This window comes from Ranitomeya variabilis, chromosome 8, assembly GCF_051348905.1.
Source record: "Ranitomeya variabilis isolate aRanVar5 chromosome 8, aRanVar5.hap1, whole genome shotgun sequence".
NCBI lineage: Eukaryota > Metazoa > Chordata > Amphibia > Anura > Dendrobatidae > Ranitomeya > Ranitomeya variabilis.
The window spans coordinates 140,902,122-141,046,300 of NC_135239.1; the positions used below are offsets into that span (position 1 = coordinate 140,902,122).

Consider the following 144,179-nt stretch of genomic DNA (forward strand, 5'->3'; position numbering starts at 1 on the left):
TGGATATATCTATATGCAATAAGTGTCTGTCTACTGGGATTTAGCATTCTTATATAGAGCAGGCTAAAAGTCAGCTACAGGACCTGGTCCCTCTGCCAACTAGGAAATAGCCGGCTCTGTGTGAGAAAGCGAAATCCCAGTGCACAGAAAGACCAGGGCCTTTAGCCTTGTTGGATTTATTTAGCCACAACCCCAGACAGAGAGACTCCTATACTGTCACGTGAGCTGTGACGCTACGTGCCCATGACGTCACTCCGTCTTACACCTCCATTCTATCACCTTACAGTCTGTATCTTAGCAACAGCGCGTGCCCGAGAAACGAGCAGCAACATCCGGTCACGTGATGTGTGCCGGCGCGTGCTGAGAGGAAACTGAAGGAACATGGCGGCGCACGTGGAGGACACAGCAGCCGAGGAAGAAGAGAAAACGTTTGGAGACCTGGTGAGCCCCTGAAGGAGGAGCGTGTGTGGTGCGCGTTCGCTTTACTGTATCTCTGCTTACTGCTATCTGTGCGCGACATGTCGCTGGAATGGTGTGTCGGCTGCGGAGTTGATGTTCTTACTGTGTAACCCGTATTTTCTCTGCTAAACTACAACTCCCAGCATGCATCAACCTAATGCGGGTGATATTGTTTTTCGGCGTTGTGTGTTTGGTGCCATAGAGCCCCTCCGCAGAGTCAGTATTGCCTCCGGGGGTCTCGGCTTTGGCACATAGGTTAGTTATAGCAATCGCTGTGTGCGCCTCCATCTTCCTTCCTTAGGGTAGGTGCAGACGATCAGTAATCGCTGTGTGCGCCTCCATCTTCCTTCCTTAGGGTAGGTGCAGACGATCAGTAATCGCTGTGTGCGCCTCCGCATCTTCCTTCCTTAGGTTAGGTGCAGAAGATCAGTAATCGCTGTGTGCGCCTCCATCTTCCTTCCTTAGGGTAGGTGCAGACGATCAGTAATCGCTGTGTGCGCCTCCGTCTTCCTTCCTTAGGGTAGGTGCAGACGATCAGTAATCGCTGTGTGCGCCTCCATCTTCCTTCCTTAGGGTAGGTGCAGACGATCAGTAATCGCTGTGTGCGCCTCCATCTTCCTTCCTTAGGGTAGGTGCAGACGATCAGTAATCGCTGTGTGCACCTCCATCTTCCTTCCTTAGGGTAGGTGCAGACGATCAGTAATCGCTGTGTGCGCCTCCATCTTCCTTCCTTAGGGTAGGTGCAGACGATCAGTAATCGCTGTGTGCGCCTCCATCTTCCTTCCTTAGGGTAGGTGCAGACGATCAGTAATCGCTGTGTGCGCCTCCATCTTCCTTCCTTAGGGTAGGTGCAGACGATCAGTAATCGCTGTGTGCGCCTCCATCTTCCTTCCTTAGGGTAGGTGCAGACGATCAGTAATCGCTGTGTGCGCCTCCATCTTCCTTCCTTGGGGTAGGTGCAGACGATAAGTAAACGCTGCAGGTTAGATACTTGGTACTTGCGCAGCGTTCAGATGTTACACCATAGTGGGGAATTTCCCTGCCCACTATACGTCCAGAGACGCCTGCGGCACACCCATGGAGACGGACATGTGGTGTACATTAGGGTTGAGCGACCTTTAGTTTTTTAGGGTCGAGTCGGGTTTTGTGAAACCCGACTGTCTTAAAAGTCGAGTCGAGTGAAATCGGCCGACCACCGTGAAAAGTCAGGTTTCGGCCGAAACACGAAACCCAATGAAGGAATTTATTTATTCTCCCTCTCTCCCTCCTCCGTCTCTCTCTCTCTCCCTCTCTCCCCTCCGTCCCAGCACAGAAAATTTCGTATTGCACATTCCAAATCCCTACTGCGCACAAGCGATAGCATGACGATAGGCGTTCACTCCCCTAAGACCTATGTCATCACTCTGCCCACGCTCATTCATTGGCTGAAAAAATGGCGCTAAACGCGTCATACGAAACGCGACTTTAGCGCCAAGATCGCGTACCGCATGGCCGACCACGCACAGGGATCGGGTCGGGTTTCATGAGACGCCGACTTTGCCAAAAGTCGGCGACTTATGAAAATGCACGACCCGTTTCGCTCAACCCTAGTGTACATCTCTCCAGACCGCAGCATGTCTATCTTGCGGAGATGCAAATCTCTGCAAGAGAAATTTCCCCATACAGTGTATTGGACGCGGTGACTCCGAACGGCTCAGTGATCATATGCAGATTCACCTGCGTTCAATCGACGGCAGCGCTTTGGGTGCTGCGAACGTGCGCTGAATTCAAAGTACTGTGACTCCAGATCGTGGGCACCCAGCCTTAGTTATTTGGCTCCTGATACATTATAAAAGTTTTTTTTTTTCCCCGCTATCTACACTGTTTGAGTGTGGTTAAAAGATCAAAAGGCCCAATAATGACCTGGTAATCGTCAGCCATGATGTGCGTGGAGCCTTTATGGTCGCTGTGGGGCACGTCTGCTGGGGGCTACATACCTCTTATTTTCTACCATTTCCTCTTTACAAAGTTGCTGAGGATTTTGGAAAGCCTTTTGGGGGACCTTGGGCCGGGATACAGCTGTTACCAGCATGGTATGCACTGACCATGGTCACTCATAGGTGACCTGTTGCCTCAGTATTCATTGACAGTGGGGCGCTGTGAGGTTGTCGTCTGAGTGACGCTGCCTTGTGAAGTCACGGCCAATACACTGACTGTAGTGCCTTCTTCACACGGCCATATTTTCGGTCATTAGTTGTCTGTGTGATCAGTACACTGATCCAACAATAACCAAGTCTGCCTCTGTACACACCATTCTTCCAATGGATCTGTGGTTCTTTTGGAAAACCCCAGCATGCAGTATTTTGGTCTCATTTATGAACCAGACTAGTGGATGTCATTAACAGTCAGCTCCTGTATGTGTCTGCTAGGTGACAGGACTGTACACTCAACCAGGCTGCTGATGTGCCTGGTCTAAAGCATACACTTTCCCTTTTGTGTTTTTACTCTTTGGTCCATATACCATATTTTTCAGATTATAAGACGCACTTTTATGATCCCCAAAATTAGGAGGAAAATGGGGGAGTGTCTTATAAACGATGGTGGTACGGTGGCGAGCGGTAGCCCTGCGGCGGCATATGGCGGCTGCCATTCTTCTTTTAACTTCTAACTCGGCGCAGATGGAGGAAAGCCGAGATCTCCATCCGGTCCTGCATCTACGTGATGTCTCCAGGAAAATGGCTGGGGATGTAGCGCTGGCGCAGATGGAAATTTCGGCACCAAAATGTCCATCTGCACATGCGCCGCCCGGCAGCGATTTTCCCGGAGTCCACGCATAGTGCCGGGACTCCGGGCTTTCACAAAATGTCGGTGGAGCCCCCGCACCGCCGGACACCCACAGCGCCACTCTTACCTCCTCCAGCAGCAACCCTGGGACCCTGCTCCACTGCAGCCTGCACTACTGAACACCTGCAGCAACCCTGGGATCCCGCTTCGCCGCAGCCACCACCCCTGTAAGCAATACGGCTAAGTTCACACGTGCGTTTGGTTGGTCTGCGTATGGCTGTGTACCTCCTCCCTTATGCTTCGCCTACTTCCGCATTCGTCCTGCGTACCTATCTTTAACATTGGGTAAACAGGGACATGCGTTGTATGTGGATGCGTCCGCATGCAGCATTTTGATGCGTTCCCGTGCCGTCGGTGGGCACAACTTTTTGCATTCCCGTGCGGTCAGCGGGCATGTCAAAACGCCGCATCCGCATACAACGGTTATCCCTGCGTACCCAATGTTAAAGATAGGTACGCAGGATGCATGTGGAAGTAGGCGGAGCTTAAGGGATGAGGTACACAGCCATACACAGACAAGCCAAATGCAAGTGTGAACCCAGCCTAAGACACCTGGATTGTAAGAAGCGCTACCATTTTATTTAACCCCTTCATGACCCAGCCTATTTTGACCTTAAAGGGAACCTGTCACCCCGTTTTTTCGGTATGAGATAAAAATACTGTTAAATAGGGCCTGAGCTGAGCATTACAATAGTGTGGTTTGTGGACCCCGATTCCCCACCTATGCTGCCGAAATACGTTACCAAAGTAGTCGTTTTCGCCTGTCAATCAGGCTGGTCTGGTCAAAAGGGCGTGTTGTCTTCCCCCAGATTTTGCGTAGTTTTCCGTTGGTGGCGTAGTGGTGTGCGCATGTCCAAGGTCCAGAATCCTCTGCCAGGGGATTTAAAAGAGCGCGCTGTTCGTTATTCATTGGTGATCGGTGGGCGCGGCCATCTTCCTTTGGCCGCGCGTGCGCAGAAGCGGCGCTCTGCTGGCCGCGGCTTCAGGAAAATGGCCGCCGCGATATCCATCTGCGCACGCGCGGCATCCCGCGGCCATTTTCCCGAAGCCGCGGCCAGCAGAGCGCCGCTTCTGCGCACGCGCGGCCAAAGGAAGATGGCCGCGCCCACCGATCACCAATGAAATAAGGAACAGCGCGCTCTTTTAAATCCCCTGGCAGAGGATTCTGGACCTTGGGCATGCGCACACCACTACGCCACCAACGGAAAACTACGCAAAATCTGGGGGAAGACAACACGCCCTTTTGACCAGACCAGCCTGATTGACAGGCGAAAACGACTACTTTGGTAACGTATTTCGGCAGCATAGGTGGGGAATCGGGGTCCACAAACTACACTATTGTAATGCACAGCTCAGGCCCTATTTAACAGTATTTTTATCTCATACCGAAAAAACGGGGTGACAGGTTCCCTTTAATGACCTGGCCGTTTTTTGCAATTCTGACCAGTGTCCCTTTATGAGGTAATAACTCAGGAACGCTTCCAACGGATCCTAGCGGTTCTGAGATTGTTTTTTCGTGACATATTGGGCTTCATGTTAGTGGTATATTTAGGTCGATAATTTTTGCGTTTATTTGTGAAAAAAATGCAAATTTGGCTAAAATTTTTAAAATTTTGAATTTTTATTCTGTTAAAGGGAGGGTGCCGTGATTTTAATTTTTGTATTAATAATTATTGATTATATAATCAATTATTTTTAATACAAAACTAAATGTACTACTTTCATACTTTTTTATTTATTCCCTTTTACTTTGGCCACTGGAGGCCGCCATTTTTATTAGTGTGGGTGTAAGTGTCTGGGCACGACACTTGCACTCCTCACTTACGGCAGCCATGTACATAGGAGCCTGCAGTCGGACTCCGACCCCATCTCCTGCTTCACAGCTGTGACTTGGGCACGCTCACTGAGCTGCTACGTCACAGCTGTGAGAGGAGATCGCGGCCATTTTGTTTGCTGTGGGCTGCGATGACCGAAGATGTTGGGGAGAAGCTGCTGGGAGCGAGGGTCCAGGGTAAGTATCTGCAGTGCTAGCAGTGATCGCAGCCTGTAATTAGTATTACAGTACAGGCTGCCATCACTGCCGACCTGCACTGTCTTGCTGAAAGCTTCCTCCCTCAGTCCAGGGGCCAGAAATCCCCCAGCAGCAGCGTGTCTCCCTGTATATGGAGCGTTATGTCTGCTGCTTCTCTGTGCAGCACTGATTTGCGGCTGGAGCCTGGATGTGTTGCACCTCATCACACTCACACAGTGACTGTAGGTGCAGCCTGGAGTCCGTGTTTCTAAAAATAGAGCAACTCTCTGCAGCCGGGGATCCCTGGGTGGTTACAAGGGGCGGCACCCAGGCTGGCCAGTAATGGTTAACCCTTCGCTGCCTGCTGTGCATGGTGCAGGAAGATCAGTGTGCAGGCAGGCAGCAGTCTGGGGGCTTCACCTATGGATCAGGTGAAAGGTCTGCACAGTGTAAAGAGGTGGGCTATGGTTGGCACAATAATATTGTTCTAACACTTGGGCTATGGTTGGCACAAGGAAGCAGACCCTAGGGGGTGATGACACTCAGCAAGCTCTAGCTGCTGTGTCACTACAAGTCCCAGTATGCCAGGACTGAGCTCCTAAGTGTCGTAGTCCTGCAGCTCCTCAGGTCTCCTGCCTGATCTTCCTACTATACATTCCAGAGCAGAGGGCAGGTGGCAGCAGTCTGAGACTAGTGATCCAGGGAGCAGAAGAGGAAAGACTGTGGCTGGGCCCTGACACCCACACTAAGCTCCCTGACACTCACCCCATGCCCCCTGACACCCACCCCATACTCCCTGACACTCACCCCATGCCCCCTGATACCCACCCCATACTCACTGACACTCACCCCATGCCCCCTGATACCCACCCCATACTCCCCGACACCCATCTCGTGCTCCCTGAAACCCACCTCAATCTCACTGACACCGCAAGCCTCGTGTCTTTCAGGACAAGCTGTGAGGATCGTCACCAAGGGCGTACATACAAATCATAGGGCGACAAAGCATATAGTCTAGTTGCCCCCCCCAAAAAATAAATAAAAATAAAATAAATATAATAATTGTGGGGGTCACAGAAGGGCATAGCTCACAACTTTCCTGCCTTTGCATAATAAATATACCACCATATATATTTATTACATAATACTGCCATATAGGTCATACATAATGCCGCCATATATATTTTATAACATAATACTCATAAAGACCACACATTATACCTCCACATATATTTATTACATAGTACTGCCATATAGGTCATACATAGTGCCGCCAGATATATCTATTACATAATACTGTAATATGGACCGTACGTAATGTTGCCATATATATTTTTTACATAATGCTGCCATATAGATCAAACATAATATTGCTGGATATATTTATTACATAAAACTGCCATATAGATCACACATGATGCCACCATATAATGTATATTTTTAACATAGCACTGCCATATAGACCACACTTGATGCCGCTAATTATTATGTGTGACCTGTATGATGGCATTATGTGTGATCTATATGACAGTATTATATGTGATATGTATGGTTGTATTATGTTTGATCAGTATGGTGCAATAATATGAGAACTATATTGTGGGATTATGTGTGATCTATCTATGTGGCAGTATTATGTGAGAATTATATGGTGGTTTTATATGTGATCTATATGGCGGTATTATGTGTTATCTGTATGGCAGTATTCTATTCAGAAAGGGGACCCATTCTATGGTGGTTCTGGTTGAGCACCTGCACGCGGGTCTGGGGTAATTGAGGGGGCAGCATGACCTCCAGTTAGGTGCAGTCAGGGCTGGTGAGGCAGCTGAAGAGAGGGGTCTCATTTTTATCGTTACTATATGGCTACATTTCCTTCCCAGCATCACCCCGGACTGCGCCTGTCGTCTCACTTTCACACATCACCAGGACAGGATGGAGAAGACAGGATCTGAGGAGGGGAATGGGGTCTGCATGCAAAGTCTGGATCAGAACAGGTCATCAATCCGCAGAAATGTTTCCTGGATTTCTGTGGAGCAGACGGTCCATCCATGTGTATAAAAGACAGCGCTCTATGTACAATCCCTGGCTGCTCCGCGCACTGAACAGGGTGCCCCCCATAGACCAGCACACTGCTCTCCTGAAATACTTTGTGCTGCTGTCACCCTGCTCCCTCCACCACATATCTCCCCAGAATCCTTTCTGCCTGCCATCCTCGGTGACTGTCTACTTGTCAGTATAAGGCTGCCATCACACGTTCATTATTTGGTCAGTATTTTACATCAGTATTTGTAAGCCAAAACCAGGAGTGGGTGATAAATACAGAAGTGGTGCATATGTTTCTATTATACTTTTCCTCTTATTTTTCCACTCCTGGTTTTGGCTTACAAATACTGAGGTAAAATACTGACCAAATACTGCTAGTGTGACGGCAGCCTTACTCTGTAGTCACCAACAAAATGGCTGCTCACTGGGTTCCTGAATCTCATCCTCTTATCCCTTAGCAAACACCCAGAAGGGGAGGAGAGGAGACATCACACACGTCAGCAGACTCCGCCCATAATTACTGCAGTGCAGTAATGTGAGCTAGTTGTACACTAGGTTTTTGTCAAATTTCAGTAGCTGCTCCCCCTAGTGTTTAAAAGTGGAAATGCCAAACCTTTTAAAATTATTTTTCATATTTTACTAAATTATAAACAAATGAAAATATTTTTTAAGAAAATGTAAACATTAATTCTTTACAATTTTTCAATTGCTGGAAAAAAAAATTTTTTGATGGCACCTTCCCTTTAAACAAGAGAGTTATGTGACACAAAATAGTTAATAAATAACATTACCCACATGTCTACTTTACATCAGCACAATTTTGGAAACAAAATTTTTTTTTTTTGCTAGGAAGTTATAAGGGTTAAAATTTGACCAGCAATTTCTCATTTTTACAACGAAATTTACAAAACCATTTTTTTTAGGGACCACCTCACATTTGAAGTCCGTTTGAGGGGTCTATATGGCTGAAAATACCCAAAAGTGACACCATTCTAAAAACTGCACCACTCAAGGTGCTCAAAACCACATTCAAGAAGTTTATTAACCCTTCAGGTGTTTCACAGCAGCAGAAGCAACATGGAAGTAAAAAATGAACATTTAACTTTTTAGTCACAAAAATGATCTTTTAGCAACAATTTTTTTATTTTCCCAAGGGTAAAAAGAGAAACTGGACCCCAAAAGTTATTGTACAATTTGTCCTGAGTACGCCTATACCCCATATGGGAGGGGAACCACAGGGCTCGGAAGGGAAGGAGCGCCATTTGACTTTTTGAATGAAAAATTGGCTCCAATCTTTAGCGGACACCATGTCGCGTTTGGAGAGCCCCTGTGTGCCTAAACATTGGAGCTCCCCCACAACTGACCCCATTTTGGAAACTAGACCCCCCATGGAGCTTATGTAGATGCATAGTGAGCACTTTGAACCCCCAGGTGCTTCACAAATTGATCCGTAAAAATGAAAAAGTACTTTTTTTTCACAAAAAAATTTTTATCCTCAATTTTTTCATTTTCACATGGGCAACAGGATAAAATGGATCCTAAAATGTGTTGGGCAATTGCTCCTGAGTACACTGATACCTCATATGTGGTAACAAACCACTGTTTGTGCACACGGCAAAGCTCGGAAGGGAAGGAGCGCCATTTTACTTTTGAATGAAAAATTAGCTCCAATCGCTAGCGGACACCATGTCGCATTTGGAGAGCCCCTGTGTGCCTAAACATTGGAGCTCCTCCACATGTGACCCCATTTTGGAAACTAGACCCACCAAGGAACTTATCGAGATGCATAGGGGTAAACCACTGCTTGGGCACACGTCGGGGCTCAGAAGGGAAGTAGTGACTTTTGAAATGCAGACTTTGATGGAATGGTCTGCGGGCGTCACTTTGCATTTGCAGAGCCCCTGATGTGCCTAAACAGTAGAAACACCCCACAAGTGACCCCATTTTGGAAACTAGACCCCCCAAGGAACTTATCTAGATGTGTGGTGAGCACTTTGAACCCCCAAGTGCTTCACAGAAGTTTGACGCAGAGCCGTGAAAATAAAAAATAAATTTTCATTCCTCTAAAATTGTTTTAGCAAGCAATTTTTTATTTTTGCAAGAGTAACAGGAGAAATTGGACCCCAATAATTGTTGCCCAGTTTGTCCTGAGTATGCTGTTACCCCATATGTGGGGGTAAACCACTGATTGGGTGCACGTCGGGGCTCGGGAGGGAGCACCATTTGACTTTTTGAACGCAAGATTGGCTGGAATCAATGGTGGCGCCATGTTGCGTTTGGAGACCCCTGATGTGCCTGAAAAGTGGAAGCCCCTCAATTCTAACTCCAACACTCACCCCAACACACCCCTAACCCTAATCCCAACTCTAGCCATGACCCTAATCACAGCCCTAACCCCAACACACCCCTAACCACAACCCTAACCCCTACACACCCATAACCCTAATCCCAACCCTAACCCCAACACACCCCTAACCCCAGGCCTAATCTTAACCCTATTTTCAATCCTAGCCCTAATTCCAACCCTAACTCTAATTCTAACCCTAACCCTAAGTCTATGTGCCAGGGTGGATTTGATTTAAATCTAACTGATTTAAATCACTAGTCAGTAAGGCTTGATTTAAATCAGTGATTTAAATCAAAGTTTCTACCTAAACTAGTTCTTGCTACTTTAACATGCAAGTAGATGAAGATTTTTAGAATCACTTTTTATATTACGTTTTTCTCCCCAGTTTAATGGGTTAATCATTCATATTTGGACACCACTGTTCTGTTGTACTTAGGAAGGAGAAAAATAATCCTGACCTTAATAACAATTTAAATAGATTTATTAAACTGAAACAATAACAACATTACAGCATAAGTTATTTGCTTAAACATCCATGTTTGTTAACTAATTTGGCTAAACAAAATATATATATATATATATATATATATATATATATATATATATATATATATATATATATATATATATATTTTAAGAAACTTAGACTGTCAGCCCAGCCGACACATGAAAAACTTAAATACTACTGTCCCTGCTGTCCTCTGTAGCTCACTTGTCGTCATCTTCATTATCATCTTCTTCTTTGTTCCTATTCATAATCTGGAAAAGAAAAACAAGCTTTCCTGCTTTATTGGGTCCCAACCGATTTCTCAATTTAGAATGAATGAGTCCAAAGGAAGAGAATATTCTTTCAACGCCTGCAGAAGAAGCTACTGCTGTTAAAAGTGAAATCATTACTTGAACAGTCTCTAAATCCAAGCGCTTAAGTGACTTCCACCAGTTTACTGGTGTGACCTTCCTTAAAATATCTTCAGCAAACATATATTTCTTGAATGGTTCCCCCTTAGCTCTGAAGTTTATTATAGTTGGCATTAAAGATGGATGATTGCTGGATACCCATGTCATAGCTAACTCCTCTTCCTCAGCACTTAGGTTTTGACCCTGATATTGGACATTGACAATATTTGCCAAAAAAATGAGCTGGAGTCAGTGCTTGTCCCATTCGTTTGTTTACTGCTTGTAATTTAATTCTGTCCATGTGTAGTTCTGTTTTTAAGTGTTCACTCAGTTCCTTCCAAATTTCAACAGCATCCGCAATAAAACAGCTATTTTTCTGTATTTTGTTTAAAGCTTGAGAGATGGGTTTCAGGAAGCTCAGCATATGTTCAACATTTCTCTTAAGCCCAATGTTGAGGATTTTGGCCGTGACAGTGCCATCTATTTTATCTCGATTTTCTTCACAAAGTGTCATCAGAATAGGCCAGTTTTTGATATACTGCTCAAAACAGTCCACCACAGAGTTCCATCTAACATCTTGTGGGAGCGTTAGCTTGGTTCCACCCATCCTTTTCAGAGCTGCTGCAGCAAAATGATTATTACGGAAGTATTTAGCAATTTCAACAACATTAGCCTTTATTTCTGGAACACTTAAGTCTTTGGCTAAGAGGTGCAGCAAATGAGCACTGCAACCATATGTTATTAGCAGCTTTGCATTCCCTCCCTGCTCTTCTAAATCTCTTCTCATCTTGGATACGTTTGCAGCATTGTCAGTGACCAAACTGCGTACTAGACATTTGAATTTTTGTTCACATGTCGTTATAGCTTTTACTGCCACTTCTTGTAAGTATTCTGCTGTGTGTGCATTTCCTGACGTATCAGTTGTTTGTGCAAGGGAGACTTTACCTTCTTCTGTTGTTATACAAGCACATACAATAGGATCATTGTGGACATTACTCCACCCATCAATACTTAGGTTAACAATTTTACCCTACAGAGCTGTTGCACATTGCTCCATTTCTCTGTCATACACTTGATCCAGCAGTTTCCCTGCAACATCAGCTCTGCTGGGTGGACTGTATCCTGGTCTCAGTGACTGAACCATATTAATGAAATGTGGGTTCTCAGTCAGCCGGAAAGAAGAGTTCGTTGCATAAATAAACTGGGCAATTTTTTCATCAATCTACTCTTTTTCTAATCTAGTTCTTATCACAAACCTATCTATGGTGGTTCCAGGAGGTAAAGGTTTTTTCTTCCTTTTGGGTGATGGTGATATGTGGCTGTGGGTGTCTGATGATGATGATGCTGCTGCTAATGAAGCACTATCCTGGATGGATAACTCTGAAACTGTAGAACAGGATGATGGTGATCTTGGAGGTGGATAGTTTCCAGAATCCATGAATTCTCCTAAACAAAAAAAATCAATGCTGTTATTTTATTGTTTATACAATTTCTGCTTATTGTACACAACACATCACTGCCCCATGCCCCAAAAGGAATATTTGTTTTTCTTCATAACTGTACCAAATGACAGTAACATGCAGTAATAATAAGAAATATAATTTTTCTCACACATGACAGTTCAGTCTTTAGAAATAGGATTCAATAAAAATGTTTACCAACCTGAAGATCCTGCCTGTTCAGAAGTGTTTCTTCGGTCATCTTCATCACCGCACTTCTCATGATGTTGCCTCATTCGCGCCACCAGGCCTTGCATCTCTTTGTTGCATCGTTTGCATTTTGCACGCATGCCTGCCTTACCGATAGGCGAAGGAGCTTCATTAAAATATTCCCAAACTGGGTCTCTTTTACGGCCTGCTGCCATTATAAGGAAAGAATGTAATAAACCTCAGATCGTATTGTACACACAAACAGATCCAGACTTGTCTGTCTGTGGCTATGGTTCAGTATTGTGCTCAAAGTTTCACTTTCATTTTCTTGTCTGCTTGCCCTTCCTCCTCCTCACACTTAGATTCACATTCTTCTTGTGTTGTGCAGATCTATTCCACTCCAAATAATCAGAAACATATTGTCTAACTTCTTGGACTGAAGGGGTTGATTCTGTATTCATAGGTTTGTAGAACAATAGGATTAAGGTCTTTTTCTTAACTCTGTTCATGTTGTAACATTTTTGCCGTGAAGAAGAGGCTGGGACCTCTGCGGAGTCAAATTCAGTTTTGAGAACTTCGTAAGTAAAGCGAGCGTCTGTGATAATATAGGAGAGAAACTGCCCACTAATCCTACAGAAACCTCTGGAAGAGCATGGCATTGTGAATGTTACACATATACAGCCTTTATTCTACTGAGTTAAACAACTCAGCTTTATCTCATGATGGAAGAACCTTTGGATGGTAAAATATTTTCCTCAAAAAGCAGTTTATTGAAAAAAATCTGATTTAAATAAAAAAATCAGATTTTTTATTTTTTATTTTTTTTTTAAAAAAACATTGATTTTTATCCACCCTGCTATGTGCCCACGTTGCGGATTGATGTGAGATTTTTCTGCACCATTTTTGAAAAATCCGCAGGTAAAAGGCACTGCGTTTTACCTGCGGATTTACCGCGGATTTCCAGTGTTTTTTGTGCGGATTTCAGCTGCGGATTCCTATTGAAGAACAGGTGTAAAACGCTGTGGAATCCGCACAAAGAATTGACATGCTGCCGAAAATACAACACAGCGTTTCCGCGCGGTATTTTCCGCACCATGGCCACTGCGGATCCGCAGCCAAATCCGCACCGTGTGCACATAGCCTAATTCTAGCCCTAACCCTAGTGCAGAAAAAAAAAAAATGTATTATTGTCCCTACCTATGGGGGTGATAAAGGGGGGGGGGGTGGTTCATTTACTATTTTTTTTATATTGATCACTGTGATAAGTTTTATCACAGTGATCAAAATGTACCTGGAACGAATTTGGCGGGCGCACTGCGCATGCGCCCGCCATTTTGGAAGATGGCGGCGCCCATGGAGAAGACGGACGGACTCCTGGAGGCTCGGTAAGTATGAGGGGGGGGGTGGATCGGAGCACGGGGGAGCGGGCAGGAGGACGGGGGGGGCGGACGCAGGGGACTACGGGACAGAACGGAGGACTGGGGAGGCGATCGGTGGGGGGGGGGGGGGTGCGGCACATCAGGGTTTCCAGCCATGGCCGATATTGCAGCATCGGCCATGGCTGGATTGTAATATTTCACCACTTTTTATAGGTGAAATATTACGAATTGCTCTGATTGGCTGTTGAAAGTGCGATCGTAGCCACCAGGGGGTGAAGCCACCCCCCCTGGGCTGGAGTACCACTCCCCCTGTCCCTGCAGAACGGGTGAAATTGGAGTTAACCCTTTCACCCGATCTGCATGGACGCGATCCCTCCATGACGCCACATAGGCGTCACAGGCCGGATTGGCACCGACTTTCATGACGCCTACGTGGCGTCACAGGTCGGGAAGGGGTTAAAAAAAAAAAGTTGTTTATTTTTCTCCTCAAAATTTTGAGTGTATATTTAGTATCGCCGCTTTCAGAATCGCCCGATCTATCAATAAAAAAAAAAATTAACCTGATTGCTAAACAGCGTAATGAGAAAAAAATTCAAAACGCCAGAATTAAGTTTTTTTTGGTCGCTGCGACATTGCATTAAAATGCAATAACGGGCGATCAAAAGAACATATCTGAACCAAAATGGTATCATTAAAAACGTCAGCTCGGCACACAAAAAATAAGCCCTCACCCAACCCCAGATCACGAAAACTGGAGACGCTACGGGTATCGGAAAATTGCGCTTTTTTTTTTTTTTTTTTTTTTTTAAGCAAAGTTTGGAATTTTGTTTCCCCACTTAGATAAAAAAAAGATCCTAGACATGTTTGGTGTTTATGAACTTGTAATGACCTGGAGAATCACAATGGCAGGTCAGTTTTATCATTTACTAAACCTAGCAAAAAAGCCAAACAAAAAACAAGTGTGGGATTGCACTTTTTTGCAACTTCACCGCACTTGGAATTTTTTTCCCATTTTCTAGTACAATAAACAAGAGGATGAATGACCTCGGGGAGATCAAAACATCCAACACCGCGGAGATACCATCACGTGTTTCTCAACGCAGTGATCCAGAACACTGCCCCCATCCCTTAAAGGGCCACTGTCACCCCCCTCCAGCCGTTATAAACTAAAAGAGCCACCTTGTGCAGCAGTAATGCTGCATTCTAACAAGGTGGCTCTTTTAGTTTTAGGTTCAAGTATACCCCAAAAAAAGCGATTTGATACTTAGCCATAATTGGTGTCTCTAGCCACGTAGGCTGGTCCTCCCTCCCCAGCTTGGCCAGATCCTCTGCCGTCACTCACATCTTCTTGGTCTTTCTGCGCCGCCCCCTCAGCGCTGTTTAAGCTCTGGCCATCTGCCGTCCCAGCCTCGCACTGTGTTATGCATTATGCACAGTGCGGGGCTGGGATTCCAAAGGTGGGGGCCGCACTGCCCACGCAGGCGCAGTGTGAAAGCCTGGCTTGGACGACAGACGGCCAGAGCTGCCTGCGCAGAACAGTACTACACAGCGCAGGCGCTGGTTTGAAAACGTAAACAGCGCTGAGGGGGCGGCGCAGAAAGACCAAGAAGTGACGGCAGAGGAGCGTTTCGAGCTGGGGAGGGAGGACCAGCCTACGTGGCTAGAGACACCAATTATGGCTAAGTATCAAATCGCTTTTTTTGGGGTATACTTGAACCTAAAACTAAAAGAGCCACCTTGTTAGAATGCAGCATTACTGCTGCACAAGGTGGCTCTTTTAGTTTATAACGGCTGGAGGGGGTGACAGTGGCCCTTTAAGGGAAATAAGCAAATGCATGTAGAAAAGCCGCAGAGACACCATCACGTGTTTCTCAACGCAAGCAATGAATAGCCAGGTCTTTCACCGGGAAGGAAATACCTTTGCTTGCGTTGAGAAACACGTGATGGTGTCTCCGCAGCTTTTCTACATGCATTTTCTAGTGCAAGGCATGGTAAAACCAATGGTGGTTTTCAAAAGTACAACTCGTCCTGCAAAAAAAAAGCCCTCGCATGGCCATTTTGATGGAAAAATAAAAAAGTTATGGCTCTGGGAAGGAAGGGAGCGAAAAACGAATAAGGGCTGCGTCTTGAAGGGGTTAATGAACATTTTTAGGTGCTTCATAATAAATAAAGCCATGTGGAAGGAAAAATTAACATTTACATTTTTTCTCCCAAAAATGTTAATTTAACCCCTAATTCTGCATTTTCACAAGGTTAACAAGAAATAATGGACCTTACAATTTGTTGTGTAGCTTCTACTGAGTACACCAATACCCCATATGTGGTGGAAAACTACTGTTAAAGCACACGGCAGAGCTCGAAAGTGTAGGAGCGCCCTTTGAGTTTGGGAATGCAAAATTTGCTGGGATATATAAAGGATGCTATATTGCATTTGTAGAGCCCCCTGATGTGCCTAAACAGTGGAAATCCCCCCCCAACCCCAACAAGTGACCCTATTTTTGTAAACTAGACCCCTGAAGGAACTTATTTATATGTGTGCTGAGCATCTTGAACTTCCAGATGCTTCACAGAATTTTATAACATTGAGTCGCAAAAATGAAAAAATAAGTTTTTTTTCCTCAAACATGTTGCTCCAGACCCAAATTTAAATTTTCACAAGGGTTTTAGGAGTAGATGTACCTTGCAATTTCTCCTGAGTACACTGATACCCCATATGTGGGGAAAAAATGACTGTTTGGGCGCATGGTAAGGCTCAGAAGGGAAGGAGCACCAATTGAATTCTGGAGAGCAGTTTTGGCTGGAATAGATAGCAGACACCATGTTGCATTTGAAGAGCCCCTGACATGCCAAAACAGCAGAAACCCCCACAAGTGACACCATTTTGGAAACTACACCTCTTAAGGAATTCAACTAGCTGTGTAGAATGCATTTTAACATTCAGGCATTTCATAGAATTACTTTGATCTTACTTTGGCACCAAGTTTTCAATTTTCAAAAAGGATAATAGAAGAAAATGGACCACAAAAAATGTTACAGAATTTTGCCTGAGTATACCAATACCTCGTGTGTCAGGGGTGCACAACTCCAGTCTTCAAGGACCACCAACAGTGGAACATTCTTATAGTTCGGGTCTCGGCGATACTAAATAGATGTACCTTATATACTCGAGTATAAGCTGAGAATTTCAGCCCATTTTTTTAGGCTGAAATTGCCCCTCTGCTTATACTCGAGTCATACCCAGGGGTCGGCAGGGGAGGGGGAGCAGCAGCTGTGTAATAATACTCACCTGCTCCTGGTGGTGCAGTCCCTGGTTCTCTGGCGCCGGCAGCTTCTTCCTGTAGTGAGCGGTTACATGGTACCGCTCATTACAGTAATGAATATGGATCCGACTCCACTCCCATGGGGGTGGAGCCGCATATTACTGTAATGAGCGGTACCATGTGACCGCTCACTACAGGAAGAAGCTGCCGGCGCCGGAGAACCAGGGACTGCACCGCGCCAGGAACAGCTGAGTTTAACGCAGTGCGCGATATTCACCTGTTCCCCGTTCCACCGACGACCGCCGCTGCGTCTTCCCCGTCCTCTGCAGTGACGCTCAGGTCAGAGGGTGTGGTGACGCGATTAGTGTGCGCTCCGCCCTCTGCCTGAACGTCAGTGCAGAGGACGTGGAAGACAGCGGCACCGGAACGAGGACCAGTGAGTATTGCAAGTACCGGGGGCCTGATAAGTGAGTATGTCATTTTATTTATTTTTTTTAATCGCAGCAACATCATATGGGGCAATTGTCTGTATGGAGCATCTTATGGGGCCATGTGCAGCGTTATATGGGGCAAATATCTGTATGGGGCCATGTACAGCATTATATGGGGCAAATATCTGTATGGGGCCATGTACAGCATTATATGGGGCAAATATCTGTATGGAGCATCTTATTGGGCCATGTGCACTATTATATGGGGCAAATAGCTCTATGGAGCATCTTATGGGGCCATGTACAGCGTTATATTGGGGAAATATCTGTATGGGGCCATGTTCAGCATTATATGGGGCAAATATCTGTATGGAGCATCTTATTGGGCCATGTGCACCATTATATGGGGCAAATAGCTCTATGGAGCATCTTATGGGGCCATGTACAGCGTTATATTAGGGAAATATCTGTATGGGGCCATGTTCAGCATTATATGGGGCAAATATCTGTATGGAGCATCTTATTGGGCCATGTGCACCATTATATGGGACAAATAGCTCTATGGAGCATCTTCTGGGGCCATAATCAGCATTTGTGGAGCATTATATGGGGCAAATGTCTGTATAGAGCATCTTATGGGGCCATAATCAACATTTGTGCAGCATTATATGGGGCTCCTGATTCAGTATGGCTATTCCAAAACACTTAAACTACTGATGTCTCAATTAATTTTACTTTTATTGGTATCTATTTTTACTTTTAAAATTTACCAGTAGCTTCTGCATTTTCCACCCTAGGCTTATACTCGAGTCATTAAGTTTTCCCAGGTTTTTTGTGGCAAAATTAGGGGGGGTCGGCTTATACTCGAGTATATATCATGAACTTTTCCTGCCCCAATTAGTGATCAAACACTCTGCAATGCCTTTTCATTGCAGGGCGTTAGATCAATGCGTTGCAGACAGAAAGGGGACTTGTTAGCTCCTACTCTGAGCAGAAACTTACGGGCTACCATTCCTGGTTGACCCCACTGCCAGCTTTTGGCCTGGGGTCACCATAGAGATCACTGGCACTACGCGATTGCAATCCTGTTATGCCCATCGGAGCAGAGCGAGCTCCCTCTGCTATGTCGATCAATGTCGCTGTCACCATTGACAGCTGCATTAGTGGTTAAATGCCCCTTGTTGTGCTAGCACTGATCCTGGGCGTTGTCCCTGGGTGTCGGCTCTCCTATAGCACTGATTCTCGCTTTTGATGGCGCTCGGAGTGAACCTATGCAATCGTCACTCCGAACATGTACGTTGGTTTGTGGGAACACACTTCCCACAGCATTTTTCATTTAGGCTATGTGCACACGTCAGGATTTCTTGCAGAAATTTCCTGAACAAAACTGGACATTTTCTGCAAGAAATCCGCATGTGGATTTTTTGCGGATTTTTTTGCGGATTTTTTGCTTTTTTTTTCCGGAGGTTCTGGGATGCAATAATATAGTGGGAAATTCGCAAAAAATTCCTCAAAATTAATGAACATGCTGTGTTTTTTTCCGCGATGCGTTTTTTTCACGGAAAAAAACACAACATATGCACAAAAATTGCAGAATGCATTATAAATGATGGGATGCATATGTATACTTATTTTAAGCATTTGTATCGTGTTTTTATAGCAAAAAAACGTGAAAAATCCGGAACGTGTGCACACAGCCTTACAGTGGATGTTGCTAAGGGAATACATCTTTTATTTAACATTTTGTGGATTATCAGTAAATAATTAAATATATGGCTATAATGATGTTTTGTAATGGTATTTCTATGGCAGGGAGTAACAGATGTTTTATGTGAAACGTGTGAACAACTCGGATGGAAACAACCAACCAAGATTCAGATAGAAGCAATTCCTGTGGCCCTTCAAGGTGAGCTGTAGAGAAATGAAGAACCTGTACTGTGCTCATTGGGACAGTGTGTGATAATGTGTCTGCTGTGCGGTCAGCTGCAGATGAGGAGTCTGCTACTAGGCAGCCTGTCACCAGAAAAACGCTATTAACCTGCAGATATGGGTTTAATCCTGCATCAGCCGAACGCTGCAAGGAGGAAGTGATCTTTATTATCCCCACCTGCATTCCTGGTCCAATCACTGCTCTTGAGTATACAAAGCTCTGGCTGTAACCGCGCCCATGGCCCTGACTGACAGCCGGCCGCAATGTAGAGTCAGAGCCACCCCGTGACTGAACCGGTGAGAATAAAGTTAATTTTCTCCCTCAGCTTTCAGCTAAGTGCAGGCAACGGGCAGCATAACACACTATTAGGCCGGTTTCACACGTCAGTGCCTCTGGTATGTGTATTGACAGTTTTCTCACGTACCATAGACACACATGTAGACCCATTCAAATGAATAAGTCTATGCCGATGTCAGCGTGTTTTGACAGTCCGTGTGCAAAACACGCAGACATGTCCATTTGTACCTGGACACACGGCCCTCCAAACGTCCCACACATATGTACACGGAGAACAGTGTACACTGTCCTCCGTGCGCACCGACGGCCGCGGGGGGAAGCAGCACTACTGTAAGCCGCTGTTCCCCTGCTTGTGGTGCTGAACCTGGCTTTCATCCATTGTCCCCTGCTCTGCCAGCAGCATTGTGATCAGGGGACAATGAATGAAAGAAAAACCCTACGTGGGGTCCCACCTATATTTTACAACCAACCCAACAAAACTCACAGTTGCGGGCTGCTATTCTCGGGCTGGTGAGGGGCCATGGATATGGTCCCCCCAGCCTTAGAAAAGCATCCCGCAGCTGCCCAGAAAAGGCGCATCTGTTAGATGTGCCAATTCTGGAGCTTTGCCCGCTTCTTCCCACTTGCCCTGTAGCTTTGGCAAGTGGGGTAATGAGGGGTTAATGTCACCTTCCTATTGTAAGGTGACATTAAGCCGGCTTAGTAATGGAGAGGTGTCAATAAGGCACTGATCCATTATCAATCCTAGAGTAGTTAAAGGGTTAATCAAACACACCACAGTTAGAAAAAAGTCTTTTAATGAAATAAAATAATACACACATTTTTTTTCATCTTTATTACTCTGCCATTCCAAGTGAAGCCCTCGATCTCCTGGAAAAAATGTAAAAAAATAAAATAAACCAACAATATACCATACCTGTCCGGCGTACAGTCAGTCCCACAGACATGTCTTTGTGTGTTTTGCACTGACACACAAGCCGTGATAAACGTGGACATGTGATCAGCAGTATAATAATAATGGGCATTTGTTGTATCTTTGAAAAAAAAAATGGATACAACATGTACATGAAACACGGACATCTGAATGAGGCCTAAGGAACCGTAAAAGTGATGGGGCACTGTGAGAGGGGCGGTTCTACCACAGGCACAGAGGTTTAACATTATTTATACTAGGCTTCATGTTGCTCGTGCTACTGTGTGGCCTATATGTGCTCCCTGGCCTGCAGAATCTTCGAACTTGTCTCCCATCGAGCACATCTGGAACATCATTGGTCAGCAATTGCAAAAGGAGCTGTCAGCAGTGGATCTTGATGATTTGCTCAAGTGCATTCAGTGCAGCAGAATGTTTCTCACACAACCATTAAAGGGAACCTGTCACCCCCAAAATCAAAGGTGAACTAAGCTCACTGGCATCAGGGGCTTATCTACAGCATTCCAGAGATAAGCCCCCGATGTATCCTAACAGATGAGAAAAAGAGTTTAGATTATACTCACCCAGGGGTGGTACCGGTTCTGTTCTTGTCCGATGGGGGGTGCGGTCCGGTCCGGGGCCTCCCATCTTCTTACGATGACGTCCTCTTCTTGTCTTCAGGCTCCGGCGCAGGCATACTTTGTCTGCCCTGTTGAGGGCAGAGCAAAGTACAGCAGTGCGCAGGCGCCGGGCCTCTCTGACCTTTCCCGGCACCTGGGTGAGTATAATCTAACCTCTTTTTCTCATCTTTCAGGATACATTGGGGGCTTATCTACCGGCATAGCTCACCTTCGATTTTGGGGGTGACAGGTTCCCTTTAATAACCTCATTAATAGTGTGCATTTCTGAACGTGGCGCTCATAATCATCACTGAAAATATCAAAATGTTCTGAAAATTTAGTTACCATTTTTCTGATTTGCATATTCACATGTCTGTCCATACTGTAATTTCCATAATTCCACAACTTTTCCTTGTTATTGCAATCTCAATGTTGAGAAGTGCGTGCATACTGTATGTATGTAAATATCTAATTATTTTTCTTAAAATTAAATGGGAGTAATTATACTCATTGCTCATCACAAGATTTTTTTCTTTTTCTCATTTATTCTTTTAACACTTCAGGTCGAGACATCATTGGTCTGGCAGAGACTGGATCGGGAAAGACTGGAGCCTTTGCATTACCTATCCTTCAGACATTGCTGGAGAATCCACAGAGACTTTATGCATTGGTTCTCACACCAACAAGAGAATTAGCATTTCAGATTTCAGAACAATTTGAGGCGCTTGGTTCCTCCATTGGTGTTAAGAGTGGTATGTTGGATCTTATTCTGTTTGACGTAAAGTTAGCATAGTATGAGACCATGCTACTAAATGGCAGAAAATAATGTAGCCCTACTTTAATGTTTGAATATGTCAGAAAATATACCGGGTACATAGTTGGAGTCTTGTGTATTCATACAATCTATAATATAACACTGGATGTGTCCTTCTGTCCGAAGCCTCTATAGACGGCGCCTGTGCAGTGTGGACGGACTCAGCAGGACACATCCAGGGGTGACCGAGAGGAGGACGATGATGGAGGAGTGTTGTACCAGAGATCGCGGTATGCATAGGCTCTGACCGCGTATCGCGATCTCCAGTGATTCTGGAGGAGTGTGGCACCGGAGTCAGGATCTGCGCATAGTGCGATCTACGGCGCCATTTTGTTAACGTATTTGGAAACCGTGTCTTCAACAAAATGGCGCCGGATAGCACAGTATGCTCACTCGCTGACTCCAGCGCCTTTGTATTTAAATGGTGCTGATGACGCGCTGCAGGATAGCGAGAGAAAGGTGAGTGTTTGTGTGTATGGATAGATCAACCACAGCGCAGGCAGGATGGGGGAGCATATACCTGGATGGGGTACTAGGATGGGGTGCATATACCAGGTTGGGGGACCAGGATGGTGGAGTATATACCAGGTTGGGGGACCAGGATGTGGGAGTATATACCAGGTTGGGGGACCAGGATGGGGGAGTATATACCAGGTTGGGAGACCAGGATGAGGGAGCGCATATACCAGGTTGGGGGACCAGGATGAGGGAGCGCATATACCAGGTTGGGGGACCGGGAATGAGGGAGCGCATATGCCAGGTTGGGGGACCAGATTGAGGGAGCGCATATACCAGGTTGGGGGACCAGGATGAGAGAGCCATATATCAGGCTGGGGGACCAGGATGAAGGAGCGCATATACCAGGATGAGGGAGCGCATATACCAGGTTGGGGGACCAGGATGAGGGAGCGCATATACCAGGTTGGGGGACCAGGATGAGGGAGTGCATATACCAGGTTGGCGGACCAGGATGAGGGAGCGCATTTACCAGGTTGGGGACCAGGATGAGGGAGCTCATATACCAGGTTGGGGGGACCAGGGTGAGGGAGCGCATATGCCAGGTTGGGGGACCAGGGTGAGGGAGCGCATATGCCAGGTTGGGGGACCAGGGTGAGAGAGCGCATATACCAGGTTGGGGGACCAGGATGAGGGAGCGCATATACCAGGTTGGGGGACCAGGATGAGGGAGCGCATATATCAGGTTGGGGGACCAGGATGAGGGAGCGCATATACCAGGTTGGGGGACCAGGATGAGGGAGCGCATATATCAGGTTGGGGGACCAGGGTGAGGGAGCGCGTTTACTAGGTTGGTACCTGATCATTAATCGCTCTGAAAATACAGAGCTGCTGTAACTGCCCTAACTGGCAGCTGGCTTCAATATATAGCCAGTGTCGGTCATGGCCGGGGGCACGGTTACAGTGGACACTGTGTATGCTTATGGCACCACCCCGCCTCCATGGCTGAATACCGAATGCTATTGGAGAGAATAGTTAATCTTTCCCTAGGTTTCCATTATCACAGAAGCTGCCTTTTTTTGTTTTTTCTTTAAAGGGAACCTGTCACCCCGTTTTTTCCGTATGAAATAAAAATACTGTTAAATAGGGCCTGAGCTGTGCATTACAATAGTGTATTTTGTGGTCCCCGATTCCCCACCTATGCTGCCGAAATACGTTACCAAAGTCGCCGTTTTCGCCTGTCAATCAGGCTGGTCTGGTCAGATGGGCGTGGTGACATCGCTGTTTCTTCCCCCAGATCTTGCTTAGTTTTCCGTTGGTGGCGTAGTGGTTTGCGCATGCCCAAGTCCCGAATCCACTGCACAGGGGAGGGAAAAGAGCGCGATCTGCGCTATTTCCCTGGTGATCGGTGGGGGCGGCCATCTTCCTGTGGCCGCTTGTGCACAGATGGAGCACTCTGCTGCCCGGGGCTTCAGGAAAATGGCCGCGGGATGCCGCGCGTGCGCAGATGGAGATCGCGGCGGCCATTTTCCTGAAGCAGAGTTCGCATCTCGGCTTCAGGAAAATGGCCACCGCGATCTCCATCTGCGCACGCGCGGCATCCCGTGGCCATTTTCCTGAAGCCGCGGGCAGCAGAGTGCTCCATCTGCGCACGCGCGGCCACAGGAAGATGGCCGCCCCCACCGATCACCAGGGAAATAGCGCAGATCGCGCTCTTTTCCCTCCCCTGTGCAGTGGATTCGGGACTTGGGCATGCGCAAACCACTACGCCACCAACGGAAAACTAAGCAAGATCTGGGGGAAGAAACAGCGATGTCACCACGCCCATCTGACCAGACCAGCCTGATTGACAGGCGAAAACGGCTACTTTGGTAACGTATTTCGGCAGCATAGGTGGGGAATCGGGGTCCACAAAATACACTATTGTAATGCACAGCTCAGGCCCTATTTAACGGTATTTTTATCTCATACGGAAAAAACGGGGTGACAGGTTCCCTTTAAATCGTCAGGAAATATAGCATAGTACATCTTAACATTTTTACCACTCCCTATGTATATGCTGAACGTAGCTGTAGACCCACATTCACCTATCAAGAGCCTCAGTAAGGCCTCCATTTGTGTCCTCCATTGGGGAAATTTGGTGTAAGAGGATAACGAAGACCTGATATTTACTAGTGATTTGTTTTCATGTAATCATCATGTAACCCTGTAGTGATCTGGATTCAGCCATGGGTAGTTTTTGGTAATCAGTCTGTATTATAGTCATGTAAAGCAGTCCTAAATCATGCTTCCATTTGTTTAAAAGAAAACAACATATCTAATATGTTTATTTTTTTTTGTATTTAGCTGTTATTGTTGGTGGAATTGATATGATGTCCCAAGCCCTGGCACTGGCAAAGAAGCCTCATGTTGTCATTGGTATGAATACATTTTATTTATCAGATTTGCTATCCATTGTTTGTAATAGAATTCTGATATCAGTACCTAGCATTTGTGTCTAACAGATGTAAAGGATTGACACACTTAGCTGCTTCTTCAGGTATATACAGGAACCACCGTTCTGGTAAAAGATCATCTGCTGGTTTAATTGTGGATGGCTTAAACCTTGGCAGGGTTCAGTAAAATAAACAGCCTTGCTGGCATAACGGTAAAACAAACAAAACCAAAGTCCTGCAGTTATTCCGCACAGTCCTCAGCTCCTCCGGGATCTATGTGGGAGTTTCGTGCTCTCCCAAGACACAACAAACACTGACTCTCATGTTCATGTTTATAGTCACATGACCTTGACCTCACACAGGTCCTGTCAGGACTCTGCATGTGGAGATATGGTGGACTTCCGCCCACCCGCTTTATGGAGGTCCACTAAAATCAGCCCATAACATACATAGGTTATTAACCCTCTCAGCACTTAGCGTACTGGAGGCAAAAACACTCTGGTTTGACATTACTGGCCACAGTATGCGCAGTGACACTTATCTCCCTTCACATACTGTGCCAGTGACTGTCACACAGAGATGAAAAGTAATTTTAATTTTTTTCTTAATGTTGACTATTCTGTACAGCTCCAAAATATACACATTACTGTGCAAAGGTTTGACAGGTTTGGAAAAAATAATGCAAATTGCGAATGCTTTAAAAACAGAAGAATGGTTTTATTCTTTTTCAACAACAAAAAGCAAAATTAATGAATAAAAGAGAAATCTAAAATCAAATCAGTATTTGGTGTGACCGATCACCCATTGCCTTCAAAACAGCATCAACGCATCCATTCTTCTAGGTACACTTGCACAAAGTGAATGAAGAACCTTTGCCAGGAGGTTGTCCCAAAAATATTGGAAAACCACAGATCTTCTGTCGATGTAGGCTTGTGTACCTCCTGCTGTCACTGCATGTAGTCAGATGTTGAGATTTGGTCTTTGTGGGGGCTATATAATCACTTCCAGGACTCTTATTTCTTCTTTACTTAACCATCGCAAGGAAGCATTCGATTGGCTCCAAATTAATTCTGCAGCACAAATATGACCCCAATCATACAGGCATAATACATAAAATCTATCTTCAAAGTAAATTACGTGAAGGAGCCCTAAAAGTGATGATATGGCCCCTACAGATCCCTGATCTAAACATCGAGTTTGTCTGAGATTACATGAAGAGATGGAAGGATTTGCACAAGTTTACATCCACAGATCTGTGGTTAGTTCCCCAAGACTATTGGATCAGTCTCCCTGCCAAGTTCCTTCAGAAACTGTGTACGAGTACCTATAGAATTGATTTCAGTGGGCATACCTGAAGAAAAGATGTACGTCAGTATTCCAAGGCTGGCAAAGTCGACTTGGGCAGCCAGGTTGCCCCTGCCATGGCTGGTGTCCTGAAGAGCTACCACTGGTTCCAGGGGGCCTTAATGGTTGAACGTACGAGCGCAGTTGTGGCGCCATGTTTGGGGGCTTTCCGGAGACGTTCCCAGAGGCGCTCCCTTATGACGTGTGCACCAGGGTCAGGTGACCGGACGTAATTTCTGGGGATGAAGCCAGGAGAGGCGCATGCTGTTGGCTGGTCCCGCTTTAAAAGTGGTTAGACCAGCAAGAGCAGTATAACTTATAGCTCCGTCGGTCGCTCCAGCTAGAATGGAGGGCCAAGAGTCACAGGAACCAGAGCAGCAGCAATAACGAAAGTTGTGGCAGCATAAAAGTCCCCACACAACTTCACGGCATCGTGGACATGGCAGTGGTGGCAGTGGATGCTTGGACCGAAGAAGCAGCAGGTCCACTCAGCAGAGCAGAGGCTCCAGCAAGGTGAACAAATCTCTGCCCTCCAGAGGAGATCTATCGGGTTCCCTTGGTTCCTTCTGAGTGGCAAGTGGTCTTTGTGAAAGTTTACTTTGTAATGGGGGTCCCCTTTCTTTTTTTTTTTTTTTTTTTTTTATTGGAGAAGAAAGTGTGTAGCAAATCCTACAGGGATTGTGTGCTCTGTGGGGAGGAGTTTCCTGTTACCTGGGAGAAAAGGCTCTTATCAGTTGTGTACTGAACAGATGTTATGTGAAGAAACTCCTGTCTTTGCCTCCGAATTAAGATCTATTATTGAAATGAAGGTTAAGAATTTCATTAAACTCCTGACCCGGGGGGAAGGAAGTAAGGATAAAAAGAGAACTAGGGAGTGGTGCTCAGAGTCTGATGTTTCTGACGGTGTGGACGAAGAGTGTGAAGATTAGAGGCATAGATTCATCCACTTCATCATCAGATGAGGACATGGTAGGGAGTCAATGCATTCCTGTAGAGAAGACAGATAATCTTGTTAAGGCTATCAGATCCACAATGGGAATAGTAGATCTAAAACCGGAAAAATCTGTCCAGGATATAATGTTAGGCAGTTTAGAGTAAATAATGCGTCTGTTCTTTCCCCTAAATGAGAAGCTTGTAACTGATGTAAAGAGGAAGTGGGAAAAAGAAAAAACAGAAAAAAGTCTCTCTCTCTCCCATCTTTTAAAAGGAACTATCCTTTTGATGAATGAAGAGGAGAGGCGGGAGCCTCGGCGCAGGAGTCCGGATTTGAAGAGGTGGCTGGAGGGTGCCAATCTTGCTGGTGAAAACAGTACTGAGTAACAGGAAGGGGAAGATTTGATTTCAGCACTCCATCCAAATGGGTGGCATTCCTCTCGGATTCATTGGCTTACTCGTTTTCTTATGCAACTTGTAGCGCCTTCTGGTTCAAATGTTGGTCAGGGGACCTTCAAATGAAATCTAAACTCTGATCGAATCCCTGTGAAGGTGAATTTTTATTTGGGTCTGCCTTGGATGATATTAGGCAGGCGATCGTAAGAAAGGATTCCCCAACCTCTCCATCCCAACTTATAAGTAATCCTTTCAGTGCACAAGTTTTAATCGGAGGAGACCCCATAGAGATTGGGACAAGATCGACGGCTCTACAATTCTTCCTTTCTGTTTGGAGCCCCTCTCTCCCTCCTTTCATGGCAGTAAAAAAAAAAAACAGTGATGCGTTTCCCCTCTTCCTTCCTGTTTGAGAGAAGATTTCCAGAAGCAACTGGATCCTCAGCCTAATAAAGACAGGCTGTTTTATTGAGCTGATTAAATCAGCTGACATGTGCCAGAAAAGTTGCAAGCTCCTTGCCTGCAGGCTCCTCGCCTGTACCTATACGTCATAGGCCGTAAAGAGGTTAATATTCTTAAAGAAATGTGCAGATCAGCTGCTTGAGTACTTAGTATTAAAATGTCTTTTTTTTTTCATACAATACTGTGCCTGGACTGGTTTTTCATTTAGTAGACATGGAGTACAAATCCTTCTTAGAATATGTGCACACGTTAAGTATTTGCCTTTTTATCCTCTCCCCCCACCTGCGTAGTTGTGATTTTTACTATTTACAGCAAAGTTGTGGCATTGCGGTATATAGTGCAAGTGATTGGATGAATCCAGATTTAAGTCCCCTAAAGGAAATAACAAATACAGTGCAAAGTGAAAAAAAAAACATGAAAAGGAAAATAAAAGTTCAAATCACCCCCTTTTATCACATTAAAAATTAAGAACTAAAAAATACACATTTGGTATCGCTGCATTCGTAAAAGTCTGCTCTGTCAAAATATAAAATAAATTAATCCAATCTGTGAAAGGTGTAACAAGAAAAAGAATCAAAATGCCAGAATTACGTTTACTCTGTCGCCTCATTGGGGGACACAGGACCATGGGTGTTATGCTGCTGTCCACTAGGAGGCAACACTATGCATAAGCTGAAAAAGATTAACCGTGACGGCTCCTCGTCTGCAGTATACACCCCTGGACGGCGTCAGCCTTCTGCAGTTTTTGCTTAGTGTCGCATAGGAGGCACACCTAAAAAAATTTTTTTACTCTGTTTTTTCCAACGGGATTACAGATAAAGAAAAGAGGGTCTCCTGTGAGACTCCTGGCATGGCTCCTTCCTCGACCCCTATTATGGGGTGCCCGGTTGAAGTCGAGATGGCTATACCCCATGTCGCTCCTTCCCCAGTCCCTCGGGTGTTGGTTCGAAGTCGAGACCCCCCTCCTTCCCCAATTCCTTTTGGTTTCTGGGTTGAGGTCGAGGTGAGGATAAAGCCCCCTGATGGTGACAGCAGCACCCTCCCTAATCCCCCTTTGGGGGCATTAGGTTGAGACGCCTCAGGTGGGGCCTGTACAGGTAGCACTCTGCAGCTCCCAGCAGACATGGGCCAGCACACACTGCGCCTGCATCCAGGGACCCCAGCCCAGCTGCGGGCTCCTGTCTGGGCCGGGGGAAGTGCAGGCAGGCATGGCACAATTGAGACACAGGGCTCCCTGCACCCCTGTCTCTTCGGCAGCACCAGCTCTATACACTGTGTTCCAAATTATTATGCAAATTGGATTTAAGTGTCATAAAGATTTAATTGATTTGTTTTTCAAATAAACTCGTGGATGGTATTGTGTCTCAGTGCTCAATGAATCACTGAAATCAATCTTAAACGCATGTGATAATTAGTTTTCCAGGTGATTCTAATTGAAGGAAAACTACTCAAAAATGATGTTCCACATTATTATGCAGGTCACAGGTTTCAAGCAATATGGGAAATAAAAGGATCTCTCTGCTGCTGAAAAGCATTAAATAGTGCAATGCCTTGGACAAGGTATGAAAAAATTAGATATTTCACGAAAACTTAAGAGTGATCATTATACTCTGATGAGATTTGTGACTGAAACAGAGCACATACAGAGTTCATGCAAATAAAGGCATAATGAGGAAGTTTTCTGCCAGACAAATTCATTGGATTAAGAGGGCAGCTGCCAAAATACCATTACAAAGCAGCAAACAGTTATTTGAAGCTGCTGGTGCATCTCGAGTCCCTCGAACCTCAAGGTGTAGGATCCTTCAAAGGCTTGCTGTGGTGCATAAACCTACTATTCGGCCACTCCTAAACAGTGTTCACAAGCAGAAACAGTTGCAGTGGGCCCAGACATACATGAAGACTAATTTTCAAACAGTCTTGTTTACTGATGAGTGTTGAGCAACCCTGGACGGTCCAGATGGATAGAGTAGTGGATGGTTGGTGGATGGCCACCATGTCCCAACAAGGCTGTGACGTCAGCAAGGAGGTGGAGGAGTCATGTTTTTGGCTGGAATCATGGAGAAACAGCTGGTAGGGCCCTTTAAGGTTCCTGAAGGTGTGAAATTGACCTCAGCAAAGTAAATAGAGTTTCTGACTGAGAACTTTCTTCCATGGTCTAAAAAGCAGAAACGTGCCTTCAGGAGCAAAATCATCTTCATGCATGACAATGCACCATCTCATGCTGCAAAGAATACCTCTGAGTCATTGGCTGCTATGGGCATATAAGGAGATAAACTCATGGTGTGGCCACCATCTTCCACTGACCTCAACCCTATAGAGAACCTTTGGAGTATCATCAAACAAAAGATCTATGAGGGTGGGAGGCAGTTCACATCAAAACAGCAGCTCTGGGAGGCTTTTCTAACTTCATGCAAAGAAATACAAGCAGAAACTATCCAAAAACTCACAAGTTTAATGGATGCAAGAATTGTGAAGGTGATATCAATGAAGGGCTCCTATGTTAACATGTAACTTGGCCTGTTAGGATGTTTTGGGAGTTAAATAGATTTTGTTCAGTGAATGTGACCTCCTAATGCTGCAAATTCCACAAATGAGCATTTTCAGTTCTTTAAAACATATCAAATGTTTAGAAGTAGGGTTGAGCGACCTTTAGTTTTTTAGGGTCGAGTCGGGTTTTGTGAAACCCGACTGTCTTAAAAGTCGAGTCGAGTGAAATCGGCTGACCACCGTGAAAAGTTGGGTTTCGCCCGAAACACGAAACCCAATGAAGGAATTTATTTATTTATTTTTTTTTATTTATTTTTTTTTTTTCTCTCTCTCTCTCTCCCTCTCTCCCTCTCTCCCCTCCGTGCCAGCACAGAAAATTTCGTATTGCACATTCCAAATCCCTACTGCGCACAAGCGATAACATGACGATAGGCGTTCACTCCCCTAAGACCTATGTCATCACTCTGCCCACGCTCATTCATTGGCTGAAAAAATGGCGCTAAACGCGTCATATGAAACGCGACTTTAGCGCCAAGATTGCGTACCGCATGGCCGACCACGCACAGGGATCGGGTCGGGTTTCATGAGACGCCGACTTTGCCAAAAGTCGGCGACTTATGAAAATGCACGACCCATTTCGCTCAACCCTATTTAGAAGTACTACTGTGCCTAATAATTTGGAACAGTGCATTTTGAGTTTTTATTCATTTTGGAGATTATACTGTTATCATTGGGAGGTTTCTTCAATAAAATTTGATGTATACTCTAACGGGTGATAACTTTTATTAGACTGACTGTCATTTGCACTGACCATTTAGGAAAATCCAAGAAAAATGTCATTTGCATAATAATTTGGAACATCGTGTAGTGCCTCAGGGGGACCCTCCACCAGGCCCCCCTTCCGCTTATAGCCCCACCGCTATCCTGCCTTTAAATCCAGGGGGGTCCGGTTCAGACCCGACCCCCTCCTGGACTTTTGCGCCGGCCTGGAGCCTTTCTGGGCATCAGGCAGCTAATTTAGGCCGCGGCTTTGGCCTAGCTGAAGCCGCCGCCTCCTCTCTGCCCCCGGCCCGCCCCCCGGATGACAAATATGACACTCTACTGTGTCATAGAGGGGGTGGTTGGAGACAGAAAGGGCGTGTTTTTTTACAAAGCTCTGCCTCCCTTTTTTTCAGCTCTCCGCCCCCTTCTCCCCCTTCCTCTTCTTCAGGGCGGCCATTTCTGCTGCAGGACAAGGATTAACCCTGCATCTCCCGGTCAGCAGGACCAGGCCAGCCAGTTTCCGGGGATCACATGACTGTGGATCTTCGGCGCTGGACCTAGGGGCAAACTGGTGGGGTAAGATCACAGCTGGGTTTTTTACTCGGCTGTGAATCTATATTCCCTATAAGGCTCCCCTATAGGTTCCTCTGCATAGCCAGCCCTGCTGCACTCTGCGCACTATGCCGGGCTCAAGGTCCAAGAGAACCTGGCAGGACTGCTATTATGCATTCTGCACAGCCTGCAGGACCGCACTCCCCAGTGGCAGCACGTACCCGCACTGCCAGGACTGTATCCAGACTACTGTGTCGAAGCCCCTGCCAATGTTTCGATGTCTGCCACGCCGTTATGGGCTACTCAGATGTCGCAATCTATGACGCAGTCTATAGATAACCTAACCTCCACATTGCTTCAGGCTCTGCAGGGTCTTGCCTCAGCTATGACCGTTACCCAGCAAAGGGAGAGCTTGACTCAGGAACAGGACGAACCTGGCACATCCATATCTACAGTCATGGACAAAAATTTTGAGAATGAGACAAATATTAATTTTTCCAAAGTCTACTGCTTCATTTTTTCTAATGGCAATTTGCATATACTCCTGAATGTCAGAGTGATCAGCTTAACAGCAATTACTAAACTTGCAAAGTCAATATTTGCCCAGAAAATGAACTTTAACCCCCAAAACACATTTCAACATCATTGCAGTCCTGCCTTAAAAGGAGCAGCTAACATCGTTTTAGTGATTGATCGCCAGCCCTGTCCTCATCAACACCCACACCTGTGTTAATGGATCAATCAGTCATGATTAGGTAAGAATGACATCACTGGACACTTTAAAAGGAGGCTGGTGCTTGGTATCATTGTTTCTCTTCAGTTAACCATGGTTATCTCTAAAGAAACACGTGCAGCCATCATTGCACTGCACAAAAATGGCCTAACAGGGAAGAGTATCGCAGCTACAAAGATTGCACCTCAGTCAACAATCTATCGCATCATCAAGAACTTCAAGGAGAGAGCTTCCATTGTTGTCAAAAAGGCTCCAGGGCGCCCAAGAAACACCAGCAAGCGCCAGGACCGTATCTTAAAACTGTTTCAGCTGCGGGATCGGACTACCAGCAGTGCCGAGCTTGCTCAGGAATGGCAGCAGGCTGGTGTGAGTGCTTCTGCACGCACTGTGAGGCGGAGACTCTTTGAGCAAGGCCTGGTTTCAAGGAAGGCAGCAAAGAAGCCACTTCTCTCCAGAAAAAACATCAGGGACAGACTGATATTCTGCAAAAGGTACAGGGAGTGGACTGCTGAGGACTGGGGCAAAGTCATTTTCTCTGATGAATCCCCTTTTCGATTGTTTGGGACATCTGGAAAACAGCTTATTCGGAGAAGAAGAGGTGAGCGCTACCACCAGTCTTGTCTCATGCCAACTGTAAAGCATCCTGAAACCATTCATGTGTGGGGTTACTTCTCAGCCAAGGGAATCGGCTCACTCACAGTCTTGCCTAAAAACACAGCCATGAATAAAGAATGTTACCAGAATGTCCTCCAAGAGCAACTTCTCCCAACCGTCCAAGAGCAGTTTGGCGCCCAACAATGCCTTTTCCAGCATGATGGAGCACCTTGCCATAAAGCAAAGGTGATAACTAAATGGCTCATGGAACAAAACATAGAGATTTTGGGTCCATGGCCTGGAAACTCCCCAGATCTTAATCCCATTGAGAACTTGTGGTCAATCATCAAGAGACGGGTGGACAAACAAAAACCAACAAATTCAGGCAAAATGCAAGCATTGATTATGCAAGAATGGACTGCTATCAGTCAGGATTTGGTCCAGAAGTTGATTGAGAGCATGCCAGGGAGAATTGCAGAGGTCTTAAAGAAGAAGGGTCACCACTGCAAATATTGACTTGCTGCATTAACTCATTCTAACTGTCAATATAACCTATTGGTACTCATAATATGATTGCAATTATATTTCTGTATGTGATATAAACATCAGACAAACACTAATAAAAACCAGAGGGCAGCAGATGATGTGAAAATATAATTTTGGTGTCATTCTCAAAAATTTTGGCCATGACTGTAGGTCAGGACGCAAGCGGACCCATAGGTCAAGTCCATCTGCGTCATCCCATAGCACACTGTCATTCCCCTCTAGGGAGAGACACCGTAGTTCCAGGTCATCTAGACCGTCCCCTGCCGGCGGCAGACAATGCAGATCTCCGCAATCCCCGACCAGAGAAGTCCTCCGCCCCAGCTCACCCAGCAGGGGACGCCTCAGTGATGCACAGGATTAGGAAGGTATCTGTGACTCCGACTCAGACAAGGAAACGGAGGGGTCCCTGATCCCAATCCCCCCTAGCAATACAGCGCTAGTTGAGGACATAATCTCTTCCATCCATCGGGTGCTGGACATTTCTGATCTGCTACCAGAGGCCCCAGAACACCAGAGGCCGCCTAAGGTTTTCTCTAAGCACCCAGAGTTTAAGGCGATCCTTTAAAAAGCAGCTCTCACAGCCTGAGAAAAAATTCGCTAATCGCAAATATCTGGAGGCGAGGTACACCTTTCCACAGAAGGACACCAAGGAATGGACAGATCCACCTGAAGTGGACCCCACAGTCTCTAGGCTAGCAGCACAGACCCTCCTTTCACTGCCAGATAGCTCAACCCTCAGGGACGCAGCAGACGTCAGGTAGAACGCATGGCTCGTTCAATTTTCGAGGCTGCAGGGGCATCCCTGGCTCCCGCGTTCGCCTCAGTTTGGGCTGCCAAGGCCATTCTGACCTGGGCAAAAAATTTACAAGCTGGCCTCCTAGCATCCGCTCCTGAGCTGTCGGACCAAGCGGTTCAAGTAGCAGTTGTAGCAGATTACATGCCTCATGCAGCTCTGGATTCAGTAAGGGGTGTAGCGGGGATAGCATCAAACGCCATCACAATTCTGCGTATCCTCTGGCTGCGGGAATGGAAAGGGGACGCAGCCTCAGTCGTCCTTCACGCACCTCCCTTACCTCAGTGGGCGACTTTTCGGTGAACAGTTGGACACGATGATATCCAACGCCACCGGGGGTAAGAGTACCTCTCTTCCCCAACTGAAACCTAAACGCACTTACGAGAAGCGTAACCAAACTCGATTCCGATCCTTTCGGAACTCCTCGGGCTGGTCCATCTCGCGTCCAGCACAAAATCGTAACTGTTCCCCACGCAAGGACAACTCACGATTGACGCAAAGGTCGGACAAGACCTGGCAGTCAAAGGCAGGCCAGTCTAAGCCCAGAGGAGGAAAATCTCAGACTTTCTCCTCATCCTGACTCACGGACTTCGGAAGACACCACACCAGTAGGCGGCCGACTTTTGCTCTTTCATAAAGTCTGGCTGCCTATTACAGAAGACAGGTGGGTCAGGGAACTAGTGTCTTCCGGATGCAAGATAGAGTTCACCTCCAACCCACCGGACCGATTCTTCCTCTCTGTCCCCCCAAAACCACCAGCCAAGGCTCGTGCCTTCCACCAAGCGGTCTCCTCGCTTTTTCAAGCAGGAGTCATAGTACCGGTCTCCACGGCCGAGCGCTTCCGAGGGTTCACTCCAATCTGTTCGTAGTTCCCAAGAAAGGAGGCAGCGTACGGCCCATACTGGACCTAAAACGGCTCAACAAATATGTACGGGTCCGTCACTTCTGCATGGAGTCCCTTCGGTCCATCATTGCGTCCATTGAGAAGGGAGAATATCTCGCCTCCATAGACATACAAGACGCATATCTGCATATACCTATTGCACCCGCCCATCAGAGGTTTCTCAGGTTCGCAATAGGCCAGGACCACTACCAGTTCGTGGCTCTCCCGTTTGGACTCGCCACGGCTCCCAGAGTGTTCACCAAAGTCATGGCAGCCACCAAGGACGTCCTGCACTCCAGAGGCATAGTAGTCGTTCCATACCTGGACGATCTACTCATCAAGGCTCCCACCTTCAAGGACTGCGAGCTTGGCGTCTCAATCACAACCGACACTCTGAGTCGCATGGGCTGGTTAGTCAACCTACAAAAGTCATCACCAACCCCGAGTCAGTCTCTGACCTTCCTGGGAATGCTATTCAACACCTCCAGGGGTCTAGTGCTCCTTCCCAAGGTCAAGGCACTGGCTCTCCAGGTAGGAGTTCGCACCCTCCTCCGCAAACTTCCTCGATCTCCGGTTTGCCATGAGTCCTCGGCAAGATGGGGCCAGCAATAGACGCGGTTCCATTTGCCCAGTTTCACCTCAGGCCTCTCCAACTAGCCATTCTCAAGTCCTGGGACAGGAATCCCTTTTCTTTCGACAGGAAGTTCCAGCTAACCTCGTCAACCAGGAGGTCCCTGCACTGGTGGCTCAAGCCAACCTCGCTGGCAAAGGGGAAATCCTTTCTCACAGGTCAATGGAATGTTCTGACCACCGATGCGAGCCTGTCGGGTTGGGGTGCGGTGCACCTATACCACAGGGCAAGTGGTCCCCAGTGGAAGCAACCATGCCCATCAACATCCTGGAAATTCGTGCCATCCTCCTGGCATTGAGGGCCTTCCATCACTTACTGGCAGCCTCTCACATCAGAATACAGTCGGACAATGCCACGGCCGTAGCATATGTGAATCACCAAGGGGGGACCTGTAGTACCCAGGCGATGCGAGAAGTGTCACACATCCTCCACTGGGCGGAGGATACAGGGTCGGTACTCTCGGCGGTCCATATTCTGGGTGTGGACAACTGGGAAGCAGACTTCCTCACCCGACAAGGAATAGACTCGGGAGAGTAGTCTCTCCATCCCGAAATTTTTCCCCAGATCTGCCATCGCTGGTGGGCCCCGGATGTGGACCTAATGGCATCCCACTTCAATACCAAGGTCTCCAACTTCATGGCCAGTACACACGATCCGCGGTCGCTCGGAGCAGACCCTCTGGTCCAGGACTGGACCCAGTTCCAGCTTCTGTACATTTTTCCACCTCTCCCCCTAATACTCAGAGTGGTGAGGAAGATCAAGCAAGAGGGAGTTCCAACCATCCTAATCGCACCGGACTGGCCCAGATGTACATGGTACGCTGACATCGTACAACTTACAGCAGACGCCCCCTGGCGCCTCCCCGACCGCCCGGATCTTTTATCACAAGGTCCGTTCTACCACCAGAACTCGGGGGCCCTCAATTTGACGGCGTGGCCCTTGAAACCTGGGTTCTAACCCAAGCAGGGCTCTTGCCGGACGTCATTAAGACCATGATCAGGGCACGGAAGCCAGCCTCTGCCAAGATCTATTACCGTACCTAGAAAGCTTTCTTTACCTGGGGTGAATCTCGTAGCCAGACCCCATTCCCTTATTCCCTCCCCAAACTACTTGGTTTTCTCCAATCGGGTCTGGAGGCCAGGCTGTCCCTGGGCTCGCTTAAGAGCCAGGTGTCAGCCCTCTCAGTGCTTTTTCAAAGGCGCATTGCTACCAAGCCGCAAGTAAGGATATTCCTTCAGAGGGTTTTCCGATTGGTTCCCCCTACAGATGACCACTAGAAACGTGGGACCTCAACCTGGTCCTGACAGCATTGCAGGAACCACCCTTCGAACCCCTTAAAGAGGTCCCGCTCCGCCTTCTATCCCAGAAGGTGGTTTTCCTGGTGGCAATCACCTCGCTACGCAGGGTGTCTGAACTGACAGCACTCTCCTGCAGATGGCCCTTTCTGGCTATTCACCAGGTAGTCCTCCGTACGGTCCCATCCTTCCTTCCGAAGGTTGTGTCCAACTTCCACCTCAACGAGGAAATTTCTCTGTCTTCCCTTTGTCCGGTCCCGGTTCATAGAGTGGAGAAGGCTCTGCATACACTTGACCTTGTCAGGGCATTGCGTATATATGTGTCTAGGACTGCGTCCTTCCGGAGGTCTGATTCTCTTTTCCTTCCAGAAGGTGGCCGTAAGAGTCTGCCGTCTTCCAAAGCTACCCTTGCCAGCTGGATCAAATCCACCATACAAGAGGCCTACTGCCTTAAGAATTCTCCTCTTCCAGCCGGTATTACGGCACACTACACGGATGGTGGGGGCCTCCTGGGCCATTCGGCACCAGGCTTCGGCACAACAAGTGTGTAAGGCGGCCACTTGGACTACCCTACACATGTTTACTAAACACTACAGAGTTCATACCCAGTCCACAGTGGACGCGAGCCTGGGTAGACTGGTTCTGCAGGCTGCGGTGCCCAAAGTTTAGGGGCCTGTCTGCACAATATTCGTCCATTGCTTCCCACCCAGGGACTGCTTTGGGACGTCCCATGGTCCCGTGTCCCCCAATGAGGCGACAGAGTAAAGGAGATTTTTGTGTACTCACCGTAAAATCTTTCTCTTAGCCTCTAATTGGGGGACCCAGCTCCCACCCTGTTGCCCTTTACGGGCCAGTGTTACTGTTGAGTTCTCATATTGTTCTATGAGCTCGTACATAGTGGCCTTCTTATAGGCATGTCTATGTTATTCATGTTACGTTCCTCCTAATGCTTTTGCACAAAACTGGAGAAGGCTGACGCCGTCCAGGGGTGTATACTGCAGAGGAGGAGCCACGGTTAATCTTTTTCAGATTATGCATAGTGTCGCCTCCTAGTGGACAGCAGCATAACACCCATGGTCCTGTGTCCCCCAATTAGAGGCTAAGAGGAAGAGATTTTACGGTGAGTACACAAAAATCTCTTTTTTTTGGCTACCACAACGGCAGAAAAAAATGCAATAACAGGCGATTGAAACGTCGTATATACACCAAAGTGATTTCAATAAAAACATCGACTTGGAGCTCAAAAAACAAGCCCTCTCACAGCTCCATATACTGAAAATTGAAAATGATACTACTCTGGGAATGTGGCAACAGAAGCAAATTTGTATATTTATATATTTTATTATTATTTTTTTTTTTTTACTAATGTCTGAATTTTTTTTCACCACTTAAAGGGAACCTGTCACCCCGTTTTTTCCGTATGAGATAAAAATACTGTTAAAGGGAACCTGTCACCCCGTTTTTTCCGTATGAGATAAAAATACTGTTAAATAGGGCCTGAGCTGTGCATTACAATAGTGTATTTTGTGGACCCCGATTCCCCACCTATGCTGCCGAAATACGTTACTAAAGTAGCCGGTTTCGCCTGTCAATCAGGCTGGTCTTGTCAGATGGGCGTGGTGTCTTCCCCCAGATCTTGCTTATTTTTCCGTAGGTGGCGTAGTGGTTTGCGCATGCCCAAGTCCAGAATCCACTGCACAGGGGAGGGAAAAGAGTTCGCATCTCTGCTTCAGGAAAATGGCCGCCACGATCTCCATCTGCGCACGCGCGGCATCCCGCGGCCATTTTCCTGAAGCCCCGGGCAGCAGAGCGCTCCATCTGCGCACGCGCGGCCACAGGAAGATGGCCGCCCCCACCGATCACCAGGGGAATAGCGCAGATCGCGCTCTTTTCCCTCCCCTGTGCAGTGGATTCTGGACTTGGGAATGCGCAAACCACTACACCACCAACGGAAAAATAAGCAAGATCTGGGGGAAGACACCACGCCCATCTGACCAGACCAGCCTGATTGACAGGCGAAAACGGCTACTTTGGTAACGTATTTCGGCAGCATAGGTGGGGAATCGGGGTCCACAAAATACACTATTGTAATGCACAGCTCAGGCCCAGGTGACAGGTTCCCTTTAAATAAAACAAAACGTATGTTTGTTTGGTATTGCCATAATCGACTTGGAGAATCATATTGCCAGGTCAGTTTTATGGTAAAAGAAAAGCTATAAATAAAATACCCCAAAAAACAATTGCATAATTGCCCTTTTTTGCCACAGTTGTTTTTTTTTTCTGCTTTCCAGTACATCAGATGAAAAATTAGTTTATGTTAATCAGAAGTACAACTCGTCCTGCAAGAAACGAGACCTCACGCGGCTATGTCAATGGAAAAATAGAAAAGTTATGGCTCTTGGAAAAAGGAGAGGAAAAATGGAAAGGACAAAATAGAAAAATCACCCCGTCTTTAAGGGGTTGCAGCTTCAAATCTGCTACATGTCCATTCTTTCAGCAATTTTACAATGCTTTTCACCTATGCTTATGAATAGGGAGAAACACATAAAAAAGTGCATATTTTATGCTGCATTTTTCCTGGAAACACTTTAGTATTTGCAGCAGAAATGTTTGCATCAAATACTTAACGTGTATTAATACCTTGTTTGAAATTTTGGAAATTCTTTTACAAAACTTGTAAAAAGATGTGTGGAATTTGGTGTTTTATGCTAGTTTCATCAACTTTTTTTTTTTTTTTTTTTTTTGTGAAAGATGGAGCTTAGTGAGAGAGGTACAAAATGCCAATCTTACTGAATTTGTGCCTGTGAATGTTGGTGACTCTCAAACTATTCTAACGGCTGAATATACAAACAGAAGCATACAGCAATAACTGTAGAAAGAGCATGGTCCGCACAGCCCAATATTCATACTTTGATCTAATGCCACTAAGCAAAAATGTACAAACTGAACCTGAGGTTCTTAGTGTGACATTCTGATCAGACTGTATGAAGCCCACTGCCATGTCACCGTGAACCTCAGTGGGTCCCTAGACTGAATGATGTGGCGCCATGCACATACCACCATCACAGCGACATTGCACCAGCAGGGCCGGCGACCTGGGGCCCCACCGCACCCATGCTGCGAAGCAGAGTCCCCATGACTCCAGGCCGTGCCGCCCCACAGGCACAAAATGCCAGCCAGGTGAAAGCTCACCTTCCACAAGGCCTCATGAATTAGCTAATTTATGCCCTAAGTATCTCCATTTCTATAAGCCTTTATCGCAGTAATGCAGTTGAAGGTTCCTATATTCATTGTTAGGCGCTTAGAGTGCTGCTGTATATTCTTCTGTTTGTATTTTATGCAGTCATGGCAGCTTGCACCGTTTCGCACTTGGCTTGTTCTGTTCGGAGTTGCGGGTCAGTGTTTTTTTTAGTAGTATTCGAACAGCTGTCCCTGCCCGACTGAAGAGGACAGTTGCTTGCTCGCTAGTTCTCAATCACTTGGACACACTTATTCTGGAGTGAGAAGCTGCACACAGTGCCAGATGTGCTCCTCTGTAACCGCTCCCTCCCTGAAGCTGTATAGTGATGGAGATGGTTCCCAGCTGCTCGGGGAGGTGGGAGGGAATCGTGCTGTATGGACCATGCTGGGAACACACTTGCACATTGCTAAGAACGTCTTGTTTGCGCTTTCTTTACATGACACTGATTATTTTATTTCTTTCCACAGCGACTCCTGGACGCCTTATTGACCACCTTGAAAACACAAAGGGATTTAATTTACGAGCCATTAAGTACTTGGTGATGGATGAGGCTGACCGTATACTCAACATGGATTTTGAGACAGAGGTGAGAGATTCTTTAGTACTGGTGGATGAAATGAAAGGAAATTCATTACATTCTCCCAACTTAAACCCTTCATGACTTGGCGAATTTTCTATTTTCATTTTTTCTTTCCCCTTCTTGCAAGAGTCATGACTCTTTTTTATTTTTCTGTCCACATGCCAAGTTATGAGAGCTCGTTTTTTGCAAGACAAGTTGTACTTTTGACTGACACCATTCATTTTACCATACAGTGTACTGGAAAACAGAGGGAAAAATTCCAAGTGAGTTGAAATTGCGAAAAAAGTGCAATTCCACAAAAAATGTTTTTGTTTTATTTACCATGTTCACCATGTGGTAAAACTGACCTGGCAATATGATTCCCCAGGTCATTACAAATACGCAGATACCAAACATGTACAGTGGCATGTAAAAGTTTGGGCACCCCTGATCAGAATTACTGTTATTGTGAGCAGTTAACCCCTTCCCGACCTTTGACGCATACGCTGCGTCATGAAAGTCTGTGCCTTCCCGACCTATGACGCAGCGTATACGTCATGGAGGGATCGCGTCCCTGCAGATCGGGTGAAGGGGTTAACTCCCATTTTACCCGATCTGCAGAGACAGGGGGAGTGGTGCTTCAGCCCAGGGGGGGTGGCTTCACCCCCCCGTGGCTACGATCGCTCTGATTGGCTGTTGAAAGTGAAACTGCCAATCAGAGCGATTTGTAATATTTCACCTAAAAAACTGGTGAAATATTACAATCCAGCCATGGCCGATGCTGCAATATCATCGGCCATGGCTGGAAAACCTGAAGTGACCACCCCCCACCCCACCGATCGCCCCCCCAGTGCTCCGGTGCGTGGTCCGGTCCCCTCCGTCCTGTGCTCCGCTGCCCCGTGCTCCTGCCCGCTCCCCCGTCCTGCTGTCCGCTCCCCCCGTCCTCCGATCACCCCCCCTGTGCTCAGATCCACCCCCCCATCACCCCTTCATACTTAGCGATCCTCCCGGTGTCCGGCCGTCTCCTCGCTGGGCGCCGCCATCATGGAAAATGGCGGGCGCATGCTCAGTGCGCCCGCCGAATCTGCCAGTCGGCAGATTCCTTACAAGTACATTTTGATCGCTGTGGTAGGTTCTATCACAGCGATCAAAATAAAAAAAATAATAAATAACACCCCCCCCCCCCCCTTTATCACCCCCATAGGGACAATAATAAAATAAAGAATTTTTTTTTTTTTTTTTTTCCACTAGGGTTAGGGTTAGAACTAGGGGTAGGGTTAGGGGTAGGGTTAGGGTTACGGGTAGGGTTAGGGGTAGGGTTATGGCATGTGCACACAGAGCGGATCGGCCGCGGATCCGCAGCGGATCAGCCGCGGATCCGCAGCGGATCGGCCGCGGATCCGCAGCGGATCCGCAGCGGATCGGCCGCGGATCCGCAGCGGATCGGCAGCGGATCCGCAGCGGATCGGCAGCGGATCGGCAGCGGATCCGCAGCGGATTGGCAGCGGATTGGCTGCGGATCCGCAGCGGATTGGCAGCGTATCCGCAGCGGATTGGCCGCGGATCGGTAGCGGATCGGCAGCGGATCCGCAGCGGATTGGCAGCAGGTTGGCCGCGGATCCGCAGCAGATTGGCAGCGTATCCGCAGCGGATTGGCCGCGGATCGGTAGCGGATTGGCGCGGATCCGCAGCGGATTGGCCGCGGATCCGCAGCAGATTGGCCGCGGATCCGCAGCGGATCGGTAGCGGATTGGCCGCGGAACCGCAGCGGATTGGCCGCTGCGAATTCGAAGCAGTTTTCCATCAGGTTTACAGTACCATGTACACCTAAGGAAAACCAAATCCGCTGTGCCCATGGTGCGGAAAATTCCGTGCAGAAACGCTGCGTTGTATTTTCCGCAGCATGTCAATTCTTTGTGCGGATTCCGCAGCGTTTTACACCTGTTCCTCAATAGGAATCCGCAGGTGAAATCCGCACAAAAAAACACTGGAAATCTGCTGTAAATCCGCAGGTAAAACGCAGTGCCTTTTACCTGCAGATTTTTCAAAAATCGTGCGGAAAAATCTCACACGAATCCGCAACGTGGGCACATAGCCTTAGGGTTAGGGTTGGAATTAGAGTTAGGGTTGGAATTAGGGCTAGGATTGGAAATAGGGTTAAGATTAGGCTTGTGGTTAGGGTTACGGATAGGGTTAGGAGTGTGTTGGGGTTACAGTTGTGGTTAGGGTTGGGATTAGGGTTACGGTTGGGATTAGGGTTAGGATTAGGGTTGGAATTAGGGTTACGGGTGTGTTGCGGTTAGGGTTGTGGTTAGGGGTGTGTTGGGGTTAGGGTTGTGATTAGGGTTATGGCTACAGTTGGGATTAGGATTAGGGGTGTGTTGGGGTTAGTGTTGAAGTTAGAATTGAGGGGTTTCCACTGTTTAGGCACATCAGGGGTCTCCAAACGCAACATGGCGCCACCATTGATTCCAGCCAATCTTGCGTTCAAAAAGTCAAATGGTGCTCCCGCCCTTCCAAGCCCCGACGTGCGCCCAAACAGTGGTTTACCCCCACATTTGGGGTACCAGCGTACTCAGGACAAACTGGGCAACAACTGTTGGGGTCCAATTTCTCCTGTTACCCTTGCAAAAATAAAAAATTACTTGCTAAAACATAATTTTTGAGGAAAGAACAATTATTTTTTATTTTCACGGCTCTGCGTTATAAACTTCTGTGAAGCACTTGGGGGTTGAAAGTGCTCACCACACATCTAGATAAGTTCCCTCGGGGGTCTAGTTTCCAAAATGGGGTCACTTGTGGGGTGTTTCTACTGTTTAGGCACATCAGGGGCTCTGCAAATGCAATGTGACGCCCGCAGACCATTCCATCAAAGTCTGCATTTCAAATGTCACTACTTCCCTTCCGAGCCCTGACGTGCGCCCAAACAGTGGTTTACCCCCACATGTGGGGTATCAGCGTACTCACAACAAACTGGGCAACAAATATTGGGGTCCAAATTCTCCTGTTACCCTTGTGAAAATAAAAAATTGCTTGCTAAAACATCTTTTTTGAGGAAAGAAAAATGATTTTTTATTTTCACGGCTCTGCGTTGTAAACTTCTGTGAAGCACTTGGGGGTTGAACGTGCTCACCACACATCTAGATAAGTTCCTTGGGGGGTCTAGTTTCCAAAATGGGGTCACTTGTGGGGGGTTTCTACTGTTTAGGCACATCAGGGGCTCTGCAAATGCAATGTGACGCCCGCAGACCATTCCATCAAAGTCTGCATTTCAAATGTCACTACTTCCCTTCCGAGCCCTGACGTGCGCCCAAACAGTGGTTTACCCCCACATATGGGGTATCGGCGTACTCACAACAAACTGGGCAACAAATATTGGGGTCCAAATTCTCCTGTTACCCTTGTGAAAATAAAAAATTGCTTGCTAAAACATCTTTTTTGAGGAAAGAAAAATGATTTTTTATTTTCACGGCTCTGCGTTGTAAACTTCTGTGAAGCACTTGGGGGTTGAACGTGCTCACCACACATCTAGATAAGTTCCTTGGGGGGTCTAGTTTCCAAAATGGGGTCACTTGTGGGGGGTTTCTACTGTTTAGGCACATCAGGGGCTCTGCAAATGCAATGTGACGCCCGCAGACCATTCCATCAAAGTCTGCATTTCAAATGTCACTACTTCCCTTCCGAGCCCTGACGTGCGCCCAAACAGTGGTTTACCCCCACATATGGGGTATCAGCGTACTCACAACAAACTGGGCAACAAATATTGGGGTCCAAATTCTCCTGTTACCCTTGTGAAAATAAAAAATTGCTTGCTAAAACATCTTTTTTGAGGAAAGAAAAATGATTTTTTATTTTCACGGCTCTGCGTTGTAAACTTCTGTGAAGCACTTGGGGGTTGAACGTGCTCACCACACATCTAGATAAGTTCCTTGGGGGGTCTAGTTTCCAAAATGGGGTCACTTGTGGGGGGTTTCTACTGTTTAGGCATATCAGTGGCTCTGCAAACGTAACATGATGCCCGCAGACCATTCCATCAAAGTCTGCATTCCAAAACGTCACTACTTCCCTTCCGAGCCCCGGCATGTGCCCAAACAGTGGTTTACCCCCACATATGGGGTATCAGCGTACTCAGGAGAAACTGGACAACAACTTTTGGGGTCCAATTTCTCCTGTTACTCTTGCAAAAAATAAAAAATTCTGGGCTAAAAAAATATTTTTGAGGAAAGGAAACACATTTATTATTTTCACGGCTCTGCGTTATAAACTTCTGTGAAGCACTTGGGGGTTCAAAGTGCTCACCACACATCTAGATAAGTTCCCTTGGGGGTCTAGTTTCCAAAATGGAGTCACTTGTGGGGAGTTCCTACTGTTTAGGCACATCAGGGGCTCTGCAAACGCAACCTGATGCCCGCAGAGCATTCCATCAAAGTCTGCATTTCAAAACGTCACTACTTCCCTTCCGAACCCCGACGTGTGCCAAAACAGTGGTTTACCCCCACATATGGGGTATCAGCGTACTCAGGAGAAACTGGACAACAACTTTTGGGGTCCAATTTCTCCTGTTACTCTTGCAAAAATAAAAAAATTCTGGGCTAAAAAAATATTTTTGAGGAAAGGAAACACATTTTTTATTTTCACGGCTCTGCGTTATAAACTTCTGTGAAGCACTTGGGGGTTCAAAGTGCTCACCACACATCTAGATTAGTTCCTTGGGAGGTCTAGTTTCCAAAATGGGGTCACTTGTGCGGGAGCTCCAATGTTTAGGCACACAGGGGCTCTCCAAACGCGACATGGTGTCCGCTAATGATTGGAGCTAATTTTCCATTCAAAAAGCCAAATGGCGTGCCTTCCCTTCCGAGCCCTGCCGTGCGCCCAAACAGTGGTTTACCCCCACATATGGGGTATCATCGTACTCAGGACAAACTGGACAACAACATTTGGGATCCAATTTCTCCTATTACCCTTGGGAAAATAAAAAATTCTGGGCTAAAAATCATTTTTGAGGAAAGAAAAATTATTTTTTTATTTTCACGGCTCTGCGTTATAAACTTCTGTGAAGCACCTGGGGGTTATAAGTGCTCACTATGCATCTAGATAAGTTCCTTGGGGGGTCTAGTTTCCAAAATGTGGTCACTTGTAGGGGAGCTCCAATGTTTAGGCACACAGGGGCTCTCCAAACGCGACATGGTGTCCGCTAACGATTGGAGCTAATTTTCCATTCAAAAAGTCAAATGGCACGCCTCCCCTTCCGAGCCTTGCCGTGCACCCAAACAGTGGTTTACCCCCACATATGAGGTATCGGCATACTCAGGAGAAATTGCCCAACAAATTTTAGGATCCATTTTATCCTGTTGCCCATGTGAAAATGAAAGAATTGAGGCTAAAAGAAATTTTGTGTGAAAAAAAAGTACTTTTTCATATTTGCGGATCAATTTGTGAAGCACCTGGGGGTTTAAAGTGCTCACTATGCCTCTAGATGAGTTCCTTGGGGGGTCTAGTTTCCAAAATGGGGTCACTTGTGGAGGAGCTCCAATGTTTAGGCACACAGGGGCTTTCCAAACGCGACATGGTGTCCGCTAACGATGGAGATAATTTTTCATTCAAAAAGTCAAATGGCGCTCCTTCCCTTCCGAGCCTTACCATGTGCCCAAACAGTGGTTTACCCCCACATGTGAGGTATTGGTGTACTCAGGAGAAATTGCCCAACAAAATTTAGGATCCATTTTATCCTGTTGCCCATGTGAAAATGAAAAAATTGAGGCTAAAATTTTTTGTGAAAAAAAAGTACTTTTTCATTTTTACGGATCAATTTGTGAAGCACCTGGGGGTTTAAAGTGCTCACTATGCTTCTAGATAAGTTCCTTGGGGGGTCTAGTTTCCAAAATGGGGTCACTTGTGGGGGAGCTCCAATGTTTAGGCACACGGGGGCTCTCCAAACGTGACATGGTGTCCGCTAAAAATTGGAGCCAATTTTTCATTCAAAAAGTCAAATGGCGCTCCTTCCCTTCCGAGCCCTGCCGTTCTCCCAAACAGTGGTTTACCCCCACATATGAGGTATCAGCATACTCAGGACAAATTGGACAACAACGTCCGTGGTCCAGTTTCTCCTTTTACCGCTGGGAAAATAAAAAAATTGTTGCTAAAAGATCATTTTTGTGACTAAAAAGTTAAATGTTCATTTTTTACTTCCATGTTGCTTCTGCTGCTGTGAAACACCTGAAGGGTTAATAAACTTCTTGAATGTGGTTTTGAGCACCTTGAGGGGTGCAGTTTTTAGAATGGTGTCACTTTTGGGTATTTTCAGCCATATAGAACCCTCAAACTGACTTCAAATGTGAGGTGGTCCCTAAAAAAAATGGTTTTGTAAATTTTGTTGTAAAAATGAGAAATCACTGGTCAAATTTTAACCCTTATAACTTCCTAGCAAAAAAAAAATTTCTTTCCAAAATTGTGGTGATGTAAAGTAGACATGTGGGAAATGTTATTTATTAACTATTTTGTGTCACATAACTCTCTGGTTTAACAGAATAAAAATTAAAAATGTGAAAATTGAAAAATTTTCAAAATTTTCGCCAAATTTCCGTTTTTTTCACAAATAAACTCAGAAATTATCGACCTAAATTTACCACTAACATGAAGCCCAATATGTCACGAAAAAACAATCTCAGAACCGCAAGGATCCGTTGAAGCATTCCTGAGTTATTACCTCATAAAGGGACACTGGTCAGAATTGCAATAAACGGCAAGGTCATTAAGGCCAAAATAGGCTGGGTCATGAAGGGGTTAAGCAAGTTGAAGATGAAATTATCTCTAAGAGGGCTAAAGTTAAAGATGACACATTTCAGTTGTATTTTAAGTGGGAAAAAATAAAAATGTATATCATTTATATTTTCATCTTTTACAGTTTATAAATTCCGAAATGAAAAACGGGCATAGTTAGTACCTACTAGCACCCCCCCCCCCCTTTTGCAAGTATTACAGCTTGTAAATGCTTTTTGTAGCCAGACAAGTCTTTCAATTCTTGTCTGAGAGATTATCATCCATTCTTCCATGGAAAATTCTTCCAAGTCTGTGAGATTCTTGGGTCGTCTTGCATGCACTGCTATATTGAAGTCTATCCATAGACTTTCAATGATGTTCTGATCATGGGCCTTTTAGGGCCATTGATTGTAAAACCTTCAGCTTGTGCCTGTCGCTATTCTGTTGTCTGATAACCCGGGGCTCCTATCCTGTTTCTAATGCTAGGGGCACCATAGCTATCCCTGCTCGCCAAGCTACTTCTGATTGTGAAGATGCTGGGGCCATGTACCTTGCTGTCCATCCCATCCTAGGGAAGTGTGGAGCAACAGTGTATATACACAAACACGTAAGGATATACAGGGATAAATTAATGTTTATTGGACATAATCAAGTACAAGGAGAGAGGAGAGAAGATAAAATATTCACATATAGAAAATAGGGCACACTGGCAGAAGGTAATATTTGTGTATATCTGATCTCCGTCATATACAGTATAGTATGAATACTATCTAGTTATATAGACATTGCACTATCCCATGTGGCCTAATGAGGTCTTTATAATGCATTTACACAGAACTACCCAGCTAAGGGTAATCTGATGTAGGAAATGTGTCATCTTTAACTTTAGACCTTTTACAGATCATTTCATCTTCAACTTGCCTAACTGCTCACAATAGCAGTAATTTTCACCAGGGGTGCCCAAACTTGTATGTGCCACTGTATAGTTTTTGGGGTTTTTTTTAGTTTAATTAGTGGAAAAGAATTCCTAAATTTGTATGAAAAAAGTTTTTGCATTTGTCACCATTTTCCGAGACTTGTAGCATTTCCATTTTTCAGGATCTGGTGCTGTGTGATGGCTTATTTTTGTGCCCTGAGCTGATGGTTTTTATTGATACCATTTTGGGGTAGATACAATGTTTTGATCGCCTCTTATTGTATTTTATTGCTATGTTTTGGTGGCCAAAAAAAGGTAATTCTGGCATTTTTATGTTTTTGTTTTTTTTTCTTTTACACTGTTTAAATCGAATTACATTTATTTTATATTGTGATTACTGAATGCAGCAATATTAAATGTGTATTTTTTTTATTGTTTTGTTTTTCATGGGGCAAAAGGGGTGTGTGTGAGCTCCTATCAAAGGCAAATACACTCCATATAAAGAAAGTATGTCATATGTCGAGAAGGGGTTAAAAGGGTTTTACGGTTTATAGGGAACCTGTCACACCCCCCCAACCCCCAGGCGTTTGTAACTAAAAGAGCCACCGTGTGCAGCACTAATGCTGCATTCTGACAAGGTGGCTCTTTTAGTTCGGGTCCCTGGCACTGCTGCAATAATGGCTTTTGAAATTTGTTCCTCATACCGTGTCCAGACGCCTCACAGCTGTCAATCATGGGCTCTGCGTGCCGGGCACCGCCTCCTCTTCCTTCATTAGCGTCCCCGGCGCCTGCGCTGTAAGTTCAAAGGGCAGCGCAACTGCGCATGCCCCAAAAAAAGATAACTGCGCAGGCACTAAGTGCCTTGGGGTGAAGGTGCTGCGGCAAGCGCTATGTGCTAGCCTGTCAAACAGTAATCACTACCACACTACTAAAAAACAGGAACCTACAAGGTGACTAGACAATGTTTAGAGGTCCTGAGAAATAAATACAATTAGACACAAATATATAAATATTTGTCTATTGTTTTAGTACCTACTAATATTTCTACCAACATTGTCTAGCCACCATGGGGATTTATAAGCTGTAGGTTCCTGCTTTTAGTAATGTGGTAGAAATTACTATCATGTAACGTTAACCAGATAATTGTCAGAGATAAAGGGACTCTGTCGGCACAGAAATTTACTAACATTTTAATGTAAGGCTTTACATAAAGAATATTAGAAACTATAATGTATAATTCATTGCTTTGTATGGCTTAAATCAGAGCTGAACTTCATTGTATTTTATCTGCTATAGGTTGACAAAATTCTCAAAGTAATTCCCCGCGATCGTAAAACCTTTCTTTTTTCTGCCACAATGACAAAAAAGGTGAGTCATTTTTCTTAATATTCTCTGTTCACAATGGACTTGTAACATCCATTTGCCATGTAGGTTTGTAAAACCAGAGCAAACGCTCGAATAGTGTAGCTTAGCCATTTGGTCTGTGGGCAAAATAAGCACCCCCAGTCTTGATACTTTTTTTAATTTTTTTATTTTACTTTTGAGAGTATATGAAAGTGAATGATGCATTGTGCATGGAACAGCACGCTGAGAAAGCAGCTGGGATCAGAGCTTGGCTTCCTGGCTATTTAAACCCTTCGATGGTGGGATCAAAAGTATCAGTGGCATCTAAGTGGTTTTATGACCATGCGGGCTTCCATGGTGCCATAACGTTACAAGGTTCCGGGTTTATGATACACAGAGGTTGCTGCCTTTTTCGTACCCAATATGTGGCAGAACAGAGGAAAAAATGTAGCTGAAATGTTTACAAATGTTTTTAAATTTTTTTTTATGGCAAAATATATTGTGTACTCAACATATAAGTATTTTTAGAAGACTTTACCAAGACTAAGACACAATCTATGGTGCAGCAGAATATCTTTCTAAACTCCTTTCAAGACTGAAGGTAAGGAAAGCTTTGTGGATTTCTCCCGCACTGCTGTGTATAGGAAACGTGAAAGGATAATTGACGTCTTCCATACACAGCAGTGCGGGCGGTATCCACAAATTTTCCCTTACCTTCATTCTTATCAGTTTGACAACCCGTGGATCCGCAGCAGCTTTAGGCCATGTTCACACAGTGCGTTTTTTACCGCGGAACCGCGGCGGTTTTGCCGCTGCGGTTCCGTAGCTGTTTTCCATGCAGGGTACAGTACACTGTACCCTATGGAAAACAGGACACACTGTGCACATGGTCCGGAAATTTTAAAAAAAAGCCGTGCTGAATAGCTCCCGGAAAAAAGGAGCATGTCAATTCTTCTTCCTGAACCGCAGCGGTTCTGCACCCATAGACCTCCATTGTGAGGTCAAAATCGCAGTAAAACACGCAGATCAAAAATATATCTGCGTGTTTTACTGCGGTTTGATGTGCAGAACCGCTGCAGCAGGAAGTGCGGGGAAGCCGGCGGAAGTGCGGGGCCGGAAGTGCGTGGGCGGAGAGACATGGAGGCATAGCGTCGCATGGGGATCGTGTCGGCCGTTTGATTGATTTGGTATGTGTGTGTGTGTGTGTGTGTGTGTGTGTGTGCGCGTGTGTGTGTGTCCCCATGCGACGCTAGTGCCACCATTGTGCTAAGTCGCCGTATGGGACTACTACTCCCATCCGGTATTAGGATGGGAGAGTTGTCCCTGTGTCCGGCGACTTAGCACAATAGTAAAGTTTACACCAAACACCTACACACAATACACATACATGACACACAGTACAGTACATACAACACATAACATAGAGTATATACTCACCAACAGCACACTTGTAGGCGAAGCCCTCGATCCTCCAGGAAAAAATCCAAAAATAATAAACCAAATTCATACTCCCTGTCCGCAGAATCCATAAAACGAGTGTCCCACGCCGATCGGCTGCTCTCCGGCGATACACTGCCAGGAGCGAAGCTCCTAGCAGTGTATCGCGTACTGTTCCGGAGTTCAATGGCTCCGGCGTCTCGGTTAACAGCAGTACAGCTGCGTTGAACTTTCCCACGCAGTACTGCCGTTAAGCGAGAGTGCCGGGGTCAATGACCGCCGGTAAACTCGCTCGCGCATGCGCAGTGACACACCGACAGGAACTATGGCTCCTGTCAGTGTGTTGCTGCATCCGTGGAGAGCAGACATATCTCTGGATGTGTCTGTTCTCCATGGAAAATCTTCGTGGGATACGTGGATACTTAAATACGTGACACGTGTCACTTAAATACGTGATACGTGGCACTTAAATACGTGGCACGTGGCACTTAAATACGTGGCACTTAAATACGTGATACGTGGCACTGAAATACGTGGCACTTAAATACGTGGCACTTAAATACGTGGCACTGAAATACGTGGCACTTAAATACGTGGCACGTGGCACTGAAATACGTGGCACTTAAATACGTGGCACGTGGCACTTAAATACGTGGCACTTAAATACGTGGCACGTGGCACTTAAATACGTGGCACGTGGCACTTAAATACGTGATACGTGGCACTGAAATACGTGGCACGTGGCACTTAAATACGTGGCACGTGGCACTTAAATACGTGGCACTTAAATACGTGGCACTTAAATACGTGGCACGTGGCACTTAAATACGTGATACGTGGCACTGAAATACGTGGCACGTGGCACTTAAATACGTGGCACGTGGCACTGAAATACGTGGCACTTAGGCTATGTTCACATTTGCGTTGTGCGCCGCAGCGTCGGCGCCGCAACACACAACGCAAAGTAAAACGCAGCAAAACGCATGCACAACGCTGCGTTTTGCGCCGCATGCGTCCTTTTTTTGATTGATTTTGGACGCAGCAAAAATGCAACTTGCTGCGTCCTCTGCGCCCGGATGCGTGCGCTGCAGTGACGCATGCGGCGCAAAACGCGGAGCGCTGTCATTCAAAACACGTCCACTCATTTTGGTGTTTAGTCCCAAAATGGAGGATGGAAGAAGAAAAGGGTTGGACAAGGAAATGACATCATTTTTTTTTTTTTTTCCCCCCACTGCAGTAAACTTTATTTCTGTCAAACACAGACAATCTGCAGACAAAACTGCATCAAAAAACGCACTAAAAAACGCACCAAAAAACGCACCTGCGTTTTCTGCAGAGACCTGCAGTTTCAGTCAGGAAAAAAAAAGGATGGAAATCCTGAACGTGTGAACATAGCCTTACATTGTTTTAAAACCTCTTGAATCCTTGATCAGGTTAGTACAATGTGCTTAATCGCTCTGTCAGATAAGACCCTATTTGCGCTACTTTCTCCCTAATGTCTCATCTTAAATTAATTTTAGTAATAGTTTTCTGCTTCTGTCACTTTATTCTATCAGTCTTGTAAGGTTTTTAATTTCTAGTCCTTCAAGGAAATTGTGTATTGCTATTTAATAAAAAAAAAAAAAAGTGAGCTAGGAAACATGGTAAGATTAACTCCTTCCCGCAGATGGGTATCGCTGTGTTTCCAAATTGCAAGTGATTTCCTACAATTGTTCGTACAGTCCATATCCAATGGAGTTGTGCCCGTGTCATTTGCTGAAGGAGGGTGTTATGCAGCAGAAGTTTGGCTGTGTAAGTGCCACGACTCCACACAGCGCTGATCTCAGCACTTTGACCCCTCATATGCCACTGTCGGTAGTGACAGCACCATGTGAGGAATTAGACAAAAGATGGTTGCTCCGTTTGTCATCCCATTTTCATTGTGCGATTCTGGGACGCTGATAGCTGCTATGGCAACAGGAAGGCCTGACAATGGCTTCCCTGTCTACCATATGCCACTTGGTTTTTATCCCTTGAGGAAGGCACTGGTCCGGCACAAACGCCTTTCAATTAATAAAAAAAATTATTTGGGAATCTCGAGGCTTTTCATTCCTGCAGCACAGCCCACCTAAACGTGCCAGTTTGTATTTGACATATTCCTCAGCCAATCCGGTATTACCAGCGGAGGGAGGCGTATTCGGCTAACTGTCAGACTGACCACAGAGATAATACTGTAGTGCATAAGTACTAGAGCGTATTAGCAATGCAAACAAAGGATCCCTTATCAAAGTCTCCTTGCAGGATCATATTGAAAAATATAATAAAAATGTTTCTTAAAGGGAACTTGTCAGCATGATTATGCACAGTATCCTAAAGACGATGTCAGGTCAGCGCCATCATACTGATTAAAATGATACCTGGGTATTGAAATCCATCTTGCGGTTGTTTAATCTTTATTTTAGTTTTGAGTTAATGATATGCTCGTGCCCTAGGACGGGCCTGGAGGTGGGGGCTTAATGTGGTGCTCTGATTACGTATTCGTAATGCAGACTGCTGACAGGTCACTGATCCCTCAGTGACCTGCCCCCTAGTTTGCATAATGAATATCTGTACATACTTAAAAAAGAAAACCAAAAAAAAAAACCCTTCTGTATCATAAACCCCAAAATTGTAACAGAAAAACAGCCTTTCTGTCTCAAAAGGAAATAAAAAGTTTATAAACAGTCCTGCCCAGAACTTCTGGGCGAATACATATGGCAGCTCCCACAGGAGCGTCAGCCTAGGGCTTGCTTGTCTCTGCACAACACAGACCAAATTTCCCCAGCCACACCCTTGAGGTGGAGATATGGTGAGTTTACAGGTGTCCCGCCCATCTCTTAACTACTCACCTAAAAAACCACCCATAACATGGCCGCTTAACTCCTTCAGCACATATCATGCTGAAAAGACACTTAGGAATTTCTAGATCACGGAGGAAAGCAGTCTCCGTGACGCATATCTCCCCTCACATATCGTGTTCGTGACCCAGTCACAGTATATAATCTCTAATATGTCACCAAAACATAAGTAATGGAAAACTGAAAAGAAAAATGGTGTGGTATAAAGGTCAAGATTGGCTGTGAAGCCATGGGGTTAGTATAAAGGGGATATGATTATATTACATACACTACCGTTCAAAAGTTTAGGGTCACCCAGACAATTTTGTGTTTTCCATGAAAACTCAGACTTTTATTAATCAAATGAGTTGCCAAATTTAATTGAAAATCTAGCCAGACATTGACAAGGTTCGAAAAAAAAAGATTTTTATTTGAAATAATAATTTTCTCCTTCAAACTTTGCTTTCGTCAAAGAATGCTCCCTTTGAATCAATTACGGCATTGCAGACCTTTGGCATTCTAGCAGTTAATTTTCTGAGGTAATCTGGAGAAATTTCACCCCATGCTTCCAGAAGCCCCTCCCACAAGTTGGTTTGGCTTGATGGGAACTTTTTTGCGTACCATATGGTCAAGCTGCTCCCACAACTGCTCAATGGGGTTGAGATCTGGTGACTGCGCTGGCCACTCCATTACAGATAGAATACCAGCTGCCTGCTTCTTCCCTAAATAGTTCTTGCATAATTTGGAGGTGTGCTTTGGGGCATTGTCCTGTTGTAGGATGAAATTGGCTCCAATCAAGCGCTGTCCACAGGGTATGGCATGGTGTTGCTAAATGGAGTGATAGCCTTCCTTATTCAAAATTCATTTTTCCTTGTACTAATCTCCCACTTTACCAGCACCAAAGCAACCCCAGACCATCACATTACCTCCACCATGCTTTACAGATGGCGTCAGGCACTCTTCCAGCATCTTTTCAATTGTTCTGCGTCTCACAAATGTTCTTCTGTGTGATCCAAATACCTCAAAGTTGGATTCGTCCAAAACACTTTTTTCCAATTTTCCTGTGTCCAATGTCTGTTCTTTTGCCCTTATGAATCTTTTCCTTTTGTTAGCTAGTCTGATTATCGCTTTTTCTTTACCCCTCTACCCTGAAGGCCAGCATCCCGTAGTCGCCTCTTCACTGTAGATGTTGACACTGGCGTTTTGCGTGTACTATTTAATGAAGCTGCCAGTTGAGGACCTGCGAGGCGTTGATTTCTCAAACTACAGACTGTAATGTACTTGTCTTGTTGCTCAGTTGTGCAGCGGGGCCTCCCACTTTTTTTTTTCTACTCTGGTTAGAGCCTGTTTGTGCTCTTCTCTGAAGGGAGTAGTGCACACCGTTGTAGGAAATCTTCAGTTTCTTAGCAATTTGTCGCATGGAATAGCCTTCATTTCTAAGAACAAGAATAGACTGTCGAGTTTCACATGAAAGTTCTTTTTTTCTGGCCATTTTGAGACTTTAATGGAACCAACAAATGTAATGCTCCAGATTCTCAACTATCTCAAAGGAAGATCAGGTTTATAGGTTCTCTAATCAGCCAAATTAGTTTTCAGCTGTGCTAACATACTTGCACAAGTGTTTTCAAGGGTATTCTAACCATCCATTAGCCTTCTAACACAGTTAGCGAACACAAAGTACCATAAGAAGACTGGAGTGATGGTTGTTGGAAATGGACCTCTATACACCTATGAAGATATTACATTACAAACCAGACGTTTGCAGCTAGAATAGTCATTTACCACATTAACAATGTATAGAGTGTATTGCTGAATCATTTAATGCTAGCTTCATTTGAAAAAAAAACTGCTTTTCTTTAAAAAATAAGGAATTTTCTAAGTGACCCTAAACTTTTGAACGGTAGAATGCATACATTATAATAGCTAAGCGCCATGAAGAAGTATTCATACCCCGTTAGCTTGCTTTTCCACCGTACACCCACAAGCATAAATGTTTTTATTGGAACTTTATTGGATATGCTAACAAAAAGTAGCACGTGTTTGTGAACTGGAAAGGATACATGGTTTTCTTTTTATTTAAACCCCTTCTGCCTCCAATCCTGGTTTCACATTCATGACCAGGCCAAATTTTACAATTCTGACCACTATCACTTTATGAGGTAATAACTTTGGAACATTTAAACGGATCCCACTGATTTTGAGATTGTTTTTTCGAGACATATTGTACTTCACGATAGTGGTAAAATTCTTCTATTTGATTTGCGTTTATTTGTGGAAAAAGAAAAATTGCCAACATTTTGAAAATTTAGCAATTTTCAAACCATTATACTTTATGCCCTTAAATCAGTTATGTCACACAAAACAGTTACTAAATAACATTTCTTACATGTCTGCTTAACATCAGCACAATTTTTGAAACTTAATTTTTTTAAGTCAGAAAGTTATATGGGTTACAATTTAACCAGTGACGGACATTACACATTACATTTTAAGTGACTTTGAGGGGTCTTTATGATGTAAAATACCTAAAGTGACACCATTCTAAAAGCTGCACCCCTTTAGATGCTCAAAGCCATATTCAAGAAGTTTATTAACCCTTCATGTGCTTCACAGGAATTTTTAGGATGCAGAAGGATCCATTCATTATGATGAGACAGCGGAGTTACTCTGTACTTCGGCCTCTGTTCAGCAATGTCCTTTTTTCATAAGTGCACAAAACTGGCGGACCGCTTTTTTATGCATGTTGGTCTTTTGATTACAGGGTTTAGTAATGGAGATGTCTTATAGACGCCTTTCCATTACTAACTCCTGGGCTAGATGTCAGCTGACATTAAAAAAACTGACATCAACCCCAAGACCATTATCCTGCTTGGCAACGCACCAGGGCAAGCGGAAAAATCTGAGTCTTAAGTGCCAGAATTGACGCATCTAATGGATGCGCCTGTTCTGGGGCAGCTGAGGGCTGTTGGTGTTAATCTGGGAGGGGGCCAATATCCATGGCCCCTTCTCAGTTTATTACTTTCAGCTCGCAGCTTTCTGTTTAGCCTTTGTTGGTTATTAAAAAAATAGGGATTCACACGTAATTTTTTGAGGGTTCCCCCTTTAAAAAAAAAAAAAAAAAACATTTAAGACTGTGCAGACAGCTGTGATCTGATATTAATAGGCTGGGAACCTTTATGGATATTGGCCCCTTCCCAAAATAATAACACGAGCCCCCAGCTTCCTGCTTTCCCTCAGCTGAATAATAAAAATGCTGGGGACCCCAGGCCATTTTTTTCCATTTAATTTTATTAGCAATACATACACACTGCACTAACTATGTATCTCACTGACTTTTTTCTATCTATGTATCTACTCTATTCCATTCTAAGAGTTCGCGCTATGAATTTACTGTACTTGGCTGATGAAATGTCGGGTTTCCTATTAGGCCCCGACTAGCGGATCTGGCTAATTGGGTCGGAGCATGCTCAGTTTTAAAAGACGCAATCCGTCGCCGGATTCCGTCATTTGATGGAACCGGCGTCATAGGCTTCCATTCTATCAAACAATGGACGGCGCCGTCACTGTCCGCTTTTTCGACAGACACAAAAACGTTGTTTGTCCGTTGTCTCTGGCCGCCGGACAAACAATTTTCTATGGATCTGAGCGTCTAAACAGCGCAGTGCGCATGCCCAGGAACCCCAGCCCCGCACTGTGCATAATGAATAACAGTGCGGGGCGGGGGCTTCAGCAACAGTGTGGCCGCACTGACAATGAACACTGCGCAGGCCCCAGGCAGGCACGCACAGCGCAGGCGCCGGATTTCAGACGATAACAGCGCTCAGGGGGCGGGGACCATCGGTCCTGAAGAGATGAGTGACGGCAGTTGGGGGATTCATACAGGACGCTTCGGACCGCCTCCAGGTATAATATCTGGTATGTGTGGCCGATTTTTAAAACGCTTTTTTTTAGGTAATAAATGAATCAAAAACTAAAAGAGCCACCTTGTTAGACTGCAGCATTACTGCTGCACAAGGTGGCTCTTTTAGTTTATAACGGCTGGGGGGGGGTGACAGTGGCCCTTTAAATATCGCAACAGACACGTATTGTCTGTTTTTTTTTTTCCACATCCATCGACTTGCATTGGTGAGTCTCGGACGTTTTATGTAGCTATGCCCAGCATGCTGCGTTTTCTTTTTCCTCACCATAATTCCATGTGAGGAAAAACTTCAGGATGAACTTGGCCTAAGTGAATAACATTGTTGCGAGTGCAATGCAAATTTTTTCACGTTGCATTTGCCAATTTCTATGCGCAGATGTGAGCGAACCCTTATAGTTGTTCTGTACACAGATTCTCTCATCTGAGTTGTGGATCTCTGCAGCTCCTCCAGAGTCACTGGATTCCATGGCTGCTTCTCTAATTAGTGCTCTTCTGGCTTGGGATGTCGGTTTATGTGGAAGGCCATGTCTTGGTAGGTTTCTAGTTGTCCCATTCTTCCATTTTTGCATGAACCGTACTCTGCGTGATGTTCAGAGTTTGGGCTATTTTTTTGTTATAACCTTGCCCTGCTTTATTCTTCCCCACAACTTTGTCCCTCACCTGCCTAATGTGTTACTTGGTTTTCATGATGCTGTTTTATCCCTAATATTGTCAAACAAACCTCCTGAGGCCTTCACAAAACAGCTGTAGTTATCCTGACCATAAATTACGCACATATGGACTCAGTTTTCTAATTGTGACTTCTGTAGCCAATTGGACACAAGATTTTATCTAGGGGTTTCAGACTACAAAAAAAAAGTCTGCTATTTCAAAATATAAAATGATGTTTTATCACGTTAAATGCTGAAAAGCATTTTGGGTGAAGGTGCTTAACTTGATCCAGGAGGTGACAGGAGTAGATGTGGTGCGTAACCCGCTGACTTGCCTTTTGGGCTGTATGGATGATATTGCTACGGATGAATGTGGAAGGCTGACTATCGCAAGATTTTTGTATGCTGCGAGAAAGCTTATCGCAATGCACTGGATGGATGAAAAACCGCCAGGGAAAAAGGAATTTATCAACAAGATAAATTTTATTGTCCTTATGGAAAGAAATATATACAGTAAGGCCATGTGCACACGTTCAGGATTTTTCGCGGTTTTTTCGCTATAAAAACGTGATAAAAACGTGAAAAAAACGCTAACCTATGCCTCCTATTATTTACAGTGTATTCCACATTTTTTGTGCAAATGTTGCGATTTTTTTCCGCGAAAAAATCGCATCGCGGAAAAAAAAGCAACATGTTCATTAAAAATGCGGAATTGCGGGGATTCCGCACACCTAGGAGTCCATTGATCTGCTTACTTCCCGCACGGGGCTGTGCACACTATGCGGGAAGTAAGCAGATTATGTGCGGTTGGTACCCAGGGTGGAGGAGAGTAGACTCTCCTCCACGCACTGGGCACCATATAATTGGTCGAAAAAAAAGAATTAAAATAAAAAATAGTCCTATACTCACCTTCGATGTCCCCCGGAGTGTTCCCGCCTCTCACCGCTGCATGCTGCCGCTTCGGTTCCTATAGATGGTGTGGTTCAGGACCTGAGGTGACGTCACTGTCTTGTGATTGGTCGCGTGACCGCTCATGTGACCGCTCGCGACCAATCACAAGCCGTGACGTCACCGAAGGCCCTGAACCACACCGGCATCTATAGGAACGGAGGCTGCAGAGGGTGAGTATAACCATTTTTTTATTTTTTTTATTATTTTTACACATTCTATCTTTTACTATAGATGCTGCATAAGCTGCATCTATAGTAAAAAGTTGGTCACACTTGTCAGACAGTATGTTAAGTGTGACTGACCTGTCAGTCAGTTTTCCAAGCGATGCTACAGATCGCTTGGAAAACTTTAGCATTCTGCAAGCTAATTACGCTTGCAGAATGCTAAAAAAAACCGCGAAAAAAACAAAAAAAAAAACGCAAAAAAAAAAAAAAATGCGGATTTCTTGCAGAAAATTTCCGGTTTTCTTCAGGAAATTTCTGCAAGAAATCCGGACGTGTGCACATACCCTAAGAGAGGTCAGAATACAAAATTTGAAAATGTGTGGGGTGGATGGATGGATTACCCAGGTGTGGCGTCTGCTGAGTTAGGGTACCGTCACACATTAAAATTTTCATCGCTGCGACGGCACGATTTGTGACGTCGCAGCGTCGTATAATCATCGCTCCAGCGTCGTAGACTGCGGTCACACGTTGCAATCACGGCGCTGGAGCGATGCCGAAGTCCCCGGGTAACCAGGGTAAACATCGGGTAACTAAGCGCAGGGCCGCGCTTAGTAATCCGATGTTTACCCTGGTTACAAGCGTAAACGTAAAAAAACAAACAGTACATACTCATCCGTCGGTGTCCTTCAGGTTCCCTTGCTGTCTGCTTCCTGCTCTGAGTGCAGCCGTACAGTGAGAGCAGAGCGCAGCACCGCTCTCACTTTCCGGCCGGCACTCAGAGCAGGAAGCAGACGGCAAGGGACCTGAAGGACACCGACGGGTGAGTATGTACGGTTTGTTTTTTTACGTTTACGCTTGTAACCAGGGTAAACATCGGGTTACTAAGCGCGGCCCTGCGCTTAGTTACCCGATGTTTACCCTGGTTACAAGCGAAGACATCGCTGGATCGCTGTCACACACAACGATCCAGCGATGTCAGCGGGTGATCAAGCGACGAAAGAAAGTTCCAAACGATCTGCTACGACGTACGATTCTCAGCAGGGTGTCTGATCGCCGTAGCGTGTCAGACACAGCGATATCGTAACGATATCGCTAGAACGTCACGAATCGTAACGTCGTAGCGATGGAAATTTCAATGTGTGACGGTACCCTTACTGCAAAGTAGAATGGGTGTCGGGTAGTTGATTCTGGGGGGACTCCTACATGTACAGGCGTGTTTTTGTAAAGCTTGTTATCTTTTCTCAAGAGGTGATGCTGTCAGATGGTTGTATTGGATAATGGGCAAGAGATTGGGGGGAGGGAAAGGGGGGTTGGTTAGGTGGTAAGGGTGTTGTTTAGTAAAATGAAAATAGATTATCAGGTCATGTATCTAATGTACGGTATTTGTCTGGAAATTGTGTCGGACTGTGTTAATGGCGTGTCATATGCTTTAATAACAAAATACATGATTTTAAAAAAAAAAAAAAATGCTGAAAAGCAAAGAAAACATCGGAATGACAGAATTGCCATTTTTCGGTCGTCACACTTCTCCCACAAAATGCATTAAAAAGAGTTTGAAATGTCCTGTGAATGCAATAAAGCAGCAATCCTACCACAAATTTAAAAAATAATTTCACCTGAAATAATTTAAAAAAAAAAAAAAAAAAACTGTACAGGTTTAAGCAAGCTTAAAAATATTCACCCAAAGTACAAGTGTTTTCCTTATTTTTCGGGTGATTTACACTGGCAAATTATCGGGAAATGAGGTCTAAAGTAAGCTCATTCATGATGACCCTTAAGGTGCATTTACACTGACAGATTATCGTGAATGAGCAGCCTTAAGAGCTTTAATTTCTTTGTAATCCTGCCATGAAAACAGGCATCTGATTGCTCGATGAACAACAAACCATCCATTCCTTAGGTGAAAGGATCGTTTGTGCTGCCCCAAGGTCATTGCAGTGCAGGCCATTCATTACACACTTTTCACCACGATCTGCCTGTATAAGCAGGCTATTAAACAACCGCCGATCAGTAGGTAGTTACCAAACGGCAGTCACTCATTGCCACCGGTAGGTCTGTGTAGTCTGACTTTTACAGTGGTAGCATGACAACCCAAATGATTTACTAACCATGCAATTGAGGAGACAGATATATTCATATAAAATCTTGTACATGTAGGACCCAGGTCAGCAACGAAAACCAACTCTTTTAGCTGTGTCATGATAAAATCCCTTAAAGGGAACTTGTCACCTCCCCCCCAGGCGTTTGTAACTAAAAGAGCCATCTTGTGCAGCACAAATGCTGCATTCGAACAAGGTGGCTCTTTTAGTTATGCTCCCTGCACACGCTGAAATAAACACTTATAAAATGTGCCCCCTCATACCGTGAAATCGCCAGGGAGGCAGGCCTTTCCCCTCTAATTAGACGCAGCACAGTCGTCATTCATGTCCTCTTGGCGCCGCCGCCTCAGAGTTGTTTGAATCTGTCCCAGAGCCTGCGCTGTTATGTTATCCCTTGGGCATGCGTAGTTAGCGCTGCCAGTCTTCTGACATCATTTGATATCAGGCTTACTGCGCCTGTGCGGCCGCGCTGCCCGAGATCCCGCCCCGCAGTGTCTTCTGATTTATTCACACTGCGGGGCTGGGATTCATGGGCATGCGCAGTGCATATCCTCGCCTCTCACTCCCCTCCCTCCGGCTTCTTCAGACTGTGCGGCTTCAGCTGATCCCTAAGCGCATGCCACGGCGATTAGGGATCAGCTGACGCCGCATAGTCTAAAGAAGGCGGAGGGAGATGAGTGAGAGGCGAAGATATGCACTGCGCATGCCCATGAATCCCAGTGTGTACAGAAAAAAGTACAAATTACACAAAAACCGCAAGGTAAATCTCATTCCAAAAAGGTGCATGGTGGTGGAAGTGAGGGTAGGAAAAATAAGGAAGGGAGAGAGGAAATAAACTACATACCCGACTGCTCTTGTAGTATACCTAATGGGTATCACTGTACATCAGTGTAGGCCAATGTGTATGTAGGGGCTCACTCAGAAAAAAACCCTTAACCCCTTAACGACCGCCGATACGCCTTTTAACGGCGGCCGCTAAGGGTACTTAAACCACAGCGCCGTTAATTAACGGCGCTGTGGAAAAAGTGAATAGCGCCCCCCAGAGTCGGATTTTCTCTGGGGTCTCGGTTGCCGGGGGTAGCCGAGACCCCAGAGAACATGATTCGGGGTTTTTTTACCGACCGCCGAGTTGCGATCGCCAGTAATTAACCGTTTACCGGCGGTCGCAACAAAAAAAAACAAAACGCGATTTGCCATTTAATTTCTCTGTCCTCCGATGTGATCGCACATCGGAGAACAGAGAAATGGGGTCCCCGATAGCCCCCCAATACTCACCTACCTCCCCCGGTGCTCCTCGTGGCTCCCGATGGGCGCCGCCATCTTTTTCCGGGGAAATAATGGCGGGCGCAGTGCGCCCGCCGCCCGGCACCCGGATGTTCTTTGGGGTCTCGGCTGCCGGGGGTAGCCGAGACCCCAAAGAACATGATCGGGGTCGGTTTTTACCGACCCCTGTTTTGCGAACGCCGGTAATTAACTGTTTACCGGCGACCGCAAAAAAAAAAAAAAAAAAAAGCGATGTCATTCTCTGTCCTCTGATGTGATCGCACATCAGAGGACAGAGAAATAGGGGGATTCGGGGACCCTGTTATACTTACCGGTGTCCCTGGGTCCTCCTGCTTCTTCTGCTGGCCGCCGGCTTCTTGCTCCGGTAAGAAAATGGCGGGCGCATGCGCAGTGCGCCCGCCATGATCTGCTGGCCGGCAGAAGAAAATTCTTCCTCTTTTTTTATTTTGGTCACTGTGAGATCCTATCACAGTGATCAAAATAAAAAAAATAGTAAATAAACCCCCCCCTTTATCACCCCCTTAGTAAGAAAAAAAATAATAAAATAAAAAAAATGTATGAATTTCTATTTTCCAAATAGGGTTAGGGGTAGGGTTAGGGTTAGGGGTAGGGTTAGGATATGTGCACACATAGAATGGTTCTCTGCGGATTTTTCCGCAGCGGATTTGATAAATCCGCAGGACCAAAACGCTGCGTTTTTCCTGCGGATTTATCGCGGATGTACCGCGTTTTTTGTGCGGATTCCACTGCGGTTTTACACCTGTGGTTTTCTATTATGGAGCAGGTGTAAAACCGCTGCTGAATCAGCAGAAAGAATTGACATGCTGCGGAATGTAAACCGCTGCGTTTCCGTGTGTTTTTTTCCGCAGCATGGGCACAGCGTTTTATGTTTCCCATAGGTTTACATTGTACTGTAAACTCATGGGAAACTGCTGCGGACCCACAGCTGCGGAAACGCTGCGGATCCGCAGCAAAATCTGCAACATGTGCACATAGCCTTAGGGTTAGGGCTTGGGTTAGGGTTAGAGCTAGGGTTAGGGCTAGGGTTGGGGCTAAAGTTAGGGTTAGGGTTAGGGTTGGGGCTAGGTTTAGGGCTAAAGTTAGGGTTTGGGATAAAGTTAGGGTTAGGGCTAGGGTTGGGGCTAAAGTTAGGGTTAGAGTTGGGATTAGGATTTGGATTAGGGTTGGCATTAGGGTTACATTTGGGATTAGGGTTAGGTTTGGGATTAGGGTTAAGGCTAGGGTTGGGATTAAGGATAGGGGTGTATTGGGATTAGGGTTAGGTTTTGAGGTTAGGGTTGAGATTAGGATTAGGGGGGTGTTGGGTTTAGGGTTTTAATTAGGGTTATGGTTAGCTTTGGGATTAGGGTTAGGGGTGTTTTGGGGGTTAGGGTTGTGATTAGGATTATGGATCGGGTTGGGATTACGGTTAGGGGTGTGTTGGGGTTAGGGTTGGAGTTAGAATTGGGGGGTTTCCACTGTTTAGGTACATCAGGGGGTCTCTAAACGCCACAGCCAATTTTGTGCTCAAAAAGTAAAATGGTGCTCCCTACCTTCTGAGCTCTGCCGTGCGCCCAAACAGTGATTTACCCCCACATATGGGGCATCAGCGTACTCGGGATAAATTGGACAACAACTTTTGGGGTCCAATTTCTCCTGATACCCTTGTGAAAATAAAAACTTGGGGGCTAAAAAATCTTTTTTTGTGGAAAAAAAAAATATTTTTTATTTTCACGACTCTGCATTATAAACTTCTGTGAAGCACTTGGGCATTCAAAGTTCTCACCACACATCTAGATAAGTTCCTTGGGGGGTCTAGTTTCCAAAATGAGGTCACTTGTGGGGGGTTTCTACTGTTTAGGTACATCGGGGGCTCTGCAAACGCAACATAATGCCTGCAGACCATTCTATCAAAGTCTGCATTCCAAAACGGCACTCCTTCCCTTCCGAGCTCAGCCATGCGCCCAAACAGTGGTTTATCCCCCACATATGGGGTATCAGCCTACTCAGCATAAATTGCACAATAAATTTTGGGGTCCAATTTCACCTGTTACCCTTGTGAAAGTAAAAATTTGGGGGTGAAAAGATCATTTTTGTGGAAAAAATATGTTTTTTTTTATTTTCATGGCTCTACATTATAAACTTCTGTGAAGCAGTTGGGGGTTCCTAGTGCTCACCACACATCTAGATAAGCTCTTTGGGGGGTCTAGTTTCCAAAATGGAGTCACTTGTGGGGGGTTTCTACTGTTTAGGTACATCAGGATCTCTGCAAATGCAACATGACACCTGCAGACCATCCCATCAAAGTCTGCATTCCAAGCGGCGCTCCTTCCCTTCCGAGCCCTGATGGGTGCCCAAACAGTGCCCTCCCCCCACATATGGGGTATCAGCGTACTCAGGACAAACTGGTCAACAGATTTTGTGGTCCAATGTCTCCTGTTACCCTTGATAAAATAAAAAATTGCAGGCTAAAAAATCATTTTTGAGTGAAAAAAAAGGATTTTTTATTTTCACGGCTCTACGTTCTAAACTTCCATGAAGCACCTGGGGGTTTAAAGTGCTCACCACACATCTAGATAAGTTCCCTAAGGGGTCTAGTTTCCAAAATGGTGTTATTTGTGGGGGTTTCCACTGTTTAGGCACATCAGGAGCTCTCCAAACGCGACATGGCATCCGATCTCAATTCCAGCCAATTCTACATTGAAAAAGTAAAACGGCACTCATTCTCTTCCAAGCTCTGCAGTGCGCTCAAACAGTGGTTTACCCCCACATATGGGGTATCGACGTACTCAGGAGAAATTGCACAACAACTTTTGTGGTCTAATTTCTCCTGTTACCCTTGTGAAAATAAGAATTTGTGGGCGAAAATATCATTTTTGTGGAAACAAATGCGATTTTTTATTTTCACGGCTCTACGTTATAAACTTCTGTGAAGCACTTGGGGGCTCAAAGTGCTCACCACACATCTAGTTAAGTTCCTTAAGGGGTCTAGTTTCCAAAATGGTGTCACTTGTGGAGCGTTTCCACTGTTTAGGCACATCAGGGGCTTTCCAAACGTGACATGGCATCCGATCTCAATTCCAGCCAATTCTGCATTGAAAAAGTCAAACGGCGCTCCTTCTCTTCCAAGCTCTGCGGTGCGCCCAAACAGGGGTTTACCCCCACATATGGGGTATCAGCGTATTCAGGAGAAATTGCACAACAAAATGTATGGTTAAATTTCTGTTTTTACACTTGTGAAAATAAAAAAATATGGTTCTGAATTAAAGTGTTTGCAAAAAAAGTTAAATGTTCATTTTTTCCTTCCACATTGTTTCAGTTCCTGTGAAGCACGTAAAGGGTTAATAAACTTCTTGAATGTGGTTTTAAGTACCTTGAGGGGTGCAGTTTTTAGAATGGTGTCACACTTGGTTATTTTCTATCATATAGACCCCTCAAAATGACTTCAAATGTGATGTGGTCCCTAAAAAAAAATGGTGTTGTAAAAATGAGAAATTGCTGGTCAAATTTTAACCCTTATAACTCCCTAACAAAAAAAAAAAATTGTTTCCAAAATTGTGCTGATGTAAAGTAGACATGTCGGAAATGTTATTTATTAACTATTTTGTGTGACATATCTCTCTGATTTAAGGGCATAAAAATACAAAATTTGAAAATTGCTAAATTTTAAAAATTTTCACCATATTTCCATTTTTTTCATAAATAATCGCAAGTAATATCGAAGAAATGTTACCACTAGCATGAAGTACAATATGTCACGAAAAAACAATCTCAGAATCAGCAGGATCCGTTAAAGCGTTCCAGAGTTATAACCTCATAAAGTGACAGTGGTCAGAATTGTAAAAATTGGCTCGGTCATTAAGTACCAAATTGGCTCTGTCACTAAGGGGTTAAAGAATAAGAATACGTCTTGGAAATAGGTACATGAATAGAAAACATAGAATGATGTACTAGTAAAAATAGTATACTAACCAAATGTAACCATATGTCTAGTGAGACATTGGAGTGTAGGGCTTCAGATTGGTCATGAGAAGGTAACTGTGATAAGGTATATGGACTAATATCAATCCTATTGTATACATATATAAGAAGAGTACACAGTATGTCAGGATAATAGGGGAAATAGTATTTCACCCAATATAAATGGCTTAGCGTAGACTTGACATAGGAGATATACAGGCCAAACCTAAAAATTTATATACATTAGGGTGTTTCATTTTGTATGGTAAAAATTAAAATGTCAAATTTTTGCAGACTTTGCTTACTCCCCGAGTCTCATTAATGTAAAAAGTATATATGCCAAATTTCAAGACGATCGAACAATATTTAGAGGTTGCACACTTTTATCAGTTTAATAAAAGTACGCAAAAAACTGATTTTCAATGTTAAGTATTTTTTATTAGAAATTCAAACAACTAAAAACTTAGAATAATGCCGGAGTCACACTAGACCATAATAAGGACGAGTGTTATGCGATAAAAAACTGCATAGCACTCGGACCAGTATTCCTCTATGGGGCAGCTCACATCACTGTTTTTTTCCCGGCCGTTTTCAGTGTGCGAGTGAAATTGCAGCATGCTGCAATTGTCCGACACTCGGCCGAGTCTCTGCTCACTCGCACCCATATAAGCCTATGGGTGAGAGTGAGACTACGCACATCACTCGGATATCATCCGAGTGATGTGCGTTAAACGCGGACCCCGGCAATGGAGGAGATGGAGAAAGTAATTTCTCCGCCTCCTCCGCAGCTGTGCTCCGATCCGCTCTGTGCGAGAGGCTCTGAGCACAGACGCATGACCCTCGGCTACTGCTGACAGCAGAGCAGGAGCCGAGTGTCGTTAGCATATCACATCTGATGCTGTCTTATCGGATGCAATACGCTAGTGTGACCCCGGCCTAATAGTGACAATAGACCGTAACATTGATAGGCAGTATCATACGTATTAAATGATTTACACTAATGTGCTGTGAAAGATGCAACTCCTTCTTTTGTTCGCTTGGTAAAGGCTTTTCTATGATACTCGACAACGCTTAACAAGAACTGTTTCTGTTTTCATCTCTGATTGAATTATTAAACTTCTTTATCAGAGCAATGCCCCTTTCCGCGGTGTCATTCACCACCTTAAGAGCATTGACGGATCTTCTTAGTTTATCACTGCAATATTCTTCTATGTCATAGATCCCAAACAATTGAAAGAATGTCTTTGTTTTGCTTGTAACAAAATCGCTGACGTCTTTTCCTTCCAACCGGAAAAGGTAAAGGTTTTTACCTTCCAACCGTTTCAGTTCCTTTTTCTTTGCAGGTTTCATTCTTAAATTTTCAAACATCTTATCCTTCTCAGCCTGACCAATACGTTCATCCAAAAATGCCAATCCTATGTTACTTTCTGACAGATACCAAATGTATCTCTTAGCCACTGTGAGGGCACTCTGGATAATATTGCAAAAGCTGTAGCATCTCCAAATCATTCTTTGGAGCCCATCGACTTACAACTGCCTTGTGCCAAAAGTGGACATGTATTAGACAAGAAAAAGTGCTACTTTTCTTATTCTTTTCAACTCGGTATTAGAAATATGCAATTGTTTAGTGAATAGCACAATTTTGAGTACATATATGGCCTTTGCTATCCACCTTACTTCAGTCCGAGCCCCTGAAACCCTGAATTCAAAATAGTTTTCTTCCCAACCTCTAAGATATAAAAGTGATAGTTGTAATAGCTCTTTGTATTCTTCTCTTGGATGACTGCCATCTTTCAAGACATTGTTGAGATAGTCCACCGTTTTCACATGTTGTTCTTCTAGAAAACCTTGAATGGGATTTTCTTCATCTAACATTGTGGAATAGGACTTCTTATCAACTGAATTCCACGGATTTTGGAACTTTCGGAGAATCTGGATGTCATGACCACTTGATGGTATGTTACAGCAGTTACCAAACACTCCTTTCAAGATTAATTTGTGGGTGTGGTGGCGGCAAGCCAACCACAACAATGGTCGCCTAAATTCAGTTTCAATTCTGATACATGCTCCTTGGATCATTCCTGTATTAGATGCAGTTGTATCGAAAGATATACCAATGATACGGTCACGTAGCGTGAATCGGTCCACCTCCTGAATAACAACTTCAGCCATTAGCTCACCAGTACCTTTCTGGGCCACAGGTACGCCAAACAAATGCTCAAAATCTTTTCCAGTTACAAGAACAGCAACTCTTATCTTCTAAAGTTTTGACACTCCCACAGGCAAACGAGGGCAACAATTTACTATCCCAATTTAAGACTAAATGAGGAGGATTTTCAAACAGTGACTTTTCCACGTTCTCAGCCATTTGTCTTCTGTTAATCACCCGAGCTCGTAAAATGGTAGATGGAGATACGGAAATGCGTGAAACATAGTGACCAAGGTTGTCGAATGGAGAGTTGTTCTCGATCCCATGTAGCCGTGAGTGTGTGATCAAGAGGTTTTAATCTACGACCTGCACAAGATTTTTTCACTGGTGATGCAGAAAATTCATCCTCTTCGTGAATTGATGATGATAGAGATGAGACTGAGTGTTCCACTATAACTGTCTTGTGCATTTTGGCGATTTCTTTATAATGTTTCATCTTGTATGCCTCCTTTTTTTTTCTGTATTTATTTTCTTCTTTTTAAGTTGTGAGGCAAGAACCTTATCTACACCACTCATTGATGAACTCATACGATCCTCTCTTTGTGACATACGGAATGCTTTATCATCTTCTAGTACGCTATTCATGGAGATCACATTTTGCCTGGCAATATCAAATAGCTCAACAAGATCACCTTTCCAAATCTGCCGCTTCATATTTACTTTGTCAATGTTTCTTGATTTCTCTTTACCCAGATGTTGATATTCCTTGTATAACTTGTGTATATGAGTTCGGATATTCTCCTCTGTCATGACAGGGATACTTGCTTTCTTTCACACTTCTTGTAGTTTAATACTTGTGGATTTAGCAGCACACGAGAGTGTTTCTTTCATGTCCTTGTGATGGTAAATAAAAACTAAAAGCACTTGTTCCTTGGAAGGGAGTTGAGCTCCCAAAAATTCACCACCAGGCACCTTTTCAAGTAACCAAATTCCCTTTCTAGTACTCATTTTCAGTTTAACTACCTGCGAAACATACCGTATTTTCCGGCGTACAAGACGACTTTTTAACCCCTGAAAATCTTCTTAAAAGTCGGGGGTCGTCTTGTACGCCGGGAATCGCCTTGTACGCCGGGTGTATATGGTGGGTGGGGGGGGGAGTGATCCTGATGACGACGAGGGGGCGTCTCACAGGAAAGTGAGTATCCCCCATTACCTTATCATAGCGCTGCAGCGTGGGGTCTCTGTGCTGGGAGCGGCGGCTGCTGTGCTGTGCTGTGGCGGCTCCTCTTCTGCAGTGTGGGGCCTCTGGTGCTGTGGGGCGGTGGCAGCGGTGGCGTATCTTCATGCAGTCGGGGCTCCTCCGGCATCTCAAAGCCTAGAAGCCCCGCCGGCAACTCCATCGGTGTAATGCGCTGGCCTCCGGGAAAATGGCCGCTGCTTAGATTCAGATCTCGTGTCCCGAGATTTCGGGACGAGATCTGAATCTGAGCATGCACAGCCCCCAGCGGCCGGGCCACCGCATCGCACCTATTGAGCTGCCTCCGGGAAAATGGCCGCTGCTCAGATTCAGATCTCGTCTCCCGAGATCTCGGGACGAGATCTGAATCTGAGCAGCGGCCATTTTCCCGGAGGCCACCTGACCGCATTGTACCGATGGAGTTGCCGGCGGGGCTTCCAGGCTGAGATGCCGGAGGAGCCCCGACTGCATGAAGATACGCCGCCGCCACTGCCCCACAGCACCAGAGGCCCCACACTGCAGAAGAGGAGCCGCCACAGCACAGCAGCCGCCGCTCCCAGCACAGAGACCCCACGCTGCAGCGCTATGATAAGGTAATGGGGGATACTCACTTTCCTGTGAGACGCCCCCTCGTCCTCATCAGGATCACTCCCCCCCCCCCCCCCCAAAAGGCACATATTCACCGGCCCTATAAGACGACATACGGTGTATAAGAAGACCCCCAACTTTTAAGAAGATTTTATTTTTTAACTGGTAAAGTTGGGGGGTCGTCTTATACGCCCAGTCGTCTTATACGCCGGAAAATACGGTAATAGAAACACAACATACACATTAGTGTGATGTCGATGATACATTTTCATGAATTTCAGTACTTTCAGATAAAAGTGATCAAAGTGTGCAACCCCTAAATATTTATCGATTTCGCAAAAAATTTTTACCTTGATTTTTTAGATGACTTAGACCAAGGATTCAAGCAAAGTCATATGAAAATCATATCTTCAGAAAAATGAAACACCCTAATATACATGCAGTGAGATGAATAACCAATATTATATGGGTCAGAATTATAGATGCAACGTGGAGCTCACCTAGTGTATGGAGTACAGTGGGGTACGTCACTAGAGTAGAGGTGGGCGTACCTATCAGATGAGCGTCCCTGCAATACATATAGTGATAAGAAAAACAGCCTCTAAAATGCAGGTAGAAGGATGCTGGAGAAATATTCCTTACCTAAATGGAACATGAGGGGCAGCGTATCTAACGCGGTGTCCGCCGCTGGTTAGACAGTGAGAGAGCGCCCTGTTTGTTTCTAAATGATTATGAAATTGTTTTCTTTGCATTATTTGAGGTCTGAAAGCACTGGTTTTTTTTGTGTGGTTTTTTTTGTTTGTTTGTGTTTATAAATTTTGACCATTTCTCCTTTTCAAAAAGAAGTACAAAATGTATTGCTTGGAACTTTGGAGACATGTTGTCAGAAGTTCATAGAATAAAAGAACAATTTACATTTTACTCACAAATCTACTTCTAAAGAGAAAAATCGGACAAACTGAACATTTTGCAGTGGTCTCTTAATTTTTCCAGAGCTGTATATCACAGGCGATCAGATGATCGCAGCTTCAAGTTCATTTTAGGTACATTTATTTTCATTGTTATTTCACCACCCGGCATGAATCTTGATGTTTGCACAGTTATTTTACTTTAACCAATTCTTCATGGCTTTTGTTATACATATTTTTGGCCCTATGTGTTTTATTTTATTTATTTATTTTTTTAAGGTATTATACCTTTTGTTTTTATTTCTGATCTGGAGGATGTCTTTGGTGAAGTACTTTAGTATTGCACTGAGAAGCAATGTTCCTATGGGGCACTTCAAAAAGTTCAGATATTTTGTAACATCTTCACTTAAAGCTGTAATTATTTCACAATTTTTTTTTATTTTTTCCTCAGGTGCAAAAACTGCAACGTGCAGCTTTAAAAGACCCAGTGAAATGTGCAGTGTCCTCGAAGTATCAAACTGTCGAAAAACTGCAACAGTATTATGTTTTCATCCCATCCAAGTTCAAGGTATTTATTACAACATTGATGAGGAAATTACATACAACAGCCTCTCATGTTACAATATCTTTAACTTACATTGATCTGCCTGTAGTCATTTTTTAATTTGACAGTAGACAAGAATTTTTGCTGGATATTTTGAAACTTTGAAACAAATAGCTCTATTGAGCCATGGTCTAATAACAGTGGATGTTCCTGAGCAAACTAATATTGTAAGTTGAGTAGGTACATGGATCTGCATGAGACTCAGCCTCCAGAGTTTTTTTTTTTTTTTTTAAAGGGAACCTCTCACCCCAAAATCGAAGCGAAGGTGAGCTAAGCCCACCAGCATTAGGGGCTTATCTACAGCATTCTGTAATGCTGTAGATAAGCCCCCAATGTATCTTGAAAGATGAGAAAAAGAGGTTATATTGTACTCACCCAGGGGCGGTTCCGGTCCGGTTCTCGTCCGATGAGCATCGCGGTCCGGTCCGGGGCCTCCCATCTTCTTACGATGACGTCTTGTATTCAAGCTGCGGCGCAGGCGTACTTTGCCTGCCCTGTTGAGGGCAGAGCAAAGTACTGCAGTGCGCAGGCGCCGGAACTCTCTGACCTTTCCCGGCTTCTGCGCACTGCAGTACTTTTCTCTGCCCTCAACAGGGCAGGCAAAGTATGCCTGCGCCAGAGCCACAGCGTGAATACAAGACGAGGATGTCATCGTAAGAAGATGGGAGGCCCCGGACCGGACCGCGACGCCCATCGGACATAGAAAACATCTTTTTGTATTTGCAATAAAAATGCTGAATACCAATCAAGTTGATTGTATGCATGATTTGTCAAGTAACAACAAGATGGAATGTCAAATATACTCGTCAATATATGATCTTGAATTAAAGAGATGTAAGAAGGATAAATTGTCTATGTTCGCTTGTTGCTTACACGGTCAAAAGATCTAATGACTTGCATTACATAAAGGTATCCGGTAAGCTTACAAATGTAATCAAGCAGTTATAAAGTTAATTACCCATTATGTAGCTGCTACTGCCCAGGTTGCGGCCACATACCCCGACGCGTGTTTCGCGGATGTCGCTTACCGGATACCTTTATGTAAATGCAAGTCTTTAGACCTTTTGACCGTGTAAGCAACAAGTGAGTATAGACCATTTATCCTTCTTACATCTTTTTAATTCAAGATCATATATTGACGAGTATATTTGACATAAGAGCAGAATCTGGTAATCTGCCCTGTAGATGGGCACAGCCATTATTTAGGATATTGACTCAATACTGTCCACCATACATTATAATATATCATAAAGACCAACAATACTCACCTTAGAATGTGTTGGAATGTCAAAATTTATAACCACATGTGGAATGTCCAGGCCTCGACTTGCGACATCAGTGGCCAGGAGAATGGAGCGGGTTTTGGCCTTAAACTTATTTAGAGAACCAAGTCTTTTATTCTGCATATAAAAAAAGAAAACACAAAATATACATGTGCTAAGGTTTAACATTTGATCACAGTCAAAAGCAAACCATTATTTAGGATATTGACTCACTACTGTCCACCATACATTATAATCTACTACCGTATATACTCGAGTATAAGCCTACCCGAGTATAAGCCGACCCCCCTAATTTTGCAACAAAAAACTGAGAAAACTTAATGACTCGAGTATAAGCCTAGGGTGCAAAATGCAGCAGCTACCAGCTACCAGTAAATGTCAAAAATAAAAATAGATACCAATAAAAGTAAAATTAATTGAGACATCAGTAGGTTAAGTGTTTTTAAATATCCATATTGAATCAGGAGCCCCATATAATGCTCCATACAGTTCATTATGGCCCCATAAGATGCTCCATATACAAATATGCCCCATATAATGCTCCATGCAGTTCTTTATGGCCCCATAAGATGCCCAATATAATGCTCCATTCAGTTCTTTATGGCCCCATAGATGCCCCATATAATGCTCCATGCAGTTCTTTATGGCCCCATAAATGCCCCATATAATGCGCCATGCAGTTCTTTATGGCCCCATAGATGCTCCATATAATGCTCCATGCAGTTCATTATGGCCCCATAAGATGCTCCATATAATGCTCCATGCAGTTCATTATGGCCTCATAGATGCCACATATAATGCTCCATGCAGTTCTTTATGGCCCCATAGATGCCCCATATAATGCTCCATGCTGTTCTTTATGGCCCCATTGATGCCCCATATAATGCCCCATATAATGCTCCATGCAGTTATGGCCCCATAGATGCCCCACATAATGCTCCATACAGTTCTTTATGGCCCCATAGATGCCCCATATAATGCTCCATGCAGTTCTTTATGGCCCCATAGATGCCCCATATAATGCTCCATGCAGTTCATTATGGCCCCATGGATGCTTCATATAACATTGTACCACATGTAATGCTGCTGCTGCACTAAAAAAAAAATGACATACTCACCTGTCGTTGCTGCTCGTCAGCGTCCCGTCTCTCCACACTGACTGTTCACGCAGAGGGCGGCGCACACACTAATACGTCATCGTGCCCTCTGACCTGAACCTCAGAGGACAAGGAAGAAGGGGTGGCGGCGGAACGTTGAAAGGTGAATATGAAAAACTCCACCTGCTCCTGACGCGGTACCTGCATGTCCCACGGTCTCTGGGCGCAGCAGCTTCTTCCTGTAGTGAGTGGTCACTGGTACCGCTCATTACAGTAATGAATATGCAGCTCCACCCCTATGGGAATGGAGTCCATATTCATAACCTTAATGAGCGGTTTCAGTGACCGCTGAACAGGGGAAGAAGCTGCCATGACCGAAGACCGTGGGACATGCGGGGACCGCGCTGGGAGCAGGTGAGTATTTGACATGCGTCGCTCCCCCTCACCCGACTAGCCCCCCCACCCCTTCCATGACTCGAGGGGAACTTTCAGCCCATTTTTTTGGGCTGAAAATCTCGGCTTATACTCGAATATATACGGTATATAATCGTCTAAGGGTCACTTCAGTCTGTCTGTCACGGAAATCCCGCGTCGCTCATTGGTCGCGGCCGGCAGGTCGCGACCAATCAGCGATGGGCACAGTCCGGCCGCGAATTCACGCCTTCCTACTCTGTCAGTGCCCCCTCCAGTCAGCGCTCACACAGGGTTAATGGCTGCGTTACACCGCGTTTGAACCACGCTTTGCTAATTGGTCGCGCCCGGCCGGCCAAATCCTGTGTATAAATTGCATTATACTGAAAACTTCATAAATAAACTACATACATATTCTAGAATACCCTATGCGTTAGAATCGGGCCACCATCTGGTCTACTATATAATTGTCTAAGGGTCACTTCCGTCTGTCTGTCTTTCTGTCTGTCTGTCATGGATATTCATTGGTCGTGGCCTCTGTCTGTCATGGAAATACAAAACGGCCACGACCAATCAGCGACGGGCACAGTCCGGCGGCAAAATGGCAGCTCCTTACTCCCCGCAGTCAGTTATCGGCGCCCGCTCCATACTCCCCTCCAGTCAGTGCTCACACAGGGTTAATGGCAGCGGTAACGGACGTGTTATGCCGCGGGTAACGCACTCTGTTACCGCTGCTATTACCTATGTGTCCCCCAAAAAATGTAATGTTAAAAATAATTAAAAAAACAAAATACCTGCTATTCTCACCCTCCGTAGTCCGCCGAGCCACATGCGGCTGCCGCCATCTTCCGTTCCCTGAGATGCATTGCGAAATTACCCAGAAGACTTAGCGGTCTCGCATATACTACATGGGCAGTGTGATATACTGCGTGGGCTGTGTGATATACTGCGGGGGCTGTGCTATATACTACAAGGGCAGTGTTATATACTACGTGGGCTGTGTGATATACTGCTTGGGCTGTGCTATATACTACATGGGCAGTGTTATATACTACGTGGGCTGTGTGATTTACTGCGGGGGCTGAGCTATATACTACATCAGCAGTGTTATATACTGCGTGGGCTGTTCTATATACTACGTGCCCTGTGTTATATACTGCGTGGCCTGTGCTATATACTACGTCGCATATGTTATATACTGCTTGGCTGCTATATACTGCGTGGGCTGTGTTATATAGTACGTGGGCTGTGTTATGTACTGCGTGGCCTGTATTAACGCATCGGGTATTCTAGAATATGTATGTATGTATATAGCAGCCACATGGTATGTAGCACAGGCCACGTAATATTTGTCTGCTATATACTACATGCCTCCTATATACTACATGGCCTGTGCTATATACTATGTGGCTGCTATATATATACATACATACATACATACATACATACATACATACATACATACATACATACATACATATTCTAGAATACCCGATGCCTTAGAATCGGGCCACCATCTAGTATATCATAAAGACCAACAATACTCACCTTAGAATGTGTTGGAATGTCAAAATTTATAACCACATCCACATGTGGATCATAAAATGTATGTACCCATATACACAAAAAACTTTTTTTTATTGCAAATACAAAAAGTTGTTTTTTCTATGTTTAAATAAAATTGTATATTGTTATAATTAAAGACTCAGATCCTCCTTTTTTTTAACGAATTTAGTAGCAGAGTCCATAACTTGCTGGGTACATTTATTGCTAATTTTGTAACTGTTACTCCGTATCTCATTGTGAGACATGTAATGACTGACAGTCTGGTCTCATAATCCCGCACAGCTCTGCGGTGAGATCAGAACGAGCTCTGTGCCATACAGCCAGCTCTGCAGTGATATCAGAATGAGCTCTTCAGTGCACAGGCAGCTCTGTGGTGACATCAGAACGAGCTCTGCGGTGACATCAGAACAAGCTCTGCACTGCGCGGTCAGCTCTGTGGTGACATCAGAACAAGCTCTGCACTGCGCGGTCAGCTCTGCGGTGACATCAGAACAAGCTCTGCACTGCGCGGTCAGCTCTGTCGTTACATCAGAACGACCTCTGCGCCGCACAGCCAGCTCTGTGGTGACATCAGAACGAGCTCCGCGCAGCACAGTCAGCTCTGCTGTGACATCAGAACAAGCTCTGCACTGCACAGGCAGCTCTGCGGTGACATCAGGACCAGCTCTGTGCCGTACAGTCCGCTCAGCGGTGACATCGGAACAAGCGTTGCGGTGACATCAGAACAATCTCAGCAGTGCACAGGCAGCTCTGCGGTGACATCAGAACGAGCTATGTGCCATACAGCCAGCTCTGCGGTGACATCAGAACGAGCTATGTGCCATACAGCCAGCTCTGCGGTGACATCAGAACGAGCTATGTGCCATACAGCCAGCTCTGCGGTGACATCAGAACAAGCTCTGCATCGTACAGGCAGCTCTGCGGTGACATCAGAACGAGCTATGTGCCATACAGCCAGCTCTGCGGTGACATCAGAACGAGCTATGTGCCATACAGCCAGCTCTGCGGTGACATCAGAACAAGCTCTGCATCGTACAGGCAGCTCTGCGGTGACATCAGAACGAGCTCTGTGCCGCACAGTCGCCATTTGTGTATTCTCTTTGTGCACATACCAAGCTTATATCTCTATTGTGCTGATTGATCTCCAGAATATGGCCGAGTTGTATTTTTTCCCCTAAGTTTTTAAGTGCTCTTCCTATGCTTATTCTGTGGTTTCCTTTCAGGACAGCTATCTTGTGTACATCTTGAATGAACTAGCAGGGAATTCCTTCATGATCTTCTGCAGCACATGTAACAATACACAGCGAGTTGCTCTTCTGCTTCGTAATCTTGGTTTCACTGCCATTCCCCTCCATGGCCAAATGAGTCAGGTAAGAGCACGGGTTTCCGATTACAAGATCTTTTGTGGAGTGAGTCTTGGCGTATAGTTAGAGCAGGTCTCTGAGCGGATTCTTCATACTGACGTGCAGGCAGAATGGAGAACTGATTATATTCCACATGGTACATTTGTACTGTGAGTGATCATGTACAATTACAACAACTGCAGTCAGTATATTCTCAGAACACGCCCGTTTACTGCCTGTGCACAGAGTACACCTTTCCTCTGATTCGGAGTATTGAGAGAGGGGAGAATCCACAGAAGAGTTTGCAGATTCAGGGAGGATAATGCAGACATGAGTCTAGAAAAAGAAGAATCAATCCTGCAGGGGTGATCAGAGATCACACATAATGGCTAGATTATTACTGAGAAAGGAGTAAGACAGCGAGGAAAGTCACATTATGCATGTTGGGAGCCCCTTGCTGGAAAATGGGTCCCCCACTATTATTACTGAGAAAGGAGTAAGATGGTGAGGAAAGTCACATTATGTATGTTGGGAGCCCCTGGCTGGAAAATGGGTCCCCCACTATTATTACTGAGAAAGGAGTAAGATGGTGAGGAAAGTCACATTATGCATGTTGGGAGTCCCTGGCTGGAAAATGGGACCCCCACTATTATTACTGAAAAAGGAGTAAGACGGTGAGGAAAGTCACATTATACATGTTGGGAGTCCCTGGCTGGAAAATGGGACCCCCACTATTATTACTGAAAAAGGAGTAAGACGGTGAGGAAAGTCACATTATGTATGTTGGGAGCCCATGGCTGGAAAATGGGACCCCCACTCCTGTGGAAAGTCAGGACTCTTGTATAATGGAACTTCCAAAAGTAAGGCTATGTAGTCTGACACTGCGTTTTTGCTGGTTTTTCTGTAGCCAAAATCTGCTCATTTGGCAGTAAACACCGCTGATCAGCCATTATAATGGACTACTTTACAGGCCGCTTTTTTTGTTCTTGCACTGCACTTTTCACAACAGTGATGGAAGATATTTCAGTATTGTCCTATACACGTCAGTGGAACAATGCTGCAATATCTTTCATAGACAGAAAAAAGTAATCCTGGTGCAAGTGATGTACAAATTGGTCTACAAGCTCCTGTAAACCTCTTGGAGGCTGCGGCGTTCACACAAGCTGCTGATAGTTGGACCTCGCCCACTGGTCTTTATGGCTTATACCAAGCATCACCCTACAATTTTTAAAGACCTTTAACTTCAGCATCGGCCAAGATGAGAAGCGAATATGATAACATCATGGTGTCCATGGTAATAGCCAGAAAGAACTGGTGTCCTTCCAGCTTAATGATACTAGACACTGCTTTCACTTTGCCCACCACTCCAGAACTTTTTGCTTGGGAGCTCCTCATTTGTTTCCTGCCACTAGAGTTGAGCAGAAAGATTTACAGAACCAGGCCTCATCACTAGTCCTTGGCTGCCAGACCAGTGCCATGTGTACCTTCTGCTCCCAGTGGCGTCCCTGATACCTAATCTGGTTATTCGTTGCGGCATCATCATTGCGGTGTGACACGCATGAAGCCGTGCTGGGCTCACTATTCAGAAAAGGCATTGAGGATATTACCAGGCAGGAAGAGCTTCCCAGTAATCTGGTCTGGTGGCCATGGGCTACTGATGTGGCCACTGGATCAGGGTTCTGCATCTCTTTGCTCAGCTCTATTTCTCATATTAATACAATTTGGCTGACAATGTTAGGTGAATGTTAAGTGTGCGTCCTCGTGTGAAAACTCTGTATGAACTTTTCACATTTCTTATAGTGGTGTGTGAAAAACATCTTTAGGGTAAATTTGCTTTTGACTGTGGTCAAATGTTAAACCTTAGCACATTTATATTTTGTGTTTTCTTTTTTTTATATGCAGAATAAAAGACTTGGTTCTCTAAATAAGTTTAAGGCCAAAACCCGCTCCATTCTCCTGGCCACTGATGTCGCAAGTCGAGGCCTGGACATTCCACATGTGGATGTGGTTATAAATCTTGACATTCCAACACATTCTAAGGTGAGTATTGTTGGTCTTTATGATATACTAGATGTTTCCAGCCAGCTAACGCTCAGCACGCTCATTGCTATCTAATTAACTCTGCTGGTGATTAAACTAAAGTGAATAATGACAACATTCAATAGCGCTTACGCAGGTGGTAAATTAACTTAAAATGAAGTTAATAACAATAGTGTGGTGATGTGGTGGGGGGGATTATGGGTGGTAATGTGGTGGGGGGGCGGGATTGTGTGTGGTAATGTGGTGGGGGGCGGGATTATGTGATATGGTGGGGGGGCGGGATTGTGTGTGGTAATGTGGTGGGGGGGTTATGTGTGGTAATGTGGTAGGGGGCAGGATTATATGTGGTGGGGGGCGGGATTATGTGTGGTAATGTGGTATGGGGCGGGATTATATGTGGTGGGGGGGATTATGTCTGGTAATGTGGTGGGGGGGCGGGATTATGTCTGGTAATGTGGTGGGGGGGCGGGATTATGTCTGGTAATGTGGTGGGGGGCGGGATTATGTGTGGTAATGTGGTGGGGGACGGGATTATGTGTGGTAATGTGGTGGGGGACGGGATTATGTGTGGTAATGTGGTGGGGGCGGGATTATGTGGTAATGTGGGGGGCGGGATTATGTGTGGTGATGTGTTGGGGGGCGGGATTATGTGTGGTGATGTGTTGAAGGGGCGGGATTATGTGTGGTGATGGGGGGGGGGTGGGATTGTGTGTGGTAATGTGGTGCGGATTGTATGTGGTAATGGGGTGGGGGGCAGGATTATGTGTGGTGGGGGGCGGAGCTACTGTGCAGGGGGCGGGATTAGCGAGTAATCACGATGCTATATATATAGAGAGAGAGAGAGAGAGATTATAATGTATGGTGGACAGTATTGAGTCAATATCCTAAATAATGGTTGTGCCCATCTACAGGGCAGATTACCAGATTCTGCTCTTATGTTTTTTTTCACACTGCTTTCCTGCTTATTCCATTTTTCTTTTTTATATTCTCCATACAGTTCTAGCTATAAGGGCCATTATATTTAGAGTTAATTTTTATGTTTTTACTAAGGGGGTGGTTTCTCACAGGGTGATGTTGCAGAACAGCCTTAGGACTCTTTGCTTGTTAAACACCGTACAAATTAGCACTGAATAAAAAGGCTGTAATGCTGTAGATAAGCCCCCGATGTAACCTGAAAGATGAGAAAAAGAGGTCAGATTATACTCACTTGGGCAGGCGGTCCGATCCGATGGGTGTCGTGGTCCGGTCCGATGGGTGTCTTGGTCCGGTCCGGGGCCTCCTATCTTCATAGGATGACGTCCTCTTCTGGTCTTCACGCTGTGGCTCCGGCGCAGGCGTACTTTGTCTGCCGTTTTGAGGGCAGAGCAAAGTACTGCAGTGCGCATGTGCTGGGCTTCTCTGACCTTTCCTGGCACCTGCGCACTGCAGTACTTTGCTCTGCCCTCAAAAGGGCAGACAAACGACGCCTGCGCCGGAGCCACAGCGTGAAGACAAGAGGACGTCATCGTAAGAAGGTGGGAGGCCCCGGACCGGACCACAGCGGGAACGCCCCTGGGTGAGTATAATCTAACCTCTCTTTCTCATCTTTCAGAATACATTGGGGGCTTATCTACAGCATTACAGAATTCTGTAGATAAGCCCCTGATGCCGGTGGCCGCAGCTCATCTTCGATTTTGGGGGTGACAGGTTCCCTTTAAAAGAGAAAAAACATTATACCCAAGCAGCAACAGGAATAAAATGAACTGTCCACTTCAGACCTGGTGACCGGTCCTTTTTAAAAGGTGTTTCACTATTTCTGTCTTCAGGAGCTCGGTACTCTCCTATTTCCTGACTTCCTGTTTGCCATTGGCTGATGTACTCCTGAATGATTGACCGTTTGTATCACTGGCATTTTTGAGCCGCTGATAGGCAGCCTCTAAGGATCAAAGGACACTGATAGAATCCATCGAGTGATTCAATCTCCGCATACAGGACGGCTACCTCTGATAGACTGCAGAGGTAGCTGGTAACCTAGGCAACGAGTAGCAAACTATAGAAGTAAAATTCCCTCCCTTCTTGATAACGGAGTGGCTTTTGACAAAGATAACATGCAAAGGTTGTTGTTTTTAGAGGCACTTTGCAGTTATACCCTTTTAAGAAGATGAGAATATCCCTTTATAAACAGTGTATTAAATAGTTAAAATCTTAAAGTAGACAAGAACTCTGTCTCTGAAATATTCCCTTCTGTGGCTGCGCATGTTGGAACATGTAGATTAAACATAACTGCTGCATTCAGGAGACAAGTAGACAGCTTTGTTTGCATTTCTGTAACAAAGTGACAGATGGGTACGCCAGCGCTGGGGTGCGAGTGTGTGGCGCGGTCCCTGGAGCGGAGCTTTCTCTACACAATGTTAATACCGACCACATTACATATAGTCTGCATCTGTATCTAATAGCAGCAGCAGCAGCCAGAGTTGCTCTCCGAGCCCTGCTGTTAACCATTTAAATGCCACGGTCAATCTCTGATATCAGCACTGTTTAAATGGAGCAGTTGCTAGCGCTAGAGCACATTGGCTCCCGTTGGGCCCCTTCCAACATTAAGCTGGAAATGGTTAAGATCGATGACTTTTATTTTTCAATGAGTCTCTTTTCATTCTTAAGTGAAGTGTAATGGCGAACACTAATCAGTTATGCATTTAATGTTTTCATCTAGTCCTCTCCATGATTGTAGTTTGCAGATAATGCCGTTATAGGGAATGGGATAATTCTAAATTATCATGAATAGCTCTCTGACTAATTTTGCTTGGTCTGATTGTGGGAGATCTTTCAACATTGGATTTTGGTAGCAGCTATCAGAAGTTCTCATGGATTTGTTTTACTGCAATTTTTTTTGGCTATAAAGCACCATTTAATTTTTTTCAGGAGGGCTTAAAGATGATGTCCACTACTTGAACCAGTATTTCTCATGCCCCAATAAAATACTGAAGCTTGTACTCGCCTCCTGTGCTGGCGCTGTTCCTGTGGTGTCGGCACTCGCTGTCCCCGGGGCTCCCGTGCTTTTGTGACACGTAACGCCGGTGCCCAGTCAGCGGCACTGTCCTCACCTCCTGTCAAATTGCGCATGGAGCGGAAGTCCAAGATCAGCTGCAGCCCGGACTTCCTCTTCATGTTCGATTTTTCTGAAGGTGGAGGCAACGACTCAAGCACTGATTGGGTGCCGGCATCACATCAACTGTACAGGAACCCCAAGAGAGCGAGTACAGACACTGTGGGAACAGCACCAGCACGGGATGGAAGTATAAGTTTTATTATTTTCAGAGGGCCAAACATTTTCATCAAGAAGGGGTTGTCCTAGTAATGGACAAGCCCTTTAAGGTTGTGCCCTAATGGGACACACCAAAAAAGAAACTTCCCAAATATCGTAGATCTAATTAATTATTTTTTATATCCCTTTGTCCATTTAAACGTTTAACAAGGTTACTTTTGGAAATTCAGTTTTTGTTTGTTCTCTAGATAGTTTAGGCATACCTGGGTTTTCAAGCTACACTTTATAGCACAAAATTCAGTTGGCTATATCTAACCCACTTTTTTATTGCTAAAACTAATGTTTACCCTGCTAAAGATTGGAATATGTTCTTCTGTTATTGACACCTACCATATGTTTTCTTTTGGGGTTCAGATATTGGCTTTATAGGGAATCTGTCACCACATTTGCCCTATATAAACTATTAATATGAGCATACAGGATGTAGACTGTTGAGAGTGATCCCTGTGTGTCTCCTATCAAAAGTGTTATGGATACATTATCTTATCACTTTCTATAAATGACCTCTTCCAGGCTCCGAGGCGGACGCTGTCCGGAGATAACTCTGCCCCCAGAGCTTATTTTACATGAAGAGGAGTTACCCGTGTGAGACAAGTAACTAACACAGAACTGGAGAAATTATATTTGTCTTTTTTGCAAATAAATTTTTTTGCTGCTTCTCTGTTTTGCTGTATTGCAACAGTATTGCGGCCCTGTCTGCCTGTGAGATGGAGGCTGAAGCGTAGAGGAACCTGCAGATGTGTCAGGTATAACCACACACAGCTCTGCGGTGAGGTCAGGAGAGCAAAGAGCGGCCATTAGTGATGGGTTGTTAGTGAACGATCCTGTACAAAGAGCAGGCTCCCTGCTGTGAATGATAAGAGCCAGCGCCCAAGTAAAAGCCACCAAATTCTCTGAATGGCTTTCACTGGGCGTAAAGTTTTGCTTTTCGGCAGGTGTAACCCCACCCACCCAATTCAAACTCTGCATACTCATCAATTTAATTGGCTAGCTGTAACTAAGCACAGTCTCGGCAATGGGTGGATGGGAATGCGGACGCATTAACGTCACCTTAAATGTGTTCATCTATTGTGAACACATTTAATAGGGATCCATTTAGGATCCAAAAGAGCCTGCTCTTTTTGGTGAGTGGAGCAAGGAGAGTCAGATCACCAAAAAGAGCCTCACTGCCCATCAGTAGCGGCTACGACACATCACACTGGAAACTCTCCTTCAGGTATAATCAGCTCTGGAGGCAGAGTTATCTGGATGCATCGTCGTCCCCAGAGCCTGGAAGAGGTCACTTCTATAAAGTGATTAGATGATTTATCCACAACAATACAGCTGATATGAGACACACAGGGATCACTCTCCTCAGCAGTCAATATCCTGTATGCCCATATTAATAGTTTAGATAGGGCAAATGTGGTGACAGATTCCCTTTTAAGTGCTGTTTTTAGAAAACTTTAGACCAAGTACAGATGTTGGGCCCGATGTTCTTCCTCAAAGGGGTTGTCTGGTCCAAATCGTTAAGTCTGCTGTCACTCTGTCTGACTGCAGACTTATGAATCCCCTCAGTGCACACACCAGTTTCTGACCCGGGAACGGAGGGTATGTATAAGTTATATATACTCCCAGCCGTTGGCCATGCTCCATATACTTGTATTGAAGTAGGCGCTCCCCGTCTAGTGACGCGGCCATGCAGTGGCCCACTGGCCGGTAGTATGTATAACTACCATACATTCCCAGGTCAGAAAATGGGGACTCCCCGCAGCCACAGTGCGTATGCTTGGAGGAATTAGAAGTTTGCAGTCACACACAGTGACTGTAGACTTATCGATTGGAACCTTAGAGTACCGTCACACAGTGCCATTTTCATCGCTACTACGGCACGATTCGTGACGTTGCAGCGTCGTATAAGTATCGCTCCAGCGTCGTATACTGCGGTCACACGTTGCAATACACGGCGCTGGAGCGATAATTTCATGACGTATTCGCGATGTAGAAGCCGTTGGTTACTGTGCGCACATCGTATACAACCTGTGTCACACAATGCAATCATGCCGCCACAGCGGGACACTAGACGACGAAAGAAAGTTTCAAACGATCTGCTATGACGTACGATTCTCAGCGGGGATCCGGATCGCAGTAGCGTGTCAGACACAGCGATATCGTAAATGCATCGCTGGAACGTCACGAATCGTGCCGTCGTAGCGATCAAAATTGCACTGCGTGACGGTACCCTTACAACCTCTTTAATCTGATCCTTGTTAAGGTCAATTTACCTCTCAAGATAATTGTGAACCAGCCTTTCTATGAACACTAGTTTCACTCTAATCTTGCAATCTAAACAGGCTGCTGATGATCTAGCAAAACTCTTGTTCGTCTCATAAGAGACAAGAGGTTACAAGGGTTTGAAAAGTATTGGATGTGTGGGTACTCCCAGATTTTGTGCATTCATTCAGGACTTGAAGAACATGTGCTGGTCTGGTAATTTTCAAGATGAATAGAAATGTTTCTTCTTTTTGCTTAGCTTCTGAATTCTCTCTTACAGGATTACATACACAGAGTAGGCCGGACCGCTCGTGCTGGAAGATCTGGGAAAGCGATTACTTTTGTGACACAGTAGGTTGTTTTCTGCATTTAAATTGTAAGACTAAAAGATTCATCCATGGGGCAGATGGCTGTGTGTTACCCATAGCAACCAAACTCTGCTAAGATTAAGATTATTATTATTATTATTATTATATACAGCTGCTTAAAGTGGACCTTCCACCAAACTTTTCATGTTGACCGAGAAACAGAATGTAATAGTGGTTGCAGAGCAAAAGAAAACAGTTTTTTTGTTCTTTCTTTCAATCTATGAAAATTAACTAAATAGGGGCCAAATACTTCCAAGTGAGCTTATCAGTTTTCACTGGGGGTGTGTATTTCTTCCCCTGTAGGATGCTGACCAATCATAAGCAGGCAGCTTATATGGCTATTGCATTTTTCAATGTTCTTTCCTGTATTGAACAGGTGTTTTTTTATTATATGTGATTTATTACATGGTTTGCGGCTTAAATTAAATTAATATAACATTTATTATGTTTTAATCAATCACAATTTGCTGATATATACTAATATATATTTTGGCTTAGCAGACCATGACTCCATTAGGACGTGGAGTTGGTATTCTCTCCTTTCCGTTCATTCTATGTTTGCTTTCATGAGGTGATTGGCAGCCTGTTTGTTTATACTGGCGGACTATTGGGAAACAAGAATTCTTACGATTTGATTAGAAGGTGGGGAGGGGGGGGCGAATGTGCAGTACCCAGCCCGACCACTATTTCAAGATTGGAGCTGTGCTTTGTAGGTCCGCAGCTCAGCACATCCGGACGGCACTGGGATCACCTGATGTGTCGGGGGTTGAACCCTCGCCTATCGGATATTGATGCCTTATCCTGGGCTATCAATGTAAAAGTCCCAGGCAACCCCTTTCTGATCAGTGTGTCTAGGCTTCACACTGCTACAATGCACAGTATTAGGACTCTGTATTTAGTAAGTTGATCATTGGAAGTTTTTTGTTTTTTTTTTATACAGAAGGTCTACCATTGCATATTGATCAACACAGAATTTTGGGCCTTAAAGAGCACATTTCAGCAGTTTTATCAAACTAAGCATTTATATTTTTACATTTACCTCATTTTTTGTGTAAGACGCACACCAAGCTTAGAAAGCAGAAAATAGAAAAAACATTTTTCTTCACTGACTGTGTAAAGTAGAGGGGGTCATTATCATGAATTTTAATGTACCACGGTAGAATAGGGGGTTAATAAATCTATTGTTAGTGTCTCTGTAGTATTAGACACACAGCACAGCTCTGCCACTTGCACAGATGCATACAGACATACATACAGACATACAATACATACAATACATACAATACATACATACATACATACATACATACATACATACATACATATTTACACACACACAAACACATCTCTGCTGCATGCACTTAGAGATCCACAGACAGCTCTGCTGTAAGCATATATATACACCCACACCTTCCCACATCCTTCAGTTCCTGATTGGGAGGGACCTGTACGGAGGCTGCACCAGAAGAGCATTTGCAGGACTTTCCGCTTGATTAAGTCAAGCACCTTTCTCAGTGGCGTAGGAAGGGGGGTGCGGGGGGGGGGGGGTTGTCACCGGGCCGCGGCCGGCGCTGCAGGCTGCAGCTTTTTACGCTATTGACATGCGGGCTCGCGCCCGCACGTCAATAGTTAACAGCCGCCAGCCAATCTGAGGCTGGCAGCTGACGTCAGTCCCAGCGTGCATGTCGCCGGCGTCTGACGTCATTGTCAGTCGCCGGCGAGTGCACGCTTCAGCTGCATGGAGAGAGCAGGAGCGTGGTCAGGTAAGCAGAACTTGGTTTTTTTTTTGCAGCCCCGATCATGTGATGGTAACATTCACCGGCGAAAGAATTTAACTTGTCCATCTGAGGTCTTATTCCTGCTGCATTGTTTTTTATTCTATTCTTTATTTTATATTTATTTATTTTTGGTAACCTTTGTGTGTATTGAGCCGGGGGGGCGCTAAACTCTGGAACAGCCCCGGGCGGCAAAAGCTCTAGCTACGCCCCTGACCTTTCTAGTCATGTGATAAGTCATATGACCTGAAAGTTAGAAAGATAAGCGCGTGCACAGCCGTATATAAGGTGCCAGAGTAGGTTCCAATACCATGAAGTGTAGCAAAAAACTCGGCACTCAAGCTTGGCTTTATAAGTGGTTTAATTGTATCCACGCTTAGTAGCAAAAAAGCGTTTCGGTCCTATTAGCCGGCTCTAGATCTTCTAAGGTTATCTGCCGGATTCGGCTACACTCCTGAGACACGGATTTTATTAAATATATCTAAAACCAATAGACACAAAAAAAGTGAATTAACACCAACACCAATGCACTAAAATATAGAGGCACCCGGGGGAGGTGCCTGTCTCTATTTATAGCCTGTCTCGCCCTGCCTGCCAGCGGAGGTTGGCACCCTATAACCTGTGATTTGGCGCCCCCGCTCGTCGACGGCTCTCCCTATCTGCCCTATTGTACCCAACAATGGCAGGGGAGTGAGAAAGATACCTAAAGGGTGAAAAGATAGTTAGGGAGATATAAGGTACCGTTACACTAAACGACTTACCAACGATCACGACCAGCGATACGACCTGGCTGTGATCGTTGGTAAGTCGTTGTGTGGTCGCTGGGGAGCTGTCACACAGACAGCTCTCTCCAGCGACCAACGATCAGGGAACGACTTCGGCATCGTTGAAACTGTCTTCAACGATGCCGAAGTCCCCCTGCAGCACCCGGGTAACCAGGGTAAACATCGGGTTACTAAGAGCAGGGTCGCGCTTAGTAACCCGATATTTACCCTGGTTACCATTGTAAAAGGAAAAAAAAAAAACACTACATACTCACATTCTGATGTCTGTCACGTCCCCCGCCGGCGTCCTCAGGGTTCCCTGCACTGAATGTGTCAGCGCCGGCAGTAACAGCGGTGACGTCACCGCTGTGCTCTGCTTTACGGCCGGCGCTGACACATTCAGTGCAGGGAAGCTCTCGGCAGCAGCGCGTGCATATTAGCAGTGCTCTTGCCGAAAGCGGTTTTAACCCTGTGGACGCCGGGGGACGTGACAGACATCAGAATGTGAGTATGTAGTGTGGGTTTTTTTTAACTTTTACAATGGTAACCAGGGTAAACATCGGGTTACTAAGCGCGGCCCTGCGCTTAGTAACCCGATATTTACCCTGGTTACAAGTGAACACATCGCTGGATCGGCGTCACACATGCCGATCCAGCGATGACAGCGGGTGATCAGCGACCAAAAAAAGGTCCTGATCATTCCCAACGATCTCCCAGCAGGGGCCTGATCGTTAGTCGCTGTCACACATAACGAGATCATTAGCGGGATCGTTGCTACGTCACCAAAAGCGTGACGTTGCAACGATATTGTTAACGATATCGTTATGTGTGACTCAGCCTTTAGAGTTGTGCTGTTTGTCTTTTTCAATTACAGGCTCATTAGTAAAGCTAGATGTAACTTATCTATTGGCTACACTAGATATAGGTTATTTTGTAGATGTCTTTTTGTGTGAATACCTAATTACTGGCTGCAGAATCCATGCTAGTTCAAGCAGATACACACTTTTCTGTTATACGTCTATAGATAGAGGAAAAAGAGCAGAAATTAGTAGAAGAGTTATCTTATGCTAATCCTACTAATGGCATATAGTCCCCATGTACAATTGGTGCACACATGTCCAAGATGAATGATGGGGATGAGAAAAACCTAATGTATTTCTATGTTATATGCAACTCTCACTGTATATAAATTTAAATTGGCAACTACATATGTTCGAGATATGTCCACTTAATAATAGCAGCAATTACCACTGTATCCTCAGTAGCCACATATTAGAAATAGATACACCTGTACAGCCTGAAACAGCCTCAATAACTCAAAGGGTTATACGCACAGTAATCCAGCATGCTTCAATCTCCATACACTATAATAGTGCAAAAAAAAACAAACAAATGTCTATGCACATTGCATGCTGCAATAGTGCAACAAACACACACTCTAAATCTCCATACACTATAATAGTGCAAATAAACTCCAATGTCTATGCACACTGCGAACTACAGTAGTGCAACAAACACACACTCAACGCGTTTCCCCTCCACTGAGGTTCATCAGGAGTAAATAGATAAATCATAGCCAGTGATACTTAGCTTTGTCGCAATAACGCGTTTTTTCCCCTCCACTGGGGTTCATCAGGAGTAAATAGATAAATCATAGCCAGCGATACTTAGCTTTGTTGCAATACTTGTGCAGCAGGCATAATGGCCAGACTCGCAATGCTTGTAAAGCAGGCTTGGTGGCCAAACTCTGAGACGATCCTCCCTTAGTTGTGATGCCCCTCAGTGGAGGGGAAACGCGTTGAGTGTGTGTTTGTTGCACTACTGTAGTTCGCAGTGTGCATAGACATTGGAGTTTATTTGCACTATTATAGTGTATGGAGATTTAGAGTGTGTGTTTGTTGCACTATTGCAGCATGCAATGTGCATAGACATTTGGTTTTTTTTGCACTATTATAATGTATGGAGATTGAAGTATGCTGGATTACTGTGCGTATAACCCTTTGAGTTATTGAGGCTGTTTGATACGTACAGGTGTATCTATTTCTAATATGTGGCTACTGAGGATACAGTGGTAATTGCTGCTATTATTAAGCGGACATATCTCGAACATATGTAGTTGCCAATTTAAATTTATATACAGTGAGAGTTGCATATAACATAGAAATACATTAGGTTTTTCTCATCCCCATCATTCATCTTGGACATGTGTGCACCAATTGTACATGGGGACTATATGCCATTAGTAGGATTAGCATAAGATAACTCTTCTACTAATTTCTGCTCTTTTTCCTCTATCTATAGACGTATAACAGAAAAGTGTGTATCTGCTTGAACTAGCATGGATTCTGTAGCCAGTAATTAGGTATCCACACAAAAAGGCATCTACGAAATAACCTATATCTAGTGTAGCCAATAGATAAGTTACATCTAGCTTTACTAATGAGCATGTAATTGAAAGACAAACAGCACAACTCTGTATCTCCCTAACTACGGTATCTTTTCACCCTTTAGGTATCTTTCTCACTCCCCTGCCATTGTTGGGTACAATAGGGCAGATAGGGAGAGCCGTCGACGAGCGGGGGCGCCAAAGCGCAGGTTATAGGGTGCCAACCTCCGCTGGCAGGCAGGGTGAGACGGGCTATATATAGGGACAGGCACCTCCCCCGGGTGCCTCTATATTTTAGTGCATTGGTGTTGGTGTTAATTCACATTTTTTTGTGTCTATTGGTTTTAGATATATTTAATAAAATTGAAATTTTATATTTACACATTAGAGTCTAGCGGTGATCATAAGTTAAGAAACTAATTAGTCATCTCTATACTGTGAAATTCACTCCTGAGACACGGACTGCGTCCACCTTCTGCTACGACTTTACTGAGAACCCACAATCCTGTGGGTCCATCTGTTTTTATTCACAACTTACCGCTGTGACTGATGAAGGTCCGGCTAATAGGACCGAAATGTTTTTTTTGCTACTAAGCGTGGATACAATTAAACCACTTATAAAGCTAAGTTTGAGTGCCAAGTTTTTTGCTATACTATATATAACCTGAAAGGTCCTGGAATTACTGATGCAGAAGGTCCTGCAGCTGCTTATCTTTTGCAGTCTCTGTTCTGGTCGGTAAGCTTCCTCTCCTGCTCTGTTCTGAACACATAGATGGGTGCAAAGCAGGAGGAGAGACAGCAGCCCTCTGTGATCGGGAAGGACGGTTTGTCATTGTTCTCCTCCATGTCGGAAAGCTGCCTCCGGACTATAAGAGACACACATTTTTTAACAAATACATATATATATATATATATATTTTGTGCGCGATATTCACCTGCTCCGCTTTCCACTGTCAGCGCCGCTGCGTCTTCCCCGTCCTCTGCAGTGACGCTCAGGTCAGAGGGCGCGATGACGCGATTAGTGTGCACGCCGCCCTCTGCATGAACATTCAGTGCAGAGGACGGGTAAGACACAGCGGCGCCGACAGTGGAACGCGGAGCAGGTGAATATAGCAAGTGTCAGGGGCCTGAGAGGCGAGTATGTCATTTTTTTTTTTTAATCGCAGCAACAGCATATGGGGCAACTGTCTGTATGGAGCATCTTATGGGGCCATAATCAGCATTTGTGGAGCATTATACGGGGCATATTTTAATATGGAGCATCTTATGGGGCCCATCATGAACTGTATGGAGCATTATATGGGGCTCCTGATTCAATATGGATATTCAAAAACACTTAACCTACTGATGTCTCAATTAATTTTACTTTTATTGGTATCTATTTTTATTTTTGACATTTACCAGTAGCTGCTGCATTTTCCACCCTAGGCTTATACTCGAGTCACTAAGTTTTCCCAGTTTTTTGTGGCAAAATTAGGGGTTATACTTAAATATTTCTTACATATTCGCAATTACTTTGGTCTCAGCACATTTTTTTTTCTCCACAGCAGAGAGAATTTACATAATATTTTTCTCAGCTCTGCAGCCACTGTTCCATAGTGTGGCCAGTTTGACATGCTCAGATTGGTGAAAGCTCCTCCTTGTATGTTGTGTACAACTCCAGTGATTTTACACTATTTCTTCATTTTTTTAGCATTGAGTAATGCATGTTTATGGTGCACATGAAAATTCCAGTATCTGTGTGCTGCCGATTTTCCCCCGGTGATGTCCATGCTCCGTTCCTTTCCTGGATCATGTCAACAGTCATGACCAGCCCACTCACGAAAGCATTTCTGAAGTAGCTTTCTCAATGTAAATCTGAGATTCAGAATGAGGCTCTCATAGACTTGCATTAAGAGCGCATGTTAGTCTTCTAATGAAGACTGAAGATTAAAACTTTAATTTCAGCCTTTTTTAATAGGGGTTATCCCTCTGAAAAACCTTCTCACCTACACTACAATGCTGAGCTCCTGCTGGCCCTATAGGCAATACATTCCGCTGTAAGGTGCAGTTGTGATGTGAAGCATGGGAGGCTCGGGACCCCTGCTCTACGGGTGGTAGGGCTTGATGTGATGGTTTGAGAACGTTTAAAGCATTTCCAGGACTTCAATATCAGATCCCACTGATCAGCTGTTGGCAGGTTCTGACAATGCTGGAAGTAGACATTGTACAGAGCCAGAAAGCTACTGCTCCGCTCATTGTAAACATCCGGTGGCGCCTGGATTTGTCAACAGCTGAAATTTGTGACCTGTCTTGAGTTTTCAGTTTGTGCATCTAATAGGTGCCAAGTAAAAAATCTGGTCTTACGACCAATCATAAATGGGTTTCATTATGCATATACTGTATATTGGACAGTGTATTACGTGTTACAGTAAGTGGGAGTAACTCTTCAGTTTCTGTAGCTTCCCATTTTGAACAGTAGAGGGCAAAATAAGACTGCTTTAACAGTGACAATGTAACAACCTCTTGCTATCACTTGGAAAAATTGTATCTTCATACATTGCCCATGCAGAGGAAATGTAACACACCATACATGCTGAATATCTTCTCAAGTAAGGCCGGATTCACAAATCTGTGACCCAGTTGGAGTGCGGACTGAGGTGCACAGACTGGCCATGAGACTCCTGACTCGAACTTGACTGCCTTTATATACATTTACGAGGTTGAGTTCAGGTCAGAAGACCCAAAGCCAGGATCACTGATGTGTGAATGCAGCGTGACGGGTATGCGGCCACCAAAGCCTATACATTTTGTTGCTCACAACTGAGGAGGTTCTAAGTTGGGGATACCACTCTGACCTAGGTACAGATACAGTATGTGGTCGGTTTGTGTCATCTTAAAAAAGCCCCTTTAAAAAAAAAAAATATATATATATATATATATATGTGTGTGTGTGTATATATATATATACACACACATATACACACATAAATATATATATATATATACACACATAAATATATATATATATATACACACATATATATATACATACATATATATATATATATATATATATATATATACACATATATATATATATATATATGTATATATATGTGTGTATATATGTATATATATGTGTGTGTATATATATATATATGTGTGTATATATATATGTGTGTGTGATATATATATATATATATATATATATAATCTAAATATATATATATCGTATGGACTCGTATAAGCTGACCCCCCCTAATTTTGCCACAAAAAACTGGGAAAACTTAATGACTCGAGTATAAGCCTAGGGTGGGAAATGCAGCAGCTACCGGTAAATGTCAAAAGTAAAAATAAGTACCAATAAAAGTAAAATTAATTGAGACATCAGTAGGTTAAGTGTTTTTGAATATTGATATTGAATCAAGAGCCCCATATAATGCTCCATAAAGTTTGATGGGCCCCATAAGATGCTCCATATTAAAATATGCCCCATATAATCCTGCATAAAGGTTAATAATTGCCCCATAAGATGCTCCGTAGACAAATTTGCCCCATATAATGCTGCACAAACGTTAATTATGGCCCCATAAGATGCTCCATAAAGATATTTGCCCCATACAGTGCTGCACAAACGTTAATTATGGCCCCATAAGATGCTCCATAAAGATATTTGCCCCATACAGTGCTGCACAAACGTTAATTATGGCCCCATAAGATACTCCATATACACACTTGACCCATACAGTGCTGCACAAACGTTAATTATGGCCCCATAAGATGCTCCACAGTCATTTGCCCAATTTGCCGTTGCTGCGATTAAAGAAAAAAAAATCACATACTCACCTCTCCGTGCCCTCTGACCTGAGCGTCACTGCAGAAGACACTGAAGACGGAGCGGCACCGGAACGAGGAAAGGTGACTATCGCGCAGCGCTCCCCCACCCCATTATGCTCACCTGCTCCTGGCGCGGTCCCTGGTTCCCCGGCGCAGTAGTTTCTTCCTGTATTGAGTGGTCACCGTTACCGCTCATTACAGTAATGAATATGCGGCTCCACCCCTATGGGAGGTGGAGCTGCATATTCATTACTGTAATGAGCGGTACCATGTGACCGCTCACTACAGGAAGAAGCTGCGGCGCCGGGGAACCAGGGACTGCGCCAGGAGCAGGTGAATATAATTAGACATACCCCGCTCCCCCTCCCCTGCCGACCCCTGGGTATGACTCTAGTATAAGCCGAGAAGGGGACCTTCAGCCCAATAAAATGGGCTGAAAATCTCGGCTTATACTCGAGAGTGTATGTATGTATTTGTATGTGTGTGTGTGTGTATGTATATGTGTGTATGTATATATGTATATATATATATATATATATATATATATATATATATATATATATATATATATATATATATATATATATATATATATATATATATTATACTCCACAGTTATGCAGTATGGAACTGGCTGGTAGAAACCTAATGAAAATAGGTTTTCGAGATAAACAATTTATAAATGATTGTAACTTGTTCTGCAGAATGAAGTAGGTCATCAATATCCGAGCGGAAGTCAGAGTCTTGATACTTCCAACAATAAACAATAAGTTATTTGATGGGGTCCAGACGCTTGAAAAGTTCTTAAAGTTCTTCTCTGGCTGGGATAGTTCTGTGCTGGGATTACAGCGTTGGACTATTGAAATGAATGAACCTGGAAAATCATGTCTTGAAAAAAGTAATGTTGTTTTGTCATTGCATTTTTAGGTATGACGTGGAGCTGTTTCAAAGAATAGAACATCTAATTGGCAAAAAGCTTCCAGCCTTTCCAACACAAGAAGAAGAAGTAATGATGTTAAATGAGAGAGTATCTGAGGCACAGAGATTTGCTCGCATAGTAAGTTTTCTGATGACATATCATGAACTTTATATTCTGTCACGTTGATTCTTGTGGGTGCTGGAAGCATTCTCGTAAATAAAGGGTTGGCGACAATTAACATTTCACAATGAGTCATGATGCAAAGTATGTCATTCCAGAGTCTCCATAGATGTTGCACAATTGTCATGATCAGGGAATTGGGGAGTTGCACTCTCCTCCTTAGACCGGTTTCACATATCTGACATTCATGCTGAGTACAGGACTAGCTGTGCGTCTCCTTCCCAGAATGCGACAACCTCATAGGCAGTCAGTCCATACTCTGACCATGAATGTTATATGTGTGAAACCAGCCTTACACCTCTAACGACTTACACAAGTCTTCTTTTTTGTTTTATGCTACAGAAGTACACATATTGATATCTTTATTGATGGTAAATTAAATGAATAAACAAGGCAGGACAGCCATTCTTAACTCCTGGCACATATGTATGTAAATCTACATCCACAGTGGGGTCATGGCTCAGGAGTCCCGCTCTCCACACACGTGGTAGATGTTGGCTCTGTTACATCTTTCTCAATATCAGTGGCCGGAGCTGAGCTCTGCTGCTGCTAACAGTTTATATGCATTTAAATAGAACAGTCTCTGATGCTTGTGCCCCAGCTCCCATCAGCCCCCCGTAACGTGATGGGGCACCAGTGGATTCACATGGCAGCTGAAGGCCCCAGTCATTGCCAGCTTGGTACAACAGTGAGGCTCAGCCGCAGGCAGTATATAGTACAAGGTCCACTATCACTATGGGACTGAAAAACAAAGTTTTAATAACCTATAATACAGTATACATGGACTTACAACCCTCATTTTTCTCCATTAAAAATAAGGAAATTAAGCAAGTTTTGGTGTTTCCATGTTCATTTTGCCTCCCAAAAGTGTAACGAGTGAAGAAAAAGTAGCAAATATTTATTGTACCAAAATAATGATTGAACTATAAATTTAATATTGCCATAATCGCACTAACCTATAGAATAAAGTTAGCACTTTTTTGTGCAGCATGGCAAATAGTGTAATATTTAAAATGCAAAAAAAGCCTGTGACCATATGTACCCCAAATTTATCCCACTCGCATACAGCTCATGGTTTTCATTTATTATTATTATTATTATAGCGCAAATAATTCCATGGCGCTTTACACGTGAAAAGGGGTGCACATAAAAAAAAGTACAATTATCGTCACGACTGGTACTGGAGGAGAGGGAACCCTGCCGCCCAGGGCTCCCAGTCTGCAGGGGGTGGGTGAGGATGCAGTAGGGGAGACCTGGTCATGCAGCGGTGTGGTGGAGTGAGGGTTTCTGCAGGCTGTAGGCTTGTCGGGAGAGGGTGGTCTTCAGGTTCCTTCAGCTCATACGATCAAATTCAAGCCCTGATGTGACTGATCACTGAAAGACCAAAAAAGTTAAAGGGTTTCAAATGAGTCTCCCATTTATTCTTTACAGGAACTAAGAGAACAAGGTGAAAAAAGAAAACGACCTCGGGACGAGGAAGCAGATGATGCAGAAGGTTCTTTGGGAGTGAGAAAAAAAGTCACAGGTGGAAAATTTAAGAAGAAAGTCCACTGAAATGAAAAGAGAGACAAAAAGCTATAAATTAACCAAACATCATTGTTTTCCCTGGATTAAAGCTGTCGGGACAAGTGAACACATCGGACTTCTGCTAAATATTTAAATAAAATATTCTATAAAAAAGTAGCACTTTTTGTAGGACAAAACCCTTGTGACAAAATGTTCAGGCGAACGCCTTTTTAAAGTGGATAGAAAGATACCAGCCATGTTGGAAATCACTTGGCAATGGCTACTTTGCATGTTGTTTAACCCCTAAAATACTTAGCCAATTGTGTCCTTAATGACCAAGCCTCGCCAGTTTGCCGTAATAACTCTGGAATGCTTGAACAAATATAACCATTTTTTTCCTTTTTGGGGTCAGGGGTGGGGGATGCATTCACTTATGAAGTGACTTTAAGTGGCCTGTGTATTGAAAAACCCTCAAGTGATGCCATTTTTTAAAATCTGCATCCTCCATATTACATTAAATCAGCTGTTACAAAATGTAACCCTTCAGGTGCTTCACAGGCATTAATGCAAAGCAAACTGAAAAAATTAAAAATCATATTTTTTCACCAAATAGTTGCTCTAACCTCAAATTATTTTCAACACACTTGTTACTTCAAATGAAACTTGACGGCAAGATTAATGCCTAGAAGCTATTGGCAGTGCTTCATCAGCCCCATAAGAGTATCTTACCAGTTTTTTTTCCCCAGGTGAGCTTGAAGCAGGTCTGCTCAGAAACCCCCCTCCTAAAAATGCACTAACTAAACTCTCAAAATAATGAACACATTCTATGTAAAAATACTTGGTGTTCATATATCCAGGCTTCACCACTTTACAAATCTGAAGTTGTGAGAAGTGCACTGCTCATTCTTCAGATGTTTTCTCGCTCTGAAGACTTTTTGCTCTACTTTCCAATACAAGTCAGTGGGATTACTCAAAAGTCCGCCCAGCTTTTTTGAGTGTTTTGTCAGCGTTTATGCTTGAAAAACTGCTAGCAGTTTCTTCATTGTGGAATGGATTTAAAAATGTGTCAAATACCAGTAAAGAAAATGCTCTAAAATCCACGAGCCGTCAAAAAATGTAGACAAACCATTCAAGAATCAGCCAAAAAATTGCTTTAAAAAATATTTTGGGGGTTTCCCAAAACGCCAGAGGAGTTTTCTGAAGCGTTTTCGACTTGAAAAATAACACACCCTTATACCTATTTTTAATAATCCATGTGTTAATACTGTCGTTTACTGAGCAGGGAGGAAGCGCACAAGAAGTCTTCCTCTTCTCCCTGCATACACTGGGATGTCAACCGTGCAATACAAGCATGACGTTGGAATGAGTAAGTGCGGTCTTGTCCAGACCAAAAAAGTTTAGCAGCACTCCCCAATGCCACAGAGTGGACATTGTACTTCCTTTCCTTATTTGGGACTGTTTGTTGAGTGAGCACCACCCGATCTTTCCTTTCACATATGTTGCACCCCATTTTAATGATCGTGCCAAGACCGTACAGTTTTTTTTGTGTGTGTGTGTGTGCTAACAGCAGTCTTTTATTAGTCTGTGTATACGCACGCTGACATTAAAGGGAACCTGTCACCAGTTTTTTGGCTTATAAATCCTGCCCTTCACTTTTTTTTTAGATCAGAAGATTGTGGTTTCTTCAACGCTTATATCCTCCGATATGCCCCTGGATACCTCAGAAAAAGTATTTTATACTTGTTGTATACAAATTGTCCGTGCCGATGGTTGTCTCTACATTGTGATCAGAACTGCCTCGGTCCCTTCAAACGCCGCCTCTTATAAGTGCATGAAAGTGGATGATGTCTCTGCCATCCACGTAGTACCCAAAATTTAGCGTTGTGTAAGTACTGGCTGCTCAATAGGGCACAGTGAGGCGCGCCTGAGCAGCTCTCCGATTCCACTGTGCAGGCGCGAGACTTCGGGCAATAGTGGAAGATGGAGAGACATCAAACGCTTTCATACACTTATAAGAGGCAGCGTTTGAAAGGACCAGGGGGGCGGTTCTGATCGCAATGTGGAGACAACCATCTGACTGGACCGTACAATTTACATACAGCACGGGAAAAATATAAAACACTTTTTCTGAGGTATGCAGGGGCACGTCGGAGGGTTTAAAGGGGTTCCAGAAACCTCATTCTTAAGATATTGGTGAAGGGCAAAGTTTATAAGCCAAAAAAGTGGTGTCAGTTTAAACATAATTTCCTTGGTGCTTGGTGATAATTAAAGACAGTAGGATCCTTTATCAAAATTTTCATGTTAATCTGGAAATGTATTGGCAATGTAATAGTGGCTGCAAAGTGGAATACATTTTTTATTTTTATTAATATTGCCTCTGTTGCGGAGATATTAGCAATCAAACTATTGGCACCTAATGAGCTAACACCCACCTGGACTTAAGAAAAGTTATCAGATAGCAAGTCATACAGGGAGAAGTACAGCCCCCAATGAAGAGCCCACTTGAACATAACTAGTTAACTTATTAACCCCTTTACCCCCGATGGTGGTTTGCACGTTAATGACCGGGCCAATTTTTACAATTCTGACCACTGTCCCTTTATGAGGTAATAACTCTGGAATGCTTCATTGGATCCTAGTGATTCTGACATTGTTTTCTCGTGGCATATTGTACTTCATGTTAGTGGTAACATTTTTTTGATATGACTCGCGTTTATTTGTGAAATAAGATGGAAATTTGGTGAAAATTTCGCAATTTTCCAACTGTGAATTTTCATGCCCTTAAATTACAGAGATATGTCACATAAAAATAGTTTCATGTCTACTTGAGCACAATTTTGGAACCAAATTTTTTTCTTGTTAGGAAGTTATAAGGGTTAAAAAATTAAACAGCAATTTCTCATTTTTACAACACCATTTTTTTTTAGGGACCACATCACATTGAAGTCACTTTGAGAGGTCTGTATGATTGAAGATACCCAAAAGTGACACCATTCTCAAAACTGTACCTCATAGTGCTCAAAACCACATTCAAGAAGTTTATTAACCCTTCAGGTGCGTAAAAGGAATTTTTGGAATGTTTAAAAAAGCAAAAAAAATTTAACTTTTTTTTCACACAATTTACTTCAGATCCATTTTTTTTTTTTCCCAAGGGTAACAGGATAAATTGGACCCCAAAAGTTGTTGTGCAATTTGTCCTGAGTACACTGATACCCAATATGTGCAGGTAAACTACTGTTTGGGCGCATTGCAGAGATCAAGAAGGGAAGGAGCGCCGTTTTACTTTTTCAACCAAAACTCTGGAATTGAGATTGGATGCCTTGCCGTGTTTGGAGAGCCCCTGATGTGCCTAAGCAGTGGAAACCTCCCACAAGTGACACCATTTTGGAAACTAGACCCTCCAAGGAACTTATCTAGATGTGTGGTGAGCACTTGGAACCCCAAGTGCTTCACATTAGTTTATAACTAAGAGCCGGGAAAATAAAAATATCATTTTTTTTCCACAAAAATTATCTTTTCACCCCAATTTTTTATTTAACCAAGGGTAACGAGAAGTTGGACCCCTAAAGTTGTGCAATTTCTCCTGAGTATGCTGATACCCCATATGTAGGGGAATACTACTTTTGAGGCACAGTACAAAGCGCAGAAGGGAAGAGGCGCCGTATTTGAGTTCAGATTTTGCTGGAATGGTTTGAAAGTGCCATGTGACATTGGCAGAGCCTCTGAGGTGCCAGAGCAACAGAAACCCTCTATATGTGAACTCATTTTACAATCTACATTCCCCAAAGAATTAATCTGGAGGTGCAGTGATCATATTGACATCACATGTGCCTCAGAATTTTATACCACTAAGCGGTGAAGAAAGAATAAATTACAATTTTACCACTAAAATGTTTACTCTTCGCCACGACAGCACCCACATGAGAGAGAGGGATCCACTCATAGGAACAGGAAACCTTCAGAAATAAAAGGGGTGGTCTGCCTCTCCTCAGTTGGTTTCCTGTTCCTATGGGAACCGAAGGACCTGCGGAGAAAAGAATACCTGAGTCAATGCATGCCGCCTGTGCAGTATCCGTTGAGAACGGCAGGGGCTGCGGTTCCAGAAGCAGCGTCGGGGGAGCTCTGTCCATCAGTCTACCCTCTTGTCTTGGTCCGGGGGTGGCAGAAGCACGGTCCTGGATAGCGTGAGGCCAGGGTCCGAGTGAGGCCGCCCTGGCTCACGCGGGAGAGAAGGTTCGAGCACCAGCCGCCCGGCTCCTCAGTAAGGCGAATTTGTGCATGGCGTTACCGGGGAAAAGAAAGCCGGCCCGCGCATGTGCAGTAGGCCAGTAAGCGCTCCTTGCCCCGGAAGTGGCTTGGATGACTTCCAGGGGGGCCGGAGGAGGCGGTACAGTCAGCGCGAGGCCGGGATTGGACCGCTCATGCGCCAAAAAAAAAGGCGTCCTGGGTAACTATAAATAGCGGTGGATACAGAACCTGCAGGCGCATAGTGTGGGCAAAGACAGTGGACACTCCAGAAAAGGAGGCTCCACGGACAGGAGTCAGAGAGGTGAAACATGGAACCCACCCAGGACGTGGACTGTATCTTGACCTCCAGAACTGCTACCGTGTAAGCTTCACTGGGTGAGTGTATTGGGCTCTGCCTGTTAAGCTAACTTCCTTTCTTTTCTGTATACCTCCCTCTTTCAGACCAAGTAAACAAAAAATCTAAGCATAAGGAGTGTGCACTATGCAGCAGCCCCTTCCTGATTCCTACCCCAAGAGACTATATCAGGGTTGTATTAGTGAAACGCTACAGGGGAGGGCTGCGGTAACATCAACGGACATTCGTATGTTGATAAGAGAGGAGCTTCAGGCCTTAGGCTAGGCCAAAATGCCTAGGAGCCATACGAGTAAAGGGAAAAAGGTGTTCCCCCATCTCCAGTTTGGACTCTGATAGTGGCCAAGGGAAGGCTTCCGACTCTTCACAGATGTCTTCGTCATCTCTTTCATCTGAAGTAGAGGGGCATTCGTGCTTTCCTATAGATAGTATAGACAATTTATCATGTCAGTCAGGAACACTATGGGGTGCATGGATGCAAAAGAAGCCTTAACAGCACAGGACATAATGTTTGCAGGACTTGCTCAGAGGAAGAAGAAAGCCTTCCCTGTTATTCAGGCAGTAAAGGACATAGTAAAGAGGGAAAGGGACAAACAAGACCAGCGGGGCTTCCTTCCCTTGGCTTCCAAGAGAAAATATCCAGTGATGAGGAATTGTTAACCTGGGCCAAAGTCCCTAAAGTGGACGCGGCGGTAGTCTCCACATCTAAGCAATCGACTCTACCAGTAGAGGATGCGGGCATGTTATCCGACCCTCTTGATCGCAGAGCACTTACCTCACTTAAGAGAGCGTGGGAAGCCTCTATTGGGGTATTTAAGCCAGCCATAATCCAGCACATGCACGGCAAGGTCGATGCTGGTATGGATAGACTAGCTAGAGCAATAGATCGAGCAGAAAGTGCCCAGGGACAAATTGATATCCGCCATTCCATTAATCAGGTAAGCTGCGGCATTCCTGGCTGATACATCGGCGGATTCATTACGCTTAGCGGCTACATCAGCTGGTCTAGTTAATGCCACCCGACGCGCTCTGTGGCTTAAGAGCTGGAAGGGAGATATGCAGTCAAAAACAAAACTGCGGTCTTGTGCCAGGGTGAGTTTCTCTTCGGAAGTGTACTGGATGAGATACTCACCAAAGCGGGGGAGAGAAGAAAGGGTTTCCCTAATCAATCTCTTCCATTATATAGGAGAGCGTTTAAAAGACGTCCGTTCAACAAAAGAAAGATGTTGGAGACCGTTGGGCTACGAAGGAGGTCAAACAAAGAGGGGCCATGTTTAAAGGGCCTTCTTCCCAGAAAGGTAGTAGTTTCCAATAGCCCAGATCCCCCGGTAGGAGGCAGACTGAAATTTTTCCACCAACAATGGAAGGAAATAACAGTAAGTACCTGGATCCTGAACCTAGTGAAGTTCGGATTGGAATTCTGTCGAATTCCCCATGAATCATTTATCATAACATCACTTAAGTCACCGGGACAGCAAATAGCTCTTGAATCAGAAATTCTGAACTTATTCTCCAAAAATGTCCTAGTAGAAGTTCCAGTGGGTCAGGAAGGAAGGGGATTGTATTCCCCTTTGTTCCTGGTCTCTAAATCAGATGGGTCATTTAGAGAAGTTAAACACCTTTCTTTACAATCGTAAATTCAATATGGAATCAATTAGATCCACTATCAAACTTTTATTTCCTAGATGTATGATGGTCGGATTGGATCTAAAAGATGCATATTATCATCTTCCTATACATGCCAAATACCAGCAGTATCTCTGGGTGGCAGTGATCTTGGCAAGGAGAGTCTGCCATTTCCAGTTTGCAGAGATGCGCTTCGGTCTCTCTGGCACCTCGAGTATTCACGAAAGTAATGTTGGACGTGATAGCCTTTTTACGTCAGCGGGATATGCTGATTATACCATATTTAGATGATTTTCAGCGGGATATGCTGATTATACCATATTTAGATGATTTTCTGGTAGTAGGAAACAATGTAATAACCGCCTTGGTGACACAATTTTGTCTTTGCAAGTGTTGGGATGGATTGTCAATTTCGAGAAGTCCAGGCTGGTGCCACAGACCAACCCTTCAGTCTTTCCTGGGTCTTCATCTGGATTCGACAAGTCAAAGATGTCTGCTTCCAGAGGTAAGGAAGTCAATCATAAAGGCAAAAGTTAGGACAGTAATGGACAGACCTCGGATGTCCTTAAGAGAGGCTATGTCCCTTCTAGTATCCCTTACTTCCTGCATTCCGGCGGTCCAATGGGCCCAGTACCATACCCGGGGGTTGCAGCATGAGGTCCTCTGCGAGGAAAAGTGCTTGCGGTGTAATTTGGGGGGAGTAATAATCTTGTCTCAGAAGTGTTAACCTCCCCGACCTGGTGGTTGGATGATACCCATCTTTCTAGAGTTGCCCTATGGGTAATAAGACCATCCAGTATAATCACCACTGATGCTAGTCCTGAAGGATGGGGTGCCCATATGGGGACAGCCTGGCTCAGGGACAGTGGAACATAGAAGAGATACAGGACTCCTCAAACTTGAAAGAGTTGAACGCGGTCAGTCATACGCTGCATCATTTTCTTCCACAGTTTCGAGGTTCGCATGCAAGAGTCCTGTCAGACAACACTATGGTGGTCACATATGTGAACCGACAAGGTGGAACACGATAATAAAAAAAACCTGATGTCTTCCGCGGTAAAAATTTTCGATTTAGCCGAGACCCATCTACTTTCTCTCTCAGCACTTCATATCAAGGGGAAGGAGAATTTAAAAGCAGACTTCCTAAGCTGTCTTGTGCTACATCAAGGAGAATGGTGTCTCAACCGCCACATATTCAGGAAGATCGTAGAATTATGGGGTCTTCCTCAAATAGACCTTTTTGCTACGAGAGAGAACAAGCAGGTGCAGAGATTCGCCTCCCTGAATACAGCAGATCATTCGGAGATATTGGATGCCCTGCAAGCTCCTTGGCAGTTCAATCTGGCATATGCCTTTCCGCCAATAATGCTGTTACCTCTGGTCATCAGAAAAATCAGGGAGGAGAACGCAAGGATAATCCTCATTGCATCGGTCTGGCCCAAGAGACCTTGGTTCTCCTGGCTGTGGGCCATGTCCATAACCGACCCATGGGTCCTCCCATCGGTCCCGAATCTGTTCTCTCAGGGTCCATGCCTTCATCCTCGAGTGGAGGGTCTTCACTTGAAGGCATGGAATTTGAGAAGCAGTTATTAAAAATTAAGGGGATTTTCGGAGGGCCTAATTAGCACACTCCTGCAAAGTAGGAAAGAATCTACAACAACAAGTTATAGTAAAGTATGGAGGAAATTCCTAGAATTCCATACGGATACCCTCTCTAGGAAGCTTCCGATGACGGCTATTTTAGAGTTTCTGCAGAGTGGTAGAGAACTGGGTCTGTCCATTAGTGCACTAAAGGTCCAGGTTTTTTGCCTTAGGGGCCCTTTATGGTTATAATGTGGCAAGAGATAGATGGGTCTCACGGTTCATCGCAACTTGTGAACAAGGTGACGCGGTTCACATTTCTCGGGTACCTCCCTGGGATTCTAAATTTAGTTCTGGATGCCCTAACAGGTCCCCCGTTTGAGCAATTAAAGTTTGTTCCCCTGAAATACATATAATTAAAGACAGCCCTTTTGGTAGCATTGACATCAGCTAGAAGAGCTGGCGACATCCAGGCTCTTTCCATAGATCCACCCTTCCTGTTAGTATGTCAAGACAGGATTATACTGAAACCAGATCCATTATACCTTCCCAAGGTGGCAGCAAAGTTTCACATGTCACAGGAGATCATTCTTCCCTCCTTCTTTAGTAATCCTTCCACTCCAGAGGATGAGAGGTTTCACACCCTAGATGTTAGGAGGGCTCTCCTGAAATATATAGATAGATCTAGGGCCAGGAGACAGAGTAGAGCTCTGTTTGTATCCTTCCAGAGCCACAGGAAGGGGTACGGGGTCACGAAGGGCACTTTATCTCGTTGGATCAGTGATGCAATCTACCTGGCATACTCTACGAAAGGCGAAAATTCTCCGGAGGGTATAAAGGCGCATTCAGCGCGAGCGGTGGCATCCTCTTAAGCTGAGAGGGCGGACATCGCAATTGAACTTGGATGTAAGGCCGCAACGAGTCCACCTTTTATACCACTACAGGCTGGATCTTTCATCTTCAGAACTAGCCTTTGGTAGAGCTGGTTCTCTAAAAATCTCTCATGTGGGCGCTGTCGTGGCGAAGAGTAAAAAGCCAGATTACTTACCCGGTAATGCTCTTTTATTGAGTCTACGACAACACCCACTTACAACAAGGGGATTATTACCAGGGAGCGAGTTATCCAAGTGTAGTCCAAGTTCCTGTGAGTGCCTCTGCCTGTCCTCTTCTTGTTGGTCTCTGTCCCTGTCCTAAAAAAATGTCCTCTTGGAGATCTGTCTTGTCTCGTAGTCTGAGCCGGAAGTTGAGACATCTGCTGAGGAGCTGTAATTTGGGCGAGTTGAAAAATTCCCGGAGTTGGATGAATTTCTCCATTTATCTACTCTATTATATTCGTAGTCCTCTGTATCTCTTGCGAACTTGTTCCATTTCCTTGTTTCAGTATCTCGACGATGTTGTTCTATGGTAGCGTTGATCATGGTTTTCAAATTGTTGAGTTCCTCTGCGGTAGTCGATGAGGCTAGTTGGCTTTCAATGTTTGCTCTTGGTGATTCCTTGGGGGAGATGCTCTAGTGTAAGGGTTATAAGGTCAAAAGAACACTTATGGAGAATTTGTTCAAAACGGAAGCAAAACTCTGGGGAATCAATAAAAAGAGTGGGTCGTAGAGGGACTCGAAGGCCTATGGGTATTCTCTGGACTTTCAAGTACTTGGTGAGGATGGCGCAGTGTAATTCAAAGTTAGTGCACCGTCGTAGTTCTCTATCTAAATCTCGACCTCTGGTCTCCTTGGGGGGGGCTCTGAGGAAATCAATAGATACAGTGGATTGTGCTATAATGTTAGACGTTTGTTCAGCATTATAAGAGAAAGTAAGTGAAGTAATTGCCCAGAGGATAGTGTGCTTAATGTAAGGGTTAATGCAATTATAAGCGAAACCGTTAGCACAACTATATCCGTGGTGCTCAAGTAGGGTCCCAATCCGTGTGAAGTTAGATATAGACTTGACACACACTATATGGAAGCAGTGGAAAATTTTAATCAAGTGCAGTACATACAGTAGACTTTTCGGTCACAGCGACCTTCATCAAAGTACTACAAAAAATGGTAAAGAAACAAAACCAAAGTATATACAAATAGCATATTAAAAGTCTGGGAATCACATTTAGTGGAGAAAATAATGCCATGTAACATCATAATCATTATAGCTGATGTAACTGAAACCAATATTGCAGAATAGCCCAACAAAATGACACTGACATGCAGTATGCACCTACCTAAAGTAGTGTACTGTATAGAACGGTGATGGGGCAATGTGTTCTAAAAGAAAGAACATGCAAATAGTGCATGGAGTGAAAATGAAAGACATAGGAGACAAATCACCAAAGAGCAAAGGTACATACCCCTAGTTTAGATAATCATTTTTTTTTGTAGTACTTTGATGAAGGTCACTGTGACCGAAACGTCTACTGTATGTACTGCACTTGATTTAATTTTTCCACTGCATCCATATAGTGTGTGCCAAGTCTATAGCTAACCCATCTGTGCCATTCCTGTGCAGTATACTCCGTATTGTGTCATGGTAAACACCTTTGTTTAGCTTTCTACTTTAGCTAAATGCAGTGTAATTGCATTTCAATTTTCTTGAACCTTCCAAATAAGAAGACACTTTATTTTTAGGTGTTAACTTCCACGGATGTTCTAAATGTCTCTGTGAGATAGTTGCTGTTCCATCTGTGTTATATTTTTGAATTACTCTTGCTATAGTATTTTGATTGGTAAGCAAATCTTTGCTGATCTTGTAATCTTCTCCTTTCTTTCATGAAAAACTAATTTCTTTTTCAGGTCTTGTGACATTTCTCTTCCATGTGGTGCCATTGCTGGCTGCATTAAATGGGAAGGGGTTTTCTTTAACACCTTTTTGTAGTCCACTGTCTACTAGACACCTGTTTAATGAATAATTAGGCTTCCTGGTGGTTGATTTCTTGTTAATTAGAATTTTATAGTCTAAACTTTAGCTTTGCGCCTAAGACTTTCATTGGAGTGTACTGATTTTTTTCCACATGGTCTAGAATTAATTTGTTAGGAAAATAACTTATGAATGTTAAAAATAACAAATCTTGTTTTGCAGTCAATGGCACACATTTGTGGGAGTATTTTATGTATGGTATCCCATAGAAAATGTTGATTCTGAAAGGAAACCAAAGGCTTTCTGACAAACCTGTTGGGGTGTACTCATTTATGTTGTGCACTGTATTTATAGTGCTTGCTGACTGGAAAATGGGGAAAAAACTGTCCTAATTCTCATTAAGCACACGTGAACGTTCCTGAATAAACAGAACTAACACATATGTTTGCTGTGACTCTTGGCTTGCTACCCACTAACCTCACCCTTTGCCCACAATTAGAGAAAGTATCTGTTTATGTATCTACAGAAAGTCTTGAGAAAGTTTGTTTTATATTTTGCTCTCTACAAATATCTGAATATAGCATGCAACATTATGTAAACAAATATTCTATTCTACCTTACATCATTCCACTGTGTATTTCACTGCTTGTAAATCGTCAATGTACAGTGCCTTGCGAAAGGATTTGGCCCCCTGGAACTTTTCAACCTTTTCCCACGTATGCTTCAAACATAAAGATACCAAATCTAAATTTTTGGTGAAGAATCAACAAGTGGAACACAATTGTGAAGTTCAACGAAATGTATTGGTTATTTTAAATATTTTTGGAAATTCAAAAACTGAAAAGTGGGGCGTGCAATATTATCCGGACCCTTTACTTTCAGCTCAGCATACTCACTCCAGAATTTCATTGTGGATCTCTGAATGATCTAATGTTGTCCTAAATGTCTAACGATGATAAATATAATCCAACTGTGTGTAATCAAGTCTCCGTATAAATGCACCTGCTCTGTGAGAGTCTCAAGGTTCTGCTTGAAGCACAGAGAGCATCATGAAGACCAAGGAACACAACAGGCAGGTCCGTCATACTGTTGTGGAGACGTTTAAAGCCGGATTTGGATACAAAATGATTTACAAAACTTTAAACATCCCAAGGAGTACTGTGCAAGCGATCATATTGAAATGGAAGGAATATCATACCACTTCAAATCTACCAAGACCCGGCCGTCCCTCTAAACTTTCAACTCAAACAAGGAGAAGACTGATCAGAGATGCAGCCAAGAGGCCCATGATCACTCTGGATGAACTGCAGAGATCTACAGCTGAGGTGGGACGGTCTGTCCATAGGACAACAATCAGTCGTACTCTGCACAAATCTGGCCTTTATGGAAGAGTGGCAAGAAGAAAGCCATTTCTCATAGATATCCATAAAAAGTGTCATTTAAGGTTTACAACAAGCCACCTGGGAGACACACCAAACATGTGGAAGAAGGTGCTCTGGTCAGATGAAACCAAAATCGAACTTTTTGGCAACAATGCCAAACAATATGTTTGGCGTAAAGGCAACACAGCTCATCACCCTGAACACACCATCCCTACTGTCAAACATGATGGTGGCAGCATCATGGTTTGGGCCTGCTTTTCTTCAGCAGAGACAGGGAAGATGGTTAAAATTAATGGGAAGATGGATGGAGCCAAATACAGGACCATGCTTGAAGAAAACCTGTTGGAGTCTGCAAAAGATCTGAGACTGGGACGAAGATTTGTCTTCCAACAAGACAATGATCCCAAACATAAAGCAAAATCTAAAATGAAATGGTTCACAAATAAACATATCCAGGTGTTAGAATGGCCAAGTCAAAGTCCAGACCTCAATCCAATCGAGAATCTGTGGAAAGAGCTGAAAACTGCAGTTCACCAACGATCTCCATCAAACCTCACTGAGCTCGAGCTGTTTGCCAAGGAAGAATGGGCAAGAATTTCATTCTCTCGATGAACAAAACTGATAGAGACATACCCCAAGCAATTTGCAGCTGTAATCGCAGCAAAAGGTGGAGCAACAAAGTATTACGTTAAAGGGGCCGAATAATATTGCACGCCCCACTTTTCAGTTTTGGAATTTCCACAAAAATTTAAAATAACCAATAAATTTCGTTCAACTTCACAATTGTGTTCCACTTGTTGTTGATTCTTCACCAAAAATTTAGATTTGGTATCTTTATGTTTGAAGCATGATATGTGGGAAAAGGTTGAAAAGTTCCAGGGGGCCGAATACTTTCGTAAGGCACTGTATGTGCATTTCAGAACATGTGTGTTCTACACTGTTTACTTTCCAACCTCACTAGTAAACGCTGCACGCTGTCCTCATATCATGTGCATACATGTTCCACCAGGTCTATGTTGGAAAGTCAGAAGGAATTTGTAGCGTAACGTGGTGTAGGTGCGATATGCAGAACTCTTGTCGCTTCTAGGGGTTTGGTCCTGATAGTGCTTAATTTGTATAAGAGGCCGCACTTGGGGTAAGGCATCAATATCAGTTGGGGCTCGAGACCTCACAAGACTATTGGATGTGATTAGTGTTGAGCGATACCGTCCGATACTTGAAAGTATCGGTATCGGAAAGTATCGGCCGATACCGGCAAAATATCGGATCCAATCCGATACCGATACCCGATACCAATACAAGTCAATGGGACTCAGGTATCGGACGGTATCCCTGATGGTTCCCAGGGTCTGAAGGAGAGGAAACTCTCCTTCAGGCCCTGGGAACCATATAAATGTGTAAAATAAAGAATTAAAATAAAAAATATCGCTATACTCACCTGTCCGACGCAGCCGGGACCTCGGCGATTGTAAGCGGCAGCGTTGTTTCTTTAAAATTCGCGCTTTTACTTGCTTACGTGAATTCCCGGCTTCTGATTGGTCAGGGCGGCCATGTTGCCGGGACTCGGACCAATCACAGCAAGCCGTGACGAAATTACGTCACGGCTTGCTGTGATTGGTCCGCGTCCCGGCAATATGGCGCCGTGACCAATCACAAGCCGTGACGTCACGGGAGGCTGGACACGCGCGCTTTTCAAAATAAGCGCGTGTCCAGCCTCCCGTGACGTCACGGCTTGTGATTGGTTAATGGCGGCCATGTTCCTGGGACGCGGACCAATCACAGCAAGCCGTGATGTAATTTCGTCACGGCTTGCTGTGATTGGTCCGCATCCCGGCAATATGGCGCCGTGACCAATCACAAGCCGTGACGTCACGGGAGGCTGGACACGCGCGCTTTTCAAAATAAGCGCGTGTCCAGCCTCCCGTGACGTCACGGCTTGTGATTGGTTAATGGCGGCCATGTTGCCGGGACGCGGACCAATCACAGCAAGCCGTGACGTAATTTCGTCACGGCTTGCTGTGATTGGTCCGAGTCCCGGCAACATGGCCGCCCTGACCAATCAGAAGCCGGGAATTCACGTAAGCAAGTAAAAGCGCGAATTTTAAAGAAACAACGCTGCCGCTTACAATCGCCGAGGTCCCGGCTGCGTCGGACAGGTGAGTATAGCGATTTTTTTTATTTTAATTCTTTCTTTTACACCTTTTTACATTAATGTTGTTTCGATACCGATATCCGATATTACAAAAATATCGGATCTCGGTATCGGAAATTCCGATACAGCAAGTATCGGCCGATACCCGATACTTGCAGCATCGGAATGCTCAACACTAGATGTGATATAAAATAAATTTTTCAGTGCTTACAATTATTCAAGGAAAAAAGTTACAAATATCTGGACCCATAAACAAGGTCTTCATTGGGTAGTCCTAGATTACAGATGGAATGGTGCTGAGAATTAACATAAATTTTATATATTACTCAAATCATGTGTAGTGCATCAGAGTCGTTCTTCAGGAAACCACTAAAGCTCAAATTCTTGTTGAGCTTTTTTATTGTAAATTAATTTTATCTTATGGATCCCTTGGCCCTCAATCAGAATAATTTTCGAAATCAACATATGAAACTCGTAATGATCAAACAAATGCCTATGAGACACACCGTCACTGGTGAGAGATGGGGATATACAGTATATTTTTTTTTATTTAGCTTGAAGTTATAATGGTCCCTGAGGCAAAGGCAAATTATAAGTTTGGTCTTCATACAATAGTCAAAAGGAAACTTCAATTTTAGATAGATAAACAGCTTCCTTGGACCTGCAATCAAATGATTTCTGTTTCAAGTGTTTTATTGAATTTTATGTGGAGTAAACACATTAACAGTAAAAAAAAAAAAAAAAAAAAAAAAAAAGATTCCACAGAGTCTTGGTACTATGAAAAGACAAATCACAGTACAAAAAGATGTTTGGAGTACAGAAAACAAATAACAGAAAAAAAACTGTGTACTATATTAAAATATACCTTTTATTGATATTACCTTAAAATACTGGTGCACAACAAAAACCAATACCAACACCAAAAAAGCACCCTACCTAGCAGCGGAGGTTGGCACCCTATACCTGCACAATGGTGCCCCCGCTCACCGTCAACTGTCCCTTCTAACCCTCAATATCCCTGTGAGGAAGGGATGAACCACCTATACCCAAATAGTTAGAGGTAATAAATCAGGGAGGAGGGGGATAATGAAGATGACAGGTATGGTCTGCATTAGTGTCAGGGAGCCAGTGACTCTACTAACCGTGTCCTGACCCTGCCCCTCAGCGGAGGTTGGCACCCTATGGGAGGTAATAGTGAAATTGGCGCCCCCGCTCCTCAACGGCTATCCCAAAAATAGCCCTAATAGTTATCAGCACATAGGGTGGGTCCCCTCTAGATAAAGTCCTAGCACTCCTCAAGTCACTTCTCCATAATTGGAGTAAAAAAAAATGCCTCAAATCATCAGGAGCTCCCAGATCAATAAAGGCGCGCAAAGCATGTATGCACAGAAAATCAACATGACAAATTTCCCCTCTCACATGAGGTTCATCAGGAGTAAGTGTACAAATTAGAGACTGCTACTCAGCTTTGTCATCTCAAGTTTGTCCATAGCGATGTAGCCATCAGCACATAGGGTGAGTCCCCTCTAGATAAAGTGCTAGGACTTTATCTAGAGGGGACTCACTCTGTGTGCTGATGACTATAAGGCTATATGCACACATTGCAGATTTGATTGTCGAATTTTCTGTGCAGATTCTGCATTTCTAGGCAGAAAACGCAGGTCAGAATCTGCACTTTTTTTGGTATGTGCACGCGTTGCGAATTGAGATTTTTGTGCGGATTTTGTCATTTTTTTTACCCCTACAGATTTCTATTATGGAGTGGGTGCAGAAACGCAGCAGATCTGCAAAAAGAATTGACATGGTCCTTTTTTTAATCTGCTGCGTTTTCCGTGCGGAATTTTCCGCACCATTAGCACAGCATTTTTTTTTGCCATTGATTTACATTGTTCTGTAAATCACTTGCGGATCTGCAGCATTTCTGCACGAAAAAAAAAACGCTGCGGATCCGCAGGAAATCTGCAATGCGTGCACATACCCTAAGGGCTTTATTTGGGATAGCCGTCAAGGAGCGGGGACGCTAATTTCACTATTACCTCCCATAGGGTGCCAACCTCCACTGAGAGGCAGGGTCAGGACAGGATTAGTACAGTCATTGGACCCCTGTCGCTAATACAGATACAGTTTGAGAGTAAGGCTAGGAGTCCCCCCCCCCCCCCTTGCCTTTTCTGTCAAGTATTTTTTTTTTATCTTCTATTGGTTTTTGTTGTGCACCAGTATTTTACGGTAATATCAATAACAGGTATATTTGTTTGTCTTTTCCTGTGAGTTACAAGGAAAAGACACTTTGTTATTGGAGATGAGAAGATCAATTCACAGGACTCTAGCCTTGTATCCAGGTCAGTGGCACCTGGCTGCTGTACAGGAGGCCCGTGAACCTCTTTCCTTCCGGTGTCCCAAACTCTGCTTTTGTTTAGCCAAGGCTGGTGTGATTTCAACTGTGTACCATGTCTCAAATCATGGATAAAATCTGTATTTTGTGCAGATAGTTTTTCTCATGATTGAGATAGGTGACAGATAGTACCGTATATACTCGAGTATAGGGTTGAGCGAAAGGGATCGGTCAAATTCAAAAATCGCCGACTTTCGGCAAAGTCGGGTTTCATGAAACCCGACCCGATCCCAGTGTGGGATCGGCCATGAGGTCGGCGATCTTCGCACCAAAGTTGCGTTTCGTATGACGCTTTCAGCGCCATTTCTCAGCCAATGAAGGAGGACGCAGAGTGTGGGCAGCGTGATGACATAGGTCTCGGTCCCCACCATCTTAGAGAAGGGCATGACAGTGATTGGCTTGCTTTCTGCGGCGTCACAGGGGCTATAAAGGGGCGTGCACGCCGACCGCCATCTTACTTCAGCCGATCTCCACATAGGGAGAGGTTGCTGCAGCTTCATCAGAAGCAGGGATATCGTTAGGGAGGGAAGGTTAACCCCCAAACTGCTTGTGCTGTAGCGATTTCCACTGTCTAACACCACCTTTGTTTTGCAGGGACAGTGGAGGCTATATTTCTGTGCATCAGCTCTGTAGCTTATTAGGCTGCCTTATAAGGCTCTCTGATAGCTGCATTGCTGTTTGTACGCCGCTGTGCAAACCAACTGCTTTTTTAAAAGCAAAAATCCTGTTGCTGCTTTCTGCACAGTTATCTTGTTTATTTGTCCACACTTTTGTGTGCAGCAGTCCTTTTTATTGCTGGCTGCCATACTTGTCCTGAGATCATTGTAGGGAGATTGAAATTGTAGTACAGTCCTTGTATTTTTTTATATTTCTGCCAGCCACATTCTGCCACATTAAGCGACGCTGCAGCGATATAGACAACGAGCGTCGCTGTTTAGGTCGCTAGGAGACGTCAGACACCGGCAACAGCAGAACGATGCAGGAGCGATCCAGTGACGTACTTATCGTTCTCGCTGGTTGTTCGCTCCAGTTCGCTCCATGAAGAAACATTGCAGGCATTGTTGCTTTTGCTGTCAAACACGACGATACACGCCGATCTGACGACCAAATAAAGTTCTGGACTTCTAGCTCCAACCAGCGATATCACAGCGGGATCCAGATCGCTGCTGCGTGTCAAACACAACGAGATCGCTATCCAGGACGCTGCAACGTCACGGATCGTTGTCGTTGGAAAGTTGTTTAGTGTGAAGGTACCTTAACATTGTATAGTGTAATACCCAGGGCCTGTTTTTTGCTGCAGTCTCCCCCCCCCCCCCCAAAAAAAAAAGGGAGATTTAAATTGCCACTAAGTGGATCTACGTCAGTCCTGTTTGTCGCATATCTGCCAGCCACGTTCTGCCACTTACGTTGTATAGTGTAATACCCAGGTCCTGTTTTTTGCTGCCGCCTCCCCCCAAAAAAGGGAGATTTAAATTGCCTCTAAGTGGATCTACGTCAGTTCTGTTTGTCGTATATCTGCCAGCCACGTTCTGCCACTTACATTGTGTAGTGTAATACCCAGGGCCTGAGTTTTGCTGCAGTCTCCCCCCTCAAAAAAGGGAGATTTAAATTGCCACTACGTGGATCTACGTCAGTTCTGTTTGTCGTATATCTGCCAGCCACGTTCTGCCACTTACATTGTGTAGTGTAATACACAGGGCCTGTTTTTTGCTGCAGTCTCCCCACCAAAAAAGGGAGATTTAAATTGCCAACAAGTTTAAATACGTCAGTTCTGTTTGTCGTATATCTGCCAGCCACGTTCTGTCACTTACATTGTATAGTGTAATACCCAGGGCCTGTTTTTTGCTGCAGTCTCCCCCCCCCCCCCCAAAAAAAAGGGAGATTTAAATTGCCACTAAGTGGATCTACGTCAGTTCTGTTTGTCGCATATCTGCCAGCCACGTTCTTCCACTTGCATTGTGTAGTGTAATACCCAGGGCCTGAGTTTTGCTGCAGTCTCCCCCCTCAAAAAAGGGAGATTTAAATTCTCAACAAGTTTATATACACCTTCTACCTTGTTTTACAGTACCATATAACGGTTGTTAGTTTGGTTACATTTTCCCCAAAATTAGGAAGTCTGGTGGAAGAGGCCGTGGGCGGTCGTTGCTAGATGATGATGATGATGATGGTGGTGGTGGGAAAAGCAAAATAGCACCTAAAGGTACCTTCACACTAAGCGACGCTGCAGCGATATCGACAACGATGCCGATCGCTGTGTGGTTGCTGGAGAGCTGTCACACAGACAGCTCTCCAGCGACCAACGATGCCGAAGTCCCCTGGTAACCAGGGTAAACATCGGGTTGCTAAGCGCAGGGCCGCGCTTAGTAACCCGATGTTTACCCTGGTTACCAGTGTAAATGTAAAAAAACAAACCCTACATACTTACATTCGTGTCCCCCGGCGTCCGCTTCCCTGAACTGTGTAAGCGCCGGCAGTAGCAGGGCACAGTGGTGACGTCAATGCTGTGCTTTGCTTTCCGGCCGGCACTGACACATACAGTGCAGGAAGCTCTGAGCAGCAGCGCAGACGCCGGGGGACGTGACAGACATCAGAGGGTGAGTATGTAGTGTTTTTTTTTTTTACTTTTACAATGGTAACCAGGGTAAATATCGGGTTACTAAGCGCGGCCCTGCGCTTAGTAACCTGATATTTACCCTGGTTACCATTGTAAAACATCGCTGGCATCGTTGCTTTTGCTGTCAAACACAACGATACACGCCGATCTGACGACCAAATAAAGTTCTGAACTTTCAGCAACAACCAGCGATATCACAGCAGGATCCAGATCGCTGCTGCATGTCAAACACAACGATATCGCTATCCATGACGCTGCAACGTCAAGGATTGTTGTCGTTATCGCTGCAAAGTCGTTTAGTGTGAAGGTACCTTAAGGCTCGAGTTGTTGAGCCAGCGTCATCGTCTGGCTATACAAGGCCTCGAAGTCTCCCTTATCTGGGAGTAGGAAAACCGCTTTTAAAGCCGGAGCAGCAGGAAAAAGTTTTGGCTTTCCTTGCTGACTCAGGCTCTAGCTCTTTCGCCTCCTCTTCAGAAAGTTCGAAATATAAAAGCAGCGAGTCGTCAGTGGATGCTCCCGTTCAGGAACAAGTCGCTTCCTTGTGTCCTTCACCCAAAGCAAAAGTGAAGGATGCCGCAGGCGACACTACAGTTTACTCCATGAGCTCTTTACACATACCGTGCCAGGGTTAAAAAGGGAAATAGTTAACAGCCCATTACAAGATGAATCGGACATGGAGTGCACAGATGCACAGATAGATTATTATGCTGTTCCATTGACTCAGATCACTACATTGCCCTCGCAGTGTACTGAGCCAGAATCTGACCCTGATGAAACTATAGTACCCCCATCCCGAATGCTATAGCACCTTACACGGTGACAGAGAGGAATGTGCACATGACATTGAAGAGGAGGTGATAGATGACCCAGTTTGGCAGCCATTGGGGGAACAGGGTGCCGCTGGCAGTAGCTCTGAAGCGGAGGAGGATGATCCGCAGCCGGCATCTACATCGCAACAGCTTTCATCTGGCAGGCCCGTATCTGGCCAAAAATGTTTGACAAAACCCAAAACACTTTTAGGACAGCGTGGCCATCCGGTGAAAGTAGCACAGCGTGCAATGCCTGAAAAGGTATTCGATAGTAGGAAGAGTGCAGTATGGGAATTTTTTAACCAAGATCCGAATGATCAGTGCAAAGTTATCTGTAAGAAATGTGGAGGTATCATCGCAAGGCCAATGCAGTCAGGGAATCACACGGTTCTTGGTAAGAAACACTGTATGTAGGCCAACATCAAGAATACCATCACCAACCCTCTCTCAATCTGCCATGTCCACCACCTCCCCCGCTAGTTCCACCATATGCAGCTCTCCAGTCCAGCTCACCCTTCAAGAGACTCTCGTTAGGAAAAGGAAGTACTCATCCTCTCATCCGCGTACACAGGGTTTGAATGCTCACATTGCTAGACTAATCTCATTAGAGATGATGCCCTACCGGTTGGTTGAAAGCGAAGCTTTCAAAGCCCTGATGGCCTACCTACGCAGTACCACGCTATGACCTACCCACTTCTTTGCGAGAAAAGCAATCCCAGCCCTCCACCAGCATGTCAAAGACCACATTGTCCATGCACTCAGGCAATCAGTCAGTGGAAAGGTGCACCTCACAACAGATGCATGGACCAGTAGGCATGGCCAGGGATGTTACGTGTCCATCACGGCACACTGGGTTAATGTGGTGGATGCAGGGTCCACAGGGGACAGCCATAGTGGGACAGTTCTGCCTAGCCCACGGTCTAGGAAACAGTTGGCAGTAGGCGTTCAACACCCCTCCTCCTCCTCCTCCAGAAGCGAAAGCTCGTCCACAGAGCGCAGTCGCCCTACCACTCCATCCGGAGCTGCCAGTGTTGCACACGAGGTGTCACATTATGGAACAGCTAGTGGTAAGCGTCAGCAGGCTGTATTGGAAATGAAGTGTTTTGGCGACAACAGACACACCGCGGAAGTACTGGCCGAGTACTTGCAGCAAGAAACTCAATCATGGCTGGGCAGTGTACATCTTGAGGCAGGCAAGGTAGTCAGAGATAACGGAAGGAATTTTATGGCTGCCATGGCCATTTCAGAACTGAAACACATACCTTGCCTGGCTCACACCTTGAACCTGGTGGTGTAGTGCTTCCTGAAAAATTATCCGGGGTTACCAGCCCTGCTCCTGAAGGTGCGAAGACTTTGCTCGCACATCTGCCGGACGCCCATACACTCCAGCCGTATGCTGAACCATCAGCGATCGCTGAAGCTTCCCCAGCACCGCCTAATAATCGATGTTGCAACAAGGTGGAACTCCACACTGCACATGCTTCAGAGGCTATGCGAACAGAGGCGTGCTGTAATGTATTTGTGGGAGGATACACATACACGGGCAGGCAGTTGGATGGCAGACATGGAGTTGTCTGGTGTGCAGTGGTCTAAGCTACAAGACCTCTGTCAAGTCCTTCAGTGTTTTGAGGAATGCACACAGCTGGTAAGTGCAGACGACGCCATCATAAGCATGAGCATCCCACTAATGCGTCTGCTGATGCAAAGTTTGTCGCACATTAAGCAGCAGGTGTCAGCAGCCGAGGAGGAGGGAAGCCTTGATGACAGTCAGCCATTGTCTGCTCAGGGAACTCTCCTGGACGAGGTGGTGGACGAAGAGGAGGAGGATGATGATGGGGATGAATATTTATAGGAGGAGAATGCTTCTCAGGGGGCAATAGAAACTGGTGGCGTTGGTCAGGTACAGGGTTTTTGCGGGAGACAAGTGATGTTGATTTGCAAGAAAGTGCTCCTCAACCAAGCACAAGCAGTGAATTGACTCCTGGAACATTGGCCCACATGGCTGATTATGCCTTGCGTATCCTAAAAAGGGACCCCCGCATTATAAAAGTGATGACCGATGACGATTACTGGTTGGGCTGCCTCCTGGATCCACGATATAAAGGGAAATTACAAAATATCATGCCACATGAGAACCTTGAGCAAATATTGGCTACCAAACAAGCAACTCTTGTAGACCGTTTGGTTCAGGCATTCCCTGCACACAGCGGTGGTGATGGTTCTCACACGAGCTGTAGGGGGCAACATGGCAGAGGTGTTAGAGGTGCACAAGTCAGAAGTGGCGTTGGACAGAGGGGTTTTATGACCAGGTTGTGGAGTGATTTCGCAATGACCGCAGACACGACAGGTACTGCTGCATCGATTCAAAGTGACAGGAGACAGCATTTGTCCAGTATGGTTACGAACTATTTTTCCTCCCTTATCGATGTTTTCCCTCACACATCATTCTCCTTTGATTACTGGGCATCTAAAATAGACACCTGGCCTGAATTGGCAGAATATGCATTACAGGAGCTCGCTTGCCCAGCTGCTAGTGTGCTATCAGAAAGAGTCTTCAGTGCTGCTGTTTCAATATTGACCGAAAAAAGGATTTGTCTGGCTACCAGAAATATTGATGATCTAACCTTCATTAAAATGAACCAATCATGGATTTCAAATTATTTTGCCCCCCTTCCCCTGCTGACACGTAGCTTGCCTGAAAAATGTCTTGCTTTTGGCCTTCTCTTACTGACTGCTCCAATTCCTCCATTTGCAGCTGCTGAATGTCCACCATAGGCCATTTTTATACCTCCCTAAATGGTCTGACTCCCCCCACAGGTCCGTGGTCACCACAGGTGCAAGCACCCGTGCGAGGGCCGTTTGCCTGGACAGGTGGGTGTGCCCACTTTTGGGCGACGGCACAGGCACAGGGTCCCTCATAGTACAATGAAGTGTCTCTGACGATGGTGGTGCACACCCAACGTCAGACACACCGTCGTAATATGAGGGGCCCTGTGCCAGTACCGCCGCCCGCGAGAGAGTGTTCCCCCCCAGCTCAAACAGTGCTCTACCACTTGCAAAACTTACCTCTCACTGCTCCACCACTGTTTAGTCTGTGCTGTTAAATACTTCAATGGCACTGCCAATACAAATTTGTTGAAATGATAGATGATAGTAAAAATATACAGGGGCCCTGCCCTCCATTTAGATCAGTTAATACTCTGCGCGAACTACCACTGTCTGCTACTCAGCAGAGGAGCCCACCCCTGTACCTAGCTATGCCACCTGTTTATTTAGGAACACTGTTTTGGCAGACATTTAGCCCACTTTACTATTTTGGCCTACTAACTGTGTCAGCCACTCCTTCCAGTTGTTCTCCACCGAACAAAGCAATGCCGCCTGTGTACTCCTGTTACAAATTTTGAACTGCATTTAGCCTACTTTATCATTTGGGCCTACTACCTGTGTCTGTCTGCGCCACTCATTACAATTGTCCTCCATTGAACAAAGCGATGCCGCCAGTTTACTCCTGTTACCAGTTTTGAACTGGATTTATGTTGTGAATTCTGCTCTTGGGCTCCCTCCGGTGGCTGTAAGTGGCACTTTTGTGAGTTCTGCTCTTGGGCTCCCTCCGGTGGTTTTGAGTAGTATGGCTGCTTCTTGGATTTAGCATCAGCAGCTGCTTCCACTGATCGTCTTTCTGGCTCAGCTATTTTAGTCTGGCCTTATCCCTCAATCAATGCCAGTTGTCAATTGTTCCTGCTTGGAGTCACGGCTCTTTTGGATTTCCCTGACACTCTGACCTGTTCAGCAAAGATAAGTCCTTGCTTGTCCTTTTGCAGTCCACTTGTTGTGGACTTTATTGTTCAGCACATTCTATGTTTTTCTCATTTGTCCAGCTTATCAGTATGGATCTATTCAGCTAAGCTGGAAGCTCTGGGCAGCAGATTTTGCCCTCCACACCTTTAGTCAGGTGTGGAGATTTTTGCATTCTCTGCGGTGGACTTTTTCTAGTTTTTATTACTGACCGCACAGTGTCTGTCCTGTACTATCTATCTAGCTAGAAGTGGCCTCCTTTGCTACATCTTGTTTCATTCTACGTATGTCATTTCCCTCTCCACTCACAGTCATTATTTGTGGGGGGCTGTCCTATCCTTTGGGGATTTTCTCTGAGGCAAGATAGCTTTCCTGTTTCTACCTTTAGGGGTAGTTAGCTCTTAGGCTGTGACGAGGTGTCTAGGGAGAGACAGGAACATCCCACGGCTACTTCTAGTGTTGTGTTAAGATCAGGAACTGCGGTCAGTATAGTTACCACCTGCTCAGAGCTAGTCGCATGTCACTCCTAAATCACCAGTCCATAACAGTACAACTGGCCAAAAATGAGTTGAATGCATCTCAAAAGAAGGAAAAGAAAAAGAGTTCTGAGCCATTTTTTTTTTCTTTAGTCTGTTTTGTCTTTTTCCTTCCTCTTAATCTCTGGGTGGTTCAGGATTTGGGCGCAGGCATGGATGTTCAGGGTTTGTTTTCTCGTGTGGATCAGCTTGCTGCAAGAGTACAGAGTATCCAAGATTATGTTGTTCAGACTCCGGCTTTAGAGCCTAGAATTCCTACTCCAGATTTGTTTTATGGGGGTAGATCTAAGTTTTTGAACTTTAAAAATAACTGCAAATTGTTTTTTGCTCTGAAACCCCGTTCCTCTGGAGATCCCATTCAGCAAGTTAAAATAGTTATTTCTCTGCTGCGTGGTGACCCTCAGGACTGGGCATTCTCCCTTGAGTCAGGGGATCCGGCATTGCTTAATGTAGATACATTTTTTCAATCGCTTGGATTATTGTATGACGAACCTAACTCTGTGGATCATGCGGAAAAAACCTTGTTGGCCCTGTGTCAGGGTCAGGAAGTGGCAGAATTATACTGCCAGAAATTTAGAAAATGGTCTGTGCTCACTAAATGAAATGAGGATGCTCTGGCAGCAATTTTCAGAAAGGGTCTTTCTGAAGCCCTTAAAGATGTTATGGTGGGGTTCCCCACGCCTGTTGGTTTGAGCAAATCTATGTCTCTAGCCATTCAGATTGATCGGCGCCTGCGCGAGCGCAAAGTTGTGCACCATATGGCAGTATCCTCTGAGCAGAGTCCTGAGCCTATGCAATGTGATAGGATTTTGACTAGAGCAGAACAGCGGGGATACAGACGTCAGAATGGGCTGTGTTTTTACTGTGGTGATTCTGCTCATGCTATTTCTGATTGCCCTAAGCGTATTAAGAGGGTCGCTAGGTCTGTTACCATCAGTACCGTACAGCCTAAATTTCTCCTGTCTGTGTCCCTGATTTGCTCATTGTCATCTTTTTCTGTCATGGCATTTGTGGATTCAGGCGCTGCCCTGAACTTAATGGACTTAGAATTCGCCAGGCCCTGTGGTTTCTCTTTGCAGCCTTTGCAGAGCCCTATTCCTTTGAGGGGTATTGATGCTACACCGTTGACCAAGAATAAACCTCAGTATTGGACTCAGCTGACTATGTGCATGGCTCCAGCACATCAGGAAGATTGCCGTTTTCTGGTGTTGCATAATTTACATGATGTTGTTGTACTGGGTTTTCCATGGTTACAAGTACACAATCCAGTGCTGGATTGGAAATCTATGTCTGTGACTAGTTGGGGTTGTCAAGGGGTACATAGTGACGTTCCTTTGATGTCAATTTCCTCTTCCCCCTCTTCTGATGTTCCTGAATTTTTGTCAGATTTCCAGGATGTATTTGATGAGCCCAAGTCCAGTTCCCTTCCTCCACATAGGGACTGTGATTGTGCTATTGGCTTGATTCCTGGCTGTTCCCTAAGGGCCGACTTTTCAATCTGTCTGTGCCAGAGCATGACGCCATGCGGAGTTATGTTAAGGAGTCTTTGGAGAAGGGGCATATTCGGCCGTCTTCCTCACCATTGGGAGCGGGATTCTTTTTTGTTGCCAAGAAGGATGGCTCCTTGAGACCCTGTATTGATTATCGCCTTCTTAATAAGATCACGGTCAAATTCCAATACCCTTTACCTTTGCTTTCTGATTTCTTTGCTCGGATCAAGGGGGCTAGTTGGTTTACTAAGATTGACCTTCGAGGGGCATATAATCTTGTTCGTATTAAACAGGGTGATGAATGGAAAACTGCATTTAATACGCCCGAAGGCCATTTTGAATACCTTGTGATGCCTTTCGGGCTCTCTAATGCTCCTTCTGTATTTCAGTCCTTCAATGCATGATATTTTCCACAATTATCTTGATAAATTCATGATTGTGTATTTGGATGATATTTTGATTTTTTCCGATGATTGGGAGTCTCATGTGAAGCAGGTCAGGATGGTATTCCAGATCCTTCGTGATAATGCTTTATTTGTGAAGGGGTCTAAGTGCCTATTTGGAGTTCAGAAGGTCTCTTTTTTGGGGTTTATTTTTTCTCCTTTGTCTATAGAAATGGATCCTGTTAAGGTCCAAGCCATTCATGACTGGATTCAACCCACATCTGTGAAGAGCCTTCAGAAATTTTTGGGCTTTGCTAATTTTTATCGCCGTTTCATTGCCAACTTTTCCAGTGTGGTTAAGCCCTTGACCGATTTGACGAAGAAAGGCGCTGATGTGACGAATTGGTCCTCTGCGGCTGTTGAGGCCTTTCAGGAGCTTAAACGCTGATTTACTTCTGCCCCTGTGTTGCGTCAGCCGGATGTTTCTCTTCCTTTTCAGGTTGAGGTTGACACTTCTGAGATTGGGGCAGGGGCCGTTTTGTCACAGAGGAATTCTGATGGTTCCTTGATGAAACCGTGTGCCTTCTTTTCCCGAAAGTTTTCGCCTGCGGAACACAATTATGATGTCGGCAATCGGGAGTTGTTGGCTATGAAGTGGGCATTTGAGGAGTGGCGACATTGGCTTGAGGGAGCCAAGCACCGCATAGAGGTCTTGACTGATCATAAGAATCTGATTTACCTCGAGTCGGCCAAGCGGCTGAACCCTAGACAGGCTCGATGGTCCCTGTTTTTCTCCCGTTTCGATTTTGTGGTCTCATATCTTCCGGGATCTAAGAATGTTAAGGCGGATGCCCTCTCTAGGAGTTTTTTGCCTGATTCTCCTGGAGTTCTTGAGCCGGTTGGCATTCTTAGGGAAGGGGTGATTCTTTCTGCCATCTCCCCTGATTTACGGCGGGTGCTTCAGGAATTTCAGGCTGATAAACCTGACCGCTGTCCTATGGGGAAGCTGTTTGTTCCTGATAGATGGACAAGTAAGGTAATTTCTGAGGTCCATTGTTTGGTGTTGGCCGGTCATCCTGGGATTTTTGGTACCAGAGATTTGGTTGCTAGGTCCTTTTGGTGGCCTTCCTTGTCGCGGGATGTGCGTTCTTTTGTGCAGTCCTGTGGGACTTGTGCTCGGGCTAAGCCTTGCTGTTCCCACGCTAGTGGGTTGCTTTTGCCTTTGCCGGTCCCTGAGAGGCCCTGGACGCATATTTCCATGGATTTTATTTCGGATCTTCCTGTGTCTCAGAAGATGTCTGTTATCTGGGTGGTTTGTGACCGGTTCTCTAAAATGGTCCATTTGGTACCTTTGCCTAAATTGCCTTCCTCCTCTGATTTGGTTCCATTGTTTTTTCAGCATGTGGTTCGTTTGCATGGCATTCCGGAGAATATTGTGTGTGACAGAGGTTCCCAGTTTGTCTCTAGGTTTTGGCGGGCCTTCTGTGCTAGGATGGGCATTAATTTGTCTTTTTCTTCAGCGTTCCATCCTCAGACAAATGGCCAAACTGAGCGAACTAATCAAACCTTGGAAATCTATTTGAGATGCTTTGTGTCTGCTGATCAGGATGATTGGGTGGCTTTCTTGCCGTTGGCCGAGTTTGCCCTTAATAATCGGGCCAGTTCGGCTACTTTGGTTTCGCCTTTCTTTTGTAATTTTGGTTTCCATCCTCGTTTTTCTTCAGGGCAGGTTGAGCCTTCTGATTGTCCTGGTGTGGATTCTGTGATGGACAGGTTACAACAGATTTGGACTCATGTGATAGACAATTTGACGTTGTCTCAGGAAAAGGCTCAACGTTTTGCTAACCGCCGTCGGTGTGTTGGTCCTCGGCTTCGGGTGGGGGATTTAGTCTGGTTATCTTCTCATCATGTTCCTATGAAGGTTTCTTCCCCTAAGTTCAAGCCTCGGTTTATTGGTCCTTATAAGATTTCTGAGATTATCAATCCAGTGTCTTTTCGTTTGGCCCTTCCAGCCTCTTTTGCCATCCACAATGTTTTCCATAGATCTTTGTTGCAGAGATATGTGGTACCCGTTGTTCCCTCTGTTGATCCTCCTGCCCCGGTGTTGGTTGAGGGGGAGTTGGAATATGTGGTTGAGGAAATTTTGGATTCTCGTTTTTCGAGGCGGAGGCTTCAGTATCTTGTTAAATGGAAGGGTTATGGCCAGGATGATAATTCTTGGGTTGTTGCCTCCGATGTCCATGCCGCTGATTTGGTTCGTGCTTTTCACTTGGCTCATCCTGATCGGCCTGGGGGCTCTGGTGAGGGTTCGGTGACCCCTCCTCAAGGTGGGGGTACTGTTGTGAATTCCGCTCTTGGGCTCCCTCCGGTGGCTGTAAGTGGCACTTTTTTGAGTTCTGCTCTTGGGCTCCCTCCGGTGGTTTTGAGTGGTATGGCTGCTTCTTGGATTTAGCATCAGCAGCTGCTTTCACTGATCGTCTTTCTGGCTCAGCTATTTTAGTCTGGCCTTATCCCTCAATCAATGCCAGTTGTCAATTGTTCCTGCTTGGAGTCACGGCTCTTTTGGATTTCCCTGACACTCTGACCTGTTCAGCAAAGATAAGTCCTTGCTTGTCCTTTTGCAGTCCACTTGTTGTGGACTTTATTGTTCAGCACATTCTATGTTTTTCTCATTTGTCCAGCTTATCAGTATGGATCTATTCAGCTAAGCTGGAAGCTCTGGGCAGCAGATTTTGCCCTCCACACCTTTAGTCAGGTGTGGAGATTTTTGCATTCTCTGCGGTGGACTTTTTCTAGTTTTTATTACTGACCGCACAGTGTCTGTCCTGTACTATCTATCTAGCTAGAAGTGGCCTCCTTTGCTACATCTTGTTTCATTCTACGTATGTCATTTCCCTCTCCACTCACAGTCATTATTTGTGGGGGGCTGTCCTATCCTTTGGGGATTTTCTCTGAGGCAAGATAGCTTTCCTGTTTCTACCTTTAGGGGTAGTTAGCTCTTAGGCTGTGACGAGGTGTCTAGGGAGAGACAGGAACATCCCACGGCTACTTCTAGTGTTGTGTTAAGATCAGGAACTGCGGTCAGTATAGTTACCACCTGCTCAGAGCTAGTCGCATGTCACTCCTAAATCACCAGTCCATAACAGTACAACTGGCCAAAAATGAGTTGAATGCATCTCAAAAGAAGGAAAAGAAAAAGAGTTCTGAGCCATTTTTTTTTTCTTTAGTCTGTTTTGTCTTTTTCCTTCCTCTTAATCTCTGGGTGGTTCAGGATTTGGGCGCAGGCATGGATGTTCAGGGTTTGTTTTCTCGTGTGGATCAGCTTGCTGCAAGAGTACAGAGTATCCAAGATTATGTTGTTCAGACTCCGGCTTTAGAGCCTAGAATTCCTACTCCAGATTTGTTTTATGGGGGTAGATCTAAGTTTTTGAACTTTAAAAATAACTGCAAATTGTTTTTTGCTCTGAAACCCCGTTCCTCTGGAGATCCCATTCAGCAAGTTAAAATAGTTATTTCTCTGCTGCGTGGTGACCCTCAGGACTGGGCATTCTCCCTTGAGTCAGGGGATCCGGCATTGCTTAATGTAGATACATTTTTTCAATCGCTTGGATTATTGTATGACGAACCTAACTCTGTGGATCATGCGGAAAAAACCTTGTTGGCCCTGTGTCAGGGTCAGGAAGTGGCAGAATTATACTGCCAGAAATTTAGAAAATGGTCTGTGCTCACTAAATGAAATGAGGATGCTCTGGCAGCAATTTTCAGAAAGGGTCTTTCTGAAGCCCTTAAAGATGTTATGGTGGGGTTCCCCACGCCTGTTGGTTTGAGCAAATCTATGTCTCTAGCCATTCAGATTGATCGGCGCCTGCGCGAGCGCAAAGTTGTGCACCATATGGCAGTATCCTCTGAGCAGAGTCCTGAGCCTATGCAATGTGATAGGATTTTGACTAGAGCAGAACAGCGGGGATACAGACGTCAGAATGGGCTGTGTTTTTACTGTGGTGATTCTGCTCATGCTATTTCTGATTGCCCTAAGCGTATTAAGAGGGTCGCTAGGTCTGTTACCATCAGTACCGTACAGCCTAAATTTCTCCTGTCTGTGTCCCTGATTTGCTCATTGTCATCTTTTTCTGTCATGGCATTTGTGGATTCAGGCGCTGCCCTGAACTTAATGGACTTAGAATTCGCCAGGCCCTGTGGTTTCTCTTTGCAGCCTTTGCAGAGCCCTATTCCTTTGAGGGGTATTGATGCTACACCGTTGACCAAGAATAAACCTCAGTATTGGACTCAGCTGACTATGTGCATGGCTCCAGCACATCAGGAAGATTGCCGTTTTCTGGTGTTGCATAATTTACATGATGTTGTTGTACTGGGTTTTCCATGGTTACAAGTACACAATCCAGTGCTGGATTGGAAATCTATGTCTGTGACTAGTTGGGGTTGTCAAGGGGTACATAGTGACGTTCCTTTGATGTCAATTTCCTCTTCCCCCTCTTCTGATGTTCCTGAATTTTTGTCAGATTTCCAGGATGTATTTGATGAGCCCAAGTCCAGTTCCCTTCCTCCACATAGGGACTGTGATTGTGCTATTGACTTGATTCCTGGCTGTTCCCTAAGGGCCGACTTTTCAATCTGTCTGTGCCAGAGCATGACGCCATGCGGAGTTATGTTAAGGAGTCTTTGGAGAAGGGGCATATTCGGCCGTCTTCCTCACCATTGGGAGCGGGATTCTTTTTTGTTGCCAAGAAGGATGGCTCCTTGAGACCCTGTATTGATTATCGCCTTCTTAATAAGATCACGGTCAAATTCCAATACCCTTTACCTTTGCTTTCTGATTTCTTTGCTCGGATCAAGGGGGCTAGTTGGTTTACTAAGATTGACCTTCGAGGGGCATATAATCTTGTTCGTATTAAACAGGGTGATGAATGGAAAACTGCATTTAATACGCCCGAAGGCCATTTTGAATACCTTGTGATGCCTTTCGGGCTCTCTAATGCTCCTTCTGTATTTCAGTCCTTCAATGCATGATATTTTCCACAATTATCTTGATAAATTCATGATTGTGTATTTGGATGATATTTTGATTTTTTCCGATGATTGGGAGTCTCATGTGAAGCAGGTCAGGATGGTATTCCAGATCCTTCGTGATAATGCTTTATTTGTGAAGGGGTCTAAGTGCCTATTTGGAGTTCAGAAGGTCTCTTTTTTGGGGTTTATTTTTTCTCCTTTGTCTATAGAAATGGATCCTGTTAAGGTCCAAGCCATTCATGACTGGATTCAACCCACATCTGTGAAGAGCCTTCAGAAATTTTTGGGCTTTGCTAATTTTTATCGCCGTTTCATTGCCAACTTTTCCAGTGTGGTTAAGCCCTTGACCGATTTGACGAAGAAAGGCGCTGATGTGACGAATTGGTCCTCTGCGGCTGTTGAGGCCTTTCAGGAGCTTAAACGCTGATTTACTTCTGCCCCTGTGTTGCGTCAGCCGGATGTTTCTCTTCCTTTTCAGGTTGAGGTTGACACTTCTGAGATTGGGGCAGGGGCCGTTTTGTCACAGAGGAATTCTGATGTTTCCTTGATGAAACCGTGTGCCTTCTTTTCCCGAAAGTTTTCGCCTGCGGAACACAATTATGATGTCGGCAATCGGGAGTTGTTGGCTATGAAGTGGGCATTTGAGGAGTGGCGACATTGGCTTGAGGGAGCCAAGCACCGCATAGAGGTCTTGACCGATCATAAGAATCTGATTTACCTCGAGTCGGCCAAGCGGCTGAACCCTAGACAGGCTCGATGGTCCCTGTTTTTCTCCCGTTTCGATTTTGTGGTCTCATATCTTCCGGGATCTAAGAATGTTAAGGCGGATGCCCTCTCTAGGAGTTTTTTGCCTGATTCTCCTGGAGTTCTTGAGCCGGTTGGCATTCTTAGGGAAGGGGTGATTCTTTCTGCCATCTCCCCTGATTTACGGCGGGTGCTTCAGGAATTTCAGGCTGATAAACCTGACCGCTGTCCTATGGGGAAGCTGTTTGTTCCTGATAGATGGACAAGTAAGGTAATTTCTGAGGTCCATTGTTTGGTGTTGGCCGGTCATCCTGGGATTTTTGGTACCAGAGATTTGGTTGCTAGGTCCTTTTGGTGGCCTTCCTTGTCGCGGGATGTGCGTTCTTTTGTGCAGTCCTGTGGGACTTGTGCTCGGGCTAAGCCTTGCTGTTCCCACGCTAGTGGGTTGCTTTTGCCTTTGCCGGTCCCTGAGAGGCCCTGGACGCATATTTCCATGGATTTTATTTCGGATCTTCCTGTGTCTCAGAAGATGTCTGTTATCTGGGTGGTTTGTGACCGGTTCTCTAAAATGGTCCATTTGGTACCTTTGCCTAAATTGCCTTCCTCCTCTGATTTGGTTCCATTGTTTTTTCAGCATGTGGTTCGTTTGCATGGCATTCCGGAGAATATTGTGTGTGACAGAGGTTCCCAGTTTGTCTCTAGGTTTTGGCGGGCCTTCTGTGCTAGGATGGGCATTAATTTGTCTTTTTCTTCAGCGTTCCATCCTCAGACAAATGGCCAAACTGAGCGAACTAATCAAACCTTGGAAATCTATTTGAGATGCTTTGTGTCTGCTGATCAGGATGATTGGGTGGCTTTCTTGCCGTTGGCCGAGTTTGCCCTTAATAATCGGGCCAGTTCGGCTACTTTGGTTTCGCCTTTCTTTTGTAATTTTGGTTTCCATCCTCGTTTTTCTTCAGGGCAGGTTGAGCCTTCTGATTGTCCTGGTGTGGATTCTGTGATGGACAGGTTACAACAGATTTGGACTCATGTGATAGACAATTTGACGTTGTCTCAGGAAAAGGCTCAACGTTTTGCTAACCGCCGTCGGTGTGTTGGTCCTCGGCTTCGGGTGGGGGATTTAGTCTGGTTATCTTCTCATCATGTTCCTATGAAGGTTTCTTCCCCTAAGTTCAAGCCTCGGTTTATTGGTCCTTATAAGATTTCTGAGATTATCAATCCAGTGTCTTTTCGTTTGGCCCTTCCAGCCTCTTTTGCCATCCACAATGTTTTCCATAGATCTTTGTTGCAGAGATATGTGGTACCCGTTGTTCCCTCTGTTGATCCTCCTGCCCCGGTGTTGGTTGAGGGGGAGTTGGAATATGTGGTTGAGGAAATTTTGGATTCTCGTTTTTCGAGGCGGAGGCTTCAGTATCTTGTTAAATGGAAGGGTTATGGCCAGGATGATAATTCTTGGGTTGTTGCCTCCGATGTCCATGCCGCTGATTTGGTTCGTGCTTTTCACTTGGCTCATCCTGATCGGCCTGGGGGCTCTGGTGAGGGTTCGGTGACCCCTCCTCAAGGTGGGGGTACTGTTGTGAATTCCGCTCTTGGGCTCCCTCCGGTGGCTGTAAGTGGCACTTTTTTGAGTTCTGCTCTTGGGCTCCCTCCGGTGGTTTTGAGTGGTATGGCTGCTTCTTGGATTTAGCATCAGCAGCTGCTTTCACTGATCGTCTTTCTGGCTCAGCTATTTTAGTCTGGCCTTATCCCTCAATCAATGCCAGTTGTCAATTGTTCCTGCTTGGAGTCACGGCTCTTTTGGATTTCCCTGACACTCTGACCTGTTCAGCAAAGATAAGTCCTTGCTTGTCCTTTTGCAGTCCACTTGTTGTGGACTTTATTGTTCAGCACATTCTATGTTTTTCTCATTTGTCCAGCTTATCAGTATGGATCTATTCAGCTAAGCTGGAAGCTCTGGGCAGCAGATTTTGCCCTCCACACCTTTAGTCAGGTGTGGAGATTTTTGCATTCTCTGCGGTGGAATTTTTCTAGTTTTTATTACTGACCGCACAGTGTCTGTCCTGTACTATCTATCTAGCTAGAAGTGGCCTCCTTTGCTACATCTTGTTTCATTCTACGTATGTCATTTCCCTCTCCACTCACAGTCATTATTTGTGGGGGGCTGTCCTATCCTTTGGGGATTTTCTCTGAGGCAAGATAGCTTTCCTGTTTCTACCTTTAAGGGTAGTTAGCTCTTAGGCTGTGACGAGGTGTCTAGGGAGAGACAGGAACATCCCACTGCTACTTCTAGTGTTGTGTTAAGATCAGGAACTGCGGTCAGTATAGTTACCACCTGCTCAGAGCTAGTCGCATGTCACTCCTAAATCACCAGTCCATAACAGTACAACTGGCCAAAAATGAGTTGAATGCATCTCAAAAGAAGGAAAAGAAAAAGAGTTCTGAGCCATTTTTTTTTTCTTTAGTCTGTTTTGTCTTTTTCCTTCCTCTTAATCTCTGGGTGGTTCAGGATTTGGGCGCAGGCATGGATGTTCAGGGTTTGTTTTCTCGTGTGGATCAGCTTGCTGCAAGAGTACAGAGTATCCAAGATTATGTTGTTCAGACTCCGGCTTTAGAGCCTAGAATTCCTACTCCAGATTTGTTTTATGGGGGTAGATCTAAGTTTTTGAACTTTAAAAATAACTGCAAATTGTTTTTTGCTCTGAAACCCCGTTCCTCTGGAGATCCCATTCAGCAAGTTAAAATAGTTATTTCTCTGCTGCGTGGTGACCCTCAGGACTGGGCATTCTCCCTTGAGTCAGGGGATCCGGCATTGCTTAATGTAGATACATTTTTTCAATCGCTTGGATTATTGTATGACGAACCTAACTCTGTGGATCATGCGGAAAAAACCTTGTTGGCCCTGTGTCAGGGTCAGGAAGTGGCAGAATTATACTGCCAGAAATTTAGAAAATGGTCTGTGCTCACTAAATGAAATGAGGATGCTCTGGCAGCAATTTTCAGAAAGGGTCTTTCTGAAGCCCTTAAAGATGTTATGGTGGGGTTCCCCACGCCTGTTGGTTTGAGCAAATCTATGTCTCTAGCCATTCAGATTGATCGGCGCCTGCGCGAGCGCAAAGTTGTGCACCATATGGCAGTATCCTCTGAGCAGAGTCCTGAGCCTATGCAATGTGATAGGATTTTGACTAGAGCAGAACAGCGGGGATACAGACGTCAGAATGGGCTGTGTTTTTACTGTGGTGATTCTGCTCATGCTATTTCTGATTGCCCTAAGCGTATTAAGAGGGTCGCTAGGTCTGTTACCATCAGTACCGTACAGCCTAAATTTCTCCTGTCTGTGTCCCTGATTTGCTCATTGTCATCTTTTTCTGTCATGGCATTTGTGGATTCAGGCGCTGCCCTGAACTTAATGGACTTAGAATTCGCCAGGCCCTGTGGTTTCTCTTTGCAGCCTTTGCAGAGCCCTATTCCTTTGAGGGGTATTGATGCTACACCGTTGACCAAGAATAAACCTCAGTATTGGACTCAGCTGACTATGTGCATGGCTCCAGCACATCAGGAAGATTGCCGTTTTCTGGTGTTGCATAATTTACATGATGTTGTTGTACTGGGTTTTCCATGGTTACAAGTACACAATCCAGTGCTGGATTGGAAATCTATGTCTGTGACTAGTTGGGGTTGTCAAGGGGTACATAGTGACGTTCCTTTGATGTCAATTTCCTCTTCCCCCTCTTCTGATGTTCCTGAATTTTTGTCAGATTTCCAGGATGTATTTGATGAGCCCAAGTCCAGTTCCCTTCCTCCACATAGGGACTGTGATTGTGCTATTGACTTGATTCCTGGCTGTTCCCTAAGGGCCGACTTTTCAATCTGTCTGTGCCAGAGCATGACGCCATGCGGAGTTATGTTAAGGAGTCTTTGGAGAAGGGGCATATTCGGCCGTCTTCCTCACCATTGGGAGCGGGATTCTTTTTTGTTGCCAAGAAGGATGGCTCCTTGAGACCCTGTATTGATTATCGCCTTCTTAATAAGATCACGGTCAAATTCCAATACCCTTTACCTTTGCTTTCTGATTTCTTTGCTCGGATCAAGGGGGCTAGTTGGTTTACTAAGATTGACCTTCGAGGGGCATATAATCTTGTTCGTATTAAACAGGGTGATGAATGGAAAACTGCATTTAATACGCCCGAAGGCCATTTTGAATACCTTGTGATGCCTTTCGGGCTCTCTAATGCTCCTTCTGTATTTCAGTCCTTCAATGCATGATATTTTCCACAATTATCTTGATAAATTCATGATTGTGTATTTGGATGATATTTTGATTTTTTCCGATGATTGGGAGTCTCATGTGAAGCAGGTCAGGATGGTATTCCAGATCCTTCGTGATAATGCTTTATCTGTGAAGGGGTCTAAGTGCCTATTTGGAGTTCAGAAGGTCTCTTTTTTGGGGTTTATTTTTTCTCCTTTGTCTATAGAAATGGATCCTGTTAAGGTCCAAGCCATTCATGACTGGATTCAACCCACATCTGTGAAGAGCCTTCAGAAATTTTTGGGCTTTGCTAATTTTTATCGCCGTTTCATTGCCAACTTTTCCAGTGTGGTTAAGCCCTTGACCGATTTGACGAAGAAAGGCGCTGATGTGACGAATTGGTCCTCTGCGGCTGTTGAGGCCTTTCAGGAGCTTAAACGCTGATTTACTTCTGCCCCTGTGTTGCGTCAGCCGGATGTTTCTCTTCCTTTTCAGGTTGAGGTTGACACTTCTGAGATTGGGGCAGGGGCCGTTTTGTCACAGAGGAATTCTGATGGTTCCTTGATGAAACCGTGTGCCTTCTTTTCCCGAAAGTTTTCGCCTGCGGAACACAATTATGATGTCGGCAATCGGGAGTTGTTGGCTATGAAGTGGGCATTTGAGGAGTGGCGACATTGGCTTGAGGGAGCCAAGCACCGCATAGAGGTCTTGACCGATCATAAGAATCTGATTTACCTCGAGTCGGCCAAGCGGCTGAACCCTAGACAGGCTCGATGGTCCCTGTTTTTCTCCCGTTTCGATTTTGTGGTCTCATATCTTCCGGGATCTAAGAATGTTAAGGCGGATGCCCTCTCTAGGAGTTTTTTGCCTGATTCTCCTGGAGTTCTTGAGCCGGTTGGCATTCTTAGGGAAGGGGTGATTCTTTCTGCCATCTCCCCTGATTTACGGCGGGTGCTTCAGGAATTTCAGGCTGATAAACCTGACCGCTGTCCTATGGGGAAGCTGTTTGTTCCTGATAGATGGACAAGTAAGGTAATTTCTGAGGTCCATTGTTTGGTGTTGGCCGGTCATCCTGGGATTTTTGGTACCAGAGATTTGGTTGCTAGGTCCTTTTGGTGGCCTTCCTTGTCGCGGGATGTGCGTTCTTTTGTGCAGTCCTGTGGGACTTGTGCTCGGGCTAAGCCTTGCTGTTCCCACGCTAGTGGGTTGCTTTTGCCTTTGCCGGTCCCTGAGAGGCCCTGGACGCATATTTCCATGGATTTTATTTCGGATCTTCCTGTGTCTCAGAAGATGTCTGTTATCTGGGTGGTTTGTGACCGGTTCTCTAAAATGGTCCATTTGGTACCTTTGCCTAAATTGCCTTCCTCCTCTGATTTGGTTCCATTGTTTTTTCAGCATGTGGTTCGTTTGCATGGCATTCCGGAGAATATTGTGTGTGACAGAGGTTCCCAGTTTGTCTCTAGGTTTTGGCGGGCCTTCTGTGCTAGGATGGGCATTAATTTGTCTTTTTCTTCAGCGTTCCATCCTCAGACAAATGGCCAAACTGAGCGAACTAATCAAACCTTGGAAATCTATTTGAGATGCTTTGTGTCTGCTGATCAGGATGATTGGGTGGCTTTCTTGCCGTTGGCCGAGTTTGCCCTTAATAATCGGGCCAGTTCGGCTACTTTGGTTTCGCCTTTCTTTTGTAATTTTGGTTTCCATCCTCGTTTTTCTTCAGGGCAGGTTGAGCCTTCTGATTGTCCTGGTGTGGATTCTGTGATGGACAGGTTACAACAGATTTGGACTCATGTGATAGACAATTTGACGTTGTCTCAGGAAAAGGCTCAACGTTTTGCTAACCGCCGTCGGTGTGTTGGTCCTCGGCTTCGGGTGGGGGATTTAGTCTGGTTATCTTCTCATCATGTTCCTATGAAGGTTTCTTCCCCTAAGTTCAAGCCTCGGTTTATTGGTCCTTATAAGATTTCTGAGATTATCAATCCAGTGTCTTTTCGTTTGGCCCTTCCAGCCTCTTTTGCCATCCACAATGTTTTCCATAGATCTTTGTTGCAGAGATATGTGGTACCCGTTGTTCCCTCTGTTGATCCTCCTGCCCCGGTGTTGGTTGAGGGGGAGTTGGAATATGTGGTTGAGGAAATTTTGGATTCTCGTTTTTCGAGGCGGAGGCTTCAGTATCTTGTTAAATGGAAGGGTTATGGCCAGGATGATAATTCTTGGGTTGTTGCCTCCGATGTCCATGCCGCTGATTTGGTTCGTGCTTTTCACTTGGCTCATCCTGATCGGCCTGGGGGCTCTGGTGAGGGTTCGGTGACCCCTCCTCAAGGTGGGGGTACTGTTGTGAATTCCGCTCTTGGGCTCCCTCCGGTGGCTGTAAGTGGCACTTTTTTGAGTTCTGCTCTTGGGCTCCCTCCGGTGGTTTTGAGTGGTATGGCTGCTTCTTGGATTTAGCATCAGCAGCTGCTTTCACTGATCGTCTTTCTGGCTCAGCTATTTTAGTCTGGCCTTATCCCTCAATCAATGCCAGTTGTCAATTGTTCCTGCTTGGAGTCACGGCTCTTTTGGATTTCCCTGACACTCTGACCTGTTCAGCAAAGATAAGTCCTTGCTTGTCCTTTTGCAGTCCACTTGTTGTGGACTTTATTGTTCAGCACATTCTATGTTTTTCTCATTTGTCCAGCTTATCAGTATGGATCTATTCAGCTAAGCTGGAAGCTCTGGGCAGCAGATTTTGCCCTCCACACCTTTAGTCAGGTGTGGAGATTTTTGCATTCTCTGCGGTGGACTTTTTCTAGTTTTTATTACTGACCGCACAGTGTCTGTCCTGTACTATCTATCTAGCTAGAAGTGGCCTCCTTTGCTACATCTTGTTTCATTCTACGTATGTCATTTCCCTCTCCACTCACAGTCATTATTTGTGGGGGGCTGTCCTATCCTTTGGGGATTTTCTCTGAGGCAAGATAGCTTTCCTGTTTCTACCTTTAGGGGTAGTTAGCTCTTAGGCTGTGACGAGGTGTCTAGGGAGAGACAGGAACATCCCACGGCTACTTCTAGTGTTGTGTTAAGATCAGGAACTGCGGTCAGTATAGTTACCACCTGCTCAGAGCTAGTCGCATGTCACTCCTAAATCACCAGTCCATAACAGTACAACTGGCCAAAAATGAGTTGAATGCATCTCAAAAGAAGGAAAAGAAAAAGAGTTCTGAGCCATTTTTTTTTTCTTTAGTCTGTTTTGTCTTTTTCCTTCCTCTTAATCTCTGGGTGGTTCAGGATTTGGGCGCAGGCATGGATGTTCAGGGTTTGTTTTCTCGTGTGGATCAGCTTGCTGCAAGAGTACAGAGTATCCAAGATTATGTTGTTCAGACTCCGGCTTTAGAGCCTAGAATTCCTACTCCAGATTTGTTTTATGGGGGTAGATCTAAGTTTTTGAACTTTAAAAATAACTGCAAATTGTTTTTTGCTCTGAAACCCCGTTCCTCTGGAGATCCCATTCAGCAAGTTAAAATAGTTATTTCTCTGCTGCGTGGTGACCCTCAGGACTGGGCATTCTCCCTTGAGTCAGGGGATCCGGCATTGCTTAATGTAGATACATTTTTTCAATCGCTTGGATTATTGTATGACGAACCTAACTCTGTGGATCATGCGGAAAAAACCTTGTTGGCCCTGTGTCAGGGTCAGGAAGTGGCAGAATTATACTGCCAGAAATTTAGAAAATGGTCTGTGCTCACTAAATGAAATGAGGATGCTCTGGCAGCAATTTTCAGAAAGGGTCTTTCTGAAGCCCTTAAAGATGTTATGGTGGGGTTCCCCACGCCTGTTGGTTTGAGCAAATCTATGTCTCTAGCCATTCAGATTGATCGGCGCCTGCGCGAGCGCAAAGTTGTGCACCATATGGCAGTATCCTCTGAGCAGAGTCCTGAGCCTATGCAATGTGATAGGATTTTGACTAGAGCAGAACAGCGGGGATACAGACGTCAGAATGGGCTGTGTTTTTACTGTGGTGATTCTGCTCATGCTATTTCTGATTGCCCTAAGCGTATTAAGAGGGTCGCTAGGTCTGTTACCATCAGTACCGTACAGCCTAAATTTCTCCTGTCTGTGTCCCTGATTTGCTCATTGTCATCTTTTTCTGTCATGGCATTTGTGGATTCAGGCGCTGCCCTGAACTTAATGGACTTAGAATTCGCCAGGCCCTGTGGTTTCTCTTTGCAGCCTTTGCAGAGCCCTATTCCTTTGAGGGGTATTGATGCTACACCGTTGACCAAGAATAAACCTCAGTATTGGACTCAGCTGACTATGTGCATGGCTCCAGCACATCAGGAAGATTGCCGTTTTCTGGTGTTGCATAATTTACATGATGTTGTTGTACTGGGTTTTCCATGGTTGCAAGTACACAATCCAGTGCTGGATTGGAAATCTATGTCTGTGACTAGTTGGGGTTGTCAAGGGGTACATAGTGACGTTCCTTTGATGTCAATTTCCTCTTCCCCCTCTTCTGATGTTCCTGAATTTTTGTCAGATTTCCAGGATGTATTTGATGAGCCCAAGTCCAGTTCCCTTCCTCCACATAGGGACTGTGATTGTGCTATTGACTTGATTCCTGGCTGTTCCCTAAGGGCCGACTTTTCAATCTGTCTGTGCCAGAGCATGACGCCATGCGGAGTTATGTTAAGGAGTCTTTGGAGAAGGGGCATATTCGGCCGTCTTCCTCACCATTGGGAGCGGGATTCTTTTTTGTTGCCAAGAAGGATGGCTCCTTGAGACCCTGTATTGATTATCGCCTTCTTAATAAGATCACGGTCAAATTCCAATACCCTTTACCTTTGCTTTCTGATTTCTTTGCTCGGATCAAGGGGGCTAGTTGGTTTACTAAGATTGACCTTCGAGGGGCATATAATCTTGTTCGTATTAAACAGGGTGATGAATGGAAAACTGCATTTAATACGCCCGAAGGCCATTTTGAATACCTTGTGATGCCTTTCGGGCTCTCTAATGCTCCTTCTGTATTTCAGTCCTTCAATGCATGATATTTTCCACAATTATCTTGATAAATTCATGATTGTGTATTTGGATGATATTTTGATTTTTTCCGATGATTGGGAGTCTCATGTGAAGCAGGTCAGGATGGTATTCCAGATCCTTCGTGATAATGCTTTATTTGTGAAGGGGTCTAAGTGCCTATTTGGAGTTCAGAAGGTCTCTTTTTTGGGGTTTATTTTTTCTCCTTTGTCTATAGAAATGGATCCTGTTAAGGTCCAAGCCATTCATGACTGGATTCAACCCACATCTGTGAAGAGCCTTCAGAAATTTTTGGGCTTTGCTAATTTTTATCGCCGTTTCATTGCCAACTTTTCCAGTGTGGTTAAGCCCTTGACCGATTTGACGAAGAAAGGCGCTGATGTGACGAATTGGTCCTCTGCGGCTGTTGAGGCCTTTCAGGAGCTTAAACGCTGATTTACTTCTGCCCCTGTGTTGCGTCAGCCGGATGTTTCTCTTCCTTTTCAGGTTGAGGTTGACACTTCTGAGATTGGGGCAGGGGCCGTTTTGTCACAGAGGAATTCTGATGGTTCCTTGATGAAACCGTGTGCCTTCTTTTCCCGAAAGTTTTCGCCTGCGGAACACAATTATGATGTCGGCAATCGGGAGTTGTTGGCTATGAAGTGGGCATTTGAGGAGTGGCGACATTGGCTTGAGGGAGCCAAGCACCGCATAGAGGTCTTGACCGATCATAAGAATCTGATTTACCTCGAGTCGGCCAAGCGGCTGAACCCTAGACAGGCTCGATGGTCCCTGTTTTTCTCCCGTTTCGATTTTGTGGTCTCATATCTTCCGGGATCTAAGAATGTTAAGGCGGATGCCCTCTCTAGGAGTTTTTTGCCTGATTCTCCTGGAGTTCTTGAGCCGGTTGGCATTCTTAGGGAAGGGGTGATTCTTTCTGCCATCTCCCCTGATTTACGGCGGGTGCTTCAGGAATTTCAGGCTGATAAACCTGACCGCTGTCCTATGGGGAAGCTGTTTGTTCCTGATAGATGGACAAGTAAGGTAATTTCTGAGGTCCATTGTTTGGTGTTGGCCGGTCATCCTGGGATTTTTGGTACCAGAGATTTGGTTGCTAGGTCCTTTTGGTGGCCTTCCTTGTCGCGGGATGTGCGTTCTTTTGTGCAGTCCTGTGGGACTTGTGCTCGGGCTAAGCCTTGCTGTTCCCACGCTAGTGGGTTGCTTTTGCCTTTGCCGGTCCCTGAGAGGCCCTGGACGCATATTTCCATGGATTTTATTTCGGATCTTCCTGTGTCTCAGAAGATGTCTGTTATCTGGGTGGTTTGTGACCGGTTCTCTAAAATGGTCCATTTGGTACCTTTGCCTAAATTGCCTTCCTCCTCTGATTTGGTTCCATTGTTTTTTCAGCATGTGGTTCGTTTGCATGGCATTCCGGAGAATATTGTGTGTGACAGAGGTTCCCAGTTTGTCTCTAGGTTTTGGCGGGCCTTCTGTGCTAGGATGGGCATTAATTTGTCTTTTTCTTCAGCGTTCCATCCTCAGACAAATGGCCAAACTGAGCGAACTAATCAAACCTTGGAAATCTATTTGAGATGCTTTGTGTCTGCTGATCAGGATGATTGGGTGGCTTTCTTGCCGTTGGCCGAGTTTGCCCTTAATAATCGGGCCAGTTCGGCTACTTTGGTTTCGCCTTTCTTTTGTAATTTTGGTTTCCATCCTCGTTTTTCTTCAGGGCAGGTTGAGCCTTCTGATTGTCCTGGTGTGGATTCTGTGATGGACAGGTTACAACAGATTTGGACTCATGTGATAGACAATTTGACGTTGTCTCAGGAAAAGGCTCAACGTTTTGCTAACCGCCGTCGGTGTGTTGGTCCTCGGCTTCGGGTGGGGGATTTAGTCTGGTTATCTTCTCATCATGTTCCTATGAAGGTTTCTTCCCCTAAGTTCAAGCCTCGGTTTATTGGTCCTTATAAGATTTCTGAGATTATCAATCCAGTGTCTTTTCGTTTGGCCCTTCCAGCCTCTTTTGCCATCCACAATGTTTTCCATAGATCTTTGTTGCAGAGATATGTGGTACCCGTTGTTCCCTCTGTTGATCCTCCTGCCCCGGTGTTGGTTGAGGGGGAGTTGGAATATGTGGTTGAGGAAATTTTGGATTCTCGTTTTTCGAGGCGGAGGCTTCAGTATCTTGTTAAATGGAAGGGTTATGGCCAGGATGATAATTCTTGGGTTGTTGCCTCCGATGTCCATGCCGCTGATTTGGTTCGTGCTTTTCACTTGGCTCATCCTGATCGGCCTGGGGGCTCTGGTGAGGGTTCGGTGACCCCTCCTCAAGGTGGGGGTACTGTTGTGAATTCCGCTCTTGGGCTCCCTCCGGTGGCTGTAAGTGGCACTTTTTTGAGTTCTGCTCTTGGGCTCCCTCCGGTGGTTTTGAGTGGTATGGCTGCTTCTTGGATTTAGCATCAGCAGCTGCTTTCACTGATCGTCTTTCTGGCTCAGCTATTTTAGTCTGGCCTTATCCCTCAATCAATGCCAGTTGTCAATTGTTCCTGCTTGGAGTCACGGCTCTTTTGGATTTCCCTGACACTCTGACCTGTTCAGCAAAGATAAGTCCTTGCTTGTCCTTTTGCAGTCCACTTGTTGTGGACTTTATTGTTCAGCACATTCTATGTTTTTCTCATTTGTCCAGCTTATCAGTATGGATCTATTCAGCTAAGCTGGAAGCTCTGGGCAGCAGATTTTGCCCTCCACACCTTTAGTCAGGTGTGGAGATTTTTGCATTCTCTGCGGTGGACTTTTTCTAGTTTTTATTACTGACCGCACAGTGTCTGTCCTGTACTATCTATCTAGCTAGAAGTGGCCTCCTTTGCTACATCTTGTTTCATTCTACGTATGTCATTTCCCTCTCCACTCACAGTCATTATTTGTGGGGGGCTGTCCTATCCTTTGGGGATTTTCTCTGAGGCAAGATAGCTTTCCTGTTTCTACCTTTAGGGGTAGTTAGCTCTTAGGCTGTGACGAGGTGTCTAGGGAGAGACAGGAACATCCCACGGCTACTTCTAGTGTTGTGTTAAGATCAGGAACTGCGGTCAGTATAGTTACCACCTGCTCAGAGCTAGTCGCATGTCACTCCTAAATCACCAGTCCATAACAGTACAACTGGCCAAAAATGAGTTGAATGCATCTCAAAAGAAGGAAAAGAAAAAGAGTTCTGAGCCATTTTTTTTTTCTTTAGTCTGTTTTGTCTTTTTCCTTCCTCTTAATCTCTGGGTGGTTCAGGATTTGGGCGCAGGCATGGATGTTCAGGGTTTGTTTTCTCGTGTGGATCAGCTTGCTGCAAGAGTACAGAGTATCCAAGATTATGTTGTTCAGACTCCGGCTTTAGAGCCTAGAATTCCTACTCCAGATTTGTTTTATGGGGGTAGATCTAAGTTTTTGAACTTTAAAAATAACTGCAAATTGTTTTTTGCTCTGAAACCCCGTTCCTCTGGAGATCCCATTCAGCAAGTTAAAATAGTTATTTCTCTGCTGCGTGGTGACCCTCAGGACTGGGCATTCTCCCTTGAGTCAGGGGATCCGGCATTGCTTAATGTAGATACATTTTTTCAATCGCTTGGATTATTGTATGACGAACCTAACTCTGTGGATCATGCGGAAAAAACCTTGTTGGCCCTGTGTCAGGGTCAGGAAGTGGCAGAATTATACTGCCAGAAATTTAGAAAATGGTCTGTGCTCACTAAATGAAATGAGGATGCTCTGGCAGCAATTTTCAGAAAGGGTCTTTCTGAAGCCCTTAAAGATGTTATGGTGGGGTTCCCCACGCCTGTTGGTTTGAGCAAATCTATGTCTCTAGCCATTCAGATTGATCGGCGCCTGCGCGAGCGCAAAGTTGTGCACCATATGGCAGTATCCTCTGAGCAGAGTCCTGAGCCTATGCAATGTGATAGGATTTTGACTAGAGCAGAACAGCGGGGATACAGACGTCAGAATGGGCTGTGTTTTTACTGTGGTGATTCTGCTCATGCTATTTCTGATTGCCCTAAGCGTATTAAGAGGGTCGCTAGGTCTGTTACCATCAGTACCGTACAGCCTAAATTTCTCCTGTCTGTGTCCCTGATTTGCTCATTGTCATCTTTTTCTGTCATGGCATTTGTGGATTCAGGCGCTGCCCTGAACTTAATGGACTTAGAATTCGCCAGGCCCTGTGGTTTCTCTTTGCAGCCTTTGCAGAGCCCTATTCCTTTGAGGGGTATTGATGCTACACCGTTGACCAAGAATAAACCTCAGTATTGGACTCAGCTGACTATGTGCATGGCTCCAGCACATCAGGAAGATTGCCGTTTTCTGGTGTTGCATAATTTACATGATGTTGTTGTACTGGGTTTTCCATGGTTGCAAGTACACAATCCAGTGCTGGATTGGAAATCTATGTCTGTGACTAGTTGGGGTTGTCAAGGGGTACATAGTGACGTTCCTTTGATGTCAATTTCCTCTTCCCCCTCTTCTGATGTTCCTGAATTTTTGTCAGATTTCCAGGATGTATTTGATGAGCCCAAGTCCAGTTCCCTTCCTCCACATAGGGACTGTGATTGTGCTATTGACTTGATTCCTGGCTGTTCCCTAAGGGCCGACTTTTCAATCTGTCTGTGCCAGAGCATGACGCCATGCGGAGTTATGTTAAGGAGTCTTTGGAGAAGGGGCATATTCGGCCGTCTTCCTCACCATTGGGAGCGGGATTCTTTTTTGTTGCCAAGAAGGATGGCTCCTTGAGACCCTGTATTGATTATCGCCTTCTTAATAAGATCACGGTCAAATTCCAATACCCTTTACCTTTGCTTTCTGATTTCTTTGCTCGGATCAAGGGGGCTAGTTGGTTTACTAAGATTGACCTTCGAGGGGCATATAATCTTGTTCGTATTAAACAGGGTGATGAATGGAAAACTGCATTTAATACGCCCGAAGGCCATTTTGAATACCTTGTGATGCCTTTCGGGCTCTCTAATGCTCCTTCTGTATTTCAGTCCTTCAATGCATGATATTTTCCACAATTATCTTGATAAATTCATGATTGTGTATTTGGATGATATTTTGATTTTTTCCGATGATTGGGAGTCTCATGTGAAGCAGGTCAGGATGGTATTCCAGATCCTTCGTG

General features: G+C 44.9%; 1 protein-coding gene across 3 annotated transcripts; it reads left to right on the forward strand.

Moving 5' to 3' along the window:
- Positions 1 to 203: 203 nt before the first annotated feature.
- Positions 204 to 100,612, forward strand: DDX47 (DEAD-box helicase 47). Of its 3 annotated transcripts, none has more exons than XM_077277820.1 (12): positions 204 to 441; positions 19,112 to 19,205; positions 21,620 to 21,808; positions 24,673 to 24,744; positions 40,878 to 40,996; positions 49,941 to 50,012; positions 72,641 to 72,757; positions 78,374 to 78,520; positions 80,396 to 80,533; positions 86,371 to 86,441; positions 96,130 to 96,259; positions 97,733 to 100,612. In XM_077277820.1, exons 1-12 carry the CDS (start codon positions 382 to 384, stop codon positions 97,853 to 97,855), a joined length of 1,332 nt encoding a protein of 443 aa, XP_077133935.1. In that variant the 5' UTR covers positions 204 to 381; the 3' UTR covers positions 97,856 to 100,612. The 3 variants fall into 3 exon arrangements, with proteins under 3 accessions (XP_077133935.1, XP_077133937.1, XP_077133936.1); XM_077277821.1 differs by lacking the exon at positions 204 to 441 and adding an exon at positions 471 to 554 and having other exon boundaries at positions 97,733 to 98,415; XM_077277822.1 differs by lacking the exons at positions 78,374 to 78,520; positions 80,396 to 80,533 and having other exon boundaries at positions 287 to 441; positions 97,733 to 98,414.
- The last annotated feature ends 43,567 nt before the right edge of the window (positions 100,613 to 144,179 follow it).

Bases quoted from the DNA above. Each gene is read 5' to 3' on its own strand.
- DDX47 (XM_077277820.1), top strand. From the start codon at position 382: ATGGCGGCGCACGTGGAGGACACAGCAGCCGAGGAAGAAGAGAAAACG. The intron at 442-19,111 runs GTGAGCCCCTGA...TTTCTATGGCAG, and splicing joins AGAAAACGTTTGGAGACCTG to GGAGTAACAGATGTTTTATG. The intron at 96,260-97,732 runs GTAAGTTTTCTG...TATTCTTTACAG, and splicing joins CACAGAGATTTGCTCGCATA to GAACTAAGAGAACAAGGTGA.